The sequence below is a fragment of the Phodopus roborovskii genome, unplaced genomic scaffold (genome assembly GCF_943737965.1).
Source record: "Phodopus roborovskii unplaced genomic scaffold, PHOROB, whole genome shotgun sequence".
NCBI classification, from domain to species: Eukaryota; Metazoa; Chordata; class Mammalia; order Rodentia; family Cricetidae; genus Phodopus; species Phodopus roborovskii.
Window position 1 is genome coordinate 21,316,465 of NW_026126448.1, and position 117,967 is coordinate 21,434,431.

At 44.7% G+C, this 117,967-nt stretch overlaps 2 protein-coding genes across 7 annotated transcripts; both read right to left on the reverse strand.

Moving 5' to 3' along the window:
• Window positions 1-13,614: 13,614 nt before the first annotated feature.
• Window positions 13,615-25,228, reverse strand: Pigv (phosphatidylinositol glycan anchor biosynthesis class V). Of its 5 annotated transcripts, none has more exons than XM_051189052.1 (4): window positions 24,988-25,228; window positions 21,789-21,907; window positions 16,603-17,724; window positions 13,615-14,358 (listed from the first exon to the last, which is right to left on the reverse strand). In XM_051189052.1, the coding sequence occupies exons 2-4, from the start codon at window positions 21,864-21,866 to the stop codon at window positions 14,077-14,079; spliced, it is 1,482 nt and encodes a 493-aa protein (XP_051045009.1). In that variant the 5' UTR covers window positions 21,867-21,907; window positions 24,988-25,228; the 3' UTR covers window positions 13,615-14,076. The 5 variants fall into 5 exon arrangements, with proteins under 5 accessions (XP_051045009.1, XP_051045010.1, XP_051045006.1 ...); XM_051189053.1 differs by lacking the exon at window positions 24,988-25,228 and adding an exon at window positions 24,602-24,730; XM_051189049.1 differs by lacking the exon at window positions 24,988-25,228 and adding an exon at window positions 24,163-24,311.
• Window positions 25,229-31,313: 6,085 nt separating this feature from the next.
• Arid1a (AT-rich interaction domain 1A) lies at window positions 31,314-108,045 on the reverse strand. 2 transcript variants are annotated; one of them, XM_051189055.1, is made up of 20 exons: window positions 106,856-108,045; window positions 77,240-77,452; window positions 74,446-74,898; window positions 72,642-72,758; window positions 47,517-47,757; window positions 47,181-47,270; window positions 46,243-46,410; window positions 45,358-45,670; window positions 44,578-44,723; window positions 44,376-44,485; window positions 42,940-43,149; window positions 40,763-40,970; window positions 39,332-39,464; window positions 38,998-39,170; window positions 38,400-38,550; window positions 38,188-38,322; window positions 38,011-38,107; window positions 36,873-37,764; window positions 36,432-36,562; window positions 31,314-34,354 (listed from the first exon to the last, which is right to left on the reverse strand). In XM_051189055.1, exons 1-20 carry the CDS (start codon window positions 107,978-107,980, stop codon window positions 32,630-32,632), a joined length of 6,831 nt encoding a protein of 2,276 aa, XP_051045012.1. In that variant the 5' UTR covers window positions 107,981-108,045; the 3' UTR covers window positions 31,314-32,629. The 2 variants fall into 2 exon arrangements, with proteins under 2 accessions (XP_051045012.1, XP_051045011.1); XM_051189054.1 differs by having other exon boundaries at window positions 38,998-39,173.
• Window positions 108,046-117,967: the final 9,922 nt, after the last annotated feature.

Below are 117,967 nucleotides of genomic sequence, written 5' to 3' on the forward strand. Positions count from 1 at the left end.
ACTCAATGCTAGAGCATGCATGAGTCCTCTCTGAACACTGCAAAATAGTGAAATCAAATGCTAAACTAAGATAGAGTAGTTGTAAAAAGCATACACACAAGCTGGACAGTGGTGGCCCATGCCTTTAAGCCCAGCACTCGAGAGGGCAGAGGCAGGCAGATCTCTGTGACTTTGAGGCTAGCCTGGTCTACAGAGTGAGTTCCAGAACAGCCAGGGCTACACAGAGAAACTCTGTCTCAAAAAACCAAAAGAGAAGGCTGGAAAGTTGGCTCAGTGGTTAAGAATACTGACTGCTCTTCCCCACATGGCAGCTCAGAAGTGTCTGTAACTCCAAGATCTGATGTCTTCACACAGACATACTTGTATGCAAATTAAATAAATTATTTAAAAAAACCCCACATATCCATATACCCAAAACAACAGGAGCAGGGGTATTCACGCTATGCTTAACATAGATAAGGCCCTAGGTTCAATTCCCAATGCTAAAACAACACAACCTAACAAAACAAACAAGAGAAGGTTTAGAATGGTTAAAAGCATTGGCTGCTTTTCCAGAGACCCCATGTTTCATTCCCAGCACCCACATAGTGGCTCACAACTATCTCTAACTCCAGTTCCAGGGAATTCAATGCCTTCTTCTGGCCTCCACAAGCCTTTAATCCTAGCACTGGGAAGATAGAGGCAGGAGGATCTCTGAATTGAAGGACATCCTGGTCTACAGAGACCTTGTCTCAAAAAAAAGTTAACTTTGAACAAAAATTTGCATACTATGAAGAGGAAATATGCATTATTTATATGTTCACAATTACAGTTGTTTTGTCGTTCTAATATTTATAAATGGTAATTTCATACACAATAACAAATGAAGGAAATACAAGTTGCTTAAAGAGCACTCTTCCAACTGGTCACAAAGCCACAGTTGCCATTTGTAGCTTTTCCCACTGTTCATCCCATATTCCCTTTGCTCTCTGGCAGGGTCTCAGCTCTTCATAATCCCTGGTAACCCAAATCTCTTTTCTGAGGGCTTTGACTGTTCAAGGGGAGTGTGCCACTGTCCTTCAGTAGCGCCTCTGAGTGGAGATCTCATGCGGTGGCAGCATGCTGAGCAGTACCATCTGTAACCAGGCTGTAGCCAGCAGGAACTCCTCAGGGGAAGGGAGCGCAGCGGAAACCAAGGGCAAAGGAAAATTACCTGCCCATCAGCTTGTTCATGCCTTCACCTTCCACATACCTTGTTTCTTTACATCTTACCCCTTAGCGTTCAGTTCCTTATTTCCTGTGTACACATGCAGCAGTGTGTCTGTAGAGGTCAGAGGACGGCTCATGGGAGCCGTGTCCATGCCAAGGATCAGCTCGGCTCACCAGCTATGGTGGCAAGCACTGAGGCCACTGAGCCATTTCACGGAGCTCTGATCAGGTCACAGGACTGTTTAATATTCTGTGGTTAGGCTTTCAGTCCCTACCAAAGTACAGAAGTAAGGAAGAAGAGAGAAGTCGTCTCCATCCAGGAAAGGGTATGGACTTGTTCTAAAAGGTGTACTTTGAGCCCTGTAGCTCACAATGGTCGAAACTCCAATCTCTCTTCTGCCTTCAAGGGACTGCATACATGTGGTACATACTCCTATGCAGACAAAACACCCATATGCATAAAATAAAAATAAATTTAAAGACTTAAGATAAACAACTGAATACATATATAAGCTATCTTGTATAGCCTGCTCCTCTGCCTTCCATTTGTAAATGTAGCACAACTGTTATTTGTGTATTTAACATAACTAGACATACAACATTTGATAACAGTGTAATGGCTCATGCCTGTTTCTCACTCAGCACATGGAAGGCAGAGGAACAGAATCTCAAGAGAAGCTTTGGCTACATAGAAAGTTTGGGTCCATCCTGGGCTACAGGAGACTTTTTGTTGTTTTGTTTTTCAAGACAGGGTTTCTCTGTGTAGCCCTGGCTGCCCTGGAACTCACTCTGTAGACCAGGCTGACCTTGAATTTGCAGAGAACCACCTCAGGGCCAGATGCCTTGCTGATACTTACTGTGAAAGAGCCTATAGGACTGAAAGTCACTCCGGGTGAATTAGGGAATGAACCTTGAGGGGTTTCAAGGGTCAGGGCCCTAGCACAAGCACCAGAGCTCTCATGAACACTCTACCAGTGCTTCTCAACCTCTCCTTTTGCTGTTTTTGGTGTTTGGTTTTTTTGAGATAGGGTTTGTCTGGCTGTCCTGGAACTTGCTCTGTAGACCAGGCTGGTCTCAACCATTACTCCATATTTAAGTTACATTGAATTAATTAAAAAAATTTTTTTGTTTTGTTTTGTTTTTTGCTGGGCGGTGGTGGTGCATATCTTTAATCAAAGAACTTGGGAAGCAGGGGCAGGCAGATCTCTGTGGGTTTGAGGTGAGTCTGGTCTATAAAGCAAATTCCAGGACAGCCAGGGCTACACAAAGAAATCATGACTTGAAAAAAATAAGTAAATAAAATAAAAAATGTTTCCTTCTGGGCCAGTGACATAGCTTAGCACATAAAGGTACTTCAACCACCATATGCCCACAATGGCCTGTGCACATCCCACACACATAAAGAAATAAATTTAATTACAATTCCCTTCCTTTTACAGCTTTGTTTTTCTCTTTTTGGTTTTTCATGATAGGGTTTTTTTCTGTGTAGTACTATCTGTGCTAGAACTCACCCTGTAGATCAGGCCGGCCTTGAACTCAGAGAGCCACCTACCTCAGCCTCCCAAGTGCTGGGATTAAGGCATGAACCACCACTATTTGGCTCAGTTTTAAAGTTTTTTTATTTTTCATCTTTTTTTTTTTTTTTTTTTTTTTTTTTTTGGAGACAAAATTTCTTTGTAGCTTTGGAGGCTGTCCTGGAACTTGCTCCATACACCACGATATCCTTGAACACACCGAGATCTGCCTGCCTCTGTCTCTCAAGTGCTGGGCTTAAAGGTGTGCGCCACCGCTAACCAGTGGGACTTGAACTCTTTATTTATTTACTTTTGGGTTTTCAAGACAGGGTTTCTCTGTATTGCTTTGGAGCCTGTCCTGGAACTCGTTCTGTAGACCAGGCTGGACTCAAACTCACAGAGATCTACCTGCCTCTGCCTCCCAAGTGCTGGAATTAAAGTTGTGCCAGGTGGGCTTGAACTTTTAATCCCCCTGCCTCAGTGTTTGAATGCTGAGTTTACAAACATTACCACCGTGCTGGCTCCCTCTTTCTTTTGCAGGTATTCAAACTGCTGATGGTTCCTATAATTTTCACTGTCACATTCAACACACTTGCTTTGGCTGGTACTTTGTTACAAATGACCAAAGCTGAGATTTGGTTAGTATGAGGCCGTGTGGCTGGGATTGAGAACACTGAATTGGCATGGAGCTTGGCATTCACATTCCGTGACAGCTCTGACTCTCTCTCATCTATCTCCTTGGGACCCTTCCCGATACTAATTTTTGTAGCCATTGGGGACTCCTCCTAGATGCAGCAGAAACCACAGCAGTAATTTACAAAGAAAATGAAATACATTCTTTAAGTACAAAATTGTTAACTATAAGCCAGATGTGGTGGCCCACATCTCTGTGACTTTGAGGCTAGCCTGATCTACACAGTGAGTCCCAGGCTAGCCAAGGACACCTTTAGTCCCAGCACTCAGGAGGCAGAGGCAGGCAGATCTCTGTGAGTTCGAGGCCAGCTTAGTCTACATAGTGAGTTCCAGGACAGCCAGTGCTACACAGAAAAACTCTGTCTCGAAAAACAAAACAACAAAAAACAAAACAAAGAAATGAGAAAGCAAGCAGGAAGCACCTGCAGGTCTAGACCAGGAATTAAAGCCAAAAGTTTGGAATCGCTGAACCTGGGACCCCTGGAGCAGCTGGGCAGAGCCTCTTGGACTTTGGAAAAGTCTCTGCACTTGGCAATGTCCGCAGACCTCTAAGGACATTCTATTCAGCTGGCCGCTGGTATCTGTGGGTGGGATGCTATGGAGCTGGTTCTGCAACTGTTGCTGGGGAAACACACCTCCGAAGTTCATTCGACAGCAGCTGCAGGAAGGAACTGCAACTTCAGGAGTGGAGAGGTAGGCTCCTTAATCCTCACATCACAGGAAGCCCGCTGGAGGAGCAAATCGCTCCTTTCCTCCTCTGGCGTCACTATCGCCCTCTCGTGGCCTTTATTTGCAGAGCCAAACACTGAGGCTGCTGAAGGCAGTTATGTGATTTTCTTTCTTTTTTCGAGACGGGTTTCTCTATGGCTTTGGAAGCTGTCCTGGAACTAGCTCTGTAGACCATGCTGGCCTCGAATTCGCAGGGATCCGCCTGCCTCTGCCTTCCGAGTGCGGGGATTAAAGGTGTTCGCCACCTCCCACCCCATCCCACACCCAGCTGGTTATGTGATTTTCTATGCAGAGCGTCAGTGTCTCATAGCAGGTAAGTGAACGGGGTGGCAAAAAAGAATTTGGAGCGCGGAGCTTTAAAAAGTAGTAATTAGCAGCAGAGAGGTCTTTATAATATGTACATGGAGCTGGACAGTTAGCTTTTCTACAGAGCCTTCGATTCCTAGCACCCTGTGGAAGTTCACAGCTGTGTGTAACTCTAGTCCCAGGGGATCCGACGCCCTCATCTGGCCTCTCTGGGTACTGCATGCACGTGGTACACACAGACTTACATGCAGGCAAAATACTCATGTACATTGAATAAATTTTAAAAGATTATACGTATTTGCAATTAAAAATCACATTTTATTATTGTGTGTCTGCATGTGTGCACCTGCCCATTTGTGTTCTTGTGGCATCTGGAGGACAATTACAGGAGTTGGTTTTCTTCCACTGTGAGTTCTGAGCATCAAACTCAAACATCAGGCTTGGCTGTAAGTGGCCACTGAGCCATCTTCTGGCCCTAAAAACTATATTTTAACCCCCCATGCCCACACAGCCTCTATCTTCCCCATATAGGAAGTCAGTGGTGAAAGCTGAATATTTCCCAAGGAGGCCATACCCAGGCCCATCTCGGAAGTCTCATGAAGAATTTCTAGAGCTCAGGGTCCCAGAAAGGAGGGAAGCCAAAGCCAGCAATGAATCAAGGAGTCCTTCCAATAGGAAAATCAGGGTCTAACCCAAGCACTTGCCCTAAGCCCAGGAAGGTTTGCTCCACCTGAGCAGTGAGAATCCAGCAGGGTTTTGATTAGAAGCCCCACACTCCCAAGCTTCCCTCTTCTGAATGGAAGTCTGAGCGGACTTCCCTTTCTTGCCCTGGACATGGGTGTATCTGTGAAGAACAGACAATTTCCTTCTTTTGGTTTCTGAGACAGGGTTTCTCTGTGTGTAGCTCTGGCTGTCCTGGATGGAACTCTCTCTGTAGACCAGGCTGGTCTTGAACTCACAGAGATCCAACCTCCTCTGCCTCTCCAGTGGTGGGAGTGTGTGCCACCACTGCCCGGCTTGCAGGTGGCTTGTTTAAGGTATCAGTCACCACCAGTAACTGCTTGAGAGACTGCTTAGAACAATGACTCCATGGGACTCTGGGTAAATGTATTCTGTAAGGAAATATAGGTATTTGGCTCAGAAAGGCATTGACATACAAATATCTGAATCTTCATCTTCCTGAACGCTGGGCCAAACCTCACTTCCTCATAGGGACTGCCAGGTTTAGCAAGTAGAAGTACAGGATTTGAATTTCAGATAAACAACCAAGAGTTTCTCATCCTAAGTATGCCCTGTACAATATATTTGGAACATGGTTAAAGAGAGAAATGATTCATGATCACCTGTGTTCCCTTCCTTGCTGTAGATATGGCCACGTGGCAGCTCTGTTCAATGGAAGGTTGATGGGAACAGTGTTAGTGTCTGCCAGGCTGAACAGTGTGCTTCAGGAAGCAGAGGAATCTGGAAAGTCACAAGGCAAAAGCTGGCTTCCCAATGTCTTGACAGGGTGGGCCCCATCCCCAAACCTGTACTAGACTACAGTGTAAACAAGACACAGGCCTCTGGACCAGAGAGATGGCTCAGGGGATGGAGTGAAATGTGCTTGCCACCTGCTGACCTGATTTTGATCCCTAGAACCTACTGGTGTTAGAAGAGAAGCAACTCCCACAAGTTTCTCTCTGTGTGTTTGTACGTGTGTGCAGAGAGAGACAGAGAAACAGAGACAGAGAGAGACAGACAGAAAGACAGGGCATAGTGGCTCATTGCTTTAATCCTAGCAATAGGGAGGTAGAAGCAAACAGACATTTGAGTTCTGGCCCAGCCTGGTCTACATATTGAATTCTAGGCAGGACAGGGCTACACAGTGAGGCCTTCTTTTTTTCTTTTTCTTTCTTTCTTTTTTTGAGACAGGGTTCTCTGTGTAACAGCCCAGGCTGTGCCAGAACTCACTCTGGAGACCTGGCTGCCTGACTGGCTTTGAACTCAGTGATCTGACTGCTTCTATCTCCTGAGTGCTGAGATTGAAGGGGTTTGTCAACATGCACAGGGTTAGAAAGTGTTTTTCTGGCTAGGTGTTAGTAGCTCACACCTTTAGTCCCAGCACTCAGGAGTAGGAGGAGGAGGCAGAGGCAGGTGGATTTCTGTGAGTCTGAGGCCAGCCTGGCATACAGAGTGAGTTCCAGGATAGACTCCAAAGCAATACAGAGAAACCCTGTCTCAACCTTCCCCCCTCAAAAAAAAAAAAAAAAAAAAAAAAAAGAAAGAAAAGAAAGAAAAGAAAGAAAAGTTCTCCTCTTTCTCCTTTTCTTTCTTCTTGTATTGGGGACTGAAACCAGGGCCTTTTAAAAAATTATTGGGCCGGGCATTGGTGGCTCATGCCTTTAATTCCAGCACTTGGGAGGCAGAGGAAGGTGGATCTCGGTGAGTTTGAGGCCAGCCTGGTCTACAGAGTGAGTTCCAAGATAGGCTTCAAAGCTACACAGAGAAATCTTGTCTCAAAAAAACAAAAGAGAAAAAACAAAACAAAAACCCAAAAAAAAACTATTGGGAGCTGGTGGGATGGCTTACTGAGTGAAGGCACTTGCTACCTAGCTAGAAAGCCTGAATTCAATCCTCAGGTTATACATGCAGGCAGGGGGAACTGACCTCTAAACATATGCTATGGCACGCATGCACTCCAAAATGAAATAAGTTTTTTTTAAGTGCTCGAAGTGTGGCCTGGCATAATGGCACTTGCCTTTAATCCCAGCACTTGGGAGGCAGAGGCAAGAGGCCAACCTGGTCTACAGAGGGAGTTCCAGTACAGCAAGGGCTACACGGAGAAACTCTATCTTAAAATAAATAAGTAAATAAAAATAAATTCACACACTGTGTAGCCCAGGGCTGGCCTGGCACTTGTCATTTTCCTGATAATTAGCCTCCTGAATGTTAGTTTTAGAGGACACCATGTGCAGTTGGGACTCGTGCATGCTGAACATGCATGCTTCCACTTGAGCTGTGCCCCCCAGCTTCTGCACAGCTTCTCTTGGCACCTCCCAGCACCTGAACCTTTTCATTATCTTATTCATTATGAGTGCACTGCACACCTGCATGCAGAGGCCAGAGGTCAACCTTAGTTTTTTTCAGGCGGGAGGGGTCAGGGTTGCCAGTCTCTATTCTGCAGATGCTAATTCCACGCCACTGGGGCTCCAGCCATCATTCCCTACTTGTCCAGGGAAGGGACAAACACAGCAAGATTCTCTCACCGGATAATCTTGAAATGAGGTTCCCCATGAGGACATGGGGCTTGAGGATTCAGCTGGCGTCTTCTTTCTCCTGCTGTGACAAAATACTATGACCAGGGGAACTTATATTTAATTGGGCTTCCGGTTTCAGAGGGTTAGAGTCCATGAGGGTGGAGCAGAGGCAGAACAGCTGAGAGCTTGTAACTTGATCGGAAAGTAGGAGAGAGGCAGAGACAAAGAAACAGAGCCAGACAGAGAGAGACAGAGAGAGCAGTAGGAATACCACAAGTCTTTTGAAGTCTCAAAGCCTGCCTTACTTCCTAACCCTTCCCAATAGTTCTACCAACCAACTGGGAACCAAGTGTACAAACACAGGGGACTGTGGGGGCCATTCTCACCCAGGGCACCGGAGCTAGGTTGTCTGAACAGTGAGTCCATCCCAGGGTCTCCGTGTTCAGGGCTACATTATAAGCACACACCACCACTAAGTCCAGCATTTCATATGTAGGTTTGGTAATCAAGCTTGAGTCCTCATTTTTTTATAAAAAAAATTTAATTTTATGTGCATTAGTATTTTGTCTGCATTTTTGTTTGTATGAGTGTAGGGAGCCGTTAGATGTAGGGAGCCGTTACAAGATGGCGCCTGCATCCGGCAGGCACCGAATGGTGAACAAGCTAGTGTGCAGGCGCTGGGTAACTTTCCATCCCTTGGGCTCCGCCTCTCCCGTGTCGTCATGGCGTCATATGGTCCGAGGAGCTGCAGTCAGTCAGGGGGTGACACGTCCAAGGCGGCGGTTGCCATCCTATATAAGGGATGGGTTTTTGGGAGTTTGGGGTCTTTGTTCTGTAAGCTTATGCTCTCCCTCTCAAGATGCATTAAAGCTTTACTGCAGAAGGATCCTGAGTGTGCTGCATTGTTCTTGCTGGCAAGATGGTAGCGCAGGACATATGAGGGTACTGAATCCCCTGGAACTGGAGTTACAGACAGTTGTGAACTGCCTTATGGGTGCTGGCGATTGAACCCAGTTCTCTGGAAGAGCAGCCAGTGCTCTTAACTGCTGAGCCATCTCTAGGCCGGAGTCATCATTCTTGTGTGGCAAGCATTTTTATAGAATGGGTTACCTCCCCAGCTCTTTTCCCCCTCCACAAATGTTATTTGTATCCAGTGATGATGCTGTCATGTCAATGACATGATAATGACAGATACGTCACTATGTGCTATCCGAGGCACAGTTCTCATGACTATTCTAGAGGGATCCATGCTACCATACCCTTACATTAGCTTTCCTGGGCAGATATGAGCACATGTCTGCCCACCCTAACATGGCACTAGCAGTAAACTTAAGAGCCTAGCTTAGTGAACCAATGAGTTCAGTGAGGTCAGCTGACAGGGATATTGGCAGTTTCTGCACCAAAGAAAAGTGCTGTCTGCCCCCAGCAACCATTAATGGCTTTATATCCCCAGGGAGGGGAAGGACCTTGCAAGGCACCTCCAGAGAAGGCATGCTCCCTCCCTTCCCTGGGGGAATGCTAATAGGTTAGATCCAGTGCAGGTAATCACTCTCCAAAGTTAAAATAGCAACAGCCTTGTTATCCCCTATACCCGGAAGACAAGCAGATAAGAAGGCTGGTGTAGAGAGGGCCAGTCTTTGCCCAAAGCCTTACAGCCCCTCCCTCATCTTTCTTCCTTTGGACAGTCCCACCCTAGCACAGCTGCAATGATCCTGTCTCTGTGGATGGCTCCTGACCCCTCCCCCTGGATCTGAGTCCCCTTTTCCCAGGGCATGAATGTGCTGATGGCATGATACACTCAGCATGCCCCAAATGCAGCTATTCTTTGGTTAACATCTTTCTAAATGCTTTCCATGTGGTGCTATTTAATTTTCACAATTATTCTGTAAGACTATGTTATTCCTTTTCATGTTCAGTGCAGTTTTTCCTCAGTGACCCAGAGAACTGGTCCCAGGGTCCATGAAGAGACTCTCTCTCTCTCTCTCTCTCTCTCTCTCACACACACACACACACACACACACACACACACTAGTCCCAGGGTCCATAAAGACACACACACACACACACACAAAATTTTGATTTTGTATATAATCTATGTAACCCTCTTGAGTATTTAAAATGTCTCTATAATATGTAAATGTATATAAATAATAGGAATGAAAATGAAAAAAAAGTCAACATACTTAGTACTGATTTCCTTTTTCAACTATTTGTTTCTATTGTTTTTTTCTTTTTTCTTTCTTTTTTTGGAGACAGTCTCACTATGTACCCCTGGTTGTCCAGAGACTCGCTATTTAGACCAAGTTGGCCTTGACTTCTCAGAGATCTGCTTGCCTCTGCTTCCCAAGTGCTGAGACTAAAAACCTGTCCCATTCTGATAGGTGTACCCAACCTGGAGGATGGAGCGTTCCAGGCCATCCCCAGCTCTGTACAATTTAAGGTCAATATGAACTGCATCTTGTCTCAAAAATCCCAAAGTAACATTTGCCTTACTGTCCGGGAGTGATTGAGTCTATGGATAAGAACTGGGGAGGTCAGGAAGCCAACTGTATAATGCACAGATGACAGAAGTCAGGCTTAGAACTCTGCTCGTCTCAAGTTCACACAGTTGTACACAGCACAGGGCACTGATCCTGAATGCAGGTCTCACGGCCGGCCATACCTTGACTCCCCTCACGCTGAGATCGCCTTGCTTAACTTACCATCTGCTATAGTCATTCTCTGGCTGGCTGGTGGTACACCACCGAGCCAGTACCAAGGGTTCACCCCCAGGACCACACCTCTACCGGAAGAAATACATCCATTCACTACATTTAACTTTTTGAAGATGTATTTGTTTTTAACGTATGTATGTATCTGTGTGAGTATATACCACATGTGTTCAGGGACTCATGGAGGCCAGAGAGTTAGATCCTCTGGAAACTCCAGAGGGGCTTCCCAATAAGGTTGCTGGGAACCAAACTCTAGCTCTCTGGAAGAGCAGTAAGCAGTAAGCACTTTTAACCACTGAGTTATTTCTCTAGCTTTAAGATTTTTTAAATGTGTTTTTGTATGTTTCTGTGTGGGAATGTGCACAGTTCCCAATGTTTCCAGGTGTTGGATCCCCAAGAGCTAGAGTTATGGGTAGTTGCTGTACTTGGGTCTTCTACAAGAGTAGAACACTGGGCTTTTAACTACTGAAACCTCTTGCCAGCCCCTCCTGTTTTTGGGGGGGAGGGAACTGAAACAGGGTCTCAGTATGCTGCTCTGGCTGTCCTGGAACTCTCTGTGCAGCCGGGCCTGGCCTGAAACTCACAGACCCACTTCTCTGCCTCCTGAGCGCTGACACTGTGGGTTTGCGCCACATTGGGCTGGCCTCCACTTTATAGTCTTCCTGCTCAGCCTCACAAGTGAAGAGCTCGCACATGTGCATCACACCTTTAATTCACCCTCAATATAAAAAGTTCAAGTAGAGTCAGGTGGTGATGGCACACGCCTTTAATCCCAGCAGAGTTCCAGGCCAGCTTGGTCTACAGAGTGAGTTTCAGGACAGCCAGGACTATCTATCTGTTTCACAGAGAAACCCTGTCTCGAGAAAGAAAGAAAAAAAGGGTAATTCTGACTTCCGTGTGCTTTTAAAAGAATCTACCACTTCCCTAATGAACGTATTTGTGTACTGACCAGCAACTCACTATAGACATTTGAGGACTGGAGGTGTGCCTGTCTTCTTAGTCCAAAATAGGCATTAATAAACAACTGCTGAAAAGAATCCATTTAAAATCTCTTTTTAAGCCTCCACACTTTTACATTTTTAGATTCAGACTTCCGCTCACTCCACCCCAGAGGGACTGCTAGAGACGGGTCAAACCTCCCTCTTCTCCCACCTTCATTAAAGAACAAAAAGACATCTACCTCTAGGTCTGCAGAGTGTCTGGTTTGTATTTTAGCAGTCTTAGAAGGAAATGACTTTTCTCTAAACTGTGGCCGCCCAACCCAGCTGTGGCATTCTTAGACCTAGGGTAAACAGGAAGCTTCCTGCCTTGGGCCCTTAATGCTCCTCTCTCAGACTATTTGAGACTGTTAATAGGCTGGTAAAAGGACAGCTGCTGGCCATAAAGTCAGCCCATTCCTTAGAACCTTAGCTACTAGCCCTCCAAGGTCAGAGAAAGACCACACCCTCCTCCAGGTGTTGCTCACCTAGCAGGGGTCCTCAGGTGTAGGGTTTCTGGGGTGATGAGGTCTGGAGACAGAACAATGGCAGTACAGCCACTCTGTGGGAGGTGAATCACCTCTCCTAGGAGGGGAACAATCACTTCTGGTTATCCCCTAAAAAGACACAAAGTGAAGCAGATACCAAAGCTCCCAATGCTGCGGCAAACCCGGCCCCAACTCCTCCCACACGTTTACTTTGAGGGTGGGACTTGGGGGTGGGGTTCCTAGGATTTGTAGCTGCTGGTGAAGAGGTGCAGTCTTTGCCAGCCGAGGGACACTAGGACAGAGGTGATTGTCCTTTGCCAAGAAGGGCACTCAGCGTCTTGGCAGAAGGCAGAGGGCTGCCCCCATCTGTGTGTACATTTTCAGTAGCATTTGACTCTGGACCAAATGCTTGGCTGTGCTAGCGCCGTGGTGATGGGTGGGAATGCTCGTTGGCCAGGCTGGCTGGAGGCTCCCACGGAGGGCGCTGGGTCTTGGCCAGGAGCTTCCCTTCAGCTGGCAAGTTGAGCTTTCTGTCACGGTTGGAGGGAGTGTGTCCAAATTCTAACTCTCAGCTTTCCAGAAGCTGCTGCGGATTGCCATCTGTTTTGAAGAATGCCGCTTATTGGAATTTTTGGCTCAGTGGGGAGTAAGAAGGATAATGATACACAGCCAAACTCTTACCTGGCTCGGCTCAAGAAATGAACAAACACTGCTGGGCAGGACCAGCGTTTTTTAATTTAGACACGGACTTAATCTGTAGCTGCCTTCAAACTCCTCCTGCCTCAGCATCCTGGAGTGTTGGGATAAGTGGAAGCCACCACTCATCAAGGGCAGTGGAACTACTATTAGTAACCAAAGACAGCCAGGAAGCAGGCCGGGTGCAGGCCTGTGGTGCTGGTGCCTCTGACTCATGCCTACCAATCAAGCATGAGCTTTTGGAGGTGGAAAACCAGTCATTCCAACCCCATGGCAGCTCCCATTCAGGGTTGTTCCCAAAGGTGATAGAAGGGGTCTTCTAATTGATCATAGGAAATGGAGGACTTTCCACTTAGGTCACATTTGAGCCTTCAGGTGTTTAGATTGGAATCTGTTGTTTAAGGTAACCTCAAGATTTAAGGCCTAAAAGACCTAAAGCATACCCCAGGGTACAGCACCTTCCTTAGTTTCAGAGTAGGTAAAGAAGGCTCTCAAAGTATTTAGGATTACACAGCTGGAACATGAGGATTAGGATCCAGGGTTCAGATCCTGTGCTCTGATTCAAATAATTTATTATTGAAATTAGGGTTTCACATGCTTTACTGCTGTGTTCTAGCCCCCAAGCCCTTACAATTTATAAAAAGTAACTCATCAGAGCTTGGCACACACTGTTAGTCCCAGCACTCAGAGGCAGAGGCAGGTGGTCTTCTGTGAGTTCAAGACCAGCCTGATCTACACAGAGGGACCCTGTCTCAACTCCCCTAATCCCCACCCCCAAATTCATTGCAAATACAGGTTTTTAAATTTTCATAGTGTAGGATTTTTTTATGTAAATGCACACATCATAAAGGAGACTTCAGAAATGTCTCAGAGAGGGGTCCCCTTTCCTCTTTTTCACTACCCTGCCCCCACCATCTCCAGTGCACCAGGCTAAAGTGGGGCTGGGCGTTGGTGGCACACACCTTTAGTCCCAGCACTCCAGAGGCAGAGGCAGGCGAATCTCTGTGAGTTCGAGGCCAGCCTGGTCTACAGAGCTAGCTCCAGGTTAGGCTCCAAAGCTACAGAGAAACCCTATATGGAAAAACAAAAAATTTATATATGGAAAGGCAGGCAGTGGTGGCTTGCACCTTTAATCCCAGCACTTGGGAGGCAGAGGTAGTCCGACCTCTGAGTTCTAGACCAGCCTGGTCTAGAGATTCAGGACGGCCAAGGTAACAAAGAGAAAACCCTGTCTCAAAACATTAACCAAACAAACATAAAACCAAAAAAACTTCCACATGGGTCAGCAGGAGGTTTAAGATTGTCTGATGCTTGTTGATCAAGGAGATTTGAGACAACTCCATTCAGCAGAGAAAACAGTTCCTCCTCCCACTAAGGATTCCTTGCTATTCTCCATTGCTAACTGGTCTCCAGGGGCACAGGGGTTGAGCCTAACAGATAGTGCTCTCAGGGATGAGCAGGCAGTCCCAGCCAGTGTCTCTTGAACTTTTCAGCCCCTGGGTTAAATCAGCTTCCAGCCTGTCCCTTGAGATTCCTGGTCAAGTCCAAGGCAGGAAGTTGCAATGGAGGAGTAGTCCCAGGAGCCAGTAAGTCAGGAAGTAGCCAAGAATGCATCTTGTGACTGGAGAACAGGCCTTCCAGTTGTACAAGAGTTTCATGATACAGTTTCTGGGGGCCTTCTGTTCTGGTGGGGAGTTTTCCTCAAGAAGCTTCTCAGGCGCTGTGTCTACAGATCTCAACAGTGGTTCTTGATTCTGAAGCAAGTGAGCTGGGAACCAGTACACAACAGGAGTGGAAGAACTCAAAAACCGTGTGAGAACCTAAGAAAACCAAACAAAAATCCCATATGGATGCATCAATGATGTGGCTGGGTGAATCATGCCTGACAACTAGGAGATCACACTGGAAAACAAATTCAGCAGAGCTGCAGGTCTGCCTGATAAAGATTTGTGTACCTGCCAGGCAACCTTCGGTTACCAATAATCAGAGTATCAGGCTAATTACCTGGGCAATAATGGGCAAACCAATACTAAAATTTCTCTAGGGTCTTATTTTAGCCATAGCCTCTAAATTTTAGCCTGTTGGAGGTTGGGAACCCGAGGCAGCTATTATCACATGGGCCGGGGGCAGAGGGAAGCAGCAGTCACCTTCCCCCATCTTACATTTTGGGCCAAATCGCCAAGGGCTCTCGCCTACCTTGCAAACTGAGCTTGCCTGGCACTCACTTCAAAGCTGCTCCAGTCACAGACATAGATAACTATTTTGTATTTCCCTAACCACATGGCTCAAAGAGCATTACAAACGGTCAGTATATGCCTGTGAGGGAGGACAGGTCAGCACAGGGAAAAGACTTCCTTGGAGACAGCCAAGAACTTTAAAACTGGATATAAGATCAAACCCCTGATCCCATTCTGCCACCACCACCTCAAAACACTGGACAAGATAGTCTCTTGTTTGTGCTTGACACCCTAAAAGACCAAGGCAGGCAGTCTGTGCACCAGGGAAAGGGCGGGCCCCAAGAGAACCTGTGTTTACCCTCACATTCCAGCCTGAACAATGTCCTCTCATAGCCATCACGCCTTTGCTTGTGCCCATCCCTTGCCCCATCTGCCTGGAATGTTCTTTGCTGTTTCTTTGTCTTGGAGACAGAATTTCATGTAGTGCAGGCTGACCTCAACTCTCTTTGTATGAGGATGGTCTTGCCCAGCACATCCAGGTCCTCCTGACGGTTTCCCTAGCACAAGGATCACAGATGAACACCACCATGCCTGCTCTTCTATGTGGGTGCTGAGCTGAGGGTGCAGCCTCCTATGTGTGCACTGCAAGCTGTCTCCCCACTCCTACATGCTTCTTACATGGGAAGGTCGTCCTCTTCAGAACCCATCTTAAATACGATTCCTTAGTGAGTTAACTATTTTTTCACATCACGACAAATACACTCATTGACTGTGTGTGGTCAGTTCTCTTCTATCATGTGGATTCCAAGGACTGAACTCAGGTCAATTATGCTTGGCAGCAAGTGCCCGTACCTTTATTTGTGTGCTGGGGATTGAATGCAGACCTCTCAGATGCCAGGCAAGTACTCTACCACTACATTATACTGTCAGAACATATGTAGTATTTTATCTGACCACTTAATTGGATTTTCTTTCTTTTTAGGGGAGGGGGGATTCAATAATATGTGCAGGCAGAACACTGTAAATGTAGTAAATAAATTTTTAAATATGCTTATTTATTATTTTATTATATATACAGTGTTCTGCCTGAATGTATGCCTGTGGACACCAGATCTCATTACAGATGGTTGTGAGCCACCACTTGGTTACTGAGAATTGAACTCAGGACCTCTGGAAGCTCAGCCAGTGCTCATAACCTCTGAGCCATCTCTCTAGTCTATATGTATATATTTTTAAAAATAACAACAGTACTATAATTTGAAACAAACAAATAGGGTCTCACATAGCCCAGGCTGACGTCAAACTCACTATGTAGTAACTCACTATGTAGTAAAGAATGACCTTAGCTGGGATTATAGGCAGTTTTTTATGCAGTGTTGAGAAAGGACCTGAGGTCTTCTATGCATTCTATGCAAGTAGTGTACCAACTGAGTGCACCCTAGCCCCTAATTTTATGTCTATCTCTGTGCTTATATCATAATACTCATTAAGACAGTAATTTTATCCTTCTTGGAGACAGGGTTTCTCTGTGTAGCCTTGGCTGTCCTGGAACTTGCTCTGTAGATCAGGCTGGCCTCAATCAGAGAGATCCACCTGCCCCTGCCTCCCAAGTGCTGGCATTAAAGGGGTGCGCCACCACCATCTGGCCAGTCATTTTATCTTACACATGACCCATCCTTGGGGTTCTAATTTAGATTCTGGAACAAACACAGGCCCAGGTTTGTTTTTGTCTGGTTATTTAGCCCATGTGGGTCTGAAGATGGCTTTGTAGTCCGGGATGGCTTCAATTTAAAATCCCCCTACTTCCTCCTCCTCAGCGCCTGAGCACATCTGTACTGTACACAGGTTTTCCCTGTATTCAGTCACTCCAGGGAGAACCCACCTCACCTGAACATGCATGCACAGAGCTCCGAAGAGCAGCAGCAGGGCAGCGTGGATCAGGTACACAAGCACCTTTGGACTGAGGAAGCCAGGGTGCCATTTCTCTAGAGTCTTACTGTCCTTGCTTCTTCGAAGTCCAAGTGTAAGACAGAACCAAGGGTGGGTGGTCACATATGTCCAGGTTGCCCACACAACCAGTACAGCCATTGGTGTAGCCAGTAGAAAATTGGGCACCTGCCTGAGCTCATAGTATCGCAGAAAGCCAACATTCCAGTAGACATCCTGGATGTAGCTGTATACTAGGGGCAGACCCCAGGAGCACCACGGGGGCTCATTTTCTCCTGTGATACGGTAGCCTTTGTCCACAGCTAACTGTACCAAAGGCTCAGGAATGGAGTGGGCAGAGCCTGGTAAACAGAACTGGGTGTAGGCATAATATTGAAAGAGAGCAAAGGGAAGGCTGACAGTGAGTACTGACAAGCAGAGAGAGGCCACCAGCTTGATGAGTGGTTTCAAGGGGTTCAGCACCAAAAGAGAAGAGAAAAAGTCTCTGCACTGAGAATGCAGGAGGAAGCCGACACTGACCAGCCCATTGGAGCGCACCCCAGTGGCAAGAGCAAAGAGCAGCCCACTTGCCCAGCTCCGGCCCCTCTCCAGCTGCCCCATGGCACTGAATGTCAGGAAGGCAAATAAAGCTTCTGAGTAACCAGCTGCTAAGAAAACATTGGCAGGGCTGAGGCAGAAGAGCATGGCTGCATAAAAGGCCTGGCGGGGACAGTGCAAAACCAGACAGCCCAAATCATGAAGTGTGACTGCAGCCAGCACAGAGAACAGGAAGTTGAGAAGTGCTACTGAGATCAGTAGGCAGCTGCGCTGGCTCAAGAGGCCCTGCAAAGGCCTCAGCAGTCCAGTTCCCATCAGCAGGGCCAAGGGAAAGCCAGGGAAGAAGGCAAAGTTGTGCTCATAAAGGTAGCCGTGCTCAGCAATAAACAGGAAGTGTTCTGCATCCCATCTAGACAGACCACCCAGGAGACCTTCCACAAGCTGATCCAAAGAGCCCGAGGAGGCCAGGCGGGGAGGAGAAAAGGCATCTGCATGGTGATCTGGGATGATGACATTGAAGAGTGCCTGTGGGATGAAGGAGAACCAGGGTGTTGGTGAGTAACTGGGAGAAAAGAATTACCACTTAATAAAATGGGAGAAATAGACTTGATATGGTTGGTGTGTGTGTGTGTATGTGTGTGTGCTTGAGTGTGTAAGGAGCTCCAATGCTAACTAGTTAACTCCAGCATAGAGGTCAGTCAAGCAGGAGATGCCTTTGTCTACAAATGAAAGCCAGATCAGGATTTATATAAATTGGAGTTGGAAGTAGGGATGGTAGTCCCAGGTGTGAGAATGAAGGAAACTGCCTGAGGAGGAAGTAGAGGTACAGAAGAGATCTAAAGACAGAGCCTATCAAGGATGAAGCGTCCTCCTGGCAAGGAAGTAATGATCCAGCATGGAGAAAAAGCAGGAAGCTAGACATGCTAGCATAGTCTTGAATTTCTGAACTCAGGAGCCAGAGGCAGGTGGGTATTTGTGGGTTCCAGGCCAGCCTGATATACACAATGTGTTCTAAGCATACAAGCAGGAACAGTGAATGGTGAGTGAACTGTGGGAAATCCAAGGGAGAACAGTGTCTTAGAATCAAGTGAATGTTGCTGACAGGACCCAGGTAAGATAGAACAGCAAACCTATCATAGTCTTCAACAGTGTGAAGGTCACTGGTGACCCATTGGGGCTACTTCAGCAGAATGGAGGTGAGAAGCCACCTAGTTAATAGAAAAGGGGAGAGTGCACATGTAATGATTTTGAAGAGCTTTGCTGTGAAGATGAGCGGAGGAATGGGGTAGTAGGTAGAGCAATGTAAAGTAAAAAGTACAGAGTCTCATGTATTCGAATGGGGCTCAAACTTGAAACAGAGCTGAGAATGACCTTGAATTTGATCTTTATGCCCCTGCGTGTCCCAGTGCTTGTTACATGTATGTCATCATGCATGTGTGTTTGTGTGTGTGGGGGATGAGACATAAACTTTTGCATACTACTGGAATGAGCCAGTGAACAGAAACCACTGAGTAGGTGGGAGGCTGGAAGGAACTCTGGGCAGGATACAGGGCAGCACCCGCCGGACAGATGCGAGAGGAGAGATGATGTATCCCACAATCAGTAGTGAAGCCACAAAGATACATGTAGGTAGGCTAACTGTCCTGAGTCTTTATCCAGGAATTTGAATTCTTACTTCAAAGTAATGGGGGGAAGTTGTTATGGATTGGTAGACTGCCCAGTTAAGAGGCCCTGTTGCTCTTGCAGAGGACCTGGGTTTGATTCCCAGCACCCACAGGGTGGCCAACAACAGACTATAACTCTAGCTCTAGAGGGTCCCATACCCTCCTTAGGCAGGCGAGCAAAACACTCATACACATAGAATAATCAAACAAAGATTAAATTGTGGAAAGAAAAAAACAAAATAAGTACTGGCTGTACAGTCAGGTTGTGCAAACTATCCAGGAATTTAAACAATAGTGATAATCCCCAAGTCTTTTCCTTGGTTACTTAAAATGAGACTGAACAGAGCCTGAACATTTGATTAAAAATATATATTTTTATTTATTTTATGTGTATGGGGATGTGTATATGCCATGTCATGTGTGCAGAGGACAGCTTGTGGGAGTTGGTTCACCACATGGATCACAGGGACCAAAGTCAGGTTATCAGGTTTGGAGGTATGTGACTACTTTCTGAGTCATCCTGCCAGCTCTGGGTATTGGATTTTTGTGTGTGTGTGAGTATGTACGGCATGCACGACAGAATATAAAATCCAGAGCCTCACACATGTTAAGCACAAATTCCACCATTGAGCTACATCTCCATTCAATACTACATTTTTTAAAAAGTCCCCAAGTAACTGAGATGTGCAAAAAATATTTAAAAGAATATGAGGGTGAGTGGACTATGGAAATTCATCAAGATATCAAGATTTCCAGGTGATACTAATGACTCATTTGATCTTATACTAAAAAAAAAGCTAGTTAATATACTTGCATGTTTTTTTAAAGTGGATATTGAAGGCATGAAGGAAGCAGATGACTATATTCCCCAAGATAAGACTTTGTCTTATGAATAAAACAGGGATAATGGAAGAAGAGAGTTGCATGTATGCATAGGAATGATCCACCATAAAGGAATGACTCCGTTTGGGAAGAGGAAGATGAAGGCTGGAGGGCAAAGGCCAAATCAACACAGAGCCAGAGAATGTGACAGAAACAGGTCTGAGGAATGAGCTACAGAGACGGGAGACAGTGGCCAGAGAATGAGATACCTGAGCAGTCTCTCTGGCAGATGTTGGCTATGGAGCAACACTATGGAGTGGAGAAGACAAGGTCCCTAAAAGGAAGTGGGAAGATGCCATGAGGGACAGGTGCTGAATGTATCATCTGACTAATAGTGAAAGCACAGATGTCAACAGAAGCAGTGACAGTTAGAGTGCCAGTGAACCCGGAGTTAAAGCCGTCAAAGAATAACCGTCACTGACAGAGATGGCAGCAACAGTGGAGGGTAGCTAGGGATATAATCTGATAGCATGAGGAAAGAGAGAGTGAAATCCAATTTATTGTTATATGTCTTTGTGCCTCATTAGGTTGTCAGTTACTTGAAGGAAAACATGACCTTTCACTTACAATTTAGTACAGTTTTGGGAATAGGTACTTACTATAATTTTGGTGGCTGAGCTTCAGGGATTTGAGGAAATATACTGTTTCCGAAATCACACTGAATGAGAATGCAGCTGTCCTGGCTCCCTACCACAGATGCTTGACTCCAGGCACTGCTCCTTTGGCTCTGCCAGGAATTCAGCTGATGCTGGTTCAGAGCCATCACTGACTCAGGCTCCCCAGCCCAGCAACAAGCGCAGCTCACTTAAAGGCTCCTTCTCTTTTCTATCAGTCTCTCTCTCTCTCTCTCCCCTCACTATTCCCCTCACCCCTCCACCCCCCTTACAGGGTTTCTCTGTGTAGCCCTGGCTGTCCAGGAACTCACTCAGTGCACAAGGCTGGCCTCAAACTCACAAAGATCTGCTGAGTGCTGGGATTAAAGGTGTGTGACTACAGCTGGTTTCTTTATCAGGCCACTGCAAACAGTGAAAAGAAATGGGATGGGGGTAATAATCACAGGTAACAGCAATGGCCTCCATGCTAAAGGCACTCTAATCCCCAAAGCCAGCAGAGTCTGAAGTGCTTCATTTAATGTGCAGGAAGATTCAGAGCTAGAAGCTCAGAGGGAGGAAAGAAAAGGTTTCCACAAAGGAAGTAGCTAGGAGCCCCAGATATGGGGGAATAAAGAAATATATATTGGGCTGGAGAGATGGCTCAGCCAGATAAGAGCACTGGTTGTTCTTCCAGAGGACCCAGGTTCAATTCCCAGCACTCACATGGCAGCTCACACCTGTCTAACTCCAAGATCTGACACCAATGCAAATGAAATAAAATGAAATAAAAATAAATTATTAAAAAATATATCATTATATCAATACAGCAACTCTAGGGTACTGACCTACGTTCATTCATGATCAAAACTCAGGACTACCAAATGTAAAGCAAGCTAGGCTATTTCACATATGTGTGATTTTGATTAAAATATGCATCAAGGCAGCTTGGGGGAAGGGGTGGCAAAAGGGCAAACATACTGAGAACTAGTGGCTAAGACAAGGAGAATCATTCTGATGAATATTCGTAGATGGTCTTAGAACTCTGGAAGTGCCTCCTCTCTCCCAATCAACTAATACAGTATGCAGACTCCAAGTAAGGCAGTCCTGGCAATACTCTGAGCTGTCACATATACCTTCAAAGTATCTCTGTTGGTCAGACCATTAAGGTCTGTCCGGAAAAACTCCAGTTTGGGTAGGGAGTTTGGGAGCCTGAGGTCCAGCTCTGGCCCTTTATCTTGCTACATAGCTTTGGACAAATCATTTAGCCTGTCTGGGCCTCTGCTGCTTTGTAAGGCACAAGATCAATACCACTACTAAGGCCCTTGCCCACTTTTCAGCTACCAGGTCTAAATCTGTATGGGTGGAACCACACAACAAGGCACATCAGGAGAGGAGGGATGAGCTCAGTCACACAGCAACAGCATGCTCAGGGAAAGGACCAGAGACTGACCTGTAGCATTAGAGTCAGGATGCGGCAGCTCACTGCAAACCTCAGCACCTCTTTCTGAGATGGGTCCGGGAGCCACATCCTTTCACTGCCAGGTCTGAGCTTCCTCAGGCTTCTAAACTCTAACACCCAAGGAAGAAAATGTCACACATGGGCCAAAAGAAAAGCACAAACATTTTCTTCACAGGAGCCACCCCCATCAGCATCTCATGGCAAACGGAATCATCCATCTGACTGTCCAGAGGGAAGGCTATCTTTGAAGGCACATGGACCACTGGCGTCACTCTGCACGTACTCTAGTCGGGTAAGTTCTACACACAGATAAGTACTAAGCTCAAAAGCTAAGCTCACAGAAGTTTGTTGAATGCTTTTATGTAGGAGTCAAGACCGGGGTTCAAGTCCCAAATCTATCACTTGCAAGTTCTCACTTATTCCTCTGAGACTCATTCTTTGTATGTAAAATGGGATAAGACTATCCCCTCCCACCCCATATCACAAATTTCTCACCATGGTAAAACAGACTAAACTAAAAAGCACTGCACAAATCAATGTTGTGGCTATTATTTGGCATGTGCCTTTTCCCTCTTGCCCAGAATAATAAACTAATTCCCAAACCAGTCCCCAAAGTGGGACACAGAACCATACTAGAAGCCTGTAATAACTACACATGCCAGTTTAGCTCTCTGATGTGTGTTCAGCTGGTCGGTTAAATTAAGTGGAGAAGGAAAAGAAAACCACTGCTCAGCAGGACTTCGGCCAGCTCCCATTGCTAAAACAAACTTAGGGCAAAGACACAGTCTACCACTAGGGAAGGATTAAGCGACTATTTCCCATCTCCACAGGAGTGGCAACAAGGCACAAAAAACCCAAAGCCATTCTGAGGCACAGAATGCACTTCAAGGCACTTCCTTTTTTCCCCCTCTTCCCTCCCTCTCTCCCTTTCTTCAATTTAAAAGCAGTCGTGGCTCCTACTGTGTTGAGAGGCACTCCTACAAGTTATGCTGATTTCACACAGGTTTGCCATAACTCACTTGTAGCCACACACATATACACAAACACGTGCACACAAAGTAACAATTAAAACAAACAAAGCAAAGTAGCCACACACACACAAACACATGCACACAAAATAACAATAAAAACAAACAAGCCAGGTGGTGGAGGCTCACACCTTTAATCCCAGCACTGGGAAGGTAGAGGCAGGCGGGTATCTGTGAGTTCGAGGACAGCCTGGTCTACAATGCTACATCTACAAACTACACCCAGAAACCCTAACTCGAAAAATCCCCAAAACAAACAACAACAACATGACAAAATCACAGAAAACGCGGGGGAAAGTAAAATTCTCCACCAAGGGGACAAGACTGGCTAACAGCGACAGTACTTCTTACTTGGCACAAGGGGGCACTCACTTATTGCTTACTTCATCACCAGGAGGCCAGGAGAAAATGCGGGCCCCTCACCTCCCAAATCCACATCGGTTTACCCATTAAGCTTCTGAACACTCCGGGGAAGGAGTATTTTGTGACTATACACCGTGTCTTCAACAGTGGATTCACTAAACCCAGAAACACGCACACCCATCTATCTCCTCCGTCCTAGGATTAATTCATTCCCCCACTGGCCCTCCCACTTGCATGCACAAGGGAGGCAGGGAACAGAAAAGTACTGAATCTACCTCTGCATCTTAAACAGACTCGCATTCTCTTCCTCTTTCAAACTCTGGCCTCAGTGGCCACATGAGATGCAACCCTCGCTTAATTTGCAGTTAAACCAAGTAAAAATCAACACAGTCAATTATCCCTCTAGCTATTTGCCAACTTCCCTTTGAAAGAGCCCCTTGCTAAATCACACTCTTAACTGGCAGGACGCTTAGAACCAACCAGTTTCATTCTTTAATTTTCCCGTGAGATAGGATCCAGAGATCTCATTAGACACAGGGAGGCGGGTGTAATTACCATCGCCATTTTATGGATGTGAAAACTGAGGCTCACTGGAGCCAAGTGACACGCCCATTACTTAAAGCGCCTCATGCACTGCTTTCTAAAACCTTATGCCCAAAGTCAGGGGCGCGTTCTGCCTTTAACACAAAGGGTTTTCATTCCTTTCCAGCCCGGACAACGCAGGTCTCCACCACCTAGCCCAGTACTTCCTCCAACGGGAACACAGGTTGTTGCTGGAAGCTTATGGTGATGGGCCCTATCTGGAAAAGCCTGTTGAACTCGAGTCCTGGGCTCTCCTCCGTGGGGTGATGCGCTCTGACCCAGGGTGCTCCGTGCCAACAACGGCCTCCTTCTAAGCCCCGCGGTAACGGGAGCCGTTCCAGCCTGTTCTTTTCGGACACAGTTCCTACCCGGGACGGGGTACTGACCCTCACCCTAAGGGAGCCATGGCCCAGGACTTCGTCCCGAGGGAACCGCAGGGCCGGGCTAGGCAACAGGGCCGGAAGCAGACGAGGGCCGGAGGCCGCAAAGGAAGAGGCGGCGCCGGGGGCCGCTATGGCGGAGGGGCGGGGCTCCTCGCTCCTCTACAGCCTCCGCCTAATTTCTCTCTGCCTCCGTTTGACAGCTTCCCTCCCCGGAGAAGTCCGGAGCTCCAGAGCTGGCGCCGGGTCCTCCGCGCCCGCGCGTCCAGACCACCCCCTCGGAGCTCCAACCTCAGCACCTCCATCCGGGTCCCGAGCGTCCCGCGCCTGCGCGCTGGCTCCGCCGACGGCGGCCCCGCCCAGCTCCTGCCCGGACTCGGAGCGCCCCGCCTCCCTGCTCGGCGGCCATGTTGACCCCGGCTGGGGCGGGGGCCGAGTCTGTGCGCCGCACCTTCCCTGCGTGGTGACACCTGAAGAGTTTGCCTCTCGCTCGCCGTCAGTTTGTGCGCGGGCGCTGCGCCCTCAGTCGGCGCTCTCGCCCCAGTCCCATCCCGCAAGCGGCCTCTGGCTTCCCGCTGTGGGCCGAGGCTGCACCGGCCACCACCCCAGGCCCATTCACTGCAGCCAGAGCCGGGCGTTCTCTCCTATCCCTCACCCCAGCTCAGCACAGGGCCTGGCACACAGTAACAATATGAATAGGCGAAAGAAAGCCCTCTTGGGGTTTTTGTGGCAAGCAGCGGCACCCAGCGCCAGGGCGCGAAGAAAGTGGGGCATCCCCCAGACTTTCCCTTCCTCTGGCTATGGGGACCTCTGCCCTGCTTCAGTTCTCAGTCCCACCTTAGGTGGCTGTTTAGGACGAGGAAGGAAACCTCAGAGAACACCCTCGAGGACTCCTCCCTCAAGCAGTTTCTGTCGTAGGAAGTGGCGCCAAAAGCAGAAGGAAAAAAAAAAAAAAAGGAAGCTAATTCAACAAAACCGTCTGTTGGGGAGGGGTGGCCAGTTGGTACCCTGTAACGGAAACTGTTAGAACGACTTTGCACCCTCCCTAGAGGAAACAGATAATAAATCCTTCTCCGTTGGATTTCTTGTTTCTCAGGATTCCAAAGCCTTCTGTGGTTTCAGTTATCTGTCCTCTCAACGTAGCTTGGGTCTGGGTTAACCTCTGGCCACAACCCTGGCCGAGGGAGGGGTTTATCTTCTGCAACAGCCACTGATGTGGGTGGGAACAAAGAGACGGTCGCTATCTATCTCTCCGAGCAAAGAAAACTAGCCCCCATCAGTTTGGTGGGGGCCAGGCGCTGTATCATTTCAGGCCCTGGAACTTAGAACTGCCCGGTGGATATTTGTGTGTAAGGTGGATAAAGTATAAGGCACATTTTAGTAGTGGGTAAAGAGAAAAAAGGAGTTTACAAATCATGCTTTCATCATGCTTTTCAGTGCTTGTGTCCAGTTGTGTGAGTGAAATTGGCAACGCCTCTCTGGGCACACTTGTGCCTTGTGAGTAGGGCATAAGGTTGTGACTTGAATCTCTAGAGGCTCCGGCTCCGCAGCACTCTTGTCTTTTAAAGACAAACGGAGATGGCCCTTTGTGAATTCACAGGGGGAAGTGCTCGAGGTCCTGTCTGTCCACATCGAATTCCCTCAGAATCTACTTGTAAAAAAGGCAGGGGACCCTCTTGTGAGAAGCGAGAGTGTGGGCTGAAACACCCTTTGGAGGTAGAACTCAGTTGTAACTTGGCTGCAATGTCTCCTTCCTTCCCAGCTACCCAACCCCCTCCTCTTCTGCTCTGTTTCCCGTTTCATTTTCTGGCTTCTGCTCCTACAGGAGAACAAGGAAGCTGAATCTTGTGCTCTCAAAGCCCTGACAAGTCAGGCTTTTTAGGCTGGAAAGTGGCAGGATGGGATGGATGGGAGTGGGTAGTGGGACTCCGAGGCTGTGAGTGAGTGAAAGGAGAAAGAGGTAGTTTGCCTTCAGTGTGCAGTTAAAATGGAGCCTGCAGCAACGCAGCCAGCCAAGCCACTAGAAAGAAAGAAGGCAAGGGAGACAGCCTTGTCCCAGGACCCCAGAAAGACTACATCTCCTACCTTGCATTAAAAAGGAAATACCCCATAGCATCAGGGAAACAGTTTCACAATTCAGATTCCTAAAGTAATCAATGCAAGAAATGTGTCACAATTTCTACAATCCTAAAATTCAAGAGGATGACATCATTTTTGTTCTTTGAACTTGTCTGCCTCTGCATGTTTGCTTGAAACATTATCACATTAGACCACCCTTTGGCTTCAGGGACAAATTATATCCACCCACATCTGCCATTCTGCTCTGTTTGTCACTTGTCTGTTTTAGCACTGTCTACTTTATGCTGTCCATGTCATTTCAGTATCTGTTTTTCTCTTTTGGAATATTAACTTCTGAAATACAATGGAAGACCAGGGCAATCTTTGAATCAAGTATTAGAACACTTGGAAAGGCAGCTTGGGCAGAAAGTGTAAGCCAGTGACAGTGCTAGACCCAATCCCTAGTGCTACATAAACAGTAGCAAAACCTTATTGTGCCTTGTATGTTTTGTATGTAGTGAACAAATTGATTTAACTTGATGCCATATTTTATACATAAGGAAATCAACACTCACTAAAGGAAGTGCCCAAGGTTACACATGTCTTGAACTCAGGGCTCAGCTTTCCAAGTTGGCTCTATTATTATTATTATTATTGAGCATCTGGGTGGTAGTGGCACACACCTTTTATCCCAGGACTTGGGAGACAGAGGCAGGTGGATCTCAGTGAGTTCAAGGCCAGCCTGGTGTACAAAGTGAGTTCCAGGACAGCCAGGGCTGTTACACAGAGAAAGCCTGTCTTGGGAAAAAAGTATTATTATTGAGACAGAGTCTTGCTATGTAGCCTAGGATGACCTCAAATTCATTATCCTGAGGGCTGATATTATTTACATGTGTGAGGCACCATGCCTAGCTACTTCATGTTACTTTAATTGTTCCCAAGTTTAGACGTTTGTATCTCTTCCTGGCTAGGAGTATTTAGGAACTGTACTTAGTATCTGTGTAAGGCACATCAAATACCTACCTTCTCTTTCTTCCAATGGGACCATATGCCACAGGCAATGAGGAAGACGTGCCTGTCAAGTGATTTGTGAGTGATTAGCATAAAGTACTCTTTGAGAGTCTGTTCGAGACTGTTCTAACCACATGTCCAAACAACAGTTTTCCCATCAAATATGTAGATACCAGGGTCACTGCCCTGAAGCATTCTTACAATTTATTCCTTGTCATAGCTTCCTTGCCTTGTTCTTGCCTCTACATCTGACATGACCTGGGCCCCAGGCTGGGCTGAGAAATTGCCCAGTGTATACATGTGTTTCCAGGCATTAAACTTTCCAGAGCTGGGTGGTAGTGGTGCACACCTTTTGTCCCAGTACTTGAGAGGCAGGGGCAAGTGGATCTCAAGAGAGTTGAAGGCCATTCTGGTAGACAGAGTTAGTTCCAAAACAGCCAGGACTGTTTCACAGAGAAACCCTGTCTCAAAACAATCCCTTACCTACAACAGCTTTCCAGAGCTTCTCTCCTATGGGTTTGCAGTAGGTGACCCTGGATATTGATGTTTAATAAGGATCAGGAGAAATAGGCTGAATAGATGTTTATTCAGGGAGAAATAACTCACAACATAGGCAGATGAACACCAGCAGGCTCCTGGTCCCAAGGTTGCCTCTGGAAGTCCTCCTGTCCCTGTGCTGCCAGCCAGAGAGCTCTCCAAGCCCCCTCCTCAGCCTTACTTCCCCCAGGTCACATCTGGCCCTGTCTCCACCTCCCAATGGGCGTGGTCTATGCCACAGGTGCAGACAAGGTGATTATCTCACTACACCAGGATCTGAAGTCACACCATGGAGATGAAAGTGATCATACTGCCCTGATTCCTTCCTATCTACTGTCAGTGGTCAAGGCTAGTGCTCATGATGAACAGGTAGACCTTTCCGGAAGTTTGGTACTTTTCACTGTACATGAAACAATCAAAAATTGTTCACTGACAGTTTCCAAGGATGATGGGTGTATTTACAGCCATCCTGACATCTGAAATGACACCAATTAGGTGTTGGACAGTTACCAAAAGTATCCTGTTTGACCTCTGGCATGTCTCACCCACCCCAGGTCACTAAGACCCTTCCCTGTTTCCAGTTGCGGGTGCCAACACTGATGTTTCAAAAAAACCATGGACATGTTACAAAAACACCTCCTTCAGGGTTTGCCTTTCAATAGTTAGAAGCCTTGATTCCACTGAGAGGCCTGGGAAGGCCTTAGCCCGTTGGGGGTGGCAGTGCCTGCCAAGCAAAAGAGCCAATCAGCTTCAGAGTATTGTTTAGGCTGGACTTGGCTGCTGTCCAGCTCTGAAAGAAGGTTAAGGTCATTTGGGGGTGGGTGGGAGGGAGGAGCCTGGGAAAAGAACTACTGGCCACACCCGGGGTTCTCTGCAGGCCAGGTTCTATTTACTTCTCAAAGGCCAATTACTCACAGCTCAATGGCCAGCAGTTCTCTTGGACAGTGGTAACTCCAGTCAGAAACGGGAGACTGGGCTCGGCTGCTCTGAAATTGCAGGCAAGCAGATTAAAGAAACCAAGGAAACAGAACTCCTAGGTAATGCTCCTCACACAGCCCAGAAATGCACTTTCTGGATTGGAAAGTGGGAGTTCAAGGCCTGTAGCAAAAGTAGCAATTCGCAGTATTACTAAGTAAAATAGTATTAAAAGTAACCCTCCCTCCTTTTTTTCTGAGACAGGGTTTCTCTGTGTAACAGCCCTGCCTGTCCGGGAACTCATTTTGTAGACCAAGTTGAACTGACAGAGAGCCACCTACCTCTCTGCATCCCAAGTGCTGGGATTAAAGGCGTGTGCCACCAGTTCCCACTCCCCTTTTGCTTTCATCAGAAACCATCTTGGTTGACAAAGGTGGTTCTTTCTCACTAAGTACTAGTTTGCCATTCCTGTCCTAAACTCAAATATTATCAGCTACACCAAGTTCGATGAATGCCTGAGTAAAATTCTTGAGACTTTTGTCAAATCCAATAGAAACCATTCTCCCTGAAGCCTGCTGCGTTGCATATGGACCTACCTCATTGCACCTACCATTGCATCTACCTCAAAGACACAGGGCTGTTGGAGAATTATTTGCAACATATTTTTTTTTTTTTTTCAGCAGAAAAGTAGGCAACAGAAAACTCAGGTTTCAATTTAAGTGTTTACAATCATATTTTGTCAGTATCTCTGATTTCTCCAAAAAAAAAATCTGAACTTTAATTTTCTTCTTTTTCCTAAGGGATGATGAGTGGTGAGGGGTGAACAGAAAGGGATATCACAATGTTAAAAGCAACTATATCTCCCATCCTGATGCCACTTGACTAGTTATTAAGCAGATACCGTGTGCCAGGACCCATGTTAGAAAGAGACCAAGCAATTAGCATCACAAACTTATATCCCAATGGATAAAAACACAGTGGGCCAGATGCTAGTAAGTGCTGAAAGAAGCAAGACAGAAAGCCGGGCGTTGGTGGTGCACGCCTTTAATCCCAGCACTCAGGAGGCAGAAGCAGGTGGATCTCTGTGAGTTCGAGGCCAGTCTGGTCTACAGAGTGAGTTCCAGAACAGGATCCAAAGCAATACAAAAAAAAAAAACTCTGCCTCGAATTAAAAAAAAAGAAAAAGAAAAAAAAAGCAAGACAGAAAGGACCCAAGTCAGGGAGTGGATGGAGATTGGCTTTATTTTCTTAAACTGACATTGTAGTTTTTTTCTTCCTGAGATAGTTTCTCTGTGGAGCTTTGGAATGCCCTGGAACTCGCTCTGTAGACTAGGATGGCCTTGAACTCAGATCAGTCTGCCTCTGCTAGGGTTAAAGGTGTGCACCACCACCGACTTTTTTTTTTTTTTTTTTTGACATTGTGTGAATATTTTCCTGTGATTGTGTGCCTGGTGTCAGTGGAGGTCAGAAGAGTGCATAAGATCTCCTGGGATTACAGTTACAAACAGCAGTGAGTAGCCATGTGGGTGCTCCAAACTTCTGGTTTCTGGTGTCTATGTTGGGCAGAGCACAAATGCCTGCAACTCCAGGGAATCTAATGTATTCTCTTCTGGATCTTTACCCTTGAGCCATCTTCTCTACTTCCCAACCACCTCAGACTGCAATTTTAAGTAAGGTGACCAATACCTGACTACATAACAAGTTTGAGGCCTGAACTACCTAAGACCTTGTCTCAGAATTAAAGTAAATAGGTCAGAGGAGAAAATTCAGAAGTAGGGGAATGGATTCTCTCCTAACATGTGGGTTTTAGGGAGTTGGAGAGTGAACTCTGGGTATTAGGCTTAGCAATAAGTACCTTTACAAGTATATATATGTAGACAAGGCTGGCTTCAACCTCCGAGATCCGCCTGTCTCCTGAATGCTGGGATTAAAGGGACTGGCCATCACTGCCTGATGAACCCACCCCCCTCACTCTTTTAGACTGTTGAGCCTGAATTGAAAGGTTTGGACATGTTGGCATGTGCTCTGGCTCTGAGCATGTCAAGTCCCCTGACAACTGAACAAACATCAGATGACAATGTGAGCCATGAAACCATCTGTTGTATTCTATGTAGTGATAGAAAGTGTGATCCACATTGGACACTCCTTGGACAATGGAGCACTAGAGAGGTGGCAGCCAGGTAAAGAGCAAAACAGAGTCTCACTATATAGTTCTGGCTGTCCAGAACTATGTAGACCAGGCTGGTCTGTCTACAGAACCACCTGTCTCTGCTTCCCAAGTGTTGTGCACTCCCATGCCTGGCTTTTATTACTTTGAAAAGATTGGCTAAAGATTTTGTTGTTTAATTTTATGTATGAGTGTTTTGCTTGCCTGTATACCACCCGTGTGCCTACAGCCTATGGAGGTCAGAACAGTGTGTTGGGTCACTCCTGGTATCAGAGTTAAAGATTAAGGTTTAACTATGTGTGAGTCTGTGGATATGAGTATAGGTGTCTATGGTCCAAGTCAGGTGTCATATCGCATGGAACTGGACAGAAGGTTGTGAGCCACCCCCACATGGATCCTCCTAATGGCTGAGCCATCTTTCCAGCTACAGGTAAAGCTCATAAATAATTTGAAAATAAAAAAGCCTCACAAAGTCTTACCAAGATTTAATGTACATTTATTCTTAACACGTGGAACATATAGTATAAAGATTTCATACTGAATAAATGATATTCATTAAGCCAAAAAAAAAAAAAGGAAAAAAAAGGAGGAATTTACATCAAGTTTTTAGCTACATTGTTGAAATACAAATATGCAGATTTTATCACTGAAAAAAATCTCAATTGTGTTTCTTCATCAGGAACTTCAACTGAACCTAGAACTTTTTCACACCTCGATTAGAAAGGAAACAAAACAAAACAAAAACCCAGAAAAAATAAACTATAAGTTGATTGGCTGCCGAGACAGCAAGGACTTTTTACAGAGACCTGTACAGCATCGCACCAAGAAGAGCGATGTCTGGCAAGAGATTAAATAGCTGTGTCTCGCTTTGTGCAGGTCACCAACTTGTTAACTCGTCATACTATAAAGGGGTTGTTGGGAAGGGGACCAACTGTGGAGATTCAAGGGTATGTGCAATGTACAACATCATATATACACACGTGGCAGCGTATCCGCTGCAGCTAAAGTTAAAACCAGTCTAAGAGGTGATCTCAGGGTTATTCATACAATCAAGGAGGAGAGAAAGAGGTCAGGGTGTTGTAGGTTCACACATGATACTTTGGGGGAAAAGCCTTTTTTTTTTCTCCTCAACATTTAACTAAAAACATTTTTAAAAACTACAGCTTGCTGCTGACCCAGCGCCTTCTCTCATTTCCATGTGAGACATTATTATTACAGTATGTTTACAGTATCAGGTGTACAGTACAGTACATGAAAGGGTCTACACTCTACTGCACAGGCCTCTCCAGTGAACAGGGTCTGCTCACAACTGCCAACTTCTTGGCTCCTGCGAGATTGTGAATGGACAACAATAAACCACACAGTTCAGCAGTCACCTTTTGTCCTTCAGGGTTTTTTGTATTTTTTTTTTCCTTTTTTTTTTTTTTTTTTAACCATTAAAAACAGTTATGAAATGTGGCATCCCGTTGATGCAAGAACCGGGAAAGCCGTTTTTTTTTTTTTCCCCAAACTCACTGTAAACAACAGTAACTTTGGTTAAAATAAAAAAGTCTTCTATGTAGGCAGAGCTTTGTCTTTTCAAATAGGGTGGGGTCCTGAGGGAAGCAGGTGAGGATGAGGAACAGAAGGGTGTGAGGGAGTGGGGGTGGGAAGACTTTCCCAAGGGAGAAGCTGAACAGCACAGGGTAAACTGGATTCTGAGGTGGATTTGCATAAATAAAGGGCAACAGTCAGTTTCTGAGTTCTCCACACACTCACACACACACAGGGAGGGGAGGTGTCCCACGGCTGTCATGACTGGCCAATCAAAAACAGTACGTCACAAATGACCTGTGAAACCAATGAGTTCATCAATGGTGATACCGAAATGTCCAACAGCCGTGACTCATACAGAGTGAACTCTGAGTGGTTCTCGTCCACCTTGGCCAGGGCAAGCAGTGCACGGGCAGCCCGCCGCATCATGTCCACACTAGTTGGTTCAAAGGGTGGGTTCTGCATATGGAGGAGGCTGGCCTGACTTTGCTGGAACTGTGTGGCAGCAAGGCTGTCCTCTAGGAAGCCCAGGAGGTTGCCGATGCTGCCCTTCTGCACTGCAATGGCCCGGGCTGCCAGGCTGTCCCCCTGTGCCAGATTGGCCAGCAGTACCACGGCCATCTCCCGGCACACTGGGTTCTTTCGGTCACTGAGGAAGCGCACCATGGTACTATACAACTTCTCCAGGCGGCTAAAGGGTGGTGTGGCCAAGATCAGGTCCACATTGTTGTCCTGGATGCTGAGTTTGCTGAGGGTTTCCAAGACCAATCTCTGGGGAGAGAGGACGGCATTGGGGCCTAGGGTGGAGAAAGGGTCCTGGGCTTCAGCTGAAGGGCAAACTGCCCAGTGTAGGAGTCCATCCAGCACAGGCAGGCAGATGCTCTCAGGGTACGGGGATAGGTCCAACTGCCCCGAGATGTTGGCAAGGGTGACAAGCGTGTTTTCCCGGAGCATCTCCAAGCAGTCCCACCACCACTCCACTTTGTCACAGCTCACCCCTTGGTCCTGTTCCTCCTCCTTCTCGTAAGTTAGTGGCGCCTGCTTCCGTTCTGGGTGCTTATGGTGCAGCAGGATCAGCTTGCCCAGGATGAGCAATAGCCCCGGGTGTTTGGACATCTCAAAGTCATTGCCTGGCACAAATGACAGGCTGCGGATGGTATTAGAGACACAGACACAGCGCTTAGCAAGGGAATCCTGCCAGTCCAGAAGGGTACACAGTGGGGTCTCATCCTTACTGTGGGGTTCATCCTCTAAAATCTTAATGTTCCGGTGGCTCTGTGCTGGGCTGATGCCAAATGGAAACTTGCTGCTTTCCTTGGTGGCCTCTGCGCTCTTTGTTCCCTCATCAGTCAACGTGCTAGACCGGGTGGACAGCATGTCATCCATAGTGGCTGTGATCCTTTTTTCTGGAAGGCCATCAGGCGGTGGCCCCTCCTGCTCCGTTGTCCCTTGTGTACCCTCTACTGTTGTGAGGTGTTTCCGAGGGGGCGTTGGGCAGGGCACATAAGGCCTGGCAGGCAGCAGCTCTACCTTGCTTTCAAAGTGTGTCTGGATATGCTCAGTGGTATCCCCACCACCAATCCGCCAGTGCAGCAGGCCACTGTCAAACTCCTGCACTCGCCCAAGCTTATCTGAGCAGTCCACCACAAATGGGTCGTTCTTCTGCACGATCTTTACCGGAAGCTTGTCAAACTTACTGACTAGCTTCTCCTCACTATTCTCTGAAGCTGGCTTGTCCTTGCCTAAGAAGGCCATCTCCTCATCATTTTCAACCACTTCCTCCTCTTCTTCCAGTTTAGGCTCTAGGAGTTCTTCTTCCTCTTCCTCCTCTGTGGGGGCTGGACTAGACACCTTGCTGAATCTCCCAGGGTCTAATAGTGTTCTCTGCCCTGGGTCCCCCACCTCATACTCCTTTAAAATGCCAAAGATCTCAATCAGGCATCGACGGAAATATTCCACAAGGAGCTCTAGCAACCCTGGGAGCTGAAAGATAGAGAAAAGGAGGAAATAAACCAAGGGAAGAATCCTTGACCCAAGAATCCACAAGCTCTATCCAATTTTCTTTTTCAAGTTAGACATTCTCACTTAGGAGGTAAATTGTTCCCTTTCTAAAGGCTTCTGTTCCAGCAGACTGCATGTCTTCACTTTTTGGAAATGTTAGCCACCATCAGTACCACCGATACCTTTAAACCCTTCTTTCTGAATGTGTGTTCTGCTATTCACCATTGCTACTCACTGCCTCTCTATATCCCATGGCCACATGGAGGCCAAGTCTAAGCATGCTGGGATAAGCCCCCCCAACACAAGCTACAAAAGGGGGTACACTATCAACACATGTTCATCTATGCTCTACTAGTCTCCAGTTAAGATTAATAATTGGTCGAATTCCTTGCATCCATCCACTTGATTTTTAGAGTTGAAAGGCCTTGGTTTGAATGCTGCCTTTCCCAGAAATTAGCTGTATAAAATGAGGGAGGGAAAAAAAAAATCCCTAAACTTCATAAAGTTGTTCTAGCATATGGAAAATAATAATGAAAATTTCTTTCATGTTTTCTTGTGGACAGCAATATTATTCAAAGGAAATAGTCATGCTTTGACAAGCTGTGGTGAATCACAGATGTAATCCCACTTCAGGACTAGTCTAGGCTTATATAGTGGTAGGGTGCTATAGAGATGGCTCAGCAGGTTAAGAACATTGGCTGTAAAAAATTCTAACTCTAGATTCAATACCACTGCAGCCTCAGTAAGCACCAGACATTTGGTGGTACACAGAAACACGAACTCCCCCTCAATCTTATAAAAGAAAATAACATTAGCAATGACTTCTTTTATTTGAGCATAGAAATAAGAAAAACACAGATATCACAATGCTATTCCTGACAGATTGGAAACATCCCAAGTAGTCTATCTTCCTTTTTTTCTGTCATCATCATTATTACTGTTATTTTACATACAGCATCTCATGTATCCCAGGTTGACCTCATACTACCTAGGTAAACAAAACGACCTTCAACTTCTGATCTCCTATCTCTGGGCCATGTACTACTTCACCATCTAAATTACAATCACAGTCTCTAGTCTTGAATATTTTTTTTTTTAAATTAAGCTATAAATAAAATCCTTTAGTACTGGAGGCAGAGGCAGATGAATTTCTGTGAGTTCTAGGCCAACACAGGCACAGCCTACAAAGCAAGTTCAAGGACAGTCAGTACTACAACGAGAACTCTTGTCTCAATAAAAGAAAGCAAGGAAGGAAGAAAAGAGGAAGGAATGAGAGAGGGAAGAAGGAAAAAGTATGGTGGAGGGACTGCCACTACATATGTCATGGAAGTCAGATACAACTTTTGTGGAATCAGTTCTCTCCTTACACCTTTACATGGGAACTGAATGCAGTCTCCACTGGCAAGGGCCTTAACAGTTGCGTCATCTTACTGGATTTCTTTTGTTTGCTTGTTTTGACACAGGGTTTTTCTGTGTTCTGGAACCAAAAATCTGCTTGCCTCTGCCTCCCGAGTGCACCACTATTGTTGAGCTATCTTGCTGGATTCTAACCAGAAAGAAAGTTTCTACCACTTGGGAGTAGCATTTTTTAGGAGGAGGGAGGCAGAGAGATCTCTGTGAGTTTGAGGCCAGCCAGGACTACACAGAGAAACCTGTGTCAGAAAACAAATATAAAACAAACTCCCAGCTGAGCATGGCAGCTAGAAGTTAGGACAGAAGAACCATGAGTCTGAGGCTAGCCTAGAACAAATAACTTAGTAAGACCCTGTCTCAAAACCAAACCAAACCTCAACAAGAGCTGGAGCAACAACAAAACCCCAATAACGACTTTGTTCCCAAATAAAATTGCTTTTAAACTTAGTCTTACACTAACAGGTTATGTAAATTATTACTGTTCTGATGCTCAGTGTCAAGGGAAACAAAGGATAAACAAAGATTTTCAGCAATGTGGCAAGAATGTTAGCCAAGATGTCTTCATTATTGTTGTCACTTCACATTATCTACACCAAGAAAACCCTAGGCTTTGCTTTCCCCACCTCACCCAGAAACCTGTACTCACCTGACTGAGGTTGAAGGTCATAATGCTGTTGTCATCATATAGTAGAATGTTAATGGTGTCTAACGCCCATGTGCTCTCTGCCAGGAGCCCAGACTTGAGGGACATCATTACCCGCCATGCCTCCGGGGTTCCTGAAATAAACCTCTGTGTTGTTCATCCACCAAGCCCTGGCTGGCTGGAAGCACCCCAGGGCTGTCCCATTCATTAGTCAGGCTATTTTGCCTTCATTGCTTCTAAGCTGTCTAGGACACCAGTATGTGGCAGAGCCTTAAAGAAAAACCCGACATCAGCTTATTTCTTCCACCCTTCAATTCTTTTGCATTATTTCAGTAAACACTGTACCTGATTTAACCATATCCAGAATATCAGGATAGAGGGAACCAAAAAAGGTGGAAAGGGGTAGTAGTAGATTCAGCCACCCAATCAGGGAGCTCTCCTTACCAATGTCTTTCATCGTGAGCCGCCTTCTCTGCTTCAGCACAGGCTGTGTGGCCTCAATAGAACCAGGTGGGAAGGTAATATCCCGCCGAATCATAGGGGGCTGTACAGGGGTAGGCGCTATGTGTGAAGCAGGAACCGGTGGACCTGCCTTCTGCATTTTCATCCCAGAGTGCAGGAATGGAGACTTGCTAGGAGAGGTGCGGTTCTCCATTGGCCTGGGTAGGGGAGCGGGGCTGGATACCTGAGGAATGTGATTCTGCATGCTTGGTGGGGGCTGGTAATTAGATGGAGGGGGTCTTGTCATGGGGGGAACAGGAGCTGAAGGACCATATGGAGGCTGGCGTGTGCCATGGGAAGGCCATGGGCCTTCATGGTTGGCCCTCTGATCTGTGTGGAGCATTTCATCTGTTCGGTTCACACCATGATAAGCAGGACCCTGGGGGGCAGAGCCTGTGCTCTGCCTGTTGGCATAATTGTAGGTCATGTCATTACGTCCCTGCCACATGGTGCCTTGCTGAGCAACCTCAGCTGATGACTGTATAGGACCACCCATCATTTGCGGTGGCATGTTTTGCTGGGCATTGGAACCAGGAGGTGCAGAGACTCTGTCTCGGCCAAACTGGAATGGAAATTGGTTCTGGGGGCCGCCTGCTGGTCGGCGCTCAGTAGCAGCGGTGGCAGTAGCAGGATAGGCATTGCTGTACTGGTTGTACACATCTTGCTGAGGGGAAGGCTGGGCAGCTTGTTGCTGGCTGGTGGACTGGGACTGAGCTGCAGGCAACTGTTGCTGTTGAGGCTGCCCCTGCCCAGTGCTATATGGCACACTGTACATCTCGCCTTCATGCCGCTTGGCAGGAGGGCCATATGTACCATCCATTGGCCTCTTATAATTCTAAGACAGAGAAAACAGAGGGCAAATTAATATTGTGTATTCAGTCACAAAAGTCACAAGTGCCATGGATGGTTCCCATTATATATTCACTCAATTTTTCTTTTGTTTCCTTGAAAGAGAGTGTACAGATTCTAAGAGAACAAAGGAAATACCTTTGCAAATTATCTTTTGAAGCAGTTTCTGAGGAAAAACAACAAAATCAAAACAAAACAAACAAGCAAACAAAAAACCCCACTATTTCCTTACCTGCTGCTGCTGCTGATACATTGTGGTCTGCTGGCTGGGGAAGGGGCTGCTAGACGGGGTGCCTTGGGTGGAGAATTGATTGCCATAGGAATCATGTCTGCAGAAGACAGAGTGGGTTAGGGTAGAAAAATCTCAAAAGCTGAGCCAATAGTGGCAAAGGAACAAGGATTCACTCACCGTTGCTGCTGCTGCTGCTGCTGCGGGGGGTAGCGGCTAGGAGAATACATCCCCGAGTCTGGTGTGGAAGGCATGAGATTTGGCTGGGGTGCCCCAGTGCCCATATTTCCTTCAGGCCCAATTCCAGGCTCCGTCCTAAACAAAATTGGAGAAGGGAATTGAGCACACTATAGCTTCAGGGCACCAAGGCCAGGGCAAGTGCAAAGGCTTACCTCACTCTGTCATAAGGACCTCCATAGGGATAGTGCTGTCGTGGTCCCATAGCCACATTTCCCAGCCCAGGGCCAGCAGCACGGCTGTAGGGGTCACCCATCCCGCCGTTGGGGCCCTGCCCTGAGGACATGAAGGGATCACTTCCTGGAGCTGAGTGTAGAAAGGACAGCAATGAGAAAAACTCGCAGGTTGGCAGGATAAAGAAGCATTACAAGGCCTGTCAAAAAAAAGTTCCAGGCTCTCTACAGAGCATGCATGGTTTGTTCCTATTGCTTTCCTGACAGGCTTAATGGAGAAATATAAAGCCTTAAGAGTGGCTAGGTAAAGTAAGAGAGGTGTTAAAAACAAAACAAAACAAAACACACAAAAAGGAGGAAGGAAGGTGGCTCAGGATGTAGCTCAAGTGGGCTTCCTTCCCTAGGTTTAACCTGACCCCTAGCATCACTCAAGGAAAGAAGGGAAGGCAGGCAGGGAAAGCGGGACAAGTATGGTTGGGGGAAATGCAGAGAACATCAGCAGCTACTTCAGCAACACCACCAAGCCACTCAGGCTCCCTCTACACAAGCATAAGGCCAACAACACCCAGCAGTCGGTCACCTTTCCTCATGCTGCCATAAGGATCCTTATTTGGCTCATAGGACATGCGCCCCATCATGTCAGAGGTATTCATACTGGGCTGGTACCCAGGGTTTGGAGTCATGGAATTCCGCTTCTGGAATGTGGGGTCACTTCCATCAGGAAAGGCATCCTGGATTCCAACCGAGTTGCTCCTGCTCCAGAGTGAGGAAAACTAATGAAACCCACAGTAGACCAATTCCTCATCTAAGTCAAGAGACACAGGAGTCACTAGCTGGGCAGGTAGAGGCAAGAATCATCCTTGGATTACATTCACAGACACACTCCAAGTTCTATTCCTGTTCATGGGCCTTACCTCATGCCTGGCAAGGGGGGAATCTGACTATGTGGTGTGGATGCTGGAGTTGGAGGCTTCAGGTCCCCTCCTTCTGCCATAGAACTGCTGGTTGACTGAGGAGTTTGTGGCCCCTGCATAGATCCTGATCCGGCTGGGGACAGAGATGCAGAGTGAGCAGCTTACTTGCTAGAAACAAATTTAACTCTCACAAAACATGAATGCTGTAGAATCTGGGTGCGCACATATATGAGTCTGTGTTTCTTTTGAAACAGGGTCTCATACTATATAGTGAAGGCTGGCTGGAACCTTTTCTCAGCCTCCAGAGTACTAAGATTGACAATGTGTCTGCCATCCTACAATCTCTCTGGAAGTGATTTTCCTAAGGACAATAAACCCTTGAGCAGTCTTTTTTTCATAGCTGGTGATCTAAAAGGCCAAGTCACAAGGAGGGGAATGGGTTTTGTCACTTATGCAGGCATGTCTAGATACAACACTGGCATATAAAAGTTGAGAGCACACAAACACACACACACCCTCCTTACTATTATTTTATATGGGTTGCATTCATAGCTTAGAAATGAAAATACAATGTAGCTGTATTTCACCATGCCAGGTCATTAAGTCACGGGTCACTTCCTGACTGCCCTGCTTTTTTTTCCAAGGAACTTGCCTAATAGTAAGCACTACAATGATGGTGGATCAAAACTGAAATCTAGGGTGCAAAGAGGAGCCACATGACCAGAGCCTAGATTTTTTCTTTTTCTATTAAGCACCATTCCAATGTCATCCTTAGGTTCCAATGTCCCTCTAAAAAGAGTAGCACAAAATACCCAATAATTAATATTTTCATTAGTTACAGTTTCCCATTGAGGCCTCTCCAGCTGAGGAGTCATCTCAGGGATGTATTACTCAACAACAAGGGACATATGCTTATAACTACCTTCTAGGGCCCATCCTCCTCTGAGAAAGGCAGTTAGGCAGAAGAAGCACTTCTATCATCAGAAAGTTCCATTCACATTCCCTTCCTAGCCCTCCTTCCATTCATTACCATCTTAGCTCTCTGGGGAATTCAGGGCTCTAGTCGGAGCTACATTCTAAGGTGCTGACATCAGCAGGCCAAAGCTCCCAGATGGCCCAGCCACACTGCTATTTGTCAGTTTTCCCTCACTCCTCTGGTGTCCCTCCCACTCACTAGTTTACAAACATTTGGCAAGATGCCAGGTGTACAACAGGAAAATTAGAAAGTGAAAACTTAAGGCTTCTACATAGCACCTCCCAAGGGAGTCGCCACTGCTGCTCTTTAGTCTGCCAACCTGCTAACCCACGTGGATGGGTAAAACACACATCTCTGGCATCTGCTCTGCTCCCTGGAGGGAGGGAGGCACCATTGTTTAAGGAACCGTGCAGGCTCTTAAGGCTCCCAGCTTGGGGGTGCTTGTCCACCCTTACCAGGAGAGGGAGGCTGGATCTTGGGCTGGGACTTCTTGGAATCAGCAGCTGCAAAAATGTCTGGGGGAGGGTCTTCTCCCCGCTCAATCTTGCACTCAAAGGCATAGAGACATTGGATATACTGTTTCTTCAAGGAGCTGGCTGCACTGCTTGATGTACCCACATTGAGGTTGGTTGCAAGTTCCCGCCATTTTTTGTTCTTATTGACCTGTAAGACCAAGCAGAAGAGTCAAAGTATACTTTGAGCTGCCCTTCTAACTCACAAGCCATGAGCCCAAACTGGTTGCTGCAAGAAATGTATAGTTCTGAGTAACTGCAGGTACCACTGCTTATTCAAAACAGGGCAAACAGCACAGCAATATTGGAACAGAATTCAGCGTCTGATCCTTATGCTCCAACCTTTACCCTGTAATGAGGCTAAGGATTTTAACATGGCTACCTTCTTTCAGAGAGAGGGTGTTCACGGCTCTGCCAACGTTCTCGAGACCCAGGGTACACTGACCAAGACCATTTCCCAAATTCTCCTTCTAGTTTGGTCTGTGTTAGCTGGGCAGGCTTCCACTGTGTACTCGTGTGTGTGTTTTGTTTTGTTTTGAGTTTTTTGAGACAGGGTTCTCTGCAGCTTTAGGACCTGTCCTGGAACCCGCTCTGTAGACCAAGCTGGCTTCGAACTCACAGAGATCCGCCTGACTCTGCTTCCCGATGCTGGGACTAAAGGTGTGTGCCACCAACGACTGGCTTCCATGATGTATTCTTAGACAAAATGGCAAATTTATCTGTCTAGTGCTAAGAACACTGACATTGAAGTCCTGGTTCAAAGAAAGACCACTGGGTTGTGATATCAGTGGCAGCTGCAAACTCATGCTTCAAGGAAACAGAGAGGAGACCCCACACTGAAGGGAGGTAATCAGCAATAATACTTCCTGAGGTGGTGATGGTGAGTTTAATACCTACATTGCCTTTAAAGTCAGCAATGGTCTGGTGTAATTCTGCATATTCTCTCCCATCCTGATGTCATCTGGCCCAATCTACAGGGATGGGCCCTCCACTAATCGGTCAGAATATCTCAGGGCTCAGTCTTGCCCATCTCAGTGTCTTTAGAATACAATTAGTTAATTACTTAACAGCAACTAAAAGATTTCCTTTTCAGCCAATTGGTGGTGGTGCACAGCTTTAATCCCAGCACTTGGGAGGCAGAGACAGGCAGTTGTCTGAGAGTTCAGGACCAGCCTGGTGTACAGAGCTAATCCCAGGACAGGTGCCAAACAGAGCTACAAAGAAACTCTGAAGTCCTGTCTTGAATGACAAAACAAATTTTCTTTACAAACGGGAAAACAAATGTAAGCTCAGAGATTCCTTCTACACCTCATGTGTGTGTTCAGTGAGTTCAGGGGCTGAATAATCAAAGAAAGGCAAAGTCAACCAATACACATTTCCATAAATGAATCCACCTCAGCGGCCCTAAGTAGCTTTGTTTTCCACTCCAGTTATATGGCAGTTTTTGTATGTGCCCTGTTTTGTTTTCCTTTGTGGGGGAGGGGGCTAACGCCCAAAGAGAGAAGGAATTCATAACTGATTTTTGGCTGGCTCCATTCCAATCACTTTCTTTCCTCCTAGTGACAGCTGTTTCCCTTGTCTGATTTAGGTTTGGAATACATCTCTCCCTTTCAGGCTCTCCCATCCCTACCCAGGAGTTTCTCATCTGGACAATAAAGTCTGTAAGGCTACATTATCAGTCAGTGGAGCCTCACCAGGGCACCTCCAGCAGAATGCAAACAAACCCTCAAGTACACGACAGGGGCATTTTGAGCAAGGTCTGACCCATTCTCTGAAATCACAGTATAAAACAACTAGACACATATTTTTCATTATTCTACTTCTTCCTCCTTAACTACCCTGACATTCTACCTCCCCCAAGATGTTTCTTGAATTCAAAGGGTGAATGAATCTGCCTGATACCTTACAGACCAAGTGATTTGGTGGGATCCTTGCTGAAGCTTTCCATTCATTATTTCTAAAATTTGGCAGGTCAGAAGGTTCCATGTGATCCCTGTTTTATCATCATGAAAATTAAAGATCATATGGTTTGTAGACCTTGGTTAAGGTCACATGTTTTAAGTGTTGAAGAGTACTGTGAGATGCATGATACCATCAGAAGCCAACTGTCTAGTACTTACCTGAGTCAATCCACCAATCTCCTTCACAGACACATAGAGGCGATAGAGGTCCAGAGGTTTCCTACCCACAGCGGGCAGATTTGTCATACCCATGGCCTTTTCTTCTGTGAAGGCCAGGTATCGGTCCACCCACATCTTCCTCTCTGGCTCACCACCCAGCTCATACAACTTGGTGATCTTCTCATTGGTTGTAGTAGAAGAGCTGGATTTCTGGAGGAGTGGGTCAAAAATTAGACTCATCAAACCAAAGCCAATGCACATGAAAGGTGCCAGAGGTCCCTTCTCTGTCCCCTCCCTTTGAGAGAGAAAGTATTCTAAGAGCCTAGGGCTGGTGTTGGAATCTTCCTGCTTAGGTCTCTTGGGTGCTGAGATTATATCTCTGAAAATTACTGCTGTTTCCCCCCCCCAAATGGCTTTCTTGTCAGTAGGTATGTCTGTGCACTACATGTGTCAAGGGCTTACAAGACAAGTAGAAGGGCAACCAATAGATTCCCTGGAGCTGGAGTTGCCATGTGGGTACGGGGACTGAATTCATCCTCTGAAAGAATAGCCAGTGCTCCTGACCACTGAACCATCTCCAGCCCCCTAATTATTTAATAGACGTGTGGCAACCACCTCCCCATCAAGGCTGTTTTCTTTTTTAAATTAATCAGGTTTATTTTTTTAAATGTACATGGGTATAGGGTATGGTGGTGCACACCTTTATGCAGGCACTCTACATAGTGAGGTGATGTCCAGGACAGGCAGAGCTACATAATGCAACCCTGTCTCAACCCACACACAAAAACCCCAGATAAACAACAAGGCAAGGGCTCATCTATCAACCATGATTGCTGCTTTTAGAGGAATGGAGTCTGGTTCCCAATTAGGTGGCTCACAAGTCTCTGTAACTCCAGCTCCAAGGGATCAAACACATCCTCTTCTAGCCTACATAGTCATTTGCACATGTACACATGAGCATACACACACAGGCCTAACAGCACACCTAGATCCAACATACAAGGTGGTCAAAAGCCCAAATCCCCATCTTTGTGTGTCACTGTCTCCCTTGTAGAATTGTGGCACCAACCATTTTTGCTGCTTTGAGTAAAGTCTAGGAAGAGAAGAGAGAGCAGCTAGTTGCCTACAGCACAAATTATCATCAGTGTATAAGCATAGGAAGCTAAGTTTCTCAGAGAGAATTCTATGCTACAGAGTCTGGTGCTTTCTCTATAACATGTGGTAGTGACAGTATCCTGTTATTAACATGGAGATCTTACAGGTAACTCCAAACAATTGCATGAGCAGTCAGTCATTCTAGGACTCTTCTTCATGGTACAGGGCAATAGAAATTTTTACAGATATAGATAGTGTCATTCTCTTTCAGTCTTCCTCCTTATCGTTCAGTGAAGGAGATAAGATACAAATCAGAGAGGACTCAAGACAAAAATCATTACCTTAGATTTGGATTCTGTCTTGGGTGTCCCATCTGCCTTGTTGTTCATTTTTGTAGCTGGAGTTAACTTAACATCCCCAAGGCCCATCATCTCTGGGCTGGCTGCCATCCCTGGAAAAAAGAAAAACATTCAAGTGCAATAGATTTTGTTACAACATGAAGATCATTCTTGAAATCTCTGGGATAAGGAATGGCATACGTACCTGCTGAATTGTTGGCCATGGTCCCACCCATAGGATATGGGGGTCCCTGAGGGTTGATCATGCCAGCCATACTATTAATCCCCTGTCCATAGGGAGGTCCAGTTGCCATCATGCCCCCTTGATTCATATTTGGGTAGCCTGGTGGCCTAAGGAAGATGGAAAATTAATACAAGATAAGTTAGGTCAGATTTGGGCATGAGCTAAACAGTTATGTGATCACCTAATTAGAGCAGAAAAGTCTAAGTCTATCAAACCAGACTCAGGCCAATCTAGTTCTTCCACTACCCACAAACAGTTCAAGGAAGGCCTGACCTTTGCATAGCAAACACTAGCTTAGTCTGAAGGGGTAGAATCCTTGGAGAATAAAGTCCTTGCTGTAAACAACCTCTAAAGTTGCTACATTTCTATTCAAAGGTCCTCTTTATAGCAGAAGGCCTATAAGACATGCTCATTTTTAACACTTTTATTTGTCATGCTAAACACCAGATTAAACTCCAGCATTCTGTTTCATACCATCCTTTCTTGCCCAGGCTCACAAGTAGCAGAGACTATGGACATAAACATACCTGGCTTAAGTTCTGTACATATAATACTTTCCCATGTGAATTTTTACTCTAGGATTCTTAAGAATTAGTGTGTGTGTGTGTTTTTTTTTTAAACTATGAGTACTTTAAAGATCTCTCAATAAAATATATGTACATGCATCTATACATGCACAAACAACATTCTGCTTTAGGACCAGAATTGTGCATGGACATCCCTTCACTTCCCAGGTCTTACCTGTTTTGGATAGAGTTGGCTGCAACATGCATGGCAACAGCAGACTCTTGAGTTTTCCGGTTCATCCCCCCTGGTGGGGGACACATCCCTGACCCAACCTGAGGTGGCATATTGGCCATATTAGGGCCATAAGGCCTGTTGCCCATTGATGCATGAGTCATTCTCCCTGGAGGGAGTGTGCCATAAGGTGGGATTCCAGGCTGCCCGTGCATTTGACCTCCAGCACCCATAGGGTTCATACTTCCAGCCATGCCTGCATTGGGGTAGTTGGCATTGGGCAAGGCGTTATAGTTAGGCTGCCTAGGGTAGCCTCCTGAGAGGGGAGGGAGAGAGGACACAAGTCTTTGTTAGTGAGCCCTACTATTTATCAACTCTAAAACTCCAAACAATGAGAATCAATCAAAAAAGTAATTAAGGAGAGGCGAAGTAATTAAGGAGAGCATGTGAAGGTAGGCGTCTGTTGCCCTGTCCCCTAATTTGGGGGTGGAGTTTGCTGGAGACTAAATCCAGGGCTTTGTGCACACCAGGTACATGTTATATTACTGAATCACTCTAGCAGAACTGCCCAGCATAGACAATGGCTGGCTCTGTTACTATCTACACCTTTCAGCTTCCAACAGAATGTTTTTCTAGCTATACATTATTTTGCCCCCTCCCCATGTATTTTTTGTGGGTGTTTGCGTCTATGAATGCATATGGATTCACAGCAAAGTGACTTTACCTGATAAGTCATTATGTTGGCTTAGAAATTCAAAAGCTTTTTCAAGGCGATATATTAAATGCAGACAAGATGGAACCTTGTCCTGCTCTGCTTCAGGGCCCAGGCTGTTAACATATCAGCTGTTTTCTCCTCTCATCTGTCTCCTAACTGGGTATCAGACTTACCTTGTGGGCCATACTGACTCCCCTGGGGACCATAACTCCCCATGGAGTTCTGCTGGTAGGAGCCCATGCCTGTGTGCATCTGTCCTCCAGAAGGCTGACGTGGAGATAAGGCCGAGCCAGGCTGAGGGGAAGTGTACTGGGGCATCTGGGGGTTCCTCTGCATATAACCTATTTGTAGAAAGTACCTATGTAATTTTCTACTCAGTACAATGGGAATAAATGCTTACCCCCATTCTGCTGGGACTTTTTTTTTTGGCATGGAATCTGTCATTTGCCCCTTCAGGTATTTTGAAAGTGATGCCATTACATAGTGTATACATATCAACTTTTCTTCCTTCCTTCCTTTCCGTCTTTAGAGCTAGAATTCTCTGTGTAGCCCTGGTTGTTCTGGAATCCAGTCAGGAGACCAGGCTGTACTCAAACTCAGAGATCTGCCTGCCTCTGCCTCCCCAGTGCTGGGATTACAGGAATGAACCAACACTGACCTATATAAACTTTTATACTAAACAGAAAATTGAAAGAGCACTGACCTACCAAACAAACAAACAAACAGACAACACAAACAATCCAATGAATAAAGGAGGTAATGCTGAGTCTTCAGAAAATGCTTGCTAAATTAGGCACAATGAAAGCTGCAAGCTATCAAAATGCTGGTTAGCACTGAAGCATGAAACATAACTACTGGGGATCCAAACATGGCCAAGCTCACTGGAACCTCAGTTTGCTGCTGGATTATTCTAAGCCATCTGCCATGTGGGTCTCTAAAAGTTATTGCACAAGCCACTGAAGTAAATGCTTTAGTACCCGGAACCTTCAGTTTGTAGCTCATGGGACAGCTATGAATTTGACCCACATATTTGTAGTTGACATCATGTCACAAAGGCAGTGGTTTGGATGCCCTTGCTAGCCCTCTATTCCTATTCTAGCCAAGTTCTCACCTCGATCTTGGGCAATGCTTGATTGGTTCATGGAAGGATGCATGATGCTGTCTGACTGGCCACTGGGTGGCCGAGGTGGCATCTGGTTGCCTGCTCCAGACAAAACAAGCAAAAGTAAGCAAACTGTGGCTCAACCTGCAAATTCCAGCTAAGAGCTGAATATGGAGCTGGAAAGAGCTAAACACCTCCTATGTTATATATAAAGGTCTCTGTCCAAAGGCTTCCCACCTCCCTTCTTCAAATGCTAAGGGAATCCATACAGACAAGACCAATGTTCCCTTGTATCACCAACACCGACCAGTGCTCCCCTTCCCAAAGACCAGTACTTGAGGGTACCTGGCACTGCAGCAGGCGAGAGTGGTCCTGAGCGAGACTGAGCGACACTGGCAGGAGAGCCAACAGGGGATGGGGAGGGGCCTCGGATGCCAGGCAGGTGAGGGGAGGTATGAGGAGAAAAAGGAGACTGAGCTGGATTACTCTGCTCTCCTTGGCTGCTGGAAATCCCTGATGTGCTCACGCCAGGACTCAGAGCTCCTTCTGTCCCCATGGGGAGATCATCTATTGAACCAGACAGATCCTGAAATACGCACAAGGATAAAAATCAGTAAAAAGGAAGACAAATACATGACATGCTTGTGCTAACACTAGAGTGCACACGCTAAACTTCACTAAGGATCACAAAGAATATATGTGTGACTTGGTGGGCCTTCTGGAGCACAATATTCAATTCTTCTGAACAAGGTGGTACATATTTGTTAACCCCCACCCCAGCAATCTACTAATGAGCTAAATCCCCAACCCTGGAGGTACATATTTGTAATTCTAGCACTCAAGAGACTGAGGCAGGAGAATTGTAAGTTTAAGGACAGCCTGGACTACATAGTAAAATCTGTCACAAAAGATGCATATACACACACCAGCCTGGTCTATACAGTGAGTTCCAAGCCAGTTAGGAGATCTCAAAAACAAAACAAAATACATTCTACCAGTTAGCTATCTGGTACCTAGCCACTACCAACTAAAACCTATCTCAATTCTGCTACTGCAGAACAAGTAGCCACAAACCTTACAAATGTGTATGTGTATCAATAAAGCTTTGTTTATAAAAAATGGATAGCTGGGTTACAAATTGTATCTTTTCGGATCTACTCTATCCCCCACCAAGATCTTATAACACAGTTGCTACAATGAGAAGAAAAATGCCTGCACACCTTCTGACATTATTACTTTGTTTAAAATTTTTAATGATTTCCTTTTTATTTTTGCATTTATTTATTTATTTATTTATTTATTTATTTATTTATGCTGTATGTGTCTGTGTGAGTCTATGGGATACCCTGGAATTGGAGTTACAGATAGCTATGAACTGCCATGTGGGTGGAAGGAATTGAACCTGGATCCTATGGAGAGTTCTTACCCCAGAAAACCCACCCCACCACCCATCTCCCATTACTGTACACCTCTGATTTCCTAAGGACTCTTTCCATGCAAACCTCTGTAACATATGGTGAAGGAGGTAAGAAAGAGACATGGGAAAGAGAATCTCTTAAATGCCAAGAAGGTCTGACATTAATTTTCCAATTCCTGCTCTACAATAGGGATGGACAGAAGTTTGAAAAATAAACAAACTCGATGGGTACCAGTAAGTTCCTTCATGTACTATATAGTCCTTATTCCTTTTAAAGCTGTCAGCTTCTGAGATGACCTCCTTGCTTACTTGATGAAGAAATTAGTATAATTGCCAGATAGTAAGAATCAATACCCATTTTATATCTTCTGTGAGAGAGACTCTAATGGAGCCCTGGTTGGCCTTGAATTCATGATATAGCTGATGATGACTTTGAATTTCACCTTCCATGTACCAGGACTGCAGGTATGCACCAGCAGAGTTGACTTCCATGACCTATACCTTTGTATTCTTTTGCTTGTGTGTTTTGAAATGGTGTATGCACTTGCACATGGGGAGACCAGTGGTCAATCTCAGCTACTGTCCTTAGGTGTTAATTACCCCCTCCCACCATGACCCTTTCCCCTCTCTAACAGGGTTTTTCTGTGTTCCTTTGGAGGCTGTCCTGGAACTTGTTCTGTAGAGCAGCCTGGCCTGGAACTCACAGAGATCCATCTGCCTCTGCCTCCAAATGCTGGGAGTAAAGGTGTGCACCGCCATCACCCCGACTTTCTCTCTTTTGAGATAGAGTTTCATGCATTTCGGGTTGGACTTAAACTGAGGGTGACCTTGAATTTCTGACCGACCCCCCCCCCCAGATCTTCCAAGTGCTAGGATTACAAATGCCACCATGCCAGGCTCAGTCTGGGATTGTCTATTTTTTACTTCTTACAACTACCACCACTATCATTTTGAAGGAAAGTGATGCTTACAGAGAAACTGCGTTATATGCCAAAGTCATCTGGCAACTAAGTGGTAGTTTGAACCCCAGGCAGAAGCCTGTGTCTTGTATCATTCATTCTCTTCTCCATTATGCTCTAATACTGTAGGAATTGGAAAAAGAAAGGAGAAAAAAAAGCTACAATTTTTTTTTTTTTAGTTAAGAACAACTAGCTTTAGGTGATTACTAGTTGTGTTTTGGGTAATCTTGCAAATAAGCTGGGCTTTAGTTTTCTTGCTTATATAATTAGAGAGCTGGACAAATCAGAGTTTGTGATACTCGAGGGGCATGCTCACAAAACCTACTAGCACAATACAGCTAGGGTCAAAAGACCTGCTACAACATTCTAGAATAAGAATGGTAGCTGGGGAGATGGTACAATGAGTAAGGTAGACTTGAGTTTGTATCCTTAGCTGGGAATGGCCTCAAACACCTGTAGTCAAAGGGCTGGGGAACAAAGGTAGGAATGCTAGAGCTTGATGGCCAGCCAGCAAGCACCGGCAAATGGCAAGCTCTTGGTCCATGAGACACTCTCAAAAGAATAAGTGAATAATAAGAGCAGAGTACTCAATGTCCTCCTTTGGCTTCCACAGTTACGCACAGAAACCCCACTCACAAGCACTCAATAAAAAAGAGAGGAGCATACAATATCCAAACAGCAGGCAATGTTGTACATAATCATTAGCCCTAGAGGTTAATCATATGATAAATGTTTTGTTTTTTTAAATAAGGGTTTAAATCTCCAAAAGCTGCTTCCTAAACTACCCATTGTAGGGACAGATACTATCCTGATCTCATGACCTTTTATTGCTTGGGACACACCTCTGCTTTCTACTCTACAAAAAAGCCAGTTTTTCAGGTCTTGTTTCAAAAGAACTGATGTCTGGTTGTTGAGTCAGACCTCCAGTGCACTAACAGACTAACAAGTCAGGTCTCTACAACATGCTTATAAAGATACAGTTTCGACAATCTAAGCCCCCATTTTCCCCCAATAAGAGCTGCCTTTGGCATTTTAGAACCCCATGTTCTTAAAATGTGACTAAAAGGACCCTCCTTTCTTGGAAAGGAGGGGCTTGCCAAGAGAACTGTAGCTATGCCTCTTTAGTAGAAAGCTTTTTCCCTGGGTTTGCTCTTCTCCACGTATAAGCCTGCTGAGAGATGGGAGGCGAGGATCAGCCCACTCAGTGCCCTTGCCAGTTCCAAGGAAGCAGCGGGGCCAGAAGAATTTCCTCACGTGTTTCCAACGTGTTTCATGAATTTTATTGCTCATCTACCATGCAGATCAAAAGCTCTGGAGCAGGTCCAACTATTTCACACAGAATCTCACACTCCAGGCTGGCTACAGCCCTGAAAGCCTTCATTTCTTCACTTGAAATACTGCCCAATGTTATTTTGGGATGTGACCTGATAGAGGAAGCCCATAGGGACTCCATGACGATAACTGTTCCAGCTGTGATTGGTTACCCAGCTCTAAAGTGTGCCAGCATGGGTTTGTCAGGCTCTGCTGACAAACAGAATTCAGCAGCTGACACCTTCTCTTCACACCACAACAAACCGTGCCTGAATTCAGTCCATACCTCATGGAGGAGGTTGGGGGCTGAGTTTTCCCAGAAAAAAAGAAAAAAGGGAAAAAAATAAAAAAAAAAACCTAAGATCCATCATGAGTCCACTGCCTAGTGAAGCAATTAGCCACCAGCTCAGGGTTAAAGAAAGCAGGAAGATGATCTCAACAGAACTATGTGCATGGATGATACGCATGGCAATTATATATTCATGGAGTTGAAGAATTTTTTACTAGCTTTATATGATGCTGGCAAGTTGAAAAAAAAAAAAAAAACAATCAACAGAACTCACTAAGGGCTGAGGACATTGCTCACTTGCATGTGCTTCTGAGGCCTTGGGCTTGACACTCAATCCCCAGAGGAGAAAGGGGAAAGAGAGCCACGTAATTCCTACCATACAGGGCATTTGTAATATCCACATTCTCAGGAGCACACACACTACAAAAGTCTAAATTCTTAAAATGAAATGGTGAAATCTCCACTGGCAATTGTCAGTTCCCCTACCCCTGCCAGAGCACAGAAGCCATCACAGCAGGAAACTGCTCCCAAGCTGGAGAATAGGAATACTCAGGAACACTGTGGCCAGGGAGGTGGGGGGAAGGAATAGATGAGGATGGGGATGGAGATGTAGAAAGAAGCCCTCACAGGGCAAAGGGAGGAGGGAGGCAACAGACTCAACAAAATAGGATCAAGACAATTAATTACTTAAAACAAATAGGTCTGGGAGGTTTAAGCATAGCGGTGCATGGTAGAGGAAAGAGGATTCAGAGTTCAAGGCCAATCTAACCTACAAAGTAAAGCCCTGTCTCAAAAAGAAGGGTTTTGTTTGATTGTTATTGATGATATCACAAAAAATCTAAACAAACAAAAATATGAACAACAACAACAAAATAATCATAGTTATCACGGGTGACAATGGAAGAAGACACTTCTAAAACAGGCAAGCTGGTATTGGATACAATGCCAAGAATGAATCAAAAAACAGAGCAGGGTGCCTTTTAATTCTTAGTCCAGCCCTAAGCTGGGGAATTACACCAACTCTGATCTAATTCTATTGTTAATCAAAAAGACGTGGCTTAGACAGAAGTCTTCTAGACTGCAAACCTCCATATTTTGCTCCTTGCTCAGCTGGGCAGAGATCCTTTCAAACTATAGGAAAAGTGGGACTTGTCCAGGAACCCGATTCCCCTAGCTAAAAGATGGGAAAACACATATTGAAGCCATTAAATAAGTTTCCACCACCACCCCCCCCCCACCTCCCAACCAGGTCACAGAAACACTACTCCAACAATAGAGCAAGCAACAGGACTCCTTTAAACACTCCCTGTCAGCTTTCTTCTTCATCAAACCACAGAACAAGGATGGAGACCAACTGCTTTAAATGTATTATAGATGCAACAACTTTAGACTAAAACCAAATTTTGCCTTGGGAACTTCAGAGCTAAATGCAGTCATGTGTGTTCACAGGCCTAGCTACCTAAAAAGCTAAAGGATTATTCAAGTCCAAGGCCAGTATTGCCAATATAAAGAAACCTCTATTTCAGAAACAAAACCCAGTGTTACACTCATAAGACCTGCTGGCCCTTTTGTTAAGAGTATCTTTTTTATTCCCGAGACATGGTGTCTCTGTGTAGCTTTAGAGCCTGTCCAGGAACTCTCTCTGTAGACCAGGCTGGCCTGGAACTCAGAGACCTGCCTGCCTCTGTCTACCAAGCTGAGTGCTGGGATTAAAGGTGCGCACCATACCCCTTACTCCTACACTCCCAATTTCCCATCTTCATTTTTGATTACGACTCCCTTCAATTAATGAGCCCGAGGGACCAGAATTAGTCTCAAAATCAACCCCCACTGGAATCAATCTCTATCCCATACCCCACTTTACAAAATTTTTCAAGACAGGGTTTCTTTGTAACTTGCTCTGTGGGCCAGGCTTGATAGGTCCTGCCATCCAGAGCAGTGACTCTCCCATCTATAAAACGAGAAGCACAAGGATGGTCCCCCACAACTTAGAGGAAGCTGTTGGTAGAGTTGCAGCACAGCAAGGAAGGAATATCTGAAAGAGGCTCTTGGGAGGCAGGACTGTTATCACTAAAGAAATTTCATTCTAATTGTAAAAACATAAAATAAAATAAAAACCTGCTGTTCTAATTCACCTCAGCAAAATCTTGAGGTAGGCCTGACTCAGCCTGGTGGAGGCTGAGGGTGTTGCTGAGGTGAAAGGGAGCAAAGACTGTTGGGCTGTTTACATTCCTGTGCCCTGAGGTCCCGTGAACAGCAGCTTGGCTACTGCAGCAGCCATTGATTTTGCAGGGGTCAATATCTCGCTCCCACAGATCTTCTCAGTTGGAGGTTTAATCACATTGAATGTTTCTGTTCAACAACTCTATGTGTAGGGACGACCCCACCCCCCATAAAACACGAAACACAATGAGTTGGCAAAGGAGAGATGAGAGGATACCCCCTGTCCTTATCCCCAGAAAAATCCCACACCACCCCAAAGGAGGCAAACGCACAAAGGAAGGCGCCAAAGTCATAGGAGACAGAGGAGACAGCCTTCAGAGACTCCAGGGAAGACCCACAGTCCTAGAGATTCTTTTAATTCTCAGTATTCCTACATGAACCAACCTAAACACTGGGAAATTTAAAAGAGCTCCCATAGGGCATGCCAAGCAGTGGTGGTGCACACCTTTATTTCTAGTAGTTGGGAGGCAGGGGCTGGCAGATCTCTGTGAGTTCAAGACCAACTTGGTCTACGGTGTGAGTTCCAGGACAGGCTCCAAAGCTACACAGGGGGGGGGGGGGGAAGAAATTCTCTCTCCAGTTTGTTATGGTCTTGATGTTATGTGGCAACTTCAACCTTCCCCATATACATGGATCCCTCAAAGGCTTCTCATGGACCAGAGAGAAACATCTTATTGACTTAGTAACTACCTCTTGGCTTAAAAACAAACAAACAAAAAACTATAGTGTTCAGGTAGATCTCTGTGAGGTAAAGGCCAGCCTGGGCTACAAAGTAAGTTCCAGAACAGCCAGGAGTACACAGAGAAAACTTGTCTGGAAAAAAACAAGCAAACAAAATCTATCGGTTTTAGGGGCTGTGGCAAAAGCCTTTAATCCTAGCACTCGGGAGCCAGAGGCTCTCTATGAGTTCAAGACCAGCCTGGTTTTTGAAGAGAGTTCCAGGGTAGGCTCCAAACCTACAGTGAAACCCTGACTTGAAAGAAAAGAAATGAAAAGAAAGGAGGAAGGAAAGAAGGAAGGAAGGAAAGGAGGGAGGGGAGAAAATCTACAGATTTGTTTCCCTTTTGACTCATTAGTTAATCACTAGTTAACAGACTTACATCTGACCAGGAGGAGGTGTGGGGTTATATGGATCAGACCTGAGTCTAGGTTGTAGCACTGCATATGGAATAGGGGTGTTCTAATTCCAGTAGGAAAACAAGAGCACTACAAAGCTAGAAAAGGCAAGCACCCTGCAACTGCTGTTCTCCAAGCAAGCCATTAGGAAGGCCAACCACACAAAACATCACATATCAACATCAGTGTCAATCCCAGAACTTGAGAGGAAAAGGAGAGTAGTAAGAAGACTTTGAAAGGTCAACAGGGAAGAGGATATTGGTTGCTTAGCCTTAGGTTTCCACATCATCTGAGTCTTCCCTCAGAGACTCTCCCCATAGCAACCAGGAAGCAAGAAAGGTCAACTAGGGAAAAGTTAAGTTGGCAATGTGCTGAACATGAACTGGAGTTAAGGAATGATGGCCTCCAATTTGTAAATTTCTACATTTATATTAGGTAGAGATCTAACTACCATGGTCTTGATATCTAGGTAGAACAAGTAAGTAGTAGATCTGGTAATCGGGAATAAACAAGATTCTGAGGGCAAAAAAGGCAGCCACCACCTCAGTGTCCTTTAAAATCCAAGACAACAAAGTAGGGGAGCCTTTGTCAATCAAGTTCTAGAAGACAATGTAGGGGAAAAATCCAAACATTCTTATTGCTTACTCTCAACATGGTTTCTTCTAATCGAAACCTGGTTTCTCTCTTGTCCCCCCCAAATACTGGGAAATTACTTTAACCCACCTCAGTAGACAGCATTCAGAATCCCTTCTATGTTAAGGCTGGCCTTAAGTGACTGGCCGCTGATTCTCAAGCCTTCAATCCCTAGGTTTCCACCTTTGAAAAGGCATTGCTTCTCCGCATCCTTGGAAAAGGTCAAATGGGAAGAAGGTACCAACTTGGAGGCAACCTCTACTTCATGGTAATCAAAGATTATGTCACAATACTTGTCAATTCTATGCTGGTACCATGTAAGGAAGACGGAACATGTTTAGGCCACAGGAGTTGATGTACAGCACCAGAACTCTCAAACTGAGTAGGCTCAACATAGTTTACAGCTGGACAAACTGTCTTAGGAAGGGAAAAAAGAGGACTCCACAGCGAGGGTGTTTCCTTCTGGAATAAGTTTCACAGATCCTAAACTTAGCTGAAGGAGTCCCCGGGGGTTTCTCTACAAAGACTTGGCTTATTTCCAAAGGCCCAACCAGCCTGCCCTTGACAAACAAAAAATAACTTGATAACCATGTAATTCAGGGTTGGGTTTCTGATTTGGGTTGGTATTCTCTACAGAACATTATAAAAGCATTTAAGGGGGGGGGGGGAGGGAAGAAAAGCCAGAGGTTGGTGGCGCACACCTTTAATCCCAGCACTCTGGAGGCAGATCTCTGTGATTTCAAGGCCAGCCTGGTCTACACAGCTAGTTTCAGGATAGGCTCCAAACAAAATCTAACAAAAAAAAAGGATTCCCCCCCCCCAAAAAAAAGGGAAGAATCATCAGATAATCTAGTGACATGAAGGCAACAGAATCACCTGTAAGCTGACTCAGGAATTCCAGGATTCTGGATTTAAAAGACTTCTTGCTTCTTAGATCTTCCCAGACAACAGACCTAAGCCCAGAAGTTCCAGCACCTCTGCTCTTCACTTAGAAATGCCAACCTCAGTTCCTTCCATTGCTCCTTCCCTTTTCAATGCTAAGTAAATTCTGAATACCTGGCTTTCATTCCCTTCACCTCTCTGAGGTCCACCTATTCTTTTGAAAGGATCTTTCTGCTGTTTCTTTGCAGGAATTGGCCCCAACAGTAAAAATAACAATGGAAGTGAGAGGACCCCAAGCATTCTCTTACTCCACAATACTTGTCCTCTAGCCTTCTTCATCTTTTCTGTATCTGATTTTTCTATATGGAAAGTGGGAAGTGGGAGGGGAAAAGGCAATGGTTGTGTTAGTATGTATAATACTCATTCTTTCTACATTTTACCTTTTTCCTAACTGTAAAAGTTAAAAACTAAAATCTTCAACAAATTGGAAAACTTATCTTTGAAGATAAGCATCATATACAGTGATCTCTGTTCATTAGAAGCACACTCTTGAGATATAATCAAAAGTGTACCTAAGACCATATCTGAATCGCCAACTTATTTCTGTAGGAGCGTTCTAGTTGTATAATCTACTTAACTAGGTACTGGTTCTGGTGGTAGCAACTATTATTGTCTTTGTCTCTTTTTGATATTTTGACACAGGGTTTCTCTTTGTAGCCCTGGCTGTTCTGGAACTCACTCTGTAGACCAGGCTGGCCTGGAATTCTGAGGTCTGCCTACCTCTGCCTCTGGAGTACTGGGTAGCACAAGCATGTGTTACCATGTCTGGCTGCAACTGCAGCTTTTTGATCCTACCCTAGTGATTCATGGATCTCAGATCTTGGGAAAGAGTGACCTCAGGATAATCAGTCTGATAATGTATTGAGGTCAAACTAAGGTCAAGTTTGTAGTCTGTTTCTGATGTCTACACCTGGATCATATTCCTCGATCCTTTCCTCATAGGCTCAAATACTCATTACTGAATGGTTCTTTACAACCATACCCAGGCACAGGGCTCCACACTGTATTTTACGCTTCAGTATTACCAGGTGACCCCACAAGAGTAGCTATACAGCAAATAGTACAGATTAATCACAGAGCATACTCTGCTAAGTAAATGCTTTTCTTTGGGGTGGAAGGGACGTCTTACTATAACTGTTGAGAATAGCCTCCTTTTTTCCCATTTTACAACCTCCCTGCACAGCATCCCCCATTCTAAGCTGGGGTGTGTATGTTATGTGAGGAGGCTGTGTATCAGTGTGTGTGGGAGGGGTACATAAGACTTGAATTGGTGTGGTGCCTTTATTCTAACACTTTCAATCCCAAGCAGACTTGACTGGATCTATTTGTAAGCACTGGCTTTAAAAAAACAAGGAACAGTGGGGCAATGGTGGCTTAATCCCAGTGCTTGGGAGGCAGAGTCAGGCAGAGTTCCAGGACAGGTTCTAAAGCTAGAGAAACCCTGTATCGGGGAATGGGGTGTGTGTATGTGTGTGTAATGGGGACAACAGTCCTGACAACCTAGTGTTTCCCAATGGGGGAGATGACTCCATTTATTTTCTTACAATTTTATGGTTTATAGCTTCCTTTAGCAGGCTAGAGATAAACGGAAAAACAAGTCAAAGTTACGTATTCTTCCCATCAGTCCTCATAGTTCTGGCCAACTCAGGAGCATTCATATTAAAGTTCAGTTGCTTCTCAGGCTGAGGTTGTTTCAGCAGAAGAATCTGTGTGAGACACACAGGCAGGAAGCATAGCTGAGCCACCAGAGACGAGAATAGAAACAGGAAACGGGCCCTGGGACAAGCACGCAGTAATGTGCAGCACAGGCTCCGGAAGGCTAGAGTAGTGTGACTAAAACGGGGAAGTGGATTGGCTGGCTCTGTCAGAGAACAAGCATTCTAGAAAAGGATGGTCACATCTACATGGTACACACTGCTCGGAGCAGCATCAGCAAACCTGGCAGTATGAAGGTGGGGGTGGGAATTCCTTTTCCTTTTCAAGGCTGTGAGAGCACACTGGTTCTATTCCAGATGTAGCCGGATGTTGAGGTAACAGATCACCCTTTTGTTTACCAAAACTGCTACCAGTATTTATTACCCTTAGAAAATAAACCAGGAAATCTTAGGCAAGGACTGTTGGCTCTCATACTATGAAAGAACAAAATGGAATATAAACAGTATGATTAAAATCCTTCAAATCTCCCAAAATGTTAAGCATTCACAGATTTGTTGCTCCTCCAGATAGACAGGAAAGGGCTAGCCTATAAGCTCAGCTAGGATCATTTCATAAAGGCTAACTGAATACTAAACTCAGCAGGCAACAGAGGTCAAGAGAATCTGAAGCACTCAAGCAGAGGCATGTGGCTATGTTAACACCAAAAATGAAGATGTCCCAGAGAAGACATTTCAGTGGGAGTATGAAGCCACAGTAGAGACCCATTTGGTCTTAAAAACGAAGTACTGAGCATACTGTTCTATTCTGTAATCCCAGTATTTAGGAGGCAGGATAGGGCCTCAAGATAGCCTGGGCTACACAGAGTTTCAGTCTAGAGTCACCTACATAACAAAACAACAAAGAGAAACAGACGAAGAGAAAGAAGTAAATCTCAGACAAAAGAATATAACAGGAACTATGAGGGTGTGAAGGCATAGCAGAGGCTGCAGAGTGATGCTAGGAGCTGTATATAGCCCCCTGAGCCATGGTCCCAAAAGGATCCACAAAACAAGTGATGCTATCTCACAACCAGATCTCTTGAGTTTCAGGTCAGACAAGGCTGCATAGCGAGACCTTGTCTAAAACAAAAACAAAATAATTCTAAAGGATGCAGCCTCAACACAACTCCTCTTCCCAAAGCTCTGGGAAGAGAGTGCTGAAAGACTGTAAACTCAAAGGGACAGGGAATTTGCTTAGAAATGTCAGAAACTACACCCATGAAGTCTCTCCAACATGGCTGCCTAAATATGGCAATAGGCATGCTAACAAGAAGAGGGAAAGCCAATGAAGCCTCAACTGGATACAAAAAACTACACACAACTAAGAATAGTTTTAAAAAAATTTCTTTTTCCAAAATTCAGTCTTGAAAATATACACATGTGCGGCTGGAGAGATGGCTCAGCAGTAAAGAGCACTGAATTCCAGGTCCTGAATTCCATTCCTAGCAACCACACTGCAAATCAGTCATCTATAATGGGATCTGATACCCTCTTCTGGCAGACATGCAAACTCATATATAAATAAAAATTTAAAGAATATTTAGAAATGTTTAATATGTATACTGTTACATACAGGCTGAGCATGTAAAACTTAGAAATATATAGATACAGGTACATATATATGCAGCAATTAAAGAAAAATCCATTAATTTGAAACAGATCAAAGAAAGGTGGGTACATATGTAGGTTTCAAGGGAAGAAGGGGAAAGAAGAAATGATGTAATTATAATCTAAAAACAAACTAACAACAAAATTTAAAACAAAAGAGCAGACTAATAGACCTCAGACACTGCTAAGCAATCTCCATACCACAGGACAATCCTTTGAGGTATCTGACTTGACTTAGTATTACCAGGATGCTTTGTTGTAGAACAAGGTGTGTAATACAGGTAGGACCTACTCCTGTCCTTTGCCCAGGAGTAAATGAACCAAACCCTAGCCCTAGCCCTAGCCTATTCTCTGCTGCTCTCCAGACTGTTCCTTCCCCCAAGCAATTCCTACAGGTTACCCTGGAAGACAGCTCCCTCAAGTTGCCCTTTCATAACCTATCATCTATGACTCACAAGATGTGGGAAAACAAAAGTGAAATGGAGGCTCAGCAGGTAGAAGCCCTAGGGACTTGAATTTGATCCTTAGGGAACACTTAGAAATTCCAAAAAGCTGTCTGACCTCCACAAAGCACTATGGTTTTTGAGAATGCACACACAAACATACGTAATAAATAGACAAACATAATTTTCTAAACATTAAGTGGAAATCCATGTCCTTCTTTTAGGACAATCTTAATGTTTTATGGTAGTGTGACAGAAGGGTATGGTGTGGTGGCATATGCCTGTAATCCCAGCATTCTGAGTCAGAGGCAGGAAGATCTGAGATTGGAGATAAAAGACTAGGATAGACTAGAGAGATGACTCAGAAATTAAGAGCATTGGCTATTTTTTTGGGAGGACCTGGGTTTAACTTCCAGCCTCAAATGGTAGCTCACAACCATTTGTAATTCCAGTTACAGGGGAACTGAGGTACAATTTTCTATCTTATGCAGGTAGTAGGCATACCTGTGGTACAGATATGCATGCAAGAATACTCATACAAATAAAAGTAAAAAACACAAGACTGGAGAGATGGCTCAGCCATTAAGAGCACTGGCTGCTCTTCAAAAGGACCTTACTAGCATCCACATGCAGCCCACAACTGTCTCTAACTCCAGTTCCAGTGAAATATAAAACCTTCACACATATATAGGCAAAGCACTAATGCAGCCAGGGCTACAGAGAAACCCTATCTCAAAATAAAATAGATGAATGACTAAAAATAATAAATCACTTTTAAAAAAAAATCAAGAACACCAAAACACAGAAGACCCTGTCTTGAAAAACAAATGATTGGATCACTTATGACATAATTATGTTGGGCAGCATGATAATGTTTGAAATGTCAGAGCTAGATCCAAGTTTTATTATGACCTTTATATTTTTCACATATAATTCCTGCCTTCCTAGAATCATGGGTATGGACTGTCACTGTTTGCAGGTCGCCCTCCCTCCTTCCTTCTAAGATTCAGATTCTAAGGATAGCATCGCCCACCCTACCTCCTTTCCACTATCTAGAACACATAATCCAAACTGGCCCATTCTTGTCAGTGAAACCTTTCATTATATTTTTTAGATTTATTGTATTTGTACAAATATTTTGCCTGTATGTATATTTGTGCACTATGTGCATGCCTTCCTTTTGCCTCAGGTCAGAATAGGGCATTGGAGCCTTAGCATTGGAGTTCTTATACCACAGGGGTACTAGAAACTAAAGCTGGGTCCTCTGCAACAGAAACAAGTGTTCTTAACCACTGGGCCATCTCTCCAGCTTCCAAGTTTTGATGATATCTAAAGACAGAAATCCTAAAGATAAAAGAATATCAATGATTATATTTTATAATAAACACTACAAATTCCACTCCTCTCTACATCATCCTGGTATTAATAACACCTACTCCTACCAAGTCAGGGACATAGAATTTAGACCTTTGCCAGCAGCCTTTCTCTAGAAAGGCTTATAAATACTCTGCTAGCATCTTTAATCTTCCCTCTTCTGTCTTATACTTATAAAGCAGGGGCTTTGGGCTAATCCAGCTACCTGCCCTGTTCAGTGCCTATCAATAGTTCTCTTCACTGTGTGTGGTGGTACACCTGTAATACTCAGGAGACAGAGACTGAATGATCAGGAAGTTTCAGGCAGCGAGGGGTACATGAGACTAAAAAGAAAGAGATGGGGAAGGGAAGAAGGAAGGAAAGGGAGGGGGAAAACAAGAATATTTTGTCTTTACCATTTCTTTGTTCATTTCCTTTTCCTATGCAAAAAGGATCCCAATAAAACTGCTTTAAGACAAATCCACCTGTCTGTTTTCCTTGATATGGACTATTTTCCTTTGTCCTTTGGCTCCAGAAATACAATCCTGGTCCTATGCCGATCACTCCATCTCTGCTGGCTGCATCCACCTGGTTACTACAGGCATTATATGGGTTCCATCTGGTTCCTTTCCCTATACTTTACTCCTAGCCTACGAGGTCTAGTTCATTTCATGTTTTAACTATTAACTACCTTGCAAGACAGCTCTCCAACACCATCCAGAATTACTGCTATATATCTGGGTTTTACTAAAGCAAATCACTCTATAACATAAAAATGACACTTGGAAGCCAGGCAGTAGTGGTGCACATCTTTAATTCCAGCTCCCGAGACATATAGGCAGATGGATCTCTGTGAGTTTGAGACCAGCCTGGTCTATAGAGCAAGTTCCAGGACAGGCTCCAAAGCTACAGAGAAATCTTGTCTTGAAAAACCAAAACCAAAATAGACACTTGGACTAAATGATGACTTTCCCCTATTAAACTCTGCTGATAAGATCCCTTTTCCCTCCTTTCCCTTTTTTAATCTTCCAGAGATCTAACCAGATAATCAATGTCTTTAAATTGTACACCAAGTACAGCACATTTATTTTCTAGCCTATAAATTCTTTCCTGAATGTGACTATGCAAATAGAAGAGGCAGGCCCTTATATCTCTTGCCAGAATTAAGTTTACCTTATTGTTCTGACTTGAGCCTTTTCTTTTCTTTGATTTTTTCCAGACAGGGTTTCTCTGTGTATGTAACCCTAGCTGTCTTGGAAATCACTTTGTAGACCAGGCTGGCCTTGACCTCAGAGCTCCATCTACCTCTACTTCCCAAGTGCTGAGATTAAAGGTGTGTGCCACCACCAACTGATCTGAATTGAGCGTTTTCAAACCACAATGCACACTAATGGCTTTCTTAAAAAGCAGGCAACTTCCGGGTGGTGGTGGCACATGCCTTTAATCGTAGCTTTGGGGAGACAGAGGCTGGTAGATCTCAGTGAGTTCAAGGCCAGCCTAGTCTATATACAAATCCAGTTCCAAAACAGCCAGGATTGTTACCTAGAAGTCCTATTTGGAACAAACAAACAAACAAACAAAAAGCAAGCAAACAATTTAAAACAAATGCCTACTGCAGGCCTTTAACACTGGATCCAAAGATGCTCAAACCCTGTGGTTTACTGTACCTTCTCTTTATTACTCCCCCCCACTCTATGATGCCTGTCCAAGCTTTGTCTTTAGTACACTCCTTTCCATATACATGGTTCCTTGCCTTTAGGCCAATCTCTCAAATACATCAACATTTAATGAATACACAGCTTCTAAAGCTCACTATGGAGATACACCTGCCTCTGAGTGCTGGGAGTAAAGGTATTCATTCATCACTGTCCAGACTTTTCTATTTTTTGAGACACAGTCTCATTAAGTTATTTAGGCAGGCCTTGAACTTGGAATCCCCTTGCCTCAGCCCTGCAAAGAGCTGAGATTACAGAGTGTGCCACCAAGCCCATCTGGGTAGACAGAAAAGGAACACTGACTTTCATTACACAGGACAGGCTGGGCACCCACACTTGTATTGGAAGTTTTCCACAAGAAAACCAGATCCAAATCCTGGGCCTCAGATTCTAAGAGATATCACCCATACCTGACCTGATCTTTAGCAACTATCATAGTTATAGTAAAATGTGTGCCAGATTTTGCCAAAGCAGCAGAAAACTTATCTATAAAAATTATCAATAAGTATGGGGCTAGATGCTGGCCCAGCAGAAGAACACTTGCTGCTCCTATAGAGGATCTGATTCACTTGCCAGTACCCACAGATAACATAAATAAACAAATTCCCTCCCTATACCGGGCTGTTGTGGGAACTCATTCAGACTGTAGCCTTTGAGGTATCAGCCCCTTCTGGGAGGGGTCTCAAGGGCTTACTACTTCTGGACTGAGAAGCAAGCTTTCTCTCTGGGTGGTGGCAGCAGTGGGGTCAAAGCAGAAGAGGTTCTCTACCATATTTGTCATTCGTGAGTGACCTTCCAATAAATACTCAACTCCCCGTTATTCTGGGCTCTCATACTGGGCATGCTAGCATATGTTTACAACACCAGTCTTTGAGAGGCTGGAGAGAGATCAATATGTGACCCCCCCCCCACATACATGTACATATATCCATCCTTATCCTTCAGAATACAAAAGAAATGTTACATTATAACAAGCCTACAGACTACAATAGATACTTAAGAGGTTTTAAAGAAGCAGGCAGTAACAGGTCTAGGTCCACCTCCCTGTCCCTCTGGTAGACTGTTACAGACATACTTGGAAGGAAAATGGGAGAAGACAAATAAGCTTTCTGTACTGATACCACTCTGGCCAATATGGTGAACATTCCAGAAGACCTGCCACATGTTCTACAAGAAATGTGCAAACAACAGCCACATAAAATGATGAAGTAAAAAAAGGGCAAGGACTCTTTGTATGCCCAGGGACAAGGACACTATGACAGAAAACAGAGTGGCTATGGTAGACAGACTATGCCCATTTTCCGCAAAAAGGCTAAAACTACAAAGAAGATTGTGCTGAGGCTTGAGTGTGTTGAGCCAAACTGCAGATCTAAGAAGATGCTGGCTATTAAGAGATGCAAGCACTTTGAACTGGGAGGTGGTAAGAGAAAGGGCCAAGTGATTCAGTTTTAAGCTGATCTTGTTATGAAGACAATAAAATCACAACAAAATAAAAAAGAAAGAAAGAAAAGAAGGAAAAGTCAACTCAGACCCTATAGAAGACAAGTGAGAGGATAATAGTGACCTGGAGGACAACAACAGGAAGAGCAGAACACGTGCAAAAAGACTTTTCTTTCCCCTCATAAAAATTTAATCATTTTTACTGTGTGTGTGTGTGTGTGTGTGTGTGAGAGAGAGAGAGAGAGAGAGAGAGAGAGAGAGAGAGAGAGAGAGAGAGAGAGAGACATAAATGTTGGTGTGAAGGCCTATTGCGGTTTAATAAGGATCTGGAGAAACAAATAGGCCAAATAGATGTTTATTCAGGGAGAAATAACTTACAACATAGGCAGATGAACACCAGCAGGTTCCTGATCCCAAGGACGCCTCCGGATGCTCTCCTGTCCCCATGCTGCAAGCAAGAGAGCTCCGGGCCTCATCCCCAGACCTAGTTTCCCCAGGTGTGGACATAGTGAGTATCTCACTACAAAGGCCAAAGGACAATCTGTAGAACTGGTTCCTCTCCCTCTTCGTTACTCAAGTTTTGGGGATTGAGCTGAGATGGCACCTGTGTAGTAATCTCCTGAGCCACCTCTTGATCCCTCAAGATTTTTCTTAGATGGACCAGAATTTAGTGGTCCTACTAAGGAAAGGTTATGGAAGAGGTCCAGTGATGAGTGCCCCAGAGCAGAGCTCTCTGGGAGGTAGGTATGCAGTACAAGGGCTAATAAAGAATAAGCTGGTCTGAGGCCATAGTCTCTAAATGAGGGGTGGAGTGAGGAAAGGGAAGAGGGAGGAAAGAGCCTAGAGAACAACTTGTGGTGTTGTACTTCAGAAGGTAGCACCCACCTTTTTTTAGAGACAAGGTCTCTCTCATTAGCTAGAACTTTCTGGATTAAGAGACTCCAAGATTCTTTTGTCTACCTCCCCAGTACTCGTATTATAAACACTAGCTACCATTTCTGGCTCTTTACATGGATGCTGGGGATCAAACTCAGGCCCCTGTATTTATAAGGTAAGGAGTCTGCCAGCTGAACCTCCCCAGCCTAACTATCTCCTCTCTTCTCCATTTCCAATTTACTTTCTGCCCTCTAAATCCCAAGACTCACCAGCACAGTAAGTTACCATTATTATCAAAGTTGCCACAGTGGCCTCCTAAACTACTGCATTTTCTCTTAGTTTCACAGATCTAACTAGCTGGGAAGTGTGGCACAGCTTTAATCCCAGCACTCAGAAGGCAGAGGCAGGCAGATCTCTGTGGGTTCAAGGCCATCCTGTCCTACAGAGTGAGCTCCAGGCTACACAGAGAAACCCTGTCTCAAAAAACATTAACAAAACAAACTTAAAAAAAAAAAAAAAAAGTACCTAGTGTAGTTTGTTTCAATTTAAACCAGAATCTAACAATACCAATTGAAAAACACAAACTTTGGGTACTACTTCACATCTATTGAATCAGAATCTCTCAAGTAGGACTCAGTAATTTATTTTCATTAATTGCCTGATAATTTGTAATGAATACTACTAATGTGAGACTTAGCTCAATAGGGCTTTCAATCTTGAACCCATTTTCAATGTCCTATCACAGGCATATTTTTCAAGACTAAATGTATGCTCATAAATGTGTCCCTGTAAAAATAAAAACTTAAGTGTGCATTACTCTGGAAAACCACACACTTGTTTAAATAGCTGCCTTTTTTTGAAAGATAAGGCCTCACTACATAGGCTCCATGCATGATCCCATCTAATCTTCCCAGTGCTGAGATAATGAGTATATACCAACCACAATGCTCAGCTAAACAGAAAACAAACACAAACATCTGATAGGTATTTATTTGTGCCTAAGTGTATACATGTGCACTAATGTACATGTATGAGCAGGAGAGGTCAGAAGAGAGCTCTGGATCCTCTGGAGCTGGAGCTATAGGCAGCTTTAATTTTAAAAGCTCCGCCTGAGAGCAAAACACCATTCGACAGAGGGGAGGTGGAGGGGAGTCTTATTGTGGGAAAATGAATGGGGGAAAAGGGAGGAAGGAAGAGGGGAGACTAGCCTTTGGGACAAGAGCAGCAGAAGAGAAGGGGGAAAAGAGAGAGACAGGCAGAGAAGCAGAGAGAAAGAGATGGGAACAGAGTACACGGGTGGTACTCAGTGCTGCAACTGGGGGCATATCCTGTGAGACCCCACAAGCAGGCAAGTACTAGCAATTGTAAGCAGCATGATATGAATGCAGACCTGCCCAAACAGAGTCATTAAAGAAACACCTCCAGACATGAGTGGTGTCACACATTCAAGAGGGAGGTTCCAAGTAGCCTGGGCTACATAAAGGAACTCTGTATAACCCCCTCCTCTTCCTCCAAAAACCAACAGGCCCACAACTCAAAATTAATCAAATTAGACATCCGTTTCAGGATAGTATCCTAAGATTTTGCCTGAAAATGAAGGTAATTAAAGACCTCACATGTCCTTTAGAAGGATCTCCTTGATATGAAATGACAGCTATTTCACAAGATAAATGACAAATCTTAACCTAAGACCATGTTCAGTAAGGACAAATAAAACATCCTCTAAAATGGAGTATGGATCTGTCATCTTTGCCCTGACCTTGGATTAAAAACAACAATCTAGTAATAGAACCAAACTGTCCCCATCAGGCACAGGGGATTATAATTTAACCACATTTCTACCTTCCCTTTTTCTTCCTCCAAATACTCCCACATAAACTCATTCCCACTCTTTTTCAAGTTCTTGGACTCTTTTCACTACTTGCTTATTATGGATATTTTTGAGGTTCATTTTCTTCAATGAACTTCAATGATACGTTATATCATATGCCAGGCAACATGATGGTAACATAATAAATAAGCAAGACACACCAAGTCAGCCTAAAGTAAGTATGTGTTAAATTAACTTACACCAGGCTTGATGCTTGTGGCTATAATCCAAGCATTTGGGAACCTGGGCTACAATGTGAGTTCCAGGCTGGTCTAGGCTATAAAGATCAATCTAAAGACAAAAACAGGGCAAGTATAAAAATAACCCTGGGTTTGGTGGCACACACCTTTAATGCCTGCACTCAGGAGGCAGAGGCAAGCAGATATCTGAGTTTGAGGCAGCCTGGTCTACAGAGTGAGTTACAAGACAGCCCAAGCCACACAAGAAACACGTCTCAAACAAACAAAATAAATAAATAACCTATTTGCTTCCAATAGGTTACTCTAAAACATATTTAACACTCCTAGTATTGGATTCATGTCACGGGTAAATGAGACATAGGGGTCAATAAATAACAAGTTGCCTACTCTCTAGGAGTTTGCTGTTTACATAAGTGGATGTATGAAGCAAAATGCTCTGCCAACACAGAGCAACTTTGGTGGTATGGTTTGGTTTCTAAGGATGAATATCCATCCAGAAACTGGATTTTTGGTTTTCTTTGTTTGTTTGTTTGGTTTGTCTAGGATTGGTTTTTGAGACAGGGTTTCTCTGATTTGTCCTGGAACTAGCTCTGTAGACCAGGATGACCTCAAACTCACAGAGATCTGCCTGCCTCTGCCTCTGCCTCCTGAGTGCTGGGACTAAAGGCTTGCACCAACAACACCAAGCTCTGAATTATTTTTATGCTTGTCTCTATTTTAAATATGCTTGTCCATACTTTAAATATTAGTCAGCTAAGTCGTCACAGAAAGTTAATTGAGATCTGCAGAGATGACAATTTAAGATATGAACTAGAGTGGAACAGAAGGAATTGGACAAGTGTGAGAATAAGAGTTCATACAAAAGTCTGAAAACTAAAAACATATGAGATCTCAGACAGCTGAAAGTCAGAGGGAAACAAAAGCAGAGGCTCTCAAAGTGCTGTCCATGGTCTGCAGAGCCAAATGTCACAAAAGGAGCTTGAGAAGAATGTCCTACTTTAGACTTACAATCAGATAAAGTGGTGACGAGAGGCACACCAATCTGTGTTTCTAATGTCTGGGTAATCACATATAAAAGGTTTTAGATTTTATGCTAAGATTAATAGAAAATTAACTCATAGGCCACAGAGATGGCTCAGCATCTAAGAGAACTCACTGGCTCTTCAAGAGGAAGACCTAGGTTCAATTCCCAAGACCTACATGATGACTTACTTCAGTTCCAGGGGATCTAATGCCCCTTTTAGACTGCTATAGGCACTCCATGCACATGATGCAAGGTGTACTGGCAGGCAAAGCACTCATACACATACAATAATAACAATGATGATGAAAATGATGGTGTTGGGAGAGACGGCTCAGAGGTTGGTTAAGAGCACTGGCTGCTCTTCCAGATGTCCTGAATTCAATTCCCAGAACCACATAGTAGCTCACATCCATCTGTAATGAGATGGGATGTCTTCTTCTGTCATGCAATCAGGACAATATATATATATAAAATAAATAAATCTTTAAAAAAATAATATAAATTAACTCATTAAATGCTGTGTTAAAGTATTCAAGATAATAGAACCTACATGTGTTGTTATTATTATCTCAGCAAAAACTGGGAGGAATAAAGATTACAAACCCAGAGCCACACAGTGAGTGTATGAGTAAAGAGGGTGACAGGAAAGTGGAAAGACTGTCCAATCAGACAGCCTGGCCTCTGACCTGGTACCAAACTTAGAGGATTTTCTACACCCCTTCCTGTTCAGTGAAGAGACGAAAGGGTCCTCCTGTTAGTGTTTGGTCAGCTTGACACAAGCAGAGTCATCCGTGAAAAGGAGCCTGTAGGCAAGTCTGAGGAGGAATATTTTCATAATTAAATAAGCAATGTGAGGGTCCATCCCCTCTAGCTGATGCCATCCTGGGCAGGTAGTCCTGGGCTGTGTAAAAAGCAGTGTCCTCCATGGTCTGGGCTTCAATTCCTGCCCTGAATTTTTCTCTTCAGTAAAGACTATAATCTATAACGTGAAATGAATCTGGTTGTGATATTTACCACAGAAACGGAAACTGAACTAAGACAACTAGCAGACTTAGATATCCTCTAACTACTTGCTAAGGATCTGACAATTCAGTTCTTCATGTGATTATTTCTTAGCCTATCCCCAAATCAAAAAAAGGCCCAAGTACAACCACCTCTGGCATTTCTTGATCCAGGGGCAATAGCAGAATAAAAAGTAAAATACATTAAAAAAAAAAAAAAAAAAGTTAACAATGCATTATTGCAGCAACTGGGGGGGAGGAGAGGGAAGGACTGAGGCCGAACTGACATTAGTTCAAGGCTAGCTGAAGCTGTACAGCATCACCTTTTTCAAAACAAAACAAAAAAAAAAAAAAAAAAAAAAAAAACCCCAACCAAAACCACAAGTTGCCAAGTTAGTTAGCCAGCTTACCTATATACAGCCTCTACCACAGAATAAATGACTCGTTAGGCAGGTTCCATTAACAGAAGCCTATATCTGGAAATAGGACTTGTTCCTGAGAATCCCAGAAACACAATTCTCCCTATTCCTAGAAGGTCAACTTTCACTCATGACTGAATCAGAAGGTCTTAGGTTCCCAGTTCTTAGAAGGCACATCAGCATGCCTGTCTATGACGGTTCTCAGGGAAAGACCAAATATTTTAATCAAAAGGTCAGGAGATCAAGGCGACCCTGGACTTTACAGAGAAACCCTCAAACTAAGAAGTCACAGAATGAAGAAACCTTTTGACAGTCAGCAACTTATTATATTGACAGAAATCATCAAACTGAGTCCCTGTCACAATAGCACACCGTCCACATTTAGCCACAAGCAATAGAAGAGAGTATTTGGACATTCAAGTGAAGTTTAGAGGAGTGAGTGGGCACACTGGTGCCCAATGACGCAGGCTTGATGACCTGAATATGGTCCCTTGAACCTACTTAAAGGTAGAAAGAGAAATTGATTTCAAAGGTTGTCTCCCGCCCTACACGAGTGCACTGTGGCATGTGTGCACACACACACTGATGAAAACGATTCAGACAGTAAGAAGAGCTAAATAACTATTTTGTTGCTATTTTTTTTGGTTGGTTTTTGTTTTTGTACTTTATGGGCTTTGTTTTTGTTTTCATGAGACAGTCTCACTGTGTAGCACTGGCCTGCAACTCCCTTTGTACACCAGGCTGGCCTCGAACTCACCAGGTTTCACCAAGAAAAGACATTGCTTTATGCAGACACTTCCACAGTTGAGAAAGTCACCACAGAAATCTCATCCTGACAACAGCCCTTCTCTTGGCCTCAGGAGCCTGGACTAAGTCTCCACAGACTTTCCCCTCAGGTGGAACCTCAGTGGCTTTGAGGGCAACCCATGGGAAGCTTCATGATGAGGAGTTACTGTTCTCCGTGTGTTCCTTAAAGGTCTAGAAGTCAGCTGGGGATGGTAGGTTACGACTATAATCTCAGCAGTGAAGAGGCAGGGGCAGGAGAATTGTAAGTTTGAGGTTAGCCTGGGATACATACATATAGAAATCCCTGCCTCAAAAGATTAACAACTGACACTGGAAAATAAGATCCACAGGCTGTTTCTTTGATGTCTGAATAACCAAAAAGTACAAACATCCAAGTAGACTCAATATTTTGTTTGAAATAGACTCTTCATACTATTAGCCAGGCTGACCTTGACCTCAGAGTGACCCTCCTACCTTCGGATCCCCAGTGCTAGGGTAACAACCATAAGCCACCACAGCTCTTACTTAACTGGGCATGTGGCTGAACTCCCATTCCCCTATCTGAAACAAAACTTACAATGGTGGGTTTGGTATCAACCAACTTACAAGATTTCAAAGAAACCCATTTTATTTGTGTCCAAGAAGCTCACTTTTAGAGACTTAGACTTTGCCCATATATAGTAACAAGGCTCTAAGCAAACATTCCCACAATAAGCAACAGGTATCAAACAGTTTCTGTATTTTCTGAGATGACTACAATGCTAGACATTATGTCTAACATAAATCAAGCACTCTACTAACCAACAATATCAATTACTACCAACTACAGTAGCTTATGGTCATTTTACACATGTGACAACGAAGGCACAGAAAAGGGTTGTGATTTAGTTTCAGGCTATAGGCATGGCAGTAGAATTAAGATGCAGTGCTAGGAAATTTGGCTTAGTCAAACACTTTTTTTTTTTTTTTAGTTGAGATAAGGTTTCTCTGAGTAGCCCTGAGTGTCCTGGAATTTACCCTGTGGACCAGGCTGGCCTGGAACTCAGAGATCTGGGTTCTGGGATTAATGGTGTGTGGGTGTGTCAAAGCACACGTGAGGTTATAGGACATCAAGTTATCCGGCTTGGTAGCAGGTGAGCATCTTGACAGCCCACACACAGCTATAGCTCTAAGATATACTGGTAGTATTTTGTGGGTTTGGTTAGTTGATTCCACAAGCAAACACTTAATTCCATAATCAAGTGTTTAGGCAATCAAACACTTTGGTACGTAAAAAAAAATCACACATTCAAACAAAACGACAAGCTTGAATGTGTCAAGATACTATCTGTTGAACTAATATTAAGGCCTGGCAAGAAAGGTTAAATAAACAGGAACTAGAGAGATGGTTCACCAGTTAAAGAGTTCTGGATGCTCTTGCAGAAGACCTGGGTTCAGGATCATCACCTTCATGCTGGTTCACAACCATCTCAAACTCTAGTCCCAAGGGATCCAATACCCTTTTTTGGGATGCATGTGATACACAGGAATGTGTTCAGGCTAAATATCCATTAAAGTAAAATTTAAACTAAGGTAATTTTTTAAAAACTGAAATGTCAAAAAAAAAAAAAAAAAAGAAAACAAACCCCGTACTTTTGAAGCCATGATAAAGAGCAGAGTTTCTAACATCTATATTTTCTGTCCCTCATATTAACTACTACATGCATGAAAGGCCTAAGATTTTGAGAAGACAAAGGCTGGAAAGTGAAGGCCTGTGAGTCTGAGGCCAGGCAGGGTTACACAGTGAGATCCTGTCACAAACCAAAAACCAAAAGCCACAAGTTGGATATGATGGTAAAAGTATCTCTAAGTGCTCTGGATGAAGCAGCAAGTGGATCAGGAATTCAGAGACAGCTTCCACTACACAGGCAGTGCAAACCTAGTCTGGGACAACAGACACTGCCTTCAAAAACAAACAAACAACTCGACATGGACATCACAACCTATCCCTAGACAGGTAAATAGAACAGACATTCTAAAAGTCAAGACTATGAAATCCCATTCAGAATTTTTGAACAGTTTAGATCACAGCCTCCAAAACATCAAAACACAGTTTTAGTTTATTACTTCTCTAGTCCATCACTATTGTTGCCAATTGTCAGAAATACTCACAGGCAAGCTGGAAGGTCTTGACTGAAGACTCAGGTTCATATCTTCTTGCCCTCCTTTACTAGAGGTCATTGAGGGAGCTGAGGATGCCTGAGACCCAAATGAATCTTGAGAAAGCTCCTATAAGAAAAACAAAAAATCCGTGAAAGCCTCTCCCACATGGGGGCATACACATTTTATCTCAATACTTGGCAGGCATGGGCAGGTGGGTCTGTGAGTTCCTACCCTGTCTTAAAACAATAGCAAGAGAGAGAGACCAAATGAAGACAGACCGATTACGCTGGGGCTGGAGTTCAGAATCTATGCTCTTATAGAGGACATAGGATCAATTCTCAGCATCCACATGAAAGCTTACAACTCAATCATCTCTATTTAGTTTTAGAGGATTCAACACCCTCTTCTGAGCTCTGTGGGCATCAGGCATACACAGGGTACACTGGCAAACAAACATACAGCCAATACACCCATACAAACAAACAAACAAAAAGTTTTAAAACAGGAATCGAGCAGGCAAACTTGATTCAGTGTAAAAGAGCTGTGGTGCTATCTTACACAGAGAGTCAGAGAAGTGCAACTGCACATATTATTATTTGACAAGACAAAAATTTAAGCAATGGTTCTTAAGAATGTCAAGAGTGAGCCTGATGTTACAGTCAATGCCTGTGATCCCAGCACTATGCAGGCTACAATAGAAGGACAGCAAGTTCCATTCAAGGCCAGTCTGGGCTACTCAGTGAGGCACTGCTTCAAAAAACAAATATACAAACAAAAACCCCTCCAAACAAATTAATGTCAACAGTGGAATTTGAAGGAATTGTTGTCTATTTACTGCTACACAAGGAGAACCATTCCTTGGGGCTGGAGGCAGAAATATAACTAACTTAAGTTTAGTATCTTATCAAGCAATGGATTAAACAATCTGGGTTTGTTTAAAAACAAACAAAGTTTGACGCCAGAGCCCCTGTCTAAAGTGAGTACTAACAGAAGGAAGATTTATTTCAACAATGTCATCCCCAAAAAAAAAAAAAAAAAAAAAAAAAAAAAAAAAACCTTTAAGTATTGTTTTTTTTTTTCCCTCATGTGGCTCTAAAAAGAATTATTCTTCAATTCTTAAAATCAAAACCATCCCCCCAAATTAAGAATTTCAGCCACGCATGGTGGCACATGCCTTTAATCCCAGTACTTGGAAGGCAGAGACAGGTGGATTTCTGTGAGTTCAAGGACAGCCTAGGCTACAAATAAGTTCCAGGACAGCCAGGACTGTTGCACAAACAAACCCTGTCTAAAAACAAAACAAACAAACAAAAAATTTCAAGGCTGGGTTTTTGTGGCACAACCCTCTCTCTAATCCCAGCATTGGAGGCTGAGGTAGGCAGATTTCTATGAGTTCCAGACCAGACTTTACCTAAAACAAACAAAACCCCAAAATGTTTCGGAATCCAGAATATTCTGAGCAACAGAACCGAATGGCAGCAAAAATAACCTGTATATAACACAGCTACGTAAAGTGATTACTTTGGATGCTCATGTTAGGTTATGCTGGTTAGGGGAGTAAAAATCAGAACCATTACCTTTAATTTCCTGTCAAAGTTTTCCCCATTGCTTTATTTTTTCACAGTAAGATAGGTCTTTATGTAGTTAAAATGGTTATACTTTTATTAGTTCAAAATCAATCCCGATAGCACATTTACCCAGTTTTTTACCCAGAGTTTAATTGATTTTTATTCATATGGCAAACTTATCATAACACCAAGTTGTAAGCTGCCTCTAGTTTAGCACAGGCAGGACAAGAGGTAGAGCGACTTACCTGTGGTGGAGGGAAGCGCTGCTGGGAGTAGGCAGTTTGCTGGGATTGCTGAGGCTGGGGCTGAGGATATGCAGCCTGCTGGGAGAGCGTCGAGGATGCTGGCTGCTGAGGTTGCTGCTGCTGGTAGGGAGACTGTGCCTGTGGTTGTGAGTAGGGGGGCTGGCTCTGGGGATGCTGTTGTGCAGTGGACTGCTGGGAGGGGTACGGAGTTGGGGACTGCTGATGTGGAGGCTGGGATGGCTGCTGGGAATACGGAGGCTGAGAGGACTGAAGCTGTGGCTGCTGAGTCTGTGGCTGCTGCTGATATGAAGGCTGAGCATGAGGGGTCTGGGATGGTGGTTGCTGGGAGTAAGGTGGCTGTTGTTGCTGGGGATGAGGACTTTGCTGGTTATAGTACGGAGTCTGGCCCTGCTGACCATACCCACTGGGGCCTTGCTGTCCATAAGGTGGAATCTACAAGAAAGAAAAAGGTACTTTTAGGACTGCCTCACCCAGATGAAGAAAGTGAGGAGCAACACCTGAAAAGGAATATAAACCTAAGCCTCATCTCATAAAAAAGTTCAGGTTTCTTCTATGACCCCTTCTCTAAATAAGCCATAAAGAATGGGGTATTTACACTTAACATTGAATTAACCCATTAAAAACTGGTGACACTTAGTAGTCCAGCAATTCACATGAGCTCAAGTGAGGCTTGTTTGTGTGTGTGTGTGTGTGTGTGTGTGTGTGTGTGTGTGTGTGTGTGTGTTTGTTTTGTTTGTTTTTTGAGACAGGGTTCTCTGTGTATGCTTGGCTGTCTTGGAACTAGCTCTGTAGATCAATCTGGTCTCAAATTCACAGAGATCTGCCTGCTTCTGCCTCTGAGTGCTGGGATTAAAGGTGTGCGCCACCACCAATGCCCGGCTTGAGGCTAATCTTTCTTATCATGTCCTAGGTTGGTTTTTTTTTTTTTTTTTTTAAGGAATTTTATCTTAACCACAATGAAGAAGTACTAGGAGCCAGGTTCAAACAATTAAAGGCCCACTGTTTAACAATCTGAGTAGTATACAAGTCACTAAGCTACCTTGCTTGGTTCTCTTTCATTTAGAGTTCCTGTATTTGCCTAGCATACATGAAGTCCCTAATACTTCATAATAAACCAGGCAGGACGGATAGAGTTTGCCTCTAATCCCATCCCTCTACTGGTAACCTGGAGGCAGGAGTATCAGGAAGTTCACGGTCACTCTGGAATATATTAGAATTAGAGAACACCCTGAAACCCAAGGTAATGCCTTCAAAAAAGGAGGTGGGGTACAACACAACACAAGGGAAGAACTCTATGTCATCTCTGTTTTCTCATAGAAAGAAATCAGGGAATGATGGTTTACAACTTTAATCCCAGCATTTGAGAGGCAGGGGCAGGCAGCCTGGTCTAAGAAGCAGCTGGGCAAAGTGGTAGTGCACACTTTTAACCTCAGCTCCCAGTAATAAAGGCAGGCAGATCTCTGAGTCCGAGGCTAGCCTGATGCTAACTGCTGAGCATTCCTTCAAGTCTTATATTTTGTCTTTTGAAGAGACAGTTCTAGGACAGCCAGGACTACACAGAAAAAAAAAAGAAGACAAGAATGTTACGAGTAGTTTTTCCTGCCGCCGGACCCACCGCGGCGCCAGCCCCAATTAACACACCGAGACTCTATATTTGATATAATGCTGCTGGCCAGTTACTTGTTTATTATACACTAGCTCTGTCTCATCTGGCGTTGTGCTCTTCCTGGTCTCCCCATGATGACTCCTCCTTACTACTTCCTCTTTCCTCCTTGTCTCCTAGTCTCGCCTATTGCTTTCTTATTGGCCAACAGTGCTTTATTCATTAACCAGTATGAGAAACATATTTACAGAATGACATCTCTCATCACAAGAATGTACATTTCATTTTCTGTATTTAAAGACATTCTTTGCCCTAAAGTTTTAGGAATAATTTTAGGCTTCATACACCCGTCCTTACCTTTTTGTTGTTAATCAGATATAAATGGCAGAAAATCTGCCAACACAAAAACAAAAATGAAAAGATGATAGATATTGGGGCCAGCAATATGGCTTTAACAGGTAAGATACTTGCCACTAAGCCTGATAACTTGAGTTTAATCTCTATTTGAGCAAGCTGTCCTCTGCTATAAGACCTGCCATCTTGCCTTCATCCCTAAGTAAATAATAGTAATACAGCTTTTTAAAAGGAGACAGCACAAGGGCTGGGGCTGAGCTCAGAAGTAGGGTCCTATCTAGTATGATTAGGGCCTGGGGTCTGATTATCAGGACTGAACCCCCCCAAAAAAAAAAAAAAACCCAACAGACTGATATGAGAGAAAGTCTCTTCTATGATGGCACTTTTATAGTCCCTTCTTTCTTTCACACTAAGTCCTTGTAAAACATTCTTTTGACCCAGGCAGCTTATGTTGCAGGCTATGAGAAAGGTAAAGGGCCTCCTCACCCACAAGGCAAATGGCACAAATGGTTTCGACTGTAGTAGCAATAAACAGGTACTCAGCAATGTCCTTCTACCATTCAGATTCCAAGGGGAAGACTAACCCTTGGGGGAAGGGGAAAGGGGAGGGATGGGGGGGGGGGGAGGAAGACATGTAGATTGGGTTCAAATCCCAAGATATGTTGAGGCAGACAGAAAGACATACATACATAGGATGGTATGCACTATCTTATTCTTCTTAACTAGCCTATGTACATATTCAAGAGGAGGCCTGAACACCATTCTAACCCTTAAACACCAATTTTAGACAGCAAAGAAGGTCAAGTCATTATATACCTGCTGTGCATAAGAGAGGCCGCCCATGGCACTCTGAGCCCGGCCCTGCATGGTCATTGGGTACCGCTGTGGAGTCTGGGACCCATAGGGCTGCCCTGGGTACCCATGTCCTTGTTGCGGTCCTGAAGGAGGTCCCTGTTGTTGCGAGTATGGGTTAGTCCCACCATACGGCTGAGGTCTCATCTTTCCCATCTGATCCATTGGACTGGATGGCTACAAAATAAAGAACATTTTCATTAACCTCAAGTTTTGATGGCCTCCGGCCAGCATTAACACATAGAAGTCTTTTAAATTAAGCCTACATGCCACATAAGAAGCCAGTTATTATGGAAAAGTAATGGAACAGATCCAGTAATCCTTAAGTAGTCATTCAACTCTTCAGAACTTAGATTTTCATTTAAGAAAATGATAATGTTATGTGAAATCATTTTGAAAGCTTCAAAAACAGACAGAGAAGCATTCTAGAAAACTGAAAAAATAAGCCAGGGGTGGGGGGAAGAACTGATTCTATAGTCCATTAATATAAACTTTTTCTTTTCATGTTTGTAATGCTATGGCACAACGTAGTTCAATTTATGTCTTCTTCAAATGAGCCACAAAGCTAAGTAATAGCTGCTGAAAGAACAGTAATGAATTTGGAAATAAAAAAAGGACAGAACCTTGTCTCTTCAAAAGACAAAATATAAGACTGGAGGAATACTCAGCAGTTAGCATCAGGTGGCTCACAATCACCTATAACTCCCAATGACCTCCTCTTCTGGTATTAGCAGGCACGTACAAGCCAAAATACACACAAACACAGAGGACATATACACAGAGACGTTAATAAAAAGAAACCTTTAAATAAACAAGTCGTAAGCTATAGGCTGGCTGAGTATGGTGGCAAATGTCTAATCCCAGCACTTAAAGAGGTAGACAGAGGCTGATCAGGCGTTCCAGCTCAAGGTCATCCTAAGATGCAAAGAGGTCTTGAGACCAGTCTGAGTTAAATGAGAAGGTGTCTTAAAAAGCCAAAAGCAACAAAATACAATACCAACACAGAGCCCAAAAGTTCAAAGCACAGACATCTATGTACGAATACACTTTTCTAGTTGGGCACGGTGGCTCACACTTGTAATCAATCCTAGCACTTAGAAGGCTTTGGAGGAGCGGGGAGTGCTGTACATTTGAGGTGACCATCCAATATATAAGAAATTTTGGGCCAACTTGAGCTGGTAATGAGACCCTATGGAAGGAAGGAAGGAAGGAAGGAAGGAAGGAAGGAAAGAAGGAAGGAAGGAAGGAAGGAAGGAAGGAAGGAAACAAACTTGTATGACTTTTCCCTTATTTATGGTCCATGCGACAGATTCAATCCGCTCATTCACTTTCTGACATGGTTTCATCCTACTGGAGCTACAAAGGCCATTTTCATAACATTTTCCTCCACCAGAGATGCCTGCCTGTATCTACCTGGTGACATGAAGAGGGGAGAATTCTTCTAAATAGCTCTCAAATACACTCAGTTGCAAGATGGATTCAGAGCCTTACTAAACAAAACTTGGAACAGAATCTTTTAGTTTGGGAGTAGGAGTTAAATGTAAGTATTCTATGTGTAAATATCATTAATTTTCAAATGAAGGAGTTCATCAAATCAGTAACAGGCATGAAAATCACCTGAATAGCTTGTCAAACCACACACTAGCATCAACCTGTGATTCAGTAGGCTCACAGTGGGACCCAGAATATGCATAGAATATACATATTGGTGATCATAATACTTTTATCTTTTGTGTATGTGTGTGGGGAGGGGGGAGAAGAGGTTTCTCTGTATTGCTTTGAAACCTGTCCTGGAACTAGTTTGAGACCGGGCAGGCCTCAAACTCACATAAATCTACCTGCCTCTGCCTCCTGAGTGCTGGGATTAAAGGCATGCAACACCACTGCCCCGCTGATCATGATACTGGGGACATAGCCTAGTAGTGGGTTCTAGTTCAAGTTCCAGTTTTGGGGAGGATGGGGGCTCAATGTCGGTGGTAGGAGGTGCCCCAGAGGTCTAGGTCATTCTGAGGGTTCTTTCTAGTTCCATTACTCAAAAAATAATAAATTACTTGATAATATAAGATGTGCTCCATTTAAACAATTGCTTATCTCTTCCTTCTTTCATTCTTCTCCTCTCTTGTGTGTTTTTATTATTAGAAGAGGTCGAGCTATTAAGAAGGAATATCCAACTATGAAATACAACAACAAAAACCCAGGAGCTAATGGAAGGGATATGGTGGTGCACACCTGTAATCCTGCTTCTTAGAAGATGAGGCAGGAGCTTCACAGACTCAAAGCCAGCTGGGTCTATATATAGTAAGTCCTAAGCCAGCCAGGGCTACATTGATGTAGCTTTGTTTGTTTGTTTTTGAAGAGGAACAAAATGAAACAGAGAGCCAAAGTTCTCTCAGGCTATGGATAAATTTCAACTAAAAAGGTAACCATGGTAAACTCTGTCTCAAACCATTACCCTTCAGTGTCATTCCAGGGCTATTTCCAACAACCTTAACTTCTACATCAGAAGCCCCAATAGTGCTCCCAATCAGAATTTTGGCATCTACATGGGTTATTTGGGGACCATTTAGGACATTTGAGTTTAACAAAAAACCAGGCTAGTGAGAAATATTTGGGGGTGGGGGTGTTCAAACGCTGCACATCATACCTCATCTCATCTCAGATACAGGGCTATCTAAGGCCCCCAATTGAAGAGGGCAGTATTTTCTACACAGAGAGACCAGCATGCTCTGGCTATGTGTCAGTCTAGGCCTGCCCAGAACACCAGGAGCAGTTATTACCATGGTGTTACTATGGAGCATCTACAGCAGTGGCTAATAACAGTGGCTGCAGATCACAATTTTCCATGAGCTTTACTAACACCCAGGCCTCAAGGTTCCAATTTTGTTGGTGTGGGAGGGCTTGAGCCTCCCTCATCTTTGAATCTATTAATGATTCTGATGTATGTGATTAGCTGTAAAGCAGTGATCCAATAAAGCATTATTCAATAAAACGGACCGACTGTGATGTGTTACTACTACACACTTAAAATGTGAAATGTAACTGGGAAACTAAATTACTTGCCTTTCCCCCTCTTAGACAGATTTTGCTACGTGGTGACCAGGTTAATCTCAAATTGGCACTCTCCATGCCTTAGCCCCCAAAGTATTGGGATCAAAGGTGTGGACTTCCACATTTAATTCTATTGTTTGTCTTGTTTTGTTTTTAAAGGCAGGGTTTCTCTGTGTAGCTTTGGCTGTCCTGGAACATCTATAGACCAGGTTGGCCTCGAACTCAGAGATTTGCCTGCTTCTGAGTCCTTAGCATTGAGACTAAAGGTATGCACCAACACTGCCTGACTACTTTATTATTTTATACTTGCTTACTTACTTTTTGCAGTCCTGGGGATTGGACACAAGGCTTGATACATGATATATAACTATTTCACCATTTTGTTGGCTCTTGTTTTACTTTTTATTGAGATAGGGTATTACTAAGTTGTCCAGGATAACTTTGAACTTTAATAAATAGAATTATGTATTTTACGTGTATGAGTGTTTTTCTCCAATATCTGTCTATGCACATGTGCATGCCTGAAGAGGATGTTGAATTCCCTGAACTGGTGTTGTGGATATTTGTGAGCCACAATTTGAGTGTTGGGAATCAAACTCCAGTCCTCTGCAAGAGTAAGTGTTCTTGACAGCTGAGCCATCTCTTTAGCTTCTAACCTTGAAATTTGATGCTGATACCTCAGCTTTGGAGTAAACAGAATTAAAGGCTTATGCTGCTAAGCTCAGCATTTTACCTGTATTAGTTCATTTATTATTTATTAATTACTTCTTTTAAGGCAGGGCCTTTTAAATTGGGGTCTCAAGGCCTCAAAACAAGATGACCTTGAAGTGCTGATTTTCCTAACTCTGTCCAACTTCCCTAAGTGCTGGGATTAAGGGCATGTGCCACCATATCTAGGTTATGTGGTACTTGGGATCAAATCAAGGGCAAAATTTATGTTAGATAAGAACTCTACAAACCAAGCTATCCATATAATCACATATGGCTAGTGGCTACCCTACTAAAATGTAATTTGAGAGTAATGTTTCCAAATAATTTACCATTTCCTGCTAAATATGGCTCTAAAGTTCCCATTAAACCACACACACAATATTAACATATAGGAAGAGTGAAGGATGTGGTAATTTGACAAACTTGGGGTTCAAATCCTAACTCATTGTCTGACCTTGAACTTTAGTTCATTACCTAAAATGCACATAATGAACAACTTCCCACAGCCTATGAGATGCTTGCATTATGCTTACAATCAATCTCAGCACTGGGAAAGCTGTAGCAGGAGGATCACTATGAATTCCATGCAACCAAGATTACAAAGTAATCTCTAGGTCAGCCTGAGCGTCCTGGAACTCGCTCTGTAGATCAGACTGGCCTCGAACTCACAGAGATCCACCCAGCTCTGCCTCCCTAGTGCTGGGGACTAAAGGCATGCACCACCAATGCCTGGCTCAGTGCTTGAATTTAAATGTTCAATAAATGATAGTTATCAATAATAACAAACTGTTCCCCCCCACAAGACTACAAAGTCCAAGCTATATGTTATGGTTCCTGATTCTGCTGCCTTATCTACAGTGGTGTCTTTTCACCTTAGTGCTGGCACCCCAGTCTCAGACCTACACTGCCTTTTAGTAGCACAACTCAACTTTTAAACAAAACCCTGTCACGTTCAGCACACTTTGAATCTTTCATATGTCTTTCTAAATGACCTATTGTAAATTTAGAAAAACATTAAGGCTTAATTAACAGTGATAACTGCTTCAATAAACTGGCTGTATTTCTGAAGTCCAAGTTAGTTTTGCTTTGTTTTGAAATGGCAGGGAATCTCACTGGCTCAAATTGCACTTGACATTCCTGGGCTCAAGAGTCCAGAATAGTGGTGAGAGAATACTGAGAATTACAGGCATATACTACCACTTTGGCCAAGTTTTGGGACACAGAAGTTTAGGAAATTTTATTTTCAAAGTCTTCTCAATACCCCAAGTACAGAGCTTGGTAACTGTTCAACTGCAATGATATCTACTCAAGAGAGAAAGCAGTTCCAACTATTCAGCCAAAATAGAATATGACTTTGGGGGCAGAGGGGAAAAAACTGGACTGGACTGAATTGGGGGGGGGGGGTGGCACATAGAAAAGTCATGAAGAAACATGGACATTTTGAGATAACTCAACCTGTACCAGAAAGAGTCCAATGAATCCATCCACCAGCCCCAAATGCATGGCCAAAACCTAACAGCTTACAATGGCACGGTGGCACCCATGTTCCCTGCACTTGGAAGGCTAAGTCTACGGCCATTATGGCCTCACATTATGGCCTATTTAAAAAATAGGTTGAAAGTCTGCTCTCACATAAGACCTATGTTCCCAGCTGAACAGAGAGAGCTACTTCTACAAGAATTATGAAGGGCTCAAGAACTGTTTCTCAAAATTAATTTGACAGCCTTGTTCCCTTCATCAAAGGCTCCAACAACTAGACCACCCAGGTCTCATGTCAAAGTTAAATATCTGTTCATATCAAAAGAGAATCTAATTCCCACTTCTGAGATTTAAAAACATTGTGTAAGATACACGGTTTTCAGTAATAGAAAAAAAAAAAAGGCACCATCCAATTTTAAAGTAGTAGAAAATACCATTAAATCTTCATTGATCAGTTTTACTGAAACAGAAAATTTTCTACTACATGTAAAGTGGACAAGCCAGTCTCAATCGTCAGCAGCCACAAAGCAGGAGATGGGAGCGCTGAACTGGAGCTGCTGCAAAAGAGCCAAAGATTCCACTCTGGGAAAGACAGAGGAAATCCTTTCAATGGGAAACCACAAGAGTAGATTACTGTGATTACACTTCAAAAGCAAAGGCTCTGCCACAGAGACACATAATTGAGAGGAAAATGCTGGCCCTTGATCAGGGAAGTCAGGCCCCCTGCTATATACTCTCCTGCATTCATAAAAAAATAAAAATAAAAAGGGAGAAAGAACCATAAGAAAACACATCTCAGTCTACCACTTAGCTCCTTCCAGATCACTGGCCAAGTTATAAACTGCCTGATAAATGAAAAGAATGCAGTTTAGGGGCATCAAAGGCAAGAATGCTTAGCAGGCTTATCCTTCTGAATATATTCAATACAAATAGCTTGCAGACTAACCACTTGCAGAGTTCCCCTGCTCCCTGCAAATGGAATTACAAGCACCTCCAGACCAGGTGGCTACTGGAATCACTCACAAGTTCTCAATGTACCAAAGAAAGCCACAGTGACCCTGTGAACTGCTAAATGTAACACATGGAGGAGTTTTAAGGTTCATCCTGGGTTAAGTGTCGGATAATCAAATGTAACCAATTTCAGGACACTCAAAAGATTAAACATAGTTGCAAATTCTTTATCTGACCATGAGCCATTAAGAGATGAGACAAGACCAAGTACTAACACTTCCAAACATCAAAGACAGCAGCACTCCCTGTCTGTGTCTGTATCATGTGGTAGTGGCACCAGAAAAGACACTAATTCTGAAATAAAAGTCTGAGAAGGAATCAATAATCCCAAGCCAAAGGTGTACTAAGGAAGTGATCAGAAGTGAGGTAAGGGCCAACAGTGTCAAAGACTGGAAAGAAAATGAAAGGGTGGGCCATGAGTGTCCCTGTCAGAAGGAAGCCCTGAGCACTACACACATGTTCTTTCACTCTAAATGCCAACTAGTTGGTGCCAGGATAAACCTAGAGCCATACCCTTGGATTTTGGGCCTCCAACTATTATTTCTTACTTCTTATGCTTTCAATTTATTCCTGGCCAGATTTGTTTATGAGTTTTAATAATAACAATAAAAAATGCATCCCTGGCTCTTTAACCGAAAGAACCCCCTAATTGATTCCCACAGTAATTAACCTGCATTTTACCTCAGAGAGCGGTAGTTAAGGAAGTCGGCACTGCTATTTATAACTCATCTCAAATTGAGGGCAGACTGCCTAAAATCTAACACATCCCAGCTGTACTCCTGTTTGAACTGGGGCCAAGGGAATTTTTTAAAGCAATCTTGGCACCGAATGAATGACACCAACAGTATGAGAGCGCGAGTAGTTGTGTTGTGGTGACGTAGCATTGGAGGTGGAGGGGGGCAGTGTACTGTGATCCCTCTCGTGCATGCCTGCTGCCTGAGTCCCAGTACAGTAAGCTGGGAACCGCCCACTGAGAGCCAAACACAGGAAAAGGCTTTTCCTGTGGACCGCCTTGAAGTGAGAAACACATGGCTAATCTGCATAAACTCGAAGCCACACCGCCCCTGCCAGGAAGGTTAGTGCTCGTAATCTCTGGCCATGGAGCTGGCTGCCTGGGAAGACTTGGACTGGAGCCTGATAACCCAGAAAGAGCCGAGAGAACAGATGGGTAAGGACCCCAGCAGAATACAGCCCTGGGTCACGTGACTCGCCACATGGCCCCGCCAGCACAAACTATTGTCTGGCTGCAGTGCTCCCATACAAAGGCACCAGGCCTCAGCTTCCTGTGATTCTAGGGGCTGGCAGCAGCTGTTGATCAGCTCCAGGAGGGGACCCTCCTCTGTTTACGGGCACTCCGGACAGAGCTAAGTACTAAAGTTAAGGCCTCTCCCAACCAGCAAACTTTCACTTTTCCTGCCAGCTCCACAGAAATCACTTAGATATTAGGTTGAAGGAGACTTCCCCTGCAAGTCCAGCCTTGTTCTCTGATACATACATTGACCAGCATAAATCATTCCCATTGTCCCTTTTCTCTCTAACCCACCCCCCACCAGGCTGGTTTCTAACTCTTGGGTTCAAATTATCACCCAGCCACGTATTTTACTTTTAAAGAGGGGAAATATGACTACATGCCTGCACAATGATAACCCATTCCTAGTCTCCTACTTGGCCTTACTTACCAGATCGATCTCGTCCATGGAGAAATGGAAATTAGGGAGGATGGGAAAATGACAATCATCACATACACGAACATTTTATCCAGAGAACCAAACCCACATGGCCTAGGAGTTTCATCATTTATAATCTTACAGAAGATTAAAAAAAGTAGTTCATTCAAGTTCTAACAAACTGGACACCTGCCTCTGTGGTTGGTAGTTTGCAACCATCACCTCCAAGTCAGTTTTATCTCTTAAATTCTTTCAAACCTGCCCTGTGTTTACAAACTGAATAAGATCACATTTCCAACAAATCAGGTACGGGCTGTGACCAGACCTAATGCCCTTCCAAACCCATACTACCACATAGTGATACATAACAAGGTGGCCATGGGCTGAGCCATGCCTATAATCCCAGCACTTAGGACACAGCACATTCAGGGATGGCCTGGGTTATATACAGCCAGTTTGGGGAGGAAGAAAAGGCTAGATTCTGATTCAAAATAATAAAGGGTATTTGGACAATGAATCTCTATCCAGACCAAAGAAGCACAGACAACTTAGCAAGGTTTAGGGAAGGAAACCAAAAGAGAAAGTCACTAAACCATTTAATAAAACTAACAGAATAGGAGAGCCAATTAATACCCACTTCACAGCTGCCCACCCAATAGAAGCATGCCAGAAAAACCACAGCTGGTATTTCTTCTTCAATAGCACCAGAAAGAGTAACTCAAACAGAGCAGCTAGAGCACCAGACTAATAAGGAAAGTCATCCAGGCACTTTCACAGCCACTTACAGTTCCTACAATGAAGAATTAATTGCTTTTTGTTAAGACTTAACTTACATGTTCAATTCCTACTGCCAACTATAGTATCTCTAAGGAAACAAACAACTTCTTCAGAAAAATATTTCTCTTGCTGAGGGGTGTAGTAGTGAATGTCTTTAATCCCAGCAAAGGCAAGCTAATCTCTGTGAGTTCAAGGCTAGCCTGGTCTACATAGCAAGTTGTAGGACAGCCAGAGCTACATAACAGAGAAACCTCACCTCAAAAACAAACAAAAAACTACAAGACTGGATGGTGGTGGTCCATGTCTATAATCCCAGCACTTGGGAGACAGAGGCAGGCAGATCTCTCTGAATTTGAGGGCAGCCTGGTCTACAGAGTGAGTTCCAGGACACCCAAGAGCTACACACAGAGAAACACTGTCTTGAAAAAAACAAAAAAAAGCTATTTTCAGATGTCACCTAAAACACAGGGGCAAGGGCCCCAAGAACACAAGCAGAAACAAAAGGTCATCTGATAAATCAAGAGCCTCCTTCTCAACAGTACAAGTTCTTGAGGAGAATACTCAGAAGTACAACAGGTAGGCTCCAATACCAGTTCTCACAACAACTTCATGGGAGGACATGCAAGAATGAATAAATTTTAACTCATATGGTACTCAATACTACCATCCAGGATTCTAAATCAGTGGCAAGAGGACTGGGTCAGGAGTCCATTCTCAAGGGAGATGTTCCTTCTTTTACTGTTTATAACCTCTTAAACTCTAGGAAGCTAGAATGTATGCAAGGTTTCCTACTTTAAGGAAAAGGTCTTCAGATATTGCTTAAAATACAAGACTATAAAAATAAAGGCCCCCAAGAAGACAAACGGGAAAAGACATGTTCAGAGGGTCTGTATGACTACCCTGAGCCATTGAATTAAGAGATCTGCCCATGGTGTTTGTAATTTCTTTGTCCCTCGGTTTCCTCATCAAGAGAATAGATAGAGGTAGCTGGGCATAGATGGGAAAGTAGGCAGATCTCTGTGAGCTTGAGTCAGACTGGTCTACACAGTGAGACCCTGTCTCTCACTTTATGTCTCTGTATCTCTTTCTCCACCCCCCCCCCTTTCTCTCACACACAAAGAAGCACATCATTCATGCACAGAGGAGAGATAGAAAATAGAGAACAGCCAGGTGTGTGGTGTTTCATTCACAATTGTCATTCCTTCACTGAAGAGACCAAAACAGGAGGATTGCAGTTTGATACCAGCCCTGGCTACAAAGTGAGGACCTACCTTTAAAAAAATGTGTAGTGTGCTGGCTTAGTACTACACAAGCATAAAGACCAAATTCAGATCCCCAGCACCCTTGTAGAAGCCAAGCATAGGAGTGGGTGTCTATAACCTCAATGCTGAGGAGGTAAAGACAAATGACCTAGGCCAAACAGTCTAGCCAAAACAGCAAGCTCAGGTTCAGTAAAAGTCACTATCTCAAAAATAAGATAGTGACAGAGGAAAGCACCCAACATAGGTATGCATACATATACACAGGGATATGCAACATAGGTATGCATACACATACACAGGGATATGCAACATAGGTATGCATACACATACACAGGGATATGCAACATAGGTATGCATACATATACACAGGGATATGCAACATAGGTATGCATACACATACACAGGGATATGCAACATAGGTATGCATACATATACACAGGGATATGTAGCTCAGTGTTTGTCTAGCATCAGGATCTGGATTCCTAGCACTGAAAACAACACAACCATCAGACAGGTATTTCTTGGAATAACTGAGATGAGAAAATAACAATAATCACAACTGTCCCTCCTGATGTGAAACCGCGCACACTCCCACACACACCCACACACCCCCACCCCACATCCCCCCCACACACACACCCCACACACACACACCCCACACACACACCCCACACACACACACACCCCACACACACACCCCACACACACATAGCTGTGAAAAAATTTAAGTTGTTTTTGTTGTTGGGTGGTTGTTTTTTGTTTTTTTGGCTTTTCAAGACAGGGTTTCTTTGATTAGCCTTGGCTGTCCTAAAACTAGCTTTACAAGACACGCTGTCCTCAAAGGCATGCACTACCACCATAAATTAAAAGAAGTTTACTTTATATATTACCCAAGAGATTAACAACAATGATAAAACATTTGCAACAATATGTAAATTAGGTGAATGTCTCTCTTAAAACATGGAATTTTCCATTTAGTATTTTCAGATAGGAGTTGACATTTGGTAGCTAAAACATCAGAGAGTAAAACCACAGACAAGAAAGGGGGCTACTGGGGCTGGAGAAATGACTCCATGATTAAGAACACTGGGTTTAATCCAAGCAGTGGTGGCACACCCCTTTAGTCCCAGCACTAGGGAGGCAGAGGCAAATAGATCTCTGTGAGTTTGAAACCAGCCTGATCTACAAGAGCTAGTTCTAGGACAGCCTCCAAAGCCACAGAGAAATCATGTTGAAAAACTAAAACCAAAACAAAACAAAACCACTGGGTTTAATTCCCAACATTCACATGGGATTTCACAACTGTCTATAATTCCAGTTCCAGGGCATGATTCACATGAGAAGTACACCAAATGAACGTGTTCCTTCAAATGAATATGCTCTATCAAATGAACATGCTCCAGTCTTGGAGACTATTCTATTCAAGGATCCAGGAACATTCACTTCTACACAAATCCCTGGGTTTAATCTCCAGCAAGGCATAAAGTAGGATGAGAAGGGACTATGACATGCCTGAAATTACAGCACTCAGGTGAAGACAGGAAAGAGGAGGAGCTGTAGTTCCAGTTTTCAGCTACAGAGTTGAGGCCAGCCTGTCTCAACACCAACAAGCAAACGCAGCCCCTAAACAGACAAACTCCTCTGTATGGCCTTTCCTTGTCATAAATAAGCATTCTGAAACCTTCCACAAAGAGTCTGATTTTTTTCTTCCACCATACCATTACTACACAAGATGGTAGGTATATCTGTTTACCCTTGCTTAATGCATGTACCTAGCCAGCATGTAAGCCCCAGGAAGTAGCAATGCATGTGTGTATGATTCAGTGCCATGTCTATCATCTAGCACCCTTAGCTATCTTCATCCTTCATGGAGTCTCAAACTTCCAGCAGCAAAGCTTACAAATCAGAGAATAGCTGGGCAGTGGTGGTGTACACCTTTAATCACAGCAATTGGGAGGCAGAAGCAGTCAGGATCTGAGTTCTAGGCCAGCCTGGTCTACATAGTGAGTTCCAGGACAGCCAGGACTACACAGAGAAATCCTGTCTTGAAACAAAACAAAGAAAACCCACCAACACACAAATTAAACAAATACCAAAAAGACTGGCCAGTTCAAAACTGAAGCATCACCCACTTTCAGTGTTTCCCCAGACTGAATTTGTTCAGTAGTTCCTTCTAGGAAAGAATTCTGACACAACAGCCAACAGTTTCAACAGGGGCAATACTAGCCTTTTTAAATTAAGTGTATGAAAAGCTTGTTTTTGTTGTTGTCACAAACTCCTTATAACGCCAAGTTCTCCAGTGCAGCTCCACAGAGAAAGGTGGTCCTCACCCACCACAGCAGGGTAATTTACGACTTATGGAAGTTAACCCATGGAGCAACCAAGAGAACAGAGTCAGAACTGACTAACCTTAGCAGTTAAATAGTACAAAGACACCTGCTAGCTGCTGAAGAGAACAGCATTTTATTTTAAGCAGTAGTTGGTGTCAGGCCTGGTAGCTCAGGTGGAAGGCAAGAGGACCGCTGTGAGTTTGAGAACAGCCTAGATTACTTAGTGAGAAGTTCCAGATTATTCTGGTTTGAAGGATAAGATCCAATCTTAAACACACACACAAAATCAAACTTCTGTTGGAAGATAATCTAACAAGTTATTTTTCCCTCTAGTGCTTTTATTATAAGTACAGCCATACTGATATCTATTATTATTTACTGGTAATTTCTTCTTCACTACAAATATGGATCCTGTGTTCACAGCACACTGTCTTGACAGTGGTGCAGCTCAGACTGATAAAAGTGGACTAGCACTTAGTAGGTACTCATGAGTTAAACATTTTGCTGTAAGACTGCAAAGCCCCAATTATTGTACACTTAATCTAGGTGCTATTTCAGCAAGCATAATGGACAATGAGGAACTTAAAAGTATAGTCTTTGTTACTCACACAAAGTGACGTGACTTAACACACCAAAACACACTTGCACAGGTGATGTGACCCACTGCCATCTTTCAGTGCATCTACTAACTAGGGCAAACACGCTGGGATGGATGAGCCCTTCAGTTTGGCAGAGTGCAGTTCTCTTGGTACTTTTGCCATTCTTACATATCATATTTATCATTATGTGATATGGCACAAAAGGAACCTGTCATGAATGGTCATGAATCCTGACACAGCTTCACCTGGGCAAGGACAAAGCACTGTCCAGCTCTTCAGGGTAGTTTTTAAATGTTCTTCCAGTTTCAGTGTCTGGTTTGCAGACAAAATATCCAAACCCAGCGGAAACAAGTAAAAGCAGAGCCTACCCCCTTCTCTTGTAAAGGCACAGGTGGCAAGTACACACAAATAACATAAATAAAATTAATGCCACTAAATCTAATTACACAGTTTGTTTTTCTCTTGCCAAAGCTTTTCCTCCTTGGGCAGGCATTGGTGGTGCCCACCTTTGGTCCCAGCACTCCGGAAGTGGAGGCACAGGCAGGTGGATCTCTGTGAGTTTGAGTCCCGCCTGGTCTACAGAGCGAGTTTCAGGACAGGCTCCAAAGCAATACAGAGAAACCCTGTCCCTGAAAAAATTAAAAAAGTTTTTCTTCCTATACTAAAAAGGATATCACTGAAGAGTGGACCTTAAAAATCAAGTGTTATACTACATACTTTGACAAAAAGCAGCACCAATACCACTCAGTTTATTTTACTAATTCCTAGAAATATCTTGGTCTACTCCCCTAAAATGCCATTTCTTTTTCCAGCTAAGACCTACCCCAAGCTGGGAGGTGGTGGTGAATGCCTTTAGTTTCAGCACTTGGGAGCCAGAGGCAGGCAGATTTCTGTGAGTTAGAGACCAGCCAGATCTACAGAGCTAGTTCCCTGACAGCCTCCAAAGCCAAATAGAAACCCTGGGGGGGGGGGGGGCTGTTTAAAAAAAAAAAAAAAAGACCCACCCCCAGTCTACTGACACTACAAAAGACACAATTACAGAAGTTAAAATAAAGAAGGGCTAATATAATCTGGGCTGGGTTGTGGTGGTGCAGGTCTTTGATTCCAGCATTCAGGAGACAGAGGCCTCTGTGAGTTCCCTATGAGTTCCAGGGCAGTCCAGACTGTTTCAAGGAGAGAGAAACCTTATCTCAAAAAACAAAACTGGGGAGAAAAAAAAAAAAAAGAGCTAATCTTACTCAGCTTTATTCCAGGTGCATCCAAATCCTAGGATTTAAGGTCAGCAATTTGCAGATTGGTAGTAGATTATATAGTCTAGCAAACTCTCTACTTCCTTTCAAAGCTTCCAAAATATATTGTTATCAAACTCCTAGGCCACTGTCCAAAAGAACATGTGCATTAGGCTCTACTTCAAGATTCTCACCAGAAATGAGACTAAAGTTAGCAGCTGTCTCTTTAGAGGGTCATTGTCAATGTTTTTTCTTTGCATTTTGTCCAGGTGATCATGTTGAGATGGATACTTGGCATACTAAACAACCATGAAAATTTAGCCAGCATCTTGCCCTCTCCCATCTCCTCCTCCTGTCTTCCTAGTACACTCTGGTTCACATACTCCTCAGTTATTATCATACTTCAAAGCACTAAGAATGTCCCTTTAGTGTGTCTGAGCAGGTGAGCCCAACTATTTCAATCATATTTTATTTTAAACCCAAATGGCATCATGAAACCACTATTGATCACCTGAGGTTTTCTGTTGGGGATGTTAGAAAAGTCAATTCCAAGTTAAACTAGAGAGCAAGGACTAGACTTACAAAGTGAAGGAAAAACAGTAATGTTATAAGTTGTCCTGTGCCAACTAAACCCCAGAGTAAGGAAGGCTAAGATCATTCTCTTGACCAAAAGCAATAAAATGAGAAAGTGTTAATCATTTAGAAACTTCTGCTTATTTATTAAACAAAAAGTGCTACCTGTCTGTAATTATCCCAGCCTTTAGAACAGAGGTAAGCAGTAAGACACTAGGGTCTTCTCAGAAATGTCATACTGGAAGCAATACTAATTGCATCTCCAAGCATGTACCAACTCTAGCATGGTAAATTTACTGGAGCATCTGTGTACTTTATATTCTACTAAGTTAGATACCAAGTGAGGGAATGAAAGGCAGTGGAGGGGTGTAAAGGAATACAGCCAAAAGCAGGAGATAAAATGAGTTAAAAACACATTATATACATCACAGAACTCCCTATTGAAAGTATCCCTCTGTATATTAAACCACAGGTCAAACTATCAACCTCCTGGAAACCACTGACCCGTCCTGGTTGGGTTTTAATGATGCATGTCTCAGGCAATGAGGAAAAGGTGGCCTGGCTGTATACTTGTTTCTAAAGGAAAGGACACAGACATTCCACCTGAGATTCTCTGAAAGCACACGTGAATTAGAGTGCTGGTTCTTCAGTGGGTACTTGAACTGATGTTTATTTACTGACCATTTGTCTATTTTCATTACATTGCCCAGGACAATCTTGAATAATAACTCTTTATATAAATGGCAACAGGTCTCAGCTCAATCACACACTCCTCAGACAGGAGCTCACCCATTTCAGTGATGGGATAACTTGCTAGGATTATCCTACAAGGACACATGGAAAAAAAAAAAACAACAACAACAACAACAAAAAAAAAAAAAAAAAAAAAAAAAAAACCTAGGCTGGTCACTACAGAGTTAGGCATAGTTACTGAGAGATCACCACATTCTTATTCTTACATCAGGTGGTCACACAGGCAGAAGGAACATGGTGTTTAATTAGTGTTGAAATACTGGTTTGTTTGTTTTGTTTTGTTTTTTATTTCATGTAGCTGAGACTGGGTTTGAACTCCTGATCCTCTTGCCTTCATCTCCCCGCTGCTAGGATTAGGTAAGCACTACATTGGTAGTATTGAAACTGTCAGACATATCCAGAAATAGTCTTTTCTTTTCTACCTTCCTCCAACTCTCAAGACCAGATACAAATTATTGCTATGTCAACTCATGGCAGAACTACAAGGAGTAAACAGAATATGGGTACCATCCTATTAGAGTTCATCACCACTGCACAGGAGGATGATCCATCTATTTTCTACATGGGCTAAATGTTTGGATATCTGTGAAATGCCTATGATAGAGACCTCATCCATAATGGAATGGTTTTACAAAGTAGAGCCTTGAGCAGTAACTGGATTTCAGCTTGGATCACAATGGTAGCTCCCCATACCGGGATTAGCATTCTTTAACTTAAGACCACAAGCAAGGTCTGAGGCCAGCCTGATCTGTCTACAAGGTAAGTTCCAGAAGAGCCAGGACTGACTATATAGAGGAACCCTGTCTAGAAACACCAGAAAAGACCACAAGCAAGAGACTTCACCTAAAATCTAATCTGCTGACATCTTAACCTTGCACTTCTATACTGTGAGAAATAAAATCTACAAAGTTTTGTTATTTAGTAGACCATGAGGTTAACACAGCACTTTTACAGCCTTTTCTCTATCCAGTAACACTTTCATCATAGAAGACACATGTATCTGAAACATCCATCTACGGTATAATTAGAAGCACCTCAGGCAAATTCAGGTATGCCCTGAAGCCTAGTTGAGTGTAAATGTACAATGAAGTACTTCTCAAATTTGAGTGTCCATCAGGACAGTCTAAAGAACCTGTTAAAGTATACCTCAGAATTCTGGATTCAAGGTTTCAAGTTCTAAACAAGGCCACCCAGGTAGTCTCTCAAACTAGATCAAAATTTGGGTTTTTCAGGCAGATACGGTGACATGGCCCTTAGGAGGCTTACATATGGCAGTTTTGAATTCAAGGGCCACCTGTGCTGCATAACAAGACCCTGTTTCAAAAAAAAGGAAAAAGTTGCTCTATCGAGTTAAGGCCATGCAGACCTGACAACCAGTTTGATCCCGAGAACCCAAATGAAAGAAGGGACCAGCACAAGGTTATTCTCTGATTCCCTGAACACAATGTCACATCATACATCTCTGCACTCACACACCACACACACACACACACACACACACACACACACACACACACACACACACACAGTAAAAAGATTGGGGGGGGTGTTTTTGCTTTTTCAAGACAGGGTTTCTCTGTGAAGCCCTGGCTATACTGGAACAAATTCACTCTGTAGACCAGGCTGGTCTCAAACTCAAAAATCCTCCTGCCTCTGCCTCCCAAATTCTAGGATAAAGGCATGCAACCACCACTGCCAGGAAAAAAGCTTTTTAAAAAAGAAATTTCTATAACTTAGTAGTACTTTCATTCATCTTTAGTATGTAGTACAACCTACAGAGTATTTTTTCTTCATCATGTAGTTTAGAATACAGAGTAAGAGAAATAGCTGATCTAAAGTCATACAGCATAAAGAAAATTTGAAACTGGACCTAGAGCCAATTGTATGTGGCGCTGTGTGCATTCACTTTACTCAGGTGGCAGATTAATACAGTAACTCCCTCCTAACTGGACTCAAAATGTTTTCACAATGCAAGTCACTCCGACAAAAGTAGTTCTTTCTATCTTAGAACCAGAATCCCATCCCCAGTCTTAAAGGTGTCTCCTGATAATGGCCTCAAAGAACCACCAGTTCTCTCCCCAGGAATTACAAAACAGCAACAAATCAAGAGCCATGACCATTATGAGAAACCCAGAATAATAAAATTTTAAATGGAAAAAATGGACAGGGCCAATATCTAGGTATAGTGTCACAGGAACCATTCTCCAAGCAAGGCTGGAGACTAAGTGGTGATGAGCACTCCTGATCTTCCGAGATACACGTTTGTTTCCCCAACACCGGTATGGACCACCTCACAATCACCTGAAACTTGAACACCAGGAAATCCAAAGCTCTCTTTTGGCCTCTACATGTATGCTCATACATATGGCAGACCCTCAACACAGGCATATACAAACAAAATAACTTTTCTTTTACGTTCTAGCCAATTACAAAAATAATGTCCTAAGTAGTCCTGGCTCTAAAGTAAATTTGTAAAATACAAATTAATATTTTAACAGGGGTGGCTCAGTGATAAGAATACTACTTGCCTAGCATCTAGAGACCCTGGATTTAATTCCTAATACCTTAAAAAATAAATAGGAGCCTTAAACTAACTACTACCCCTAAAGGATGTTTTATAACAATTTCAATGCCTAGAAGCCAAGAGGAATAATGGAACCTCTTCCAGGATTCTGAAGAATAAATGAGGAAATTCATGAGAATCAAACATAATGCTTACTCAGCTCAAGTAGGCCCACAATACACAGTAGCTGTCCTGAATTCTCACTTTCAGCTTGCTGGCTTCAAAGTCAAGATCTCAGTAAAGATTCTTGGCCCTGAACAATATTTTAACAAACTGTTCCCTAAGGCCACTATGAGAGTTTGTTTTGTTTTTGTTTTTTGGAGCCCAGATTCCTAAACAGGTAGAAGTTGGAAGCCAAAGCATAAGTCATGTAAACCAGAACCGGATGATAAAAAAGTTTCAGGCTTTTTGCCCAGCAGTGGTGGTGCACACCTTTAACCCCATCGCTTTGAAGGCAGAGGCAGGCAGATCTCTGAGCTTGAGGCCAGCCTGGTCTAATACAGCCAGGGCTACACATAGAGAAACCTGATAGGAGAGGGCAAAGGAGGACAGACTAACAAAAGAGTTTGAGGCTCTGGACTAATTAATGTGGGGCCAGCCTATGAATTCCACAGCCTCAGGATCAGAACAGAATGCTATCCAAAGAAAGGGCAGAGAGAAAGCCATCTGTATTTGCCAAAGACAACCTGACCATAAACACAGCTACTACTCACCAGCATTTCTGCCTAGGTAGCCTGTTTCCTAAGGACAGAAGGTAATATCTACTCCAGAGAAGGGGAAATCACTGGATACAAGATCCAAAAGGATGCACCTAAAACAATGCAGTCTTCAGTCCTCTACTACATACCAAATTCATGTTGTTCTTTTTTTTAATTATTTATTTTTATTTTGTGTGCATTGGTGTTTTGCCTGCATGTAAATCTGTGTGAGGGTAGTAGATCCTGGAGTTAAAGACAATTGTAAGCTGCCATGTGCTCGCTGGGAATTGAACCCCTGGCCCCTCTGGAAGAGCAGTCTCAGTGCTCTTAACCACTGAGCCATGTCTCCAGCCCCTCATACTGTTCTTAAAGTCAAAGTACACCACACTTAAGCCAATTCAGAGTAAACAGCCAAGCCCAAATGCACTCTTGCTGGGAAAGCTCAGCAAGCAAGCTGTGAGCTCAAGTAAAAAAAAAAAAAAGGAGGCAAAACAAAAACCAAGCACACAGCAAATGGGCTTTTTAAATGAGTGATATCAAACCGACCTGACCCCTCTCACTCCCCACTCCCATCACACTGGTGTTAGATATTTGGGGGTGGGGTGGAGTCCTTTTAATGGCTATAAATAAGCTGAAAGCTAACAACTTTGAAGTGAAAAGCATATAAAAATCTTGGCTGCTGGTGATGAGCCACAGAAAAATCATGAATGTGCCAGTGCCAAGGGAAAAGGAAATCTAATATCCAACACTGCAGATTTGGGAACACAGAAGCAACAAAGCCATAAGGACACCCAAATGCAAAGGGGGGGGGGGGAGACACACATTTCCTCTCCATGGGGGTGGCAATTCAAGTAATACACTCTGGGCCTGCAGAGCACACAGCCCAACACCCAAAGCCCCTTAGTATTTAGTATCAACAAAACTTCCTAGAAGACAACAAAAATCTGTCCTGGATTACTGGGTGATTTCTAATATGCACCATAACCAACACTAAGTCAACATTTAGGGATGGAATTTCCCATGGCAGCTTTCTGGAATGTATTCTTGGCATCAGGCTTCTTCTCATTCCAGTCCACCCTTAGAACATGCAGAAGCCACTGAGAAATACTCAACCTGTCCAACGACTCTCCCTGATATGCACAAGTGACCAACAAAAACTTCCTCAGGTATTTCCTTCATGTACAAAACAATAACAACAAAACCTTTGCTCCATTTCAATGGGAATGGACAATTTCATGGAATAGTTAAACTGATTAAGTCAATGTTTACCCTAACTTGATCCCTCTAAAATGTGGGACTTGAGCTCAATGGTTGCGTACTTACTGCTCCTACAGAGTGCAGAAGACTAGGGTTCAGTTCCTGAAATGCAACTCCAGTATCAGGGATTCCAATGCCCTCTTTACATGTGCATGAAGCACATACATACACTTAAATACATACTCATACAACAAATAATTGAAAAATACAATAAATAGTAAGATTAAGGAATTCATCTTCTGCACCTGCACACCTACTATCCAGGACAGATGAACTATAATGCCAGTGTTGAATTATTCAAAATTCATTCTCCCAAAATGCAAAAACTTCAAAGCAAAAAAGAAGTTGGAAGAGATAGTTCTAAATTAGAATCTGTACTCATGATTCCATTCTTACAGGGCTGACAAGATGGCTCAGTGAGTAAAATTGTTTGCTTAATAAAAAGACTGAGTGGTGGCTCATGCCTTTAGTCCCAGCACTCAGGAGGCAGAGGCAGGCAGATCTCTGTCAGTCCACGGCCAAAGTAGTCTACAGAGTTCCAGGACAGGCTTCAAAAAGCTACAGAGAAACACTGTCTTCAAAAACAAAACACAAAGCCTGACAAGCTCACTCCTCTCCCCCCCTACACACACACACACACACACACACACACACACACACACAGTGTTCACACTCTGTGTAAATAAAGGTAGGTGGAAAGAGGTTATCAACTCCACAAGGTAAGTTGTCCTCTGACCTCTACACTCCATGGCAATTTTATGCACACACAGTTTTGAAGATTCCTACTTCTATGCTAGTTCACTATTACCTATCCACTTCCAGGAGGAAGCATTTTTGTAATGGCTTGGCATTGGATACACAATTCACACTTGGCTATTTATCATCCACTGATGGTCCTTATCAACTGCCAAACACAAAGACCAGTAGGTAAGACAAATCAATCATTGCATTTCAGAGACTCCATAAAGAATAATTGTGCTTGTAATATAGTTTCTTGGCCATAGTCAATCTATAAACAGTATTAAAGGCCATTTCTCTGAATGGACTATTGCAAACTGTATATATCCATCAACCCATCAACCAATATAAGGTTCTAAAGCAACTCAACTTGAGCACAATTCCCACCTTGTCAAAAGTGTAACATAACAGCAGCATGTAAGAGTCCTGAACAGGTACTTCATAAATAGAGAAATGGCTCAGTGGTTCAGAATGTTTCCTGTACTTCCAGAGTACCCAAATTCAGTTCCCAGCACCCACATTGGCTGGCTTACAACCACCTGTAACTCCAAGAGTTCCAACCTCCTCTTCTGGCACCTGAACCCATGTGATGTTTACTCACACAAATAAAGGCAATAATAGTACTAACATCCTTAGTATTATTTCATCAACTAACTCTAAGAACAATGTCCAGGTTTACCTGAACCACCATGACTACAGGGTTGTCCAGAATATACAACTGGGAAGACCTTCTGAATGCAGAGTTACTACAAATAAATCTACAAACTAGTTTAGAATTTAGCATATTCCTACACAGTCACAGGAACTACAAAATCGGTCCAGGAATGGCTACAGTTTGGATTCTATAAAGCCCATGCAATTAGAAATCATTATGGACAAAGCGCAAGTTAATATTTTAACTTTTTTCCTTTTAAATTTTTTTAGTTTGAGCCGGGCAGTGGTGGCACACGCCTTTAATTCTGGCACTTGGGAGGCAGAGGCAGGCGGATCTCTGAGTCTGAGATCAGCCTGGTCTACAAAGCTACACAAAGAAACCCTGTCTTGAAAAAAACAAAAATAAAAATATTTAGTTTGTCAAATGCTACACATCTGAATGGCTATCCCTAACTAAACCTGCTAAGTTCTGATTGGTCCTCATTCCTGGTTCCCTTAAGCCTGTATACTTGACTTGGGGCACATCCACAGTAAAGCCACTTTGCCAAGTCTTCTGAATGTGTGCGCCCAGCCCAAGATGACTGAATTCCTTTAAAGCTGACATTGCTTCTATCTTTTCTAAGGAGTGGGGTGGGGTTGAAACAGTATGCCTAAGTAACCTAGACTGGCTTGAATTTAAAAGCCATTCTCCTGCCTCAAACCTTCCAAATACCAAATCCCAAGTGCTGAGATTACAGGCATCACACCTGGCTGTCTCTACCTTTTAAATCCTTTTCTATATAGTACCCAGTGAAAGTGTTATTCTGTCTAGAACCCAGTCAGTGAAAGTATTCTATCTAGAAAAGACAGAATTCTATCTAGAACCCAGTCAGTGAACATGTTCTACCTAGTACCCAGTCAGTGTTAAATGTAAATGGGCCTATTTCTCAACCCACTGGAGTCTTCCAGATCTCCTAACCTGAAGATTACACTCTCTGACATCAGATGAAGTTCTAATAACCTTGCCATCTTTGTAGTAGGAAGACCTTAACAATATTAGGCAACGAAAATCAGTGTCATCAAATTTCTCTCTTTTATTAATATTGCTTTAAAATAACCTGATAGCTTTTGTAACAGAGCTGAACCTAAAAAGTATCATCAGGTCCATAATTACATTCACATCCCCTGCTATTACCTAAGCTAAATCAAACAGGCTCTCACAAAACACTGATCTTCTTGTGAAGTAATTGGTATCAGTCAGTGAATTGGGGGGGGGGGGGGGGGGGGGGGGGCTAGTGGTGAGACAGGGTCTCACTATGTAGCTTTGGGTGGCCTGGAACTCACTATGTAGACCAGGCTGACCTCAAAGTTAGGCATCCACCTGCCTCTGGGTCCAGAGTTCTAGGATTAAAGGTATGGGCCACCATGCCTGGAACAGTAGATTAAGTCTTAAAAGACACTGATAAAATTATTCTGGTCATTTCACAAGGCTACCAAGTCAGATTCTTCTCTCACCAAAAAAATAAAAATAAAAATTCACTGAAGGAACAAGTCCAGAAATATTAATCTAACTAAAATGACCATCCAACCCTTGAAACAGGACCCAGTGAGCCAACTGACCCAGAACTGGGGAGATGAGGACAATTTTAGCGTGTGTGTAACAGAGAAGCCCTGTAAAGACTGTATAAATAAGCCAGGTCCTTCAGCCCTTCACAGCTCAACATGAGAGTAAAGCTGATGCTGAACCTTCAGTATCATTCTCCTTCCTGGTATTCTAGAAATGTAAACCCAATCCAACAAGACTTCATGCCAAACTATAAATCCTTTTCCAAAGGAACGAGGGTTTTAACTCAAAGTATCCAAAGCCAAGCTTTTGGAACACATTTATTTCACTATTGAAACTTAGAGAGTTCTTTCCAAACTTCTGTCGGCTTTCTCTATGTAACTGCCACTGACTTTTAACAAGGTTTCATGTCTTCAACTTAGCATGAAGTCAAACCACAGAGGTTCCCCTTCCAGGGTGGCATCTTCTCCTGGGTTAGAACTACCTATCCCAATTTCTGTGTCCTGCGTGCCCCGCCCCCACTGCCTTCTCCCCCATCCCTTTTTCAGCAGGGTGATTTTATTCTACCTCATGAGGCAACTAGCATTATCTTTGCCCGAAAACTGTTTATTAATTTGCCTGTCAAACATTCTATAGAGCCGTTTACATCTTACTGCAGAAACCTCCTGGGTACATATTGACAGCTCAGCGAGTATTTACACAAAGCTCTGAAACACTTGGTCCCTTCAGAGGAAAAAGTTGCCGTGTCAAGCTGAGAATCAAACACCTTCTCTTCTACCTTTTTTCCTCTTCTGTAAAAGCAAGCTTCCCTCCAGCACAGCTCCAATATGCAGAAGTCACACCTCTAAACTACTAAAAGAAAAAGATGACAAAATTTCAGGTGTGCTGGGGAAAAAACATGTCCAGGACTACAGCAAGCCACGTAGTTCCTTAAACCAGGGTACAGGAAGGCAAACTACCTAAAGAATTTACAGTCTAACACTTAGTTTTTCCTGTTCCTGGCTCAGGAGCTTTTGTTTCTCTCAGCAAAACTTACAGGGCAAGTCCAGGCACTCAGATTACAACCAACTGCCCAAACCAGACCCAGACCTGCCCCACTGCTCAGCGTCTGAAGAGCTAAATGCTACCTCTCCCTCCTTCCCTCACCACCCACCTCAAAGCAGTGTGCTGATGTTAAATTGTATCAATACCTACTTCCTATCTATCCCACCCCAATGACTAGCCTCCTGGGGATCCTGAAGCAACTATTTCAAGTTCTAATGAAGTCTGCCTAATATTTGATTACCTTCACTGTTTCAAAACCTTCAATCAGGTGAAATGACTAATGACAAACAGATTAACAGTTTTGAGACAAGTTTTTTCTTTGTAGCACTCAACTTCTCTGAGCTTGTCTCTGCAAATCCCAGGAGACAACCTTGAGTTCCTTAAGCCTGGGGGAGGAAAGATAGCTTTAAAAAACACCACTGAAATCAGGCTCAAGCCTTAACCCTGGGAGACTAAGAGTTTAGTTTGAAAGTCAATCTGAGCTATAAATCAGGACCCAACCTCCCTCCCTCCCTCCTTCCCTCTCTCTTCCTCTCTCTCTCCCTCTCTCTCTCTCTCTCCCTCTCTCTCTCTCTCTCTCACACACACACACACACACAGGAAGATGAGGGGTTACTGACGAAGGAACATGTCTACTATAGAAGAAATCAATGAGTTCCAATATAGTGCAAGATTATTTGGTTCGCCAGTTTCACTTAACCAAAAATGCAAATGACTTGCCTTGGGTCAGTTTCTAGAGGAACAACCCAAGCCTCTCTCACTCTGATCCTTCACCACTAGACAACACAACTCAATCTAAACAAACAAACCAAAGAACAGAGATAAAGGCCAGGTGGACTCAGAATCTCTTTCAGAGCCCCCAGGAATCACAGTTCACTGGAAGGATACTATTCTGTATCAATTTACTCTGTATACTTTATCAGATTGTTGTGAGGCAGGATCTTGCTATGCAGCTCTGGATGATTCAAAAAAAAAAAAAAAAAAAAAAAAAACAGACATCTCCATGGTCCCCCTAGTCTCCCTACTGGGATCATAGGTATGTGCTTCCATACTTTTTCTCCTTGGTGACACAGGGTTTCTCTCTAGGTAGTCCAGGCTGACCTGGAATTCATTATGTAACCTTAAAATTAAGATCATTCTGCCTCAGCCTTATGAGTGCTGGGAATACAGGTGACAACCACCATTCCTGGCTCTTGAATACCATATTTTAAAACATATATGCATGCTGCCATTGCTTCTAAAACATAAGAGATAAACTTGAAGCACATCAATATAATCTTTTGGGGCTAGGAATAGGAAAGACCCTAGACCATTACTTTGTTATCCTACTCCCGCATTCTTAAAAAAGTTCACCAACTGCTGTGTGAAATGCCTATTGCAACTGACATCACACCTGTACAAATGGATCCAACATTGGAAGGTTGCAGCAGGTTGTGGGGGGGGGGGCTTTATACAGATCAATACAGAAGAAAGGAACCTTACCATCCCAGCTCCCATCACTCACAACCATGAACAATAGAGACTAGAAGTCTGGACTGATGTATTTTCTTCCTGTGGATTTCCTGGCCCCTCCTAAGAGAGAAGTCCCAACTGTTCCATATCTCAGCCAGCCCACAATACCTGTCACATATCCTGATAACAAATCCAGGGTTTCAGTATCTGTAACCCAGAAGTTTGGAATATCAGCTGATAATGTCCAGCAGAAACGAACAGCCATGCTTCTAGTGTAGGCTCTGCTTGGCTTGGTAAAGGGAGTTTCTGTGGCTCAAGCTGGACCCAAACTCCTGATCCCTCTCCCTCCACCTCACAAATTATGTTAAACTACTATTACTCTCAAGGTATACTGCTAAAAGTGACATAAACTCACTCCAATAGTAACCTAAAACCACATCATCTGTCCCATCCAACCCCATGAAACATGCTACTTGTTATTAAAAGAATGAAGGAAAACGTCAGTGTGATTGATTGCCCTTGCTCCTACAAAAAAACACACACTAATCTTTATTTCTTAAAAGCAGAATCAAGCCAGGAGGAAGTAACACATGCCTTTAATCCCAGCACTGGAGAGGCAGAGGCAGGCGGATCTCTGTGAATTCAAGGTCTGCCTGGTCTACAGAGCAAATTCCAGGACAGGCTCCAAAGCTACAGAGAAACCCTGTCTAGAAAAAACAAAAAATAAAACAAAACAAAAAAAAAGGCAAAGTCAAATAACATCATCACCTTACTTAATCATGTTAGAAAAAAATTTTTTGTTTTGCTTTTTTTTTTTTTAGAGGCTGTCCTGGAACTAGCTCTTGTAGACCAGGCTGGTCTCGAACTCACAGAGCCTGCCTCTGCCTCCAGAGTGCTGGGACTAAAGGCGTGTGCCACCAACACCCAGCATTGTTTTGCTTTTTTTGAGAGACAGGGTCTCATTATGCAGCTCTGACTGGCCTAGAACACACTATGTAGACCAAGCTGGCCTCAAACTCAAGTTCCACCTATTTCTGTCTCCCAAGAGCCACCACAGCACCTAACCCCCCCCCCCCCAAAAAAAAGCAGTCTTTAAACTATGACTGGGATGGGGAAAGGAATGACCTTCCTCAATAATACTTCAGACTAGGGCTACAGCTCAATTTGGCAGAGTGCTTATCTAGCATCTGAAGTCCTGAGTTCAACTCCCAGCCCAACAGTAACTCCACTTCCAGGGGATCTGACACCTGGTCAGTTCTGGTACCTGTACACATCTGATGCATATAAACTCATGTAGGTACACAAACCCATTCACATAAATTTCTAAAAATCTACTAAAATAGAACAAACTGGCCTGTGAGACACACACACACACACACACACACACACACACACACACACACACACACACCAGGGGTGGAAGCAAGTGGACCAAAAGGTCCTTCTTTGACTTCAAAGCCAACATAGACTTCAAAAGACATGACAAGTTTATCCTCAAGCAACAAGTAGAATCTCAGAGCCAAGCTTATCCCCCCTATAAACCTAAGATCTGTAACTATTAGACACCTAGACTGCTATACACACTTAAAGCTTACAAAACTCAAGTTGTACTATTTCTTGCATGAGTTACTGCTCTCCAGCTCATTCCCTACATCTCAGAACTGAAATGAAATTGAATAAAAAAAAAAATCTATTCTTAGTGCTGGGGCCTGGTGGTGATAAAAGAGAATTTTTTTTAAAAAAGTGAGAATTTAAAAAAAAAAAAAAAAAAAAAAAGCCCATGGGCAGCAGACAGGACTCAAAACAAGGACTGTGCTCTTTGGACAGAAGAACATGAGAAGAACATATGACTAGTACCTAGACACACAGGGAGTGCTCAATTATTTAATGACCAAAATCAGAAATGACTGTACCCACCAAAAACAAATAACATAGCTCCTGACTGTAATCCTAGCACTTGAGAGGCAGAGAGAGACAGGAGAATCAGGAGTTCAAAAATCAACCTACGTTTCATATACATCCTGGGGTATATGAGATCCTGTCACAAACAAACAAAACACACTGCTTTTAATGAGCCTTGACACCCATCCCCAATTATTTCTTCTAATACTATTCAAGAAAGGTAAATTTCTTAGTCAAAAGAAAACAAAGTGAGGGAAAGCAGACATACAACGTTAAATGACTCGTGCATACTGTCTTTTAAGACAAAACTTATCCTCCAGGCAACAGGAAAAAATTGAGATTGTCCCTATCCTCAGAGATGAAGAACACTAGGGAAGTCTATAGCATCACAGGAGAACAACAGAAGAGTATGAAAGTAGTTCTAGGCTGGGGAGGGGATACAGGAAATCACTGTTTTAAGTGAATATATATAAAAAAAAAAATCTAGCACAAAGGCACAATAGCTGGGAATGGGGGACCTGAGGCCCTTTCTCTGCTCTCTGAAAATATCAAGTCCAAAGGGGCATAATATTCCTGACCAATGCACCCAGGGAGAGAAAAGCAAAGTGAAATACACAAAACAAAATGTATTAAAAGGAACCAAAAGTGACAACCCTAAGTGTCATTGGAGCTCATATCTTTGCACCCTGAAAGATAAAAAGGGGGGGGAGAAAAAACACAAACTTAAAACACAAAGAAAAATAGTGGCCAATGTCCATTTTAAAGCCCTAAAATGACTGGTGGCAAAACAAATATTCCAGGAACAAGTCATAAATTACTTCTAACCTCTCTAAATCTGGAAGACATCAGCATCTCTTTCAATTGAACAGTTCTCCCAAAGTTCAATTAACAAAAGTGTTAACAAGATTCAACATGTAAACAAAGAAAGACCCAACCCTTGCTTTAAAGGGAACTCTTGATCCTAATATCAAATTCCGTCAGACAGCTCTGAGCAAGAATATTAACAAAAACCACCTTCTTCCCCTACAGATCCCACATTTGCCGTTCAATAAAAAGGCCAGTAAAATAATTTAGGTTCTGTAAAGTGGAACAGTGTCAAAAATTACTCAAGACAAATGTATCCTCAGAGCCATCAAAGAACTCATTTATACCATCAGGAAAGTCACAAAACCAAAACAAACAGCAAACCCATTGTAGAGAAAAACTCAGCTACTGTTCCAACAACACAGAATCTATTTCAGACTGCATAAAACATAACAAGCAAAATAAATCCAAGGTACAAGCAAAATGCCATCGCCTCCTCTTTTGTTTCAGGCACAATGTAACAAGGGCAGCCTGTCTGGGGCTCTGCTCCTGATACAGTATTGCTGCTTAAACCTCCCTCCTCAAGGTCACAGCCAATTTCAGCTCTGGAATAAAAGGCGGATAGTGGCAGCGATGGTTTGGGTTATCACTGGCAGAAAAGCAGAGTGTAAAAGTTTATGAGCTCATCAGGATTGTTGTACCATTACATCAGAGGCAATTATAAATGGCCAAGAGCAGAAGATGGGGAGCCAATCAGATCACAGATAGGATGTCAACCTAAGACCAACTGTCTCCTGGCTTTGACAGAAGGATTTTACCTCCATAATTCAAATCCCAAACCAAAGCAATCTGCACTTACTACTCCAATCACTCAGCTGTTTACCAGCACTTCCAAAGAGAAGCCCAGGCCACTGGGCCGGCCGAGACTGAGACAAGAGGTGGCCCCGGCGGCCCAGGGCGAACCCCAGTCGGCCTCAAGCTGCCCCCGAGCAGGCCCCAGCTCTCCCCCGAGGTCCCCCGGGCCCTAGGGGCCACTCTTTAGAAGCACATATTAGGGGACGGCCTAGAGGAAGGCAAGGGGGTCAGAGGAGCGGCAGGTGAGCAAGAAAAGGCTGCTTCTGTCTCCCGGGTTCCTGACACAGCCTACACCCCTACCCTGAAGCCCCAGCACCCCCTCACCCGGGCCTGGCCCTTCCAGGCACACTTTGCTCCTCACCCCCCTGAAGACCCCCAGAGTTCCAAAGGACCAGCGGAGAGGGAGGAACCGGACAGACACCTCCGGAGAAGCCCCACACAAAGGCTGATCGAGGGAAGGAGAGGAAGGCAGACAGGCAGCCATTTTAAGAGAGAAGAGCCAGACAATGGCAGCTCCCCGGCAGTGGGGGCCCAGACCCGAGGGGAGCCCACGGCCGGGGCCTGCTCCCCGCGGCCGCCACCCACCCCCCGGCCCCGCTCGCCCCAGCCCCCTCCCCACTCAGCTGTGTACCTGAGGGGTCCGGGCGAGCGGCTGCCCCCCGCCGCCGCTGCTCCCGGGGCTCATGGGCGCGTGGTGGCTCCTTTGTTGGGCCCCTCCCGAGGCGGCCGCTGCCGCCGCCGCCGCCGCCGCCGCAGCCCCCCAGCACTGCGAGGCCATGTCCGCCGGGCCCTTGCCCGCGCCCCCGTCCTGGGGCCCGCCGCCGTAGTCGCCCCCGGGGTAGCCCTGGTAGCCCCGGGCCGAGCTGGGCGACGTGAGCAGTTGGTTGAGGGTGGGGGTGGCGGTGGGCTGGGGAGTTCCCCCGCCGGCCGCTGAGGGGCCGCCTCCCCCCATGGCCCCGAAGCGCTGCTGAGCGAAGGACGAAGAAGACGAGGAGGCAGAGGCGCTGGAGGAGGGAGGCGGCTTGGAGCCGGCGGCCGGCGCGCCGGAGCCCGGAGTGCCACCTCTCGGGGAGCTCAGCGCGTAGGCCTGGGGGGGCGGGGGGTAGGCGCTGCGGTTGGGGTAGTAGGAGTTGTACTGGTGGTTGGGGAAGCCGTGGTCGTGCGAGTTCTGCTGGGGCCCGGCGTAGGGCTCCAGGCCCCCGCCACCGCCGCTCTGCAGCGCTGCCAGGCCAGGGCTTTGTTGTCCGCCATGTTGTTGGTGGAAGACGGCGGCCGCGGCGGCGGCGACGGCGGACGGGCTCCGGCCGTAGGGTTGCCCGAAGCCGTAGGCTGGGGGCGGCAGGGCGGCCGCAGCTGAGTGAGGAGGCGCCCCCACCCCGTCGCTGCTGCCGCCGCCGCCGCCGCCGGGCGGCTCCGTGAGGTTATTGTTCAGGGCGGGCCTAGGGCCCGCGTTCCCGTTCGAGTTCTTCAGGTCCGGCTCCGCGCCGGGCCCGCCGGCTCCGCCGCCGCCGCCGCCGCCACCCCCATTGCTCTCGGCCCCGTCCTGCAGCTCCTTTCCCAGCGGCTGCGGCGGCCCCACAGCGGGGCCCTCGCTTTCCTGCCCGGCGGCTGCCTTCATTTCCCCGCGCTCGGCCGCTGCCGCCGCCGCCTCGCCCCCCGCCTCCTCCCGCTGTTGCTCGGCTTTCTTCAGCTCCGAGGGCGGCGGCGGCGGGTTGCCCAGGCTGCTGGCGGCGGCGGGGGCGACCTGCGCGGCCATGATCCCCGCTGTCTCGTCCGCGGAGAGACCCGGCCCTGTCTTCGTCTTCTCCCCCCTCCCACCCCGCCCCGGGGCCGAGTCCCCCGGGCTGCCCTCCCCACCCGCCCGGGCGGGCCTCGCGGGGCTCCGCTGCTGCGCTGCGCTCGCTCCTCTCCCCCCCGCCCCGCCGGCTCAGGCTCCGGGCTGGCGGCGGAGGAGGAGGAGGAGGCGGCGGCGGCAGCCGAGGCGCCGGCGGCTCAGCTGCTCCCGGCTCTGGAGGCTCGGGACCCGGCTCTCCCGGCTCATTCCCCCCAAGCCCTTGCCTGGGAATGAGGGGGGCGGTGGAGGCTCCGCTCCCCAGGGCCTGGCCCCGCTGTGACTCTCCGCTTTCTGCTGCCGGAGAAAGGAGGAGGGAGGGAGGGAGGGAGGCGAGGGGGAGGGGGCGGGAAGGGAGGGAGGGAGCGGGGGGGAGGGGGACCCGGGACGGGCGGGCTGGAGGGCGCGCGGCAGCGGACGGGGCGCCGGGAGGCAGAGTAGGAGCGCGGCTCTGGCGGGCGCCCTGCCTCGCCTCCCCGGCCGCGGCTCGGGCCGAGGCTGCTGCGCGGCGGCGGGCGGGCGGGCGAGCGGGCGGGCGGGCGGGCGGACGGCGGGACTGAGCGGCTAGAGCGCCCCACTCTCCTCCGAGTCCCCCTCACTCCGACACGAGGCTCAGCACTGCCATTTTACCCAGCGCCGTCGCGGCCGCCTGAAAAACCCGGAGTGGAGCGCGGAGCGGGCGCAGGCCGTGGAATGGACTCGCTCCCTTCCCCTCACAAAGGAGGAGGGGAGAGAACGAGCCGCGGCGGCGGCAAGCCCTCAGCCTCTTTCGCTCGGCAGCGCCGCCGCCGAAGGCTTCGGGGAAAACCCGGCCCGGAGCTGGCGCCTCCGGAGCCTGTGCCGCCTCTCCCGCGCCGTTCCCATCCTGGCCTGTCCCCTCCTGGCCGCCCCGAAGGGAGCGGGCCGCGTGAACTTTACCCGCGCCTGCAAAATTGGCCTGAGCCCGAAACCGCGGCCGCCGCGGCCCCGGCCTGACCCCCTGGCACAGGGCCTGGTCTCTTGGCTGCGACTTAGCACCTCTCCGGCACTTTTCTTCTTCAAAGCCTTTTGCAGACCTGCTCTAGAGACCCAGCTGAGTGAGCCCTGCTTTTTACCCCCTTTGGCTAGCCCCAAAGGAGGACTGACCATTGTTCAAACTATCCGTTCTCCCGGTCCCTGCCCTCATTAGCCTGCCCTGACAAGGCCCTGGGGGCATGAGGTCTGGATTATCCCCATTTTATCATCAGACACAAGAGAGGGGGCTGCCCAGGTCACTTAAAGTCACAGGGTAGAAGAGTTTGGCTATAAAAAGTGGAGTCACCAAAGGTGCATCTTGTCTACTTAGCCAAAGAAGGGAAAAAGAAAAAAAGAGCTCTTCAGTTGTGTGGAAATGCAACAATGGGATCAGAGTGTCAGAAGGGGTTTCAAACCAGGCGTGGTCATCCCACCACCTCACGTAAAATGGTGGCTACTGATGCTTTGGGGGCCTAGGACAGTGGCCAAGCTCCATTAGCTCTTCCTAGGGGAACCGAGCCCACAATGGCCAGTAGCCCCAGTCTCAGAAAGCAGGACCTTGGAAGTCTGTAAACAGCCCACAGAAAAGGTCCAGGGGCTGGCACAACCTCTGTTCAGAGACCACTGCACAAGAGGGATGCAGAAAATGGGAACCATTTTCTCTTTAAAAGAGAGAAAAAGCAGAGCCCAACAGGTCACAGAGAAAACGGATGCCCCTCAGATCTCTTGTCTATCCCAAGGTGTAAAGACTCCTTGAAGTTTACCAGAGACCCTAAGGCCAGGGTTTATCTGAGAAGATCAAGGCATTCACGGAAAAGCTCAGTTGTCAGGATCTACAGGCCTCACCAAACCCCACAGCAGCCTTTTCTTCTCAGGCAGGCTTGGAATGCTCTGACATGGCAAGCGAGGAACAAACCAAAGAGAATTCCAGCTCCTCACCAGGCCCAAGGCTGCCTTGGGAAAGGCCAGGGCCAGCATCGCTGACAAAGGCCTCTTCTCCTCTCAGGCTTTATAAATGCAGTCTTGGAGCCACAGACCATTATCTTAGAACTTCTGGATTCCAAAGGCCCCTGGAGTTCTGACCATGTTGCAGGTCAGCAAAAATAAAAGGCTAAAATTCATGTCTAACCCCAAGAAAAATCAAGAATATCCTGCTACAAACCCCTTTGGCGATTGGTGAGAGGGGAGGTATGCTTTCCCATCCCCCAACCAAAATCCAAACGAACCTGCCAAGATGATGGGGCTGGCTGGTATGGACCAGTGGCCTCTTTTCATTCACAGTCCTCAGGAGCAACAACTCCACTGGTGCATTAGGTCCTAGAAACCAAATTATAGGCTGCCTCATAAACGGAGCTTTGCTATTGAGTCAACTGCCTCAGAGCTGCCAAACAGTCCTGAGTCCCGCACACAAATGAGGAATTTTTTACATGCAATTACCCTGCCATTTTCCTCAGAGCTGGGGTGTAATGGGAAACCTGGAGCCCAGTGAAAATCTGGAAGCCAGAATGGATTTGTCTTAAAGGAAAGTCCACATGGCCTTCATCCATGGCCGTGAAAATGAAAAGCGCCAAAATCCCTTCCCCTACACGTGGTCACGCTGTTTTGAAAACAGTCACCATTTTAATCTAGCAATGAGGCAAAGTGCATAAAAATATATCCACCTGGGTCAGGAGAGGTAGTGTGTTTCTCCCTACTTTTTCTTTTTTTCTTTTTTTTTTTTCTCGCTCAAATCCTTAGAGTCTCTTCCACTCAGAGCTCTACAACATTAACCTAAGGACTGCTGGGCTGAGGAACTTTCTTAGAAACTGGTCCATCCGCTTTCCCCAGGGGCACAGGGAACGGGAAAGGGGGAGGGGAGGAGCAGGCACGTGGCTGGCCCGAGCAGCGAGACCCCGACTCGGGGCCGTGGGTCCTCCCCTCGGTGGGTATTTTTCCCCCACAGCCCCTGCCTTTTCACCCCACACCCAGGCAGCTCAGGAATCCCGGCGCAGATTATAGGGCTAGGACAGCGCTCCCCTCTCGAAAGCGCCTCTGCCACCGACAGCCTGATGGCAAATATGGACTGAATCGTTGACATGGAAACCGGACTAAAGTCTCGTTCGCTCGCTCTCACAGGAGAGTTCTTATCACCGAGCCCGGCAGCACGGCGCTCGGCAAAAGCGGACTGGATCCGGAGCCGCGCGGATCGGGTGGCGCTCCTAGGCGCCGGAACTCCGGCGACTGCCACCACCAAGGAAAGGGGGCTGGGCTGCCGGCAGCAACCGGCTGAAAATGGCAGAGGATGTGCTCTCATTTTCTCTGGCTGCACAGCGTGCATGGATTGGGCCCGAGAATGAGGGATGAACCTAGGAAGATCCCACACAGTCAACTGCAAAATGTGGAAGCTGGGCCTGGAGGGTTTGCTAGAAGAAAGAAACGCTTGCAGGGAGGACAAGTCCTTCCTCCCTCGTAGTTTGCTCACTCTAAATGTCTGAAACACAAAACTCCTCCAACAAACAAAAGGTCGGCCTCGCAGACCTCTTTCCACTGCTCCACTCGGGGCAGGTCGTTGCTGGGAAGGGGAAGGGTTAGGCTGGAATCCGGGCTGAGGCGTGCAGAGCCGGGCTGTGGCCCCCGCACATTCCCGCCGCGGCGCCGCACCAGACACCCAGCTGAGCGCTCTCAAGTGCGAACTGGAGCTGCGAGTTTGAGCAAAAGGGCAACTGTGTCAGTTGACGGAAGCCAGAAGCAGAGTTCAAAGCCTGGCGTGGATTTCCGTCTGGAGCTGTGTTTCTTAAAGTTTGTAACTCCGTGTGAAGAAACAGCCCCAGCGGAGGCTTTGGGATCAGTGTGAAAGTCTAGCACTACCATCTGACAGTGAGCCGCAAAACTTTGGGCTGCATATTAAGCGAGGAAAGTGGATTGAAGCTAGAGTCAAGGCAATTCATTATGCTCCCGGCTCGCAGACAGGAGTGGTAAGATATGAACTGGATTGTCGCAGGCGAGCAGGGAACGGAGTCCGAATGGCGCTCCACAGCTCTTCGCGGTAAAATTGTACCTGCCAAGGATCTAAGATGACCAAAGAGCGAACCGGGAGGCTTCCAGCTTGGAGAGCTCTCACACTGCTTTTCTGGATCCTCTCAAAAAAAAGTCTTAAAACAATTTAGGAGGTTGTACTTTCAAAAATAATAAGGACCCATTTTAAGAAATGTTCATTTCTGAATGAGACTTTTTTCGGCGAAGAAAAATAGCCTTGAGCATAAATTCACCAGCTTCTCTTACTAACATAAGAGTTACCTTCGTCACTAGCTTGCCCCCACCCCGAAAAAAAAGTGAAATAAAAAAAATAACATGAATGCAGTTTAGTGGTAGGCCTCGTTTTTTTTTTTGCGGGGATGAGACCCTGGGGTTAATTCCCAGCAGTGCTCAAATAATAATAATGACATAAAATAAAAACAGATCCGTGCTGGTTCTAGTCTGTGGATGACTTCAAATAGAACATAAATTCCAAGGTCAACTTAACAGAAGAAAAACAACACCGTGTCTTTCATACTCTTAACACTGTAGATAAATTTTCTGGTTCAGCGTCTTATCTCACTGTTGATTTAGTCATTAACTTTTTTTTTGAGAGGATAATAAAATTATTACCAATATTAAAAAGGAAAAAAAATACAAGTGTATGTAATCACTGGGCAGATCAGGATGAGGGGTTGTCTTCAGAAACCTGGAAGCCAGACTGAGGTAAATGTCTTTAATCACAGGACTTGAGCTCAGGAAGCTGAGGCAGGTGGATCTCTGTGAGTTGAGGCCAGCCTGGTGTGCAGGACAGCCAGGGCTGTTACACAGAGAAACCCTGTCTAGAAAATCCAAGGAGAGGGAAGGAGGAAGAGAGAGAGAAGAAAAGCCCATAGAGAAAATGGAGGGAGGAGGGCATGCACTGTGAAACAGAAGAGGCAACTGGAAGGGAAGCCAGATGCTCCACTCCTGTCCACAACACAACCGCTTCAAGGAAAAACCCCACGTGACACTCCTAGGCTTTTTTTTTTTCATGGTAGAATCAAAGACAATCCGAATTAATCTATTAAGCATAAGACAGGAAGTGGATGGCCCTCAGGGCTTTCGCTGGGTTTGAACCCATCTATCACTACTGAAAGGGATGTGTTCCAAAGATGAAGTGGACCCACCCCAAAGGTAATCATGAGACTCCTCTCTGTGGTGGTGGTGGTGGTAACGGAGTGGCACCCCACTCCAGCCCACTCCAGGGAAGGAAGGACTCAGCAGAGACACCTTAGAAAGCTGCTGTCTTCTCATTTGCCTTCCTGCAGTTTCTACAAACTGCTAGAGAGGATAAGGTGTGGGAGCAGCGGACCAGTTTCTACCCTCACCAATGAGACCACAGTAGGCCTCTGAGGAGGTACTTTATAACTTGTCCAGCTCTGCTAGAGAAGGGAAAGACCCAAAACAAAGGAGGAAATTACTTCCTCGAACCCATTCGACAGATCCTTTAGAAAACATGCATGTGCAGTCACACACACTCATACTCACACATAGCAACATTTATACATATTCATACACACACAGAGACAAACACACTCATATGTGCAGTCACACACACTGGCATTCATACACATACACTCATGCATACACACACAGAAATATACAAATACTCATGTGTGCCGTCAAACACACTGGCATTCATAAACACTCTCACACACATTTACACTCACACACACACACACACACCAGGACATTTTGTTTCATGAATAGAGCCCATATACAGCAATAATACACAATACTATCATTAAGCACTATATGTCCCAAACAAAGAAGAATCTAACGTATACTTGATGTACTGGAGATTGAATCCATGGCTTAGCAGCATGCTGGGCAAGCCTCTACCACTGAGCTATCTTGCAGGAAAATTACACACACACACACACACACACACACACACACACACACACACATATATATATTTGATAGTCAACTTGGGAACTGAGCTATATCTCCAGCCCAAGATAACATATTTTTTTAAGACTCTTTTTAAAATCTAATCTTATTCCTGAGCTTGGTGGCACACACCTTTAATGCCAGTACTTGGGAGGCAGAGGTAGGTAGATCTCTATGAGTTCAAGGCCAGCTTGGTCTACTGAGTGAATTCCAGGACAGCCAGAGATACAAAGTCAGAAAAGTAATCCTGTTGATAGTTGTTATTTGGTGATGGTAATGGCATGTGACATATGATATGGGGCATGTGTGGAGGGTCAGAGACAACTGTGTAGAGTTATATGAGTATATGTATGAATAAATGTGTGTGTGAGTGTATGTGTGTGTGTGAGTAAGGAATCCTTCCACCATACACCATATGGGTTCTAGGGTTTGAACTCAGGCTTGGCATCCTGTGCTTTGCTCACTCACTGAGTTATGCTCTACACCATGGTGTACCATCTGAGCACTGTTTAGACCAGGGCAGACTGTCTCTACCCTCATTATTTTCTTCCCCAAGGAAGCAGCTTTACCTCAGGCACCTGCTCATCTTTAGCTCTTGAGTTGCGTGTGCTCTTCTGACCCACTTTCAACCAACATCAGTCTTCTACTGAGGTCAGAAATCTTGCTTGGTATTCTTTAAACCAAATACTGTACATTTGCCGATAGTAAGAACATCCCAAAGCTGTACTTATAAACTTCATTAAGTGCTTCATCCCTTGCTTGGCTTTAACTATCTTCTAGACTACTGATGAAACTACAGAAATTGTGTTTATTGCTACTTCTTGGCTGTAAAAAATTTCAAAGTTAGTCGGGCGGTGGTGCATGCCTTTAATCCCAGTACTCCGGAGGCAGAGGCAGGCAGATCTCTGTGAGTTTGAGACCATCCTGGTCTACAGAACAAGTTCCAGGACAGACTCCAAAGCTACAGAGAAACCCTATCTCAAAAAAAAAAAAAAAAAAAATTTCAAAGTTATATAGTGAAATTCAGTAGGGAGGCTAGAGATGAATGACAGTTAAGAGTAGCATAACTCAGCTTGGATACCAGCATATTGGTGGTTGCAGGGGAAGATGACTCAAAACCATCTGTAACTCCAGCTCTAGGGGATCCAATCCTTCTGCTGGTCTCTTCAGGCATCCACATGTATGTGTACATGTGTACATACACACAGAGACATTCACACAGATAAAAACAATAGAAATCTTTAAAAAGGAAAGAAATTCCCTGGAGATCCCTATAATGCAATGGAACCAGGATTGAATGCAGTAGCAGACGTAGTCAGGCTGAGCTACAAGGATTCGTGGCTATCACCTTCCACCTGCCTGTGGGCGCTTCATATCTCAGTGATCTGCTAAAGGAAGGACAATTAATTTAGGGATTCCTTCACCATTCCTCTCAGTAGGCTATCTGGCTGAGTCTCCCTGCCAGTCACCTGTACCTCATACGTGTGCACACACAAACTTTTCATGTTGTATTTTGATGTGTGATGGCAAAAGCCAGACACTTAACAGGAACAGCAGAAGTGTTTTCACTTGAACAGTAAGAGACCTTGGTTTTCTGCTTAACTCCATGTAGATACTGCTATATTTGTTTTAACTCCATGCCTACCTTTGTAACCATGTATTCATGTACTGGGGATATAAACATATGTCCTTTCTTCTTCTCGCTTTTTGAGACAGAGTTGCTCTGTAGTTTTGGAGCCTATCTTGGAACTCGGTCTGTAGACCAGGCTGGACTTGAACTCACAGAGATTAACCTCCCTCTCAATCCTGAGAGCTAGGATTAAAGGCATGAGCCACCAACTGCCCTGCTTAAACACACGTTCTCTTGCTTGCACAGCAAGCATTCGACCCATTGAGCCATCAATACAGCTCTAGATGTTTAAAATGAAAAGAAAAGACATCCATTTTATGCATATGAATATTTTTTCTGTATGTGTGTAAGGGTGTTGCCCTAATGCCAGGTACCCTCAGAGGGCAGAAGATATTGGATCCCCTGGAACTACTGACAGTTGTAAACTGCCATGCGGGTGTTGGGAACTGAACCCAGGTCCTATGCAAAAGCAATAAATGCTCTAAACCAATCAGCCAAGTCTACCCTCACAGCCTAAAGCTTGCATTCAAAGGTTTCCAAATGTCTGTGCTCATTCATAAGCAGCAATATCAAAGATCTCATACAGACTCACAAGCTAATCACAAAAACTATGTATGCCCAGAGACACCAGGTCAGATGTTCCCCAGGGCTCTAATGAATGTTTATTTTCATTTTAAAATTCATTAGTTTTAGCTGTGGCTCAAGCCTTTAATCCCAGTAACTTATGAGGCTGAAGGGGGTAAATCTCTGTGAGTTCAAGGCCAGCCTGGTCTACAGACTCAGTTCTAGGACAGCCAGGGCTACACAGGGAAAACCTGTCTCCAAAACAAAACAAGCAAACAAAGATTCATTGTGTTTTTGTTGCTGCTGTTGTTTTTGTTTTGTTTTGTCCTGGAACTCTCTTCTGTAGACCTGGCTAGCCTCAAACTCACAAAGATCTGGCTACCTGCCTCTGCCTCCCAAGTGCTGGTAGTGGCATATACCTTTAATCCCAGGATTTAGGAGACAAATGAAGGTAGATTTCTGTGAGTTGTGAGATCATCCTGGTGTAGATAGCTAGTTCCAAGAAAGCCAGAGTTACATACACACAAACACATAAATGAGATACATTGTTGTGTGTGTGTGTGGTTTTTGTTGTTGTTTTTTTTTTTTTTTTTTTTTGCTGTGTAGTCATTCTTTTTGTTCCCTCCCCCTTCATCCTCTGAAAGATCTCACACACATACACACACACACACACACACACACACACACACACACACACACACTTTTGACCTCCCCCACCCCAAAATAAGAAAGAAAGACAAAAACAAAACAAAACCCTGCTGGGTGATGGTGATACAATCTTTTAAATACCTTTAATCCCAGCACTCCTAGCCAGGGGGATCTCTTCAAGTTTGGCGCCAGTTTGGCCTCCAGAGTGAATTCCAGAACAGCCAGGGCTACACAGAGAAATACTATGTCAGAAAAGAAAGAAAAAGGAAGGAAGGAAGGAAGGAAGGAAGAAAGGAAGGAAAGAAGGAAGAAAGAAAGGCAGATAAAATACAAAACACAAGTCTTATGTTATCCATATGCTCACTAGACCCAAGTCAAACTCCCAGTGGCCAGCCACTTAAAGAAAACTGATTGGTTTCTTTTTAATTTGTGTGTGTGTGTGTGTGTGTGTGTGTGTGTGTGTGTGTGTGTGTGTAAGAGAGAGACAGAGAGAGGAGGGGAGGGAGAGAGAGAAAAGCAGTAGTGAGCCCTCTGAACTCACATCCTCCTCCAAAGCAGTAAGTGCTCTTCATCACTGAACTGTCTCTCCACCTCTTCTTTTTTAGGTCAGAAGCTCATGAAACTCAGGCTGGCATTGAACCTGGCAGGTAGTCAAGGCTGGCTTTGAACTCCTGATCTTCCTGCCTCTACCTCCCAAGTGCTGGGAATTCAGGTATATGCCACCACCTCTGGCTGAATGTTTTTTCTTCACTGAAACCAGTCAGGGACTTTTCTACTTTTTGATTTGGGATGCCAATCATATCATTCAATTCACTATAAATGGATGTCTATTTAAAAGGAAGCAACATACCTCCAAATCAGCATAGAATTTCTTCATTCAAAATGTATTTATAGATTGGTGATATAGATCAGTGCAATCCTGAGGTCCTAGGTTCAATCCCCAGTATGGATGGAGAGAGACAGAGCTGGGCAGTAGTGGAACAAGCCTTTAATCCCAGTACTCAGGAGGCAGAGGCAAGTGGATCTCTATGAGTTTGAAGCTTATCTACAAAGTCAGTTCCAGGACAGGCTCCAAAGCTACACAGAGAAACCCTGTCTCGAAAAACCAAAAAAAAAAAAAAAAAAAAAAAAAAAAAAAAAAGACAGAC

Coding starts and splice junctions, on each gene's coding strand:
- Pigv (XM_051189052.1), bottom strand. CDS start 21,866: ATGTGGCTCCCGGACCCATCTCAGAAAGAGGTGCTGAGGTTTGCAGTG. Junction 17,725..21,788: donor TCCTGACTCTAATGCTACAG/GTCAGTCTCTGG, acceptor TTCATCCCACAG/GCACTCTTCAATGTCATCAT. Junction 14,359..16,602: donor CTCTGTGCATGCATGTTCAG/GTGAGGTGGGTT, acceptor TGGTTTTCTTAG/GTTCTCACACGGTTTTTGAG.
- Arid1a (XM_051189054.1), bottom strand. CDS start 107,980: ATGGCCGCGCAGGTCGCCCCCGCCGCCGCCAGCAGCCTGGGCAACCCG. Junction 74,899..77,239: donor GCCTCTCTTATGCACAGCAG/GTATATAATGAC, acceptor TCTTTCTTGTAG/ATTCCACCTTATGGACAGCA. Junction 44,724..45,357: donor GCCAACTCTATCCAAAACAG/GTAAGACCTGGG, acceptor CATCTTCCTTAG/GCCACCAGGCTACCCAAATA.